This window comes from Acomys russatus, chromosome X (assembly GCF_903995435.1).
Source record: "Acomys russatus chromosome X, mAcoRus1.1, whole genome shotgun sequence".
Taxonomy (NCBI): Eukaryota; Metazoa; Chordata; class Mammalia; order Rodentia; family Muridae; genus Acomys; species Acomys russatus.
The window spans coordinates 16,733,068-16,877,246 of record NC_067169.1 but is presented as its reverse complement, the minus strand read 5'-3'; the positions used below and the strand labels follow the sequence as shown (position 1 = coordinate 16,877,246).

Here is a 144,179-nt window from a genome sequence, read left to right as displayed (position 1 = left end):
ATGACATGTGCATGTATAACTTTCTTAAGAAATAGAACATGAGTAATTTGTTAATAATCATACATTTAGTTTTCTAGCTTGTTGTAAGTGAAAGGGATTAATAAAGAATAAATACAGTATAAACAATAAGTGACAAGTTTACACCAGCAGGAGCTTTCAAGCTATTCTGCACTACTGTCATCAGGCTAAATCTAGGCTACATTTTTTTTGTAAAAAAAAAAATGTTTTCTTGGAGAACACACATTCTTTTTATAAGTATTCTCTACAGTCGAAGCAGAAACCAAATGGCCCACAAGACATAAAATATTTCCATGTGCCACAGTAATTATTTAAATATTATTAAATACAATGTTCGCTGAACCTTGCTCCACATGTGACATAAAAAGGCTTGGACGCCTTATTTTCAGCATATAATTTATGAACCCAGCTTTCACCACTGCACTATTGATACTTTGGCCTTGGTACTTTGGATAATGGAGGAACTGGGCCATTTATCAGCATCTGCGTTCTTTATTCACCAGATACCTGGTTTATCCTCTCACTTACAATGACCAAAAGCATCTGTAGATATTGCCAAACACCTCTCTACACAAAATTACCTCTAGATGAGGATCACATACCTAATTTATAATTCCCCACTATCTCATATACTGTGACTTTTTAAGTTTTTGTTTTATTTTTTTCATTATGTATGTGTGTGTAAACCTGAGTGTGAGTAGGGGTTGCCTGTGGAGGACAGAAGAGGCCATTAGATCCATTGAGCCTGTTATATGAGCCACTTGACATGGGTGCAGAGGACCTAACTTGGATCCTCTTCAAGAGTGGGAAACCTTCTTAATCACTGAGCCATCTCTCTCCAGGCCCAATCTTATGTATCTTGAGGCTGTGACTTAATGATATCTGAGTTCATTGATCATGAGGGATAAGAGTCTTTGAGGAAAAGTATAGAATTCCAATTTCTTGTGTTTATCTTGGGACAACACATTAAGAGTTTTAGGTTCTTTTTCTCTTTTATTTGAATGGCCAAGTATATTAGGTAGGGATGCTATTGCTGTGATGAAACACCATGACCAAAGAAACTTGGGGAGGAAATGATTTATTGGGCTTACATTTCCATATCACTGTTCATCAATGAAGGAAGTCAGGACAGGAACTCAAACAGGACAGGAACCTCAAGACAGGAACTGATTGCAGAGGCCATGGCTTACTGGCTTACTCCTCATGGCTTATTCAGCCTACTTGCTTATCCAACTTAGGATCACATGTCCAGGGATGGACCCACCCACAATGGCCTGGGTTCTCCCTCATTGATTACTAATTAAGAAAATGCCCTACAGGCTTGCCTACAGCCCAATCTTATTTTTCTTAATTGATGTGTCCTTCTCTCAGATGACTTTAACTTGTGAGTCAACTTGACATAAACTGTCACGCACACCAAGTTCAGCTAAAAGCAACAAAATTTATACTCCAAATTTTCAATTCCTGAAACGTTTCATAGTGTTATGGTTGGGATATGAAGTGTCTTTCCCAAAAGCTCCTATGTAAAGACTTGATTGTTTGCCAGTAAGCCTTAGGAAATAACTGAATCATAAGGGCTCTGACTGAATCAGTGGGCTAATTGAGTGATACTTTAATGATTTGAATGGCATTTCTGGGAAGTGGTGGACACTATTGGAGGTAGGGAACAGTTGGAGGAAGTAGGACACGGGAATGTGTCCTTGGAGGATATATTTTTCCAAGCTCTTTTCTGACTCTTTCTTCTTCCTAGCAGGCAGAAAGGAGAAGGTCTCTTCCACCGCAATCTTACCATGTATTCTGTCTCATACAGACTTGGAGTCAATGGGTCCAGCTGACCATGGATGATAACATCTGAAAACATGTGCCCAAACAGATAGTTCCTCCTCTATGCTATCATCTCCAGTATTTGTTCACAACGAGGAAAATCTAGCTAGTCTACCTATTATTCTATGAGAATTATCAGTAGATCTTTTTTGAGCCCTGCCCTCAAATAAACACACTATTTCTATGGAGAAAAGATAATAATTTAATTGCTGTTTCATTAATTGATGCTTGCCTCCACTGCCTCTTTATCACTTGGATTTTTAGTTACAAGAGATAAGCTGAGATTTTCCTTTATTCTCCTTGGGATCTGCAGTTCGCAAGCACTTCTACCACCAAAGTTCATAGCAGATTGATTGTTAAGGAGAAAAGTAATTCACAGATAGTTCCCATGATTACTCAGTGGGCTGGAGAATTTGGCTCGAAGCTAAACTTCCAGGGAGCATAACTCAAAATCCTTCCTTAAAACAGACTTGATGAATGATTGCCAGTAATTACTAGAGGAAGCTCACAGTGCCAATATCCTGAATGGCAGGAACTCGGCTTAGCAGTCACCAGGAAGCTGCTCTCATTGTCATGAGCCTTAGAGGGAGGGAGGGTGCCTCATTCACAGGACCTAAGCACTTTTGCACAGGAACTCTGAGCAGTGCTGCTAATGAAGTTTGGCTTTTAGTTTGGCATCTTGCACTCACAGGTGGGGGTTTTCTTATCCTGCTTATGGACCAGTGTTTAGAAATTCACCTTAAAATGGTTTGTTGTCTGAAAACAATGTTTATTTTGCTCATAAATATGACACTGGAGGACAAGATTCAGAGGGACTCTTACTCTGTCTTGTTATTAGCATCACTTCAGTAAACCTGCCCCCCCCACCACCACCTTTTAGGTCTCTGTAATCTAAGATAGCCTGAAACTCACTCTATACCTTAAGCTGGCTTTCAACTTGCAATGATCCTCCTGCCTCAGCCTTCCAAGTGCTGAGATTACAGTCATGAGTTACCATACGCAGCTGCCATGTCTCTTTCTCCTACTCTATAAATTTTCTCTCAGTCTGCAACATAAACTTTATGCTTTCAGTGGCATAATTACCACTAGTTCATTGGCTTTGTTCATGGAAAATAACAGCTTTGAGGCCGATTGGAATAAATGAGAAGATGAGGATTGGTAGTGATTTGTTTTGTTTTGTTGTTTGTTCGAGACTGGGTTTCTTTTATAGTCCTCACTGGCTGTCCTGGACTCTCTTTGTAGACCAGGCTGACCTCGAACTCACAGAAACCTGTCTGTCTCTGCCTCCTGAGTGCTGGGATTAAAGGCTTGAGCCACCATGCCAGGCAGTAGGGATGCTTTTAAATTTTGAAGTTAAAGGAGAGTTTTACTAATTTGGGCGCTGGAGATAAGCTGTGCTGTTAAGAGGGTTCACTGCTCTTCCAGAGGACTGGAGTTTGGCATCCAGAACCCATAGCAGGCAGCTTATTACTCTCTCTAGTGCATCCAAATCATTCTTCTAGCTGCTGGGAACACCCACATGCATGTGCAACTGCACGGGTGCACACTACATAAATAAAAATAAAACAATTATGTTAGTAAAGCGTTCAGCATTTAGTTTAGCGATCTTCTCAAATTACATCTTGACCACATGTTTAAGTCATGGGAAAAAATAAACAAGATCCAAGAAATTAAACAAGATCCTGAAAAAAAAAAAGATACATTTAATGTATGTCTGCCTCTGATTTTTATTTCAGTTGCAATGAAATTGTTTTGCCTTATCAAAGAATTGGAAATCAAAACTCAAGAATACATTTTATAAAATTATAAACCATCTTAGACAAGCATTTCTTATTTCAAAGGGAAAGTAATCGTTCTAGATTTTTCATTTTACAGCTAGAATGTGAGTCATTTTAACATTTTCTCGATAACTGGCTGGTTTCATCACTGTGAAATGGAGCAGGTGGTTCAATTCAGCAAGCATTTATAGTATGTCTATGAAACAAATGCCTGTGCTAGGTGTGGCAAAGATTAGAGAGAGAATGACTGCACATTTGTGCTTCACTGAATGAGAGAGCCAATAACCTAAGAGGTGAGCTGTGCAGGACTACTATGAGTTTTCAAGTCCATGTTTTGAAAGCAAAGGGAAAAATTGTGTCAGAGAACAGGAAAAAGAAATTTGCTTTGTCTCAGCTTCTAGCTGTGTCTCCATAGTGGTAGGAAAAAGAAATAGTAAATTCAAAACAAATACACACATCTCAATGAGACACTGGAATGCTCACAAAAAGAGAAGGAAAGGCATTGTTTTTCAATTCTGATGTATTTTGAAGGTAATTAGTTGGTGTCAAGTCGGTTGTCAGGTGCACATGGACCTCTGGGGTTTAAGTGTCTGGTGTCTACTACTTTTAGAGGGAAAGCTAAAAGGAAGCTGTCATGGCTAGGGCGATCCTTTGTGATAGCTAAGTGAAAGAGGACTGCATTAGAATTTAAATGTGCCTTCTTCTTTATGAGACAGCGGGCCCCAGGTATTTGAATTTTCCCAAGGGCTGATGGAAGGATGGAGTTGGTATTCTTCCCATGAGTATTTAGTTTTGTTTATCTTTTATTAGAGCCTTTTCACACTTCTGTCTGGAAGCTGAGCCTGCCACCCTTTCAATTCATACCGTTAAGTAGCCAGTAAGTACACACTTGCTTTCTCCAACTTTCAACAGTCCAATGAGTCACAACTGCTAGCCCATTTTGATAGTCATCAGTGGTATTAGTTACTTATCTTACTCCTGGGATGAAGTACCATCAGGAGGCAATTTAAGGGAGGATTGTTTACTTTGGCTTACAGTTTGAAGAAATACTGTCTACTATGGCGGGGAAAGCATGGTGTCAGGAGCTAGAGGCTGCTGATCATACCACATCCATAGTCAGGAAGTAGAGAGAGCATAGGAAATATGTCAAGGCTGTAAAACCTCAAGGTCTGCCCCCAGTTACCCACTATCTCCAGCAAGAGTCCTAAAGTTTCCTACAACCTACCCCCAAAGTATCACCTGCTAGATAGAAGAATTTGAAACACATGAGCCCATTGGGGGCGGGGGACAAAAATAATTCCTAAACTCACACATGTATAATTAAAGCCAAATGTGATCCAAATACCTGGCTCGCCTTTCTATCATCTTTATTGTTTATGTAGAGTATCCCTGGTTCTTAAGGTTTACTCATAATTTAATGGACATGATTACTACATATTGTCAGGGTGTTTGCCTACTTCAAGAAATTCACTAAGTATGATGCGTAGCTTATTCTGTCAAGATGTAGGGGAGATTTTGAAACTCTTTTTTTTTTTTTTTTAGGTATGAAAACCACCATCTCCTTCTGTTTTAACATTCCTGACTCTGGAATCGTTGGTCTGTTCAAACGGGCTCTACTGGAATGTTCCTGCCTGACCTCATTGTAAGTATTTCTCCACTTAGTGAGTTGATTCAATACCTTTTTCACATTTATGCCTGGTTCAGTTATTTTTCTAATTACCGTGACAAAACACCTGACAGTAGCGGCATAAAAGGAGACAAATTTAAGCTGATATTTTTAGAGGGCGACAGTCCCTTATGGCATAAAAAGGCATGGCTGCAGCAGCAGTTCTGTCTGTGGCATCCAGAGTGTGACAATGCTTCTTCATTTGATTGCAGGCAAAAAACTGAAAGAGCAGGCTGTAACCAGAAGCTGGTTAAAATCTTCAAAGGACCTATTCCCTACAAGCAAGCCCAACTTCCTAAAGACTCCACAAGGCCAAAGCAGTGCCAGCAGCTAGGGACCAAATATTCCAAACCAGAGCCCGTGTGGAACATTTCAGACACATGAACACAGCCGTGCCAAGGCCCAATGCCTCAGAACCATGGGAATGGCAAAGCCGTCCTTGGGCGAGACTCAGAGGGTTGACAGCGTCTTTTTCTAGCCCAGGTGCAGATGTTGACTGTGTGTGCAGAACGCATCCATCAGACCTCTCTTCCCCCGGATTTTTATGGTCTGAACATTGTTTTGCTCCCTGACAAAAACTGCCTCTATTGCCTGTATTGTCCTTGGCTGGTGCCTTAGTTTGAGCGGGCCCAAATCTGCCTATCATAATGTTCTACTTGTAGGTTTCTAGGACTCTCTGGATCCTTCTACTTTGCTATTTTCCCATACTTCTCTCGTCTAGAGTCCCAATAGGATGTCCTCCCCTCTGTCCCAGTTTCCTGGTAAGTGAAGGCTTTCGTGGGACATGCCCCTTGGGCTAGTATGCAGATATAAGTGAGTATATACCATTTGAGTCTTTCTGCTTCTGGGTTAACTCTACCCAGATCTAGCCAAGGAACAGGACATTCTCCACAGTTGAGTGGAGAGTGGGGTCTGACTTTCATACATACTCTGGTGCCTCATATTTGGCCATGTCCCCTGGATGGGGAGACCTGGCGCCACTCAGAGGAAGGATAGCAGGCTACCAAGAAGAGACTTGATACCCTATGAGCATATAAAGGGGGAAGAAGTCCCCCTCAGTCACAATCATAGGGGAGGGGAGTAAGGAGAAAATGGGAAGGAGGGAGGAATGGGAGGATACAAGGGATGGGATAACCATTGAGATGTAATATGAATAAATTAATAAATTAAAAAAAACTACACCTACTGAAATGAGCTAAGCCTGCCACCCAGTACAGCTGTACACAATAACTCTGCCTCCTTGCCTATTTTTCCATCTCCGTACTAGCTGTGTGCAACAAAAGTTCATCTCTCTTTCCACCCGTACACGATAAACATGGTGCGTTTCTGGAGTACTTCAAGCTCTCCATCAGAGAGATGAAACTGCCCTATCACAGCTTTTATGTGTCCCTGGGTCTGTTATCTATTTCTTTACCACTCCTGGTCAAGCCATGCAAGGACAAGGGACAGTCTCCAACATTCCTTGCCATGGCTTCGTTGAAGAATTTGAATTTTGTATTGCCATGACCATGCAACTCCATATCAGTACACGATGCTTCAAATTTGGTGCTATACTACATAGCAGATGTCTATATGATGGATACTTACATACTGACTTTGATGACATATAGCTTAAAGCTTCGTACTTGAGAGAATACACTAATCAGTACTGGGAAACAGTTTGTTCCTAGGAGTTTCTCGGTTATGTAAAGCTGCCCGAAAGATATACAGAGAGCTTCAGATTGTAGTTTTATGGGTCTATACCAATGATGGGGTGGGGGTTCCAATGACATAGTTACATTTTTGTCATTCATGTTCCTGTTCGTAGACAATAACCCCCCAATAATCTTATTGATTCACCATAAAAAAAAAAAAAAAAAAAAAAAAAGAACATTGCCCATAGAAAGGTAGGGCAGAATACCTAGAGGTGATTATTTAGTCAGTAGTTTTGGGAAGTGAACATGTTTATTTGTGTTTTAGATCTTGCCATGATTTGAAAGTAAATATTCATATTTTATCCCTTCTTACACAAAGCTAAACAGATACAGTATATAGCACCTAGAATTTTATTTAATAGCATAGATTAAAATTTATACAATCTCAGAATATAAAGAGCATCCTGAATCATTTTAAAGCTGCATACCATTTTTGGGGGGAGGCTGTTGAGACAGTTCTTTAGTGTATCCCTAGCTGTCTTGGAACAAGCGCTATAGATCATGCTGGCCTTGAACTCACAGAGATCCGCCTGCCTCTGCCTCCCTAGTGCTGGGATTAAAGGCATGCGCCACCATGCCTGATTTAACACTACATACCATTTTATGTATAATTGTATCACGATTTCTTAAAGTCATAGGCAGTTCATGGACACTGAGTAACTTCCAAACATTTACAAAAGAAGCTACAATCAACACATTTGCATAATTATTCTTACATGTGTATGTGTTTGTGCATGTATACATGTGTACCATTCTCTCCAGTTTCTGGATTCAAACTACATTGGTATTTTTGATGAATATTAGCTTTTAGTTTTCACTGAAAATGTATCTACATTTATTTCTTTACAGAGAAGGACATAGTTTTCAATGTACTCAGGGCTTTTAAAACTAACTAACTAAACAAACAAACAAATAAATAACTACCAGCCAATCAAACAGATAGCCAAAGCCCCTAGTTCTTATTCACTCACATGGAATCACGATTTCTCCCACTTCAAACACAGCCCTCTTCGTCCATCTGACTCCTTGGCCTGGACAATTTCATTCTTAGAGTTTGCGGAGAAGCTCAGCTATGTGCAAATAGCTTTTTGTTAAAAAAAAAATGGTTCTTAAATTAGCATGTTTTGAGACATGTTTTCCTTGGTTGCTAGTAAAAGTACTGCTTAAATAACACAGTTCTTTTCAACTATTACTCCTTAAAATTTGAAATATTTGATCGATTTTGTCAGGGTGGTGATAAGTTAAATAGGCTGATCTTAATATGTACTATAAAAATCAATTAAAAATTTCACCCAAAGAATAGGGATCTTTGAGAGTAGCCATCATTTTATTTGCTGTTACTCTCAGAAACATTACTAGTTTCTGAATTACAAAAAAATACTTGGAACACTCACACATTCATTTTCCTTTTTTATTCTGGCCTCTGCACTATAAAAATGCCAGTGAATGGTGAAGTGAAAATTGGCTTTTACTTTTCTGTCCAGCCCTTCTACTCAGCAGTTTTGTCCTAGATTGTCCGTGATGGTACTAAGATGCCGAGTGGCTGGACTGAATTAAGTCACAAAACCATCAAGAGGTAGAGGTGGAGTTAACCTAATGGCAGGTATTTTTTTAAGCAGAAGTTTAAGCATAGGATGTTAATGTGAAACCAAGGGTTTGTTCACTAATTTTAAGTATTGTACCTCACTTTACTCAATTGTAAAGTGAAAAGATAAGGATCAGACTTTTATTTATTCATTATTTTAATTTTTCATACAATATTTTGGTCATTTTTTCCTTCTTCCACTCCTCCCAACTGCCAACTCTCTCTCTCTCTCTCTCTCTCTCTCTCTCTCTCTCTCTCTCTCTCTCTCTCTCTCTCTCTCTCTCTCTCTCTCTCTCTCTCTCTCTCTCTCTCTCTCTCTCTCGGTTTTTAAGTCTTGCAGACTTGATCGTGCCTTATAGCAAAAGAAGTTTTATATTATCTAGTATACCCTCATAACTGCCACTGCCATTACTTCACAATAATCATAGCTGTTCACTACCTAAAGCTCTAAAACTCATATTTTATGAGACAACATTCAGTTTTACTATACGTAAGGTACTTCAATATATTGTATTCCATTTTATACCTGTTTTTTTTTAAATCAACTTTTTTTTTATTAATTTTTTGAGACTTAAATTCAGTGTATTTTGACCTTATTAATTCCTTTATTCCTGTTTTTTTAAATGCCAGAGACCCCTTAAACTAATTCCATAGTCTCCTAACAGGTTGATTCCGAAGGTTGAAAATGTTAAATTTAAGTAATTTCTCTTTTTTTTATCTAAATTTCAGGAATTATGGGATAGCATATTGTTGTTATAATGATAATTAACTTTATTAACAATCTAACATGTCAAAATTGTTCTAAACTCTTGGCATCGAATATTTAATGGGAAGATAATAAGGTAGTATTCCGACATTATGGATAGAAAAACTGGTAAGTACCAAGGCTGGGTGAGAACCTAGGTGATCTGATAGTCTAAAACTATTATCAAGACTGCATTGGTCTATCAAACTGTTTGGGTTAGAATTCTGATATCAAATAAATAAAACTAAAAAAAACCAAATTCTAATGTAAACAGCTGATAAATCAATGTTGTCTTCAATTACGATGATATATGCCAATGGTTAGAAGCTATTCTCTCTTGGATGGGGTTCACCCTAATAAAAATATTTTTAGGTCTAAGATTATACACATATGCACTGATCAAAATCAGACTTTAACACAGTGATATGGAACACAGTGTCCTGCTGTGCTCAGTCATGCTGGCTCAATGTTCACCTTCATTGTGGTCATTCACACATTTCAGTAATATGATGCTTGGCTTATGTTATGTGGCACACCCATATGTTTTTGCTTGTTTGTTTAATTACATTTTAGTTTAACTATCTAGAAGAAATTTTGATACATTAGCTTTTTATCAATTTTATTAATTTATTGAGGGTGGTACACACATATCAGGGCCCATGTGTAGAAACCAAAGGACAACCCATGGGAGTCGAGTCTGTCCTTCTACCCTGTGGGTCACATGGGCATCAGGGTCAGCAGAAAGGGCCTTAACCCACTGTGTTATCTCATGCATCTACCATATTTATTTTTATGTATTGGTTTGCTGGTTACAGGACAATCAAAGATAATAAAAACAAACGTCATTAAAATGTGGTTGTCAGTGATGTGTTGAAAATATTAGACGGAAGTTAGTGAACATTAGTTCATGTTTGATTTAAAAAGAAAGGCAGATAAACATGGTAAATATGACTAATAATGGCGCGGCCTCTGGGCAGAACTTGAGTTCCTGAACCTGTTATATTTTGGGTTGAATTTTCTGAGCCAGGCCTTCATCAATTATATAATTCATGTGAAAGAAATATAATATTATTATAAAGATTTTAATCTGTGTGTAAATGTAACACGGTTTTAATAAAAGATCCTCAGTAATCCAGGACATATATGCCTCCAGAGTGAATCTTTAGTTAGAATTGGATATCGATAAGATATGCAATCCAGAGTATGCTCATGTGGTAGTTGTGTAGTGAGAAAACATGGCGGATTGAAAGAGAGCTGACAGGAGAAAAGGTTGGAGGTTCCACTTCAGATGAATTATACTACTGTCAATTATAGAGTAAGAGGACTGACTGCAACCTCTCCTGGAATGCCGCTAGCATGCATAAAGGTATCTTCTCAAGCCATTTACTTTTTAAAACAGAAGCCATGATTTTGAAAATGTTGCTTAGAAAAGAGTTATAGAGGGTTTAATGGCTCCCCCAAATCAAATTTCATTGCAGAATGTTCTGAAGACAATCACTAAAAACACTAAAAATGGGTCTGTTCTGATTACAAAAGAATCACTTGCTCAAAAACCATTTAGTAAATGTAAAAATAAAAAGGTTGAGAATGGAAGAAAAAATCATGAAGTGGTGATGTGCGAATCACGAAGCCATGGTTATTAGTATTCATTTTTATCTCCAAATACACGAACGCACATTGGGATTATACTATAGATACTTTTGTCCTTTCAGCTTTCATTTATAAACATGATTTGGGGGATTTTCTGTTTAGAAAATGTAGTATGCCACGAATGTAATGGCTGTATAGAATTCCGTTCTGTGGACATAAGACGTGTGAGTGAGTTTCCAATGAGGCAAGCAGAAAGCGCTCTCCAGGTTTAATGGGGGAAAGGACTTAATGTTAGCAATGTGCCACAAAGGTATAAAGTCTCAGAAAACTAGGGAAGGGTTAGTTATTAGCCTGTAACAAGCCATCCTCAACTTAGTGAGGTGCAAGAAACTTACTTAGAATCGATACGTTTATCTAAGAGACAATTCTGGGGTCAGCAGTGTCAGCTAAGCTCTTCTGGACAGTTCTCTGGTCTCACTTGAGCTTTCTCCTGCAGCTGTGCATGGTGGTATGTTGGCTTTGCTGATCTTGGCGGGGCTCCCTTACATATCTAAAGCATCAGCTGGGATAAGTGGTCTAGCTAGACTGCGCAAGGTTAACTCATTCTCTACAAAGCGAGTCTGTGCTCATTCTCATAGGCTTCTAAGACAGTGAGCAGAAACACATGAATGTTTTGAAGCCTTAGCTTGGCATTCCCACAATGTCACTTTCATTGCATTCAACGATTCATAATAAAGGACAAAGTCAGCCCAGATTCAAGAGAGAAGAAATAAGTTTCACTTTTATGGAAAAGACTTTACCATCACCATGAAAATGCATCATGGAAGTAGATGGGGGTATAATTGGGAGACAGAAGGAAACCCATAACAAGAGGGTGAGGGGGGATTTAGGAGGGCAGTAGAGGAGGGGATTGAATGAGAAAAGAGTAAGATGGCATATACTTTTGAAAGTGAAGCAAGACAGCCATTATTTTGTGAAGTAATTTTCTAGTTTTGCGAACAATCGACCATAGTGTAGACTGCTGAGGGAGCAGAAAGCTATTGCACTGCTGTGCTGGGGCCCACTAGGCTGTGTCCAACACAGCTCTCTGCCAACAGCGCAGTAGCTACTTCTTTTAGAGGCACGGCTAGCACTGAGTGGGAGCCCAGGGATCTAAAGGCTTCACTGTTGTTAAAACGGCCACAGATGCTGTCGAGAATAAAGAGTTCCCTGTAGTCTTGCTGTTGCTTCTGCTGCAAGGACCCCAGAGACGGGAGAAAAGGCTTCTCTTTCTTCCCCATACTATAGTCTGTCTACCAGTGTTTCTCACTGGCAAATCTAACAGGAAGCCAGCTGGAGAGGGAGCCAGGAAAAAAAAATGTATTTTGTAGGTTTCTTTATCTCTGTAACATAAAAAAAAAAAGACTATCAAAAGTAATAGCTGAGAGCCAAGTGAGATTTGACTATGAAGCAGTATCATTTTTAAACTGATCCTCCATTGCTAGATGGTTTCTTTAGAGATACATACAAGTACAGACAGTAAACACATCAGTGGGAGTTTCCGAATGCAATGAACAATGACACCTTGGTTCCAAGAAATGAGTTTAAGCATAGTCATGTCCTCCTTGAGCTTAGCAAGAAATGGGTAATGGAAAAAATCTGCTCTGTCCCTCCACCAGAATTTGTCTTCATCTTAAAGGGCAAAGCTCAGAGTTTCCCTAGGAAACTCTATTCACACTTCCTTTGTCCCAGAAGCCATGCTTGAAGTAGAAGGAAGGTGCCTGTAATGATTTTCCAAGAAGGAAAACAATTTTATACAAAATGGAGTACAACTTGAAAAAAAAAATCAAATGAAGATTTTTCATAGGTGAAATTTCCTCCTAAGAACACTAATGAACACTAATAAATTTCACAATTGTAATCACTGAAGTATAATTTATATTTTCCCACTCTGATTTATATGCCAAATTTATTTATGGTGTATTTCATCTTAATGTGTTTTTTGCTTTGATGCAGTTAAATGTATCTAATAGTTAGGCTATGTTTTACATAGTCTATAGTATGTATATGTTAAAACTACTCCACCGTTTTTCTTCCCAAGTAGAAGGTAAACTCCCCAAGGATAGGGATCTTGTTTGTTTGGCTCACAGCTGTAATAGTACAGCTGTTCTCAACCTGTGGGTTGAGACTCCTTTGGGAGTCAAATGACCCTTTCATGGGGGTTGCATATCAGATACCCCGCATATCAGATATTTACATTACAAATAATTAAAGTTATGAAGTAACAACGAAAATAATTTAATTTTATGGTTGGGTTCACCACAACATGAACTACATTAAAGGGATACACTTTAAGAAGGTGGAGAACCACTGACATAGTAGTAAGTTTATTGCAGATAGTACATACTTTCGCAGAATGACTAAATATAACTAAAATCATTATTGATGGATATTGTGTTAAGACAGCATTTGCTTATGTAGCCCTAGCTGGTTCAAACTCACAATCCCCCTGTCTCAGCCTCCTAAGTACTGGGATTATGGGCATGAATCATAACACTTGGCTGGCTATATGGGTTGTTTAATTTCCAGTATTCCAATAATGAATTCTGCAATTTGTATTTGTTTTGCTTTGTTTTTTCATGAAAGGATTTTTCTATGTAGCCTTGACTGTCTTGAAACTTGCTCTGTAGGCCAGACTGGCCTCAAACTCAGAGATTCACCTGCTTCTGCCTCCCAAGGGCTGGACTTTGTAGTCCATTGTCTGGCGGGCCTGTGGTTGCCTGGGTTCTGCTTCAGGTGGATCAGTCCAGGTGTGGTCTGCTTCCGGACAAGAATAGAAAGACCTTGAGGTCAAAGGTCCTGTTTCTCAAGACTGGCTAGAGCACTTTAGGGTGAGGCCCATGCACTAGGCCAGGGTGTTTGAAAGAGTTTTCCACGGAATGTTAGCTTAGCTCTTTCAAAATGAGATTGTTCGTATCACCTGGCAGTGGAGACCTGTGAACGGCACAAACCCTGATGATACCAACAGTGTTATATCCCTTGGTCAAGCTGCTGTGCTAAGCATGGCAGAGGAAGCAGGTGGCCTACAGGCAGGTCTGGTGAGATGCAGGCCTGGCAGTGCTTCACTGGTGGTCAGCACCCAGCTGGCAGCAATGGAACGGGTTTCAGCGTCTGCCAAGGCACCTCTGCCATCACTGTCTTGACTTTCATGGTGGAGGAATGGCAAAAGCACCAGAGAGCAAGCCACCTAACCTTTATTTATAAAACTTGGGCAGTGGGAGGGGTTGTGGATAAATGTGTCTGATTCAGTGGGTCTAGAGGTGCCAGGATACTTAATCTACATGCAGTGGCACATTCATTACCTGCAATAACTCAGAGTCCCATTACATGAAAGAAAACACAGTACTTAGTTATCCTACGGGTAGGGGAAGAACTTCCAGGGATGATTAAAGGTCATTTGCTGAAGGCTAGGACCTCCTCAGCATAGGGTGGATTACTTCCAGGAATCCCCAGGTACTCCCAGGAATCCCCAGTTACTTGTTGAACAGGTCCTATCAGGAGAGGGCCAGGCCTCTAATATTCCCTGAGGGCTATGTGACACTCCTTCCAAGATCTGGGGTTCCCCAGATAAGGCAAAGAAAGGACTCTGCTGAGAAAAGGAGTCTGTTGTAATAGACCAAGTTCTGTTGGCTATCCAGATACAACAGACTTTGACCTTTCCAGCAGTGTTCCACAGGGATTAATGATGTGTGCCAACACCATCTGGCTAAGTATTCTTCTAAATATATTTTACATATGTTTACCTTTGTATCACAGGATCGTAGAAGAAGAGCTGATGGATCAAAAATCAAAAACAAGGGCTAGAGAGATGGCTGACCACTTAATGGCACTTGTTGCTCTTCCAGGGGACCCAGGTTTGATTCCTAGGATATAAACAATGACTCACAACCATCTGTAACTCCAGTTTCAGGTGATCTAACCCCATTTTCTCACCTCCAAGGTCACTCGTCACATACATGGTGCACACGTATATATTTGGGCAAAACACACATATACATAAATGAAACACATTTTTAAACCCCAAAAGATAAACAACAACAACAACAGATCCAAATAAATATCACAACCAAAACTAAAGAACTTCTCTCTCAAATTTCTCTCCAAGTGTTTTAGCAAGTTCTTGGGGTATATAGGGAGGTGAGACTTGTATTTACAACCCTGTCCCCTTAGCAAGCAGGGAGAGCGCCCATTATCAGTCTCAGAGTTAGAGTACTGTTAGTTCTGCTGGCCTTTTACTTATGTTGGGTTTCTTTGGTTTTGAGGAAGCTGAGTCCCACCCTATGTTCTGACCCTTCAACTGTCATTCTGATAAAATGAGAACAGTACCTTTTGTCCATGCTTTTGTTGTTATTTTTGTTGATAGCAGCCTATATTAGCAACAACCCTTTGTGTGCTTCCGGGATCTTTGCGACTTTCCAAAATGTAGTTTTAAAATATTTCCTTTCTCCTCAAAGCTCATGGGAAGCCTATGGAGGAAAGGTGAGGGCCAGCATTCCATGCTTTTCTACATCTATATGTCCTCTGAACAACTGTATCCTCTGATATGCTTAAAAAGTCTCCTTGAACCAAGTTTCAGTGTCTGCTGCTCTTTGGTGGAATGCTTCTCTGGGTGCATCGTGCCAGCATATTCAGTGTGTTCTGCAGGCATTTCTGAATCCCGGGATAAAAGTCACTTGGGAAAATCAGGCAGGGACCCTGGAGATACACAAATACATTAACATAGAAGTGTAGATAAATGAATATATTCTGGCAATTTGTGTGTGTGTGCATGTGCGTGTGTGCCTGCATGTGCCCACGCATACATAAACTAGACACAATCTAGAGTCATCTTGGAAGGGGAAGTCTCTTTTTAGAAAATCAGATTGGTTTGTACATAAGCCTGTGGGGGCATTTTCTTGATTAATGGCTGATATGGGAGGACCCAACCCACTGTGGGCTATGCTACATACCCCAGGGCAGGCGGTGTTGAGCAGGTATAAGAAAGATAGCTGAACATGAGTCTGAGGACAAGCCAGTAAGCAGCATTCCTCCATGGCCTCTGCTTGAGTTCCTGCCTCCATGTTCCTGCTTCAAGTTCCTGTCCTGGCTTCCCTCGATAATGGATTGTAACCTGTGAAATTAGTTAAACTCTCTCCTCCCTAGTTTTGCAATCGAAAGCAAACTAAGACAGAAAATGTCTTCAAAGTTCACATACACAACTTTTCGAAACAGTTTACAGATTTCTCCCTTTAAATCCTGAAGCTATAATATTGTGTAATCTTTTAGGCAGAGAGTTTCTTTATAAAATATTATTTTTGATTATAAATATAAAATTTGAGGAATTATAAAAACCTTTTTAAAAAAATTGCAATATAGTTTTATTAGGACAAGATTAGATTCTAGACAGTAAGATAAATAAGTCCTTGCTTTTAAAAATACTATTTTAAGACTAAAAGGTATGCAGGGATAAAGAGGGAGCAGAGATTTAGAAAAGGGCCAAAGACTGGTCCAACTTAAGCCCCACGCCATGGACAGAGCCAACCGCTGACATTGTTAATGACACTCTGCTATGCTTGCAGACAGGAGCCTAGCATAACTGTCCTCTGAGAGGCTCCACCCAGCAACTGATGGAAACAGATGCAGAGACCCACTGCCAAATGTTAGGCAGAGATCAGTGAGTCTTGTGGAAGGGTGGGGGGAAGGGTGAAGGACCTGGAGGGCACAAGAACTCTACAAGAAGACCAATGGAGTCAACTAACCTAGGCCCACAGGGCTGACAGAGCCTGAAGCACCAAAGAGCATGCACGGACTGGACCTAGGTCCCCTACACGTATGTAGCTGATGGACAGACAGCTTGGTCTTCGTGAGGGTCTGCTAGCAATTGGAGTGGGGCCTGTCTCTGACATGGACTCTGTTGCCTGCTTTTGGATCATGTCCCCCTAGCTGGGCTGCCTTGTTGGGCTTCAGTGGGAAAGGATAGGTTTAGTCCTGATGTGACTTGATGTGCATGTGCTGGGGTGGGTTGGTAGAGTGGGGGGGGCTTCCCTTTTCTGAGGAGAAGGGGAGGGGGGAAATGGAAAGAGGTGGATGAACAGGACTTGGAGAAGAGGAGGGAGGGGCTGTGGTTGGGATGTAAAGTGAACAAATTAAAGATCGGATTATTTTCTGGAACATGGTTGCTCTACCAGGAACTTTAAAGAAAACTCTCTCTCTCTCTCTCTCTCTCTCTCTCTCTCTCTCTCTCTCTCTCTCTCTCTCTCTCTCTCTCTCTCTCCCAGAAGCCATGAATGGTTAGGAGCTCTTTTCTCCTCTGTGCTGGAGCTTCTTCTTGTGCAGGCCAATGAAAGCCCCTGTGAGTTCATGAGTGCAGTGGCCCTGTCATCTAGAAGACACTGTTTTGTTCTGGTCCTCCCTAACTCTGACCCTTGAAATATGTTTTTCCATTAATTTATTTATTCACTTTACATCCAGATTGCAGACCTCCCTCCTTCCTCTCCTCCCAGTCCCATCCTTATACACCCCATCCTCTCCTCTCCTTCTCCTCAGAGTTGAGAGCCTCCCCTCACCACCATGGGTATCAACCTGCCCTGGCACATCAAGTCACAGCAGGAGTAAGCACATCCTTTCCCACTGAGGCCACACAAGACAGCCCAGCTAGGGGAAAGGGATCTAGGGGCAAGTAACAGAGTCAGAGATAGACCTTACTCCCATTGTTAGGGGAACCACATGATGACCAAGCTGCACATCTGTTACATATATGTAGGGGGCCTAGGTCCAGCCCATGCATGCTCCTTGGTTGTTGGTTCAGTCTCTGTGAGGCCTCATGGGCCCAGGTTAGTTGACTCTGTAAGTCTAGATGAATAAAGTATCTACAACTACAACTTTGTTTTAGAGATAAGGTTTTGCTATGTAGCCCAGGCTTGCCTCATACTGTATACTCCATTCTGGCCTCAAATTCGAAGCAATCTTCCTGCCTCCACATCCTGAGTGCTGAGAATATAGGATTACATCACAATGCTGAGTTCATACATATACTTCCTTCCAGTATCCTTCCTATAAGTCTTTATACAGATAGTTAAGATGATATAGCACATACTTTTCTGTTGTTTCTCAATAGTATATGATCAATTTACCATTAAGACTAAAAATGTTCTTTCTGTATTTCTGAATGACTGTATGCTAATTCATTTTTGGCATCTATGATATGCTATGGCTGCTGTGCTAAAATCTGATCTCCAAGTTTACTCAGACTAGAGGTCAATCATATTTTCTTCTCATCATCCAGATTTTCTCAGTTCTTGGGGACATCTATTTGACATCAGAACAATTTTTTTTTGCCAGTCCCAAGAGTTTTGATCCTACCTAAGTCAACTAGGGAACTTTCTAAAATAACGGCCAGTACCCATCCCTAAACCAAAACAATCAGAATCTCTGGGAGAGGAAGGCCACACATCATAAATCTCAGGGTTCCAAGTGAAATGTAACGTCAGCAGAATTGGAAAAATGCTCCAACATGTTCTTCCCAGTGCTGTTGCTACTTCCTCGGGTCTAGACCTTGCTTTTTAGTCAGGTTATTACAATTACTTCCCCCACTCTTTTCTCAATCTTTATACTGCTTCCCAAATTACTTCCCTAAACTATGTTGGATTAAACCTTGCCACTAACGGGGGGTGGGGAGGGGGTGGGGGGGATGCTCCACCACTCCTACTGCTGGCAGTAGATGCTAACAGGTCTTTAGTCAGAGTGAGGTCCGCTGCCAGAACAGCAAAGCCAAAATTTGGTTTTCTGTTTTGGCTTTTGTTTTTTGCCTCTCTTGGGTCCTTTAGCTGCCTTGCCACTTTCCTGAGTTTTTTTTGCTTTTGTTCAAGCTGCCTTTGTTCATGCTACTTCTAGCCTGCAATGAGCTGTTTCTGCAGTCCTCAAGGACCAGCAGTATCCCATTTATACTTCAAGGCCCATTTCAAATATCACACCCTTATTCAACTAGTCAACAATCCTCTATTGAGTCACTATTGCACACCATACATTTATTCAGCAATTTCCTTGGCGTTCCTCCTGTTTATATGTGCTGAAGATACAGCACTGAACAAAACAAGACAAAAATACCATCCTCTGTTAGAGTTTACAATTTACTGAGTGGAGTGGGGTGATAAAACCAACAACAGAAAAGGTCTAAGCACACACAAATCCAGAACCCAAACCAAAAATCAAGTATATAAACAAGAAAATGTTGGCGAAATGTTATGCCAAGGAAGAGAATAGACAATGACTGGGTGACTGGCTGTTGTCATCCAGAATGCCTTCCCCGCCCTCAAGGAGGTGACATCTGTATTGAGATTTAAATGACAAGAAGAAAAGGTGTTAGCACTCTGCTTCAGTCTGCCTACCTGTGTCACTGCCTACCTGCCATGGGGGCGTGGCCTTGCCCAGGACCAATTAAAAGACAGACCCTCCACGTGGCTCTCTCTCTACTTCTCACTCTACCCCTCCCCCCTCTCTCTCAGGTACCCCCTTTCTTTCTCCCCCATGCTCATTTAATAAACTCTGTATAACATAATATCTGAGCCTTGTATCTATCATTATCTTAATCTTTAATCATAACAAAAGGAATAACCATTCAGTGTGTGTGTGTGTGTGTGTGTGTGTGTGTAAGCAAGCTCAGTTAGTAGGAAAGGCCCTTGTTTTGTGGGGAGAAACCATACCACTTTGTTTTTGCCAAAGCAGATGAAACACAGGGCCAATGACAAGGCAGTAGCAGATAAAGTTGGAGCCAGCTCAGGTATGTTTTCAAAGCTGAGGTAACAAGGTGAAATTTGATTCAAGTGCAGTGATAGGGGGAAAAAGCCCTTTGAGGTTTTTAGAAGGCAAGGGAGTGACATGCTAAGGATTGTGTTTGAAGCTTATGATGAAATGTTACATAGTCAACAGACTGAAGGAATTGTAGAAGCAGGGAGCAGATAGGGGCTTTGGGGGTAGTGCTCTTCTCCAGTTTTGAGATAACAAAAAAAAAAAAAAAAAAAAAAAAAAAAAAAAAAAGAGCTCTCCTCACATTTAGATGAACAAAAGAAATTCTTCTTGTCACTTTAGCATGCCTGGAGAAACTGACCCCTCCCTAGATTCCTACTCCCTTCTTGGCCTCCGGTAGGTTTTCCAGTTCCCCAAACACACCCTTTCTTCAGGTGGCAGGACCTTTGGACTTGCCTTGGTTATATATTATTTCCGAATATGGGAAAGTAAACACAACATAAACTTTACCACTTTACCTATTTTAAAGTGCAGTTTAGGATACCTCACATGAATGGAATCGTTAAATCTTTGGCCTCTGTGTCTGGTTCCTTTCACTTAGCATAATGTTTTCAAGGTTCATCCACAGTCTCAAACATAATAGGTTATGTATTCCTCCTTCTGAGTGAATAACACTCCATTGCATACATACACTACATTTTGTTTTTCCATTCCTGATCTGATTAAACACTTGGGCTATTGTGAATAGTGCTACTGTGAACATCATATGTGTTATGATTAATAATTAAGGCAGTAAGGTAAGATAAGGTATAAAGTATAGGGTAATAAGGTACCAGATAACAGGTATTATGTTATACGGAGTTTATTAAGTGAGTATGGGGGCAGAAGGAAAGAGTGAAGGGGTACCCCAGAGAGAGAGACAAAGACAGAGACAGGGACAGGGACAGTAAGAAGAGAAAGAGAGAGGAAAAGTAAAACTGATGGGGGAGGGGGTTAGGGGGAGAGAGAGAGAGACTATGTGAGGGTTTGTCCTTTTATATGGCTCTGGGCAGTGTCTTGAGGGGAGCCCTACCCACTACCGGTGGCAGGTAAGCAATTGACATCACCGGTAGGCAAACTGAAGCAGAATGCTAACAATATGCAACTGTTTGTTTACATGCTTGTTTTCAATTCTTTTTGATATGTACACAAGGGTGGGTCACACTGTCTGTAGGTGGCACCAGAAATTGTGGCAAATTATATGTCTCTTGAAAAGATTATTTTAGTTTTAATTATGTGTATGTGCATGTGTGAGTATATGAATGTGAGAGTCTAGGTCTCCACAGGGGTCCAGAAGACCTTGGAGCGAGAGTTGTAAGCCATGTGGGGACTGGGAATTGAACTCCCTTCTTCTATCAGAACAGTAGACACTCTCAACCACTTAGCCATCTCTCTAGCTCCCAATCTGGGTGCCTTAAGGCCATAGAAATATTTTCTTTCACAGGTTTGAAGGCTGGGATCATGCGATGAAAGTGTCAGAAATGCCTGCTGCTGCTGATACCCTGTGTTGAATCCTTCCTGTTCTCCTTATTGCTTCTGTAGATGACCATTGATCCTTACTGCTCTTTGGCTAAAAGTTGTATTACACTGGTGATGGCTTCTGCTGAACTGAGCAGTGTCTGATGCAAAGGTTGAGGCAGCAAAGGTGGCCAGGTGACCGAATGATAAGAAGACAGAGTTGCCTAGCTTGTCATCCCACCCCCCCCCATGGGATATCTGTAGGCTCTTTTAAGGAATTCGTCTTTAGCAAAGGCAGTCTTTAAGTATTTGTGAATTAACCTAGCCAACTGTTATAATTCACATGTTAGATGTGCTACCTCCAACAAACCAGTGGAAGAAGCTTTCATATTAAAAAATATATTCAACTGCTGAAATCGGTGCTATTTAGATCAACTAAGAACAAATGAAGCCAGAGAAACCCTGTCTCCAAAAACAAAAACAAAACAAAACAAACAAACAAACAAAAGAACAAATGAAGCCAGAGTGCTTAGTTAGATTTGTCTTCAGTGACAGTTCCTTTTTATCTTTGTTTTTTATTTGTGTTGCTGTCTCAGAGCACACTACTTTTAGCTTGGTTCAGTCTTAAGGCACTTCTAGTCTGTAAACATTCTGGCCTTTAAGAAAACAGAGCTGTTTACAAAGTAGAAGAAAAAAAAAATGCAGAAACGACTAGGAGATAAGTTAAGGGCCCAGAGGCTGTTTGCCTTTTGTTCCTCTGCAGTGGTCTGTATCTGTTTCATCAAGGCCAAGCTGTCCTTCTTTGGGCAAGACTTTTCTGGATTTAGCAATGCAACTTGTGGATGCAAGCAAATTCCTTAGTCCCTGTAGAACTAGAACGATTTTTTTTTAAAAAAAACAAAGTCACAGATCATATTTTGTTATCAAGTCTGATTACAAAATATTTTAATTTACCTATTAGTTATGTTACTTAAGATATGCATATATTTATATCTACATTTAAATAGTTCATTTGAGGTAGAGAATCCAAGTTTTGAAGAGATTAGGCTTCATTAGACATTCCAAAATAAAGCTCCAAACTGAAATGATGAGTTAGTTGAAGCTGGTGGTTTTCATCCGTAAACATCCTTCAGTCTAAATAAACTCATCCAATTATCTTTGAGGAGATGTTAGGAATTTTGACGTGACAAAGTCAGTTATACATGGCCAAGGTATTTTTCAGCTATGAACTTGAAGGCCTTAGAAGCCTTTCTCTGTTCCTCTAGAACGTTGTCTGCAACTCTCACAGTCATAACAATGACCCTCCACTCTTGCTTAGTATTAGAACCACCTGAAGAGCTTGAAAGACTCTGAGCCTTCAATTCATACTAAATAATTCAGACTAGCTAGGTCTGGGCCCAAGCATTCGCTGTTTCTTTTAAGTTCTGGGGGTGGTACAAAGGAGCATCAAGCATTGAGAACTGCTGCCAGGTCTCCCTTTCTTTCACTCACACTGTTTCTTATGATTGGCCATTGTCTTCACCAGGTCCTCTTCTTTCTCAACATTGTTTCTTGTTTGTACAATGACCTTACTGACCTGCAACCATGTGTAGTTCGTTGCAGGGAATAATTATACCAGCCATGGCTGATCTTGAAAGGCTTTGCCAAGCTTTACTGACTCTATTATTTTCCTCTTTCACAGAATGTGTTCCTAACAATGTCCACAAGGAGTTAGCCTGTGGTGGTGTTGCTTCCAACTGTTCTTTCTTTAAGGAATAAGACTACACCTCTGGCAGAATCTATAGTATGTCTTTAAACTAGCCACAAGAAATCTAGGCATAGTGTACATGGCTTTCTATTCTGATATGATCCACACGCCATAAAAGTCATTCTTAAAAAACTATGCTATTCATTGGTTTTTATTTTTCTCACAAAACCATGCAACCATCATGACTATGTAATTTTACAACACTTCAAAAAAAAAAAAATCAAAGCAATATCCCAAACTATCAATAGTCACTCCTGAGTCCTGTCTTCTACCAACCTTTCACCTATATTTTTCTCTATGTATTTGTTTATTTTAGATGTGGATAACTCTGTATGTGATTTTTTTCTATATGCATACTTTGAAAGTTCATCCATTTTGAAGCCTGTACCAGCAGCACACCATTCCTTTTTGCAGATGAAGTTTCCATGGTATGACATCATCCGTTTGTCAGCTGAGTCCACTATGTTACTAGGATGAATTGCTGCTATACATGTTCATGCACAAATTTTCACATGAGAATTTGGGTCTCCATTTCTCTCTTGGGTTCTTATGGTGATTTTACATTCAACTTTTAGAGGAAACACCAAGTTATTCTCCTTTTTTTGTCCTTGCTGCCGCGAGGCTTTACAGGAGTGAGATTGTCAGTGCTCGCTTGGTGAGACGAATGATTCTCAGGGAGTTTAGAGGATTTTTGTTGTTATCTGAATATCTTACATGTAGGAAGAATGTAGCTACATCTTGTTATTTAGTTTTGTTCTTTCCAAATGTGAGGAAATCAAAAACTGTGGCATTCAAAGGGAGCCTACAAACAATTGTGATGTAGCAAGGATTTGGGGGTCTCTGAGCTCCCAGGTTCCTCCTTATCCTTCCAGTCTGTTCTCCGCACAGACAAGGTGGGGTTACTGCCAAGGACACGATTCCTGAGCATCCAAACGCAGGAGCACACTCCTTAGTCTCTATGTACCCAGGCACAGGCCCTGCTTCTTACATACCCGAAATCTTGATGCTGGGAGAGGGTTGGGAAAGGTTTCCCTGACCTCAATGTTCTAGGGTTCCCACTGTCCACATACACTAGAGCCTTTACCTCAGATGGGGTTCTGTGCCAGATTGCCGGTTTGGGCAGCATTCTCAGCTTGTAATCAGTGCCTAGCTGGCCTGGTCCTTCTGCCTAAGCCTCGCAGGCGCGCACTAACGCACGCGCGCCCTGAAGCATGCGCGCGCACGGGCAGCTCCGGTAGCTCGCGCGCTCCCCCCCACGCCCCGCCTCCCGCAGCCCCGCCTCCTCCCCCTCCCGCGCGCCCGCCCGCCGCCCGCCGCCACTGCCGCCACCGGAGCTCTGTAGTATGGCATCGAGGAGAATGGAGACCAAACCTGTGATAACCTGTCTCAAAACCCTCCTCATCATCTACTCCTTCGTCTTCTGGGTGAGTGCCCACGCCTGGCTGCTGGCCGGGCCGCGGTCTATCAGACCGTGTGGTGATGCTCTTAGAAAGAAAGGTAGAAGGAAAACCCAGACCCCAGAACCGATCTTAGCCGGTGGATAAGGAGACAGGCGCAGGCGGCTGGGTCGGGGCTGCGGGATGGTAGGGGTGCAGGTCTGGTCTGCTCCAACCCTCGATTTTGCCCAACTAAAGCTATAGTGGGCAGCGTGGTGGCGGTGATTGCAGATTTTCAGCCCCCGATTCCTTTTTTATTTTTTGAATGCATTGATTCTAAAGCTCGCAGGACAGGGTCAGCCTCTGGGGAAAGTTGCGGGTTTGCCTGTTTTCTGGACTTCTACCTTAGCAGCCAGTTTTGGGTGCCTGTTGGAGCTAACCTGTGGCGGGCTGGGAGCGGTCGCAGGACGGCTGGGTTTGATCCCAGATTCCGACTTAGTCCCGACCCTGCGGGGCTGTGGGAGAGAGTCGCCCAGAGCCCTCTGCCTGCCTGGACAAGGGCGATCAGTCTCTCAAGCGCACTAATGCGGGACAGGCGCCGCCACCGCGTGGAGGCGCACGGAGAGGGTCTTACATAAGCCAGGGGTATCTTTGAGCTTACTCAGAGTCTGGGTCTTACGACCCCTTTCTGGTTCCTTTCCACCCTTTACTGTTCCCATCCGGACATTGTGTTTTTCTGTGTGAACCCAATCTGCAATGCCCAAGGGGTGGACCCCTACCACCTGGTGGCTGGGTAGCGTCCCCTGTTCCCCACCTAACTGGTACTGCTACTAGTCCTTGAGCTCAATGCAGAAAGGTGACGTCAGCGCTTCAGCCTGGGCCCACGAAGGGCTGCGCGGTGCACCTCACCAAGGGATGCGCCCTTCTGTGCGCAGGAGGAGGGAAAAAAGGGGAGGAGGGGGCTCAGGGCTTATGCCTTACCTCATCCTGTTTGGCAATTCATGGAACCGGTGCAGGGTTGACACTGCAGTGATTCATTTGCAGAGGTGGGTGGTACCAAAAGACCATTCCCGGTGCTTCTTTCTCTCTTCATGTAGATGCCCACCCCACTCCCCTTTTCCCACCTCAAGCTATAGCCACCCTGCAAAGGAATGAATACCTGTCTCCCCTCCCCAACCCCTCAACATCATAATCTGGGTCATTTCAGCTTCCAACGCTGTCATTTTGAAAGCCGAGGCTCTGTAAAAAGAAAAAAAAGGAAAAGAAAAAAGAAAAAAACAGTTTTGCCTTTGGTTGTATTTTTTTTCCCCTTGACCTCCCCACCCCATTATTAATCCTGTATTTGCTTCAAAAGTGGAGCACAGTACTGAATGAGGTACATACCTATGTTCGGATTGATGTAAACTGATTGTTTGCAATAGCCAAGGCAGGAGCTGCGATTTATTAGGGACTTAAAAAAAAATCCCTAATGTTTCTAGGCTTTTTCTTGTCACTGACACTGGGGATTCTTTAGGTTTCGAAAATCATGGAGTGTGGCGACAGCGCATACCAAGGGCTTTGCAATGCGATATAGTACCTTGATGGAGACAGCGCATAACATAAGGCAAGCATAGAAGCTGACTTTTTCTGGACTGGAAATGACACAGGTTGAATCATCTCAGTAGTGGAACTGTGGGCTAGCTATACACTCACGGATCTTGTTATCTTCTGTTTGCCTGCAAAGAGCAGTAATGTTTGGTGGTGACTGTCCAACTTTAAAGTAGCCATTGCTGGAAACTGATTTAAATCAGTTTTTTTGTTTTGCTCTTTGTTGTACACTTCCTATCTGTTACTGGAGCAAATCTATAGGTGATCATTTTAGGCTTTTGAAAAAGAAGATTTATGCTGCATGGGAAGGAAGGAAGGTTGTTTTCTGAGCATCTCTGAAGACAGTAAAGAAGGGGTTATTCCAGGCTTCCGCTTTTCATCTGGCTTATTTAAGTCTTTTTTTGTATCACCCCCCCCACCAATCCAATGGCTCACTGCACTAAAAAACATCTTAAGTAATCACCGTGTTGTATGCACCTGAAAGCTCCCCATGCTGGCATTTTAATTAATATGTTTTGTAATTTCAAGATTTTCATATTCTTAAATATTTATCCTGAAAATTTTCAGTAGTTTAAAAAGGATTTAATGATCATTTCGTACTTTACAATAAAAAGAATGAGATCTCTCCAGATGATAGGGTATTCTAAAGATGTTTTTCTCAATGAGCCATAGTCCAAATGCTGGTTTTTGTTTGTTTGTTTTACTGTACCTTGAATGGTATTTTGAACAAAGCAGCTTTATTCAGACATAATCCATATGATGTATGTCATCTATTTAGAATATGCTTAACATATAGTTTGCATTTTAGTGTATTTGTTATCTTTTTAGTATATTCACAGATACAGACATTACTACGGTCCATTATTGATCATTTCATCATCTCTGAAAAGAAACCCCATCCTGTTCCTTTAGCTCCCATTTCCCCTCCCATTTGTTTGTCTCCTGGTGTCAGTCCTAGGCAACCACAAATGTACTTTCAATTGCTGTAGATTTTAGTATTCTGAACATTTCATATACATGAGGTCATGCATTTGCCCTTTGTGACTGGTTGGTTTTAGTTAGCATGAGATCTTCATGATTCATACATGTTGTTATTATGTGACAGTGCTTCATTCAGTTTTATGGTCAAATAGAATTCCATCTCGTGAACATACTATATTTTATTTCTCCATTTGTCTCCTGATGGACATTTGGGTTGATTGAGCCACTTGCCTATTATGGATGACGAGGTAATAATGATTTAGGTGCTATTTGTGTATGTGTCTCATATTTTCATTTTTCTTGGCTATATACCTGGGGATCTGTATGTAATTCCTAAGTCATATAACTCCATGGTTCATTGTTTGAAGAATGGTCTTACCGTCTTTCAGAGCAAGTGTTCCATTTTATATTCTGTCCAACAGTGAGGGTTCCAGTTTCTCCATATGGTTGCCAGCATTTATTATTATCTGACTGTTTAATTGTAGCTATCCTAGTACCTGTGCATTTATATAATCTTACTCTGGTTCTGTTGTGAATTTCCTTAATGAATGCTAATGTTGACTATTGTTAAATGCTTAATGGTTGCTGGTCATCTCTTGAAGATATACATATTCATTGAGGATTTTATTTGCTCTACTTCTCGTTTTATTATTACATTATTAATCATTTGTATAGTCCAGGTACAATCTCCCATCATTATGAAAGTTTAGCAAACATTTTTTCCATTTTGTTGGCTCCCTTCCCCTTAGCTGTGTTTGAACTATGAATATACACACATATGTATGTATGTGTGTATGAACATATAAATGAAGTGTAAATGGATTGGCTTTCTGTTCGTGGCATTATTCATGCTTTTGATCTTATATGGAAGAAACCTTTGCCACACATCACAAGAATAACCTGCTAAAAACTGTTTAGAAGAGGTTATTTCTCAATTGGGTAAATAAATGACTATTTCTTGAATACTTAGTACATGCCTTGCACATGGTAAGTACTCATTTTTTTTTTTACATTTCTGGAATTATGCCATGAAAAATATAAAAAAAAAAAAGATGACCTTGCACTCTTTTTAAGGGGAGTTTGGAGAGATGATTAGTCAGAATGATTTCAACTGTGCTTTTTTTTTTTTTTTTTTTTTTTTTTTTTTTGAGAGGGTTTCTATGTGTGGCCCTGGCTGTCCTGGACTTGCCCATAAACCAGGTTGGCCTCAAACTTACAGAGATCCTTCCTCCTCTGCCTCCTTTAGTGCTGGGATTAAAGGTGTGTGCTATCATGCCTGGCTCCATTGTACTCTTTGTGAGTTGTTTTAATTGGACTTCTTTTAACTCCATTTAGGTTTAGGATTAGAAGGTGTTTCATTTTAAAATGATCATAGGTTAGTAGCATCAGAAAATATTTTGGAGTCTGGCATGCTGGCACATGCCTATAATCCCAGCACTCGGGGAGGCAGAGGCAGACGAATTTCTGTGAGTTCAAGGGCAGTCTTTTCTACAGAGTGCGATCAGGTAGCCAAGGCTACCCTATCTTGAAAAAAAAAAACAAAATAAGAAAATAATAAAATTTTAGGCCTGTACTAAACCAGAATACTACTGTTATGAAAAAGAGTTAATGGTTTTAATCTGTATTATTTTTTTACAATCACTCTTCCTAGCTGCTGTATTTTGCTAAATCTCTGATTTTCCTCCATATTTGGCTATACCTAAAGGCTTTTTTTGCTTTCATCTGGGGTGGGTTCCACTGGCATTTAGTGTGTAGAGATCACAGGTGTTGCTAAGCAGCCACCTGCTGACTCCTTGCGGAGATTGAGCCCTGCCCAGTATCTGGTCAAAAGGTTAACAGCACCAGTAACTTTAACTCTGGTGGAACTGAGCAGTAGTAAATACTATGAAGAAAAGGCAAGCCTCATGTGAAATTCCCTGTAGGTACCATTATCACAGCATGGCCAACACAATCACCTGCAAGAAGAACATTCTCTGTGGTGTGCCATAATTGTTTATTTGAAGACTGAAGGTAAGTGACTCTTTACAGATTGTGCTCTAATGGGTAGGATGCTTTTCCTTCCAGTTCAGTGACATCACCAGAATGCTAAGTAAACACATTGTCACCTTCCTTGGTTTGTATGTTTTATGTTCAGGTTTGAGGTTAGAGGGAATAAAAACTAAGCGTAAGTTAGCCTGTGCTTTGCAGACAAGAAACAAGATTGCATGGTGCTTTACTTGGGAAATATTTATGTCCTTAATGAGTGACTGAAAACTGAAATGTATCAACTACTCTTGGCTTAGTTATTTAATATATCACAGCTGGGGAGAGCTTTCAGTGTGTCTGTGCTTGATTAAATGTGTTCTTCTTACTCATGCTTAAAAAGGACTTGCTTCCACAATAAAGACTGTTAAATTATTATACCTTTGTGGGCTCTTTGTCCGATATTTTAGTTAATTCTAATTCAACTTGTTTGTATAAAAATATCTATCTTGCCCTATATAAAACTAAGGTTCTTATTTTCATGAGAAATATAATTCAGACGTGAATGAGAAAACCTAAATATGTTGCTTACCAGGAAACCATTTTGATTTATAAGCTTTTATGGAGTTTGAATATTCATCTAAGTTCTAAGGTAAGATTTAAGCTTGACTAGACTACGTCCGAACATATTGTGACAAGTGATATCCTTTGCTTCATTCTCGGGAATATTGGGTTTGATTATTTTATTGTCTAAGGATGCAATTAGCTTACTAACAGCATTATTAAATCTTTCCATGGTGAAATACCAGTGATTTTTCTTTTCCTTGGTAAAATATCATTAATCACTTAGAGGTAATTTAAAAATAAATAAAGCTGTCTTTTTTTTATCTAGCAACTTTCAATGATTCCATTGAATAAAGAGGGAAGAATCTTAAAGAGAAGGCCCTAACATTTATAGTGTGTTTGAGATGGGTACATACTCTGGCCAAAATTTTTCACATGTCAGTTCAGCTCAACAAACATAACTGAATCACTGGTGTGTACCAGACAGCAAATATTCTTTATGATGTTATTTGTTCATTGCATGCTGCACTTGGCATTTTAGTTGCATTTATCAGCAATACACTCATGTCCAAATTGTTTGCTTTTAGGTATTATCTATTGTTGTCACACTATGGAAGATGGAAATTTAGTTCCTTTGTCCCCTTCCTTTTCTCCTAAGATGTTATTTGTCAGCTTATCACACATCATTTTGTGTAAGCAGTGAGCTGTGATGAGGTGACTAGTAGAGCCATGTAGTATGGACATTATGAATACTTACACAGCCTTTTGTTTTCCCCATAGTTAACAATCGCCTTGCTTTTTCCCTTATCCTATTCTTTTCAAGAACTACACATCTTTGCTCAGTATCCTCAAGCCCTGTATATGTGCTTTGTGTGGCCTAGTGTTGCAGACATTTGCCTGGGCCTCTGCTATGTTGAATCCTCAAGGTTCCTAGATGGTGTTTTTGGTCTCTTTTTCGTTTTTTACCCTTCATTTTGGCAGAGCAAACTTCCAGGTAGTTATCTTTATAGAAAAGGGAACATGGGAAGACATATATATATGTATTGAAGTCTTTGCAAATTCAAACCTCTTATTTGATGTTTACATTTAGCTTGATAGTTTGGCTAAATATATATAGTTGTTCAGAAAATATTTATCCTCAAAAATTTTACTATTTACTTTCTACTAAAATCTTATTAATGGTGAAAATTCGATATTATGATTCTTCCTCAATCTTGCTTTTTTAAAATTTTTGTGTATTCACAGTGCTCTGAAATTTTTCTCTGAAAATAGTAGGTTTTTTTCTTTTCTTTTTAAAATGTTTTTATTTCTTCATTGTTTCTTTCAACCCATTTTGCTTTAGGGCATGTTATAATCACAGATTCCTGGTGTTTTTCTGATAATTATTTTATACATGTATAAGACAGGGTCATCTTAAAAACATTTGGAAGGTATTAACATGAATCTAACCTCCAGAAGACTCAGACAGCTGAAGTTAGAGAAGGAAGGAAGTTGAATAAGAAGGAGCCATTAAAATACTTTTTAAAGAGCAATTAGGAGGGGGCAGGAGAGATGGCTCAGCAGTTAGGAGCACTGACTGCTCTTCCAGAGGTCCTGAGTTCAATTCCCAGCCACCACATGGTGGCTCACAACCATCTATAATGAGATCTGGTGCCCTCTTCTGGCCTGCAGGGGTACATGCAAGCAAAACATTGTATACATAATAAATAAATAAATAAATAAATAAATAAATGTTTTTAAAAAAGAAAAAAAAAGAGCAATTAGGAAAGCCCCAGCTTCCTGTCTCTGGTTGGTCTCTCAATCTACTATAGGTTCAGAGATTTTTTTTTACAGAGTTATGTATTTATTATGTATACAATGTTTTGTCTACAGGTAGATCTGCCCACCAGAGGAGGGCACCAGATCTCATTATAGATGGTTGTGAGCCACCATGTGGGTACCGAGAACTGAACTCAGGACCTCTGGAAGAGCAACCAATGCTCTTAACCTCTGAGCCATCTCTCCAGGCCCCAAGTTCAGAAATGTATTCTTTGGTGGGTGAAACAGAAAGTCTCTGAACCAGGAACAGAAGCACAATGGGTATTTGTATATTGCATGTGGTATCTCTCATCTCCCCAAGAGAAATGAAAAGATTCTTCTGCAGATTGTTTTTTCAACCTCCTTCGTTCCCAACTTCAGCTGTCTGGGCCTTCTGGAGGTGCTTAGGTATAAATGCTTTATTCTGGGATTTTTTTTTTTCAGAGCTACTCCGAGTTTTTACGTTAGCTCTCAAGATATCAATATGGTTATGTCTCCCACTCTATTATTGTGGGTTTTTAAAAAGATCCTTTTAGTGTCATGTCAGTGGAATTCTGGGAGTTAGCCAAGATAAATGAACGTGTTCAATCCATCATCTTTAACTGGAAGTACTTTCTATCTAGATTGCTACTTTGCATGCTATTGCTATTAATTAAATGAGTAATTGATTCTGACTGATTGAATAGAAAATCTAAAATGGTAATAATTGGGCTATCATAACAAGTATTGATATAAACACACACACACACACACACACACACACACACACACACGTATACACACCTAGTTAGACTGTCTTAGGTATGCCACCCAAGCACTTTATCCTATTCGTATATTTGTTAAAACACTTTTGGGCGACAAGGAAAATATTCTATCTTGGAATAGACTTAGTAAAGCATCTCCTCTAAAAGGACATCTGGTTATCAGGGACTGTAGCACTAGGAGCGAAGGCCCAAAGTGACTGCTGCTTTAGCCTCCTTTCTAACTTCTTCCCACGAGGAAAAAAACTCAATATGCTGTTTTCTGACTTAATCCAGACTCTACTAGACTAATTTAATGTGGTTGCATAAGAGTTTAGCATAGGATATGTGTGTGGTAGGAGACTTGAGGTTAAACTATTATTTTTATGCTATTAACTAGGTTATAGGGTATGCATGTGCTAATGTGGAATATTTTTCAGTCAACTTTCTTTCCCATATACAATGTGAAGTTAAGACTTGCATATGATCTCCTATACCATTGGGGGAACATGAAGCCCTTTCTACCTAGTAGTTTCATAGAACTTAGCTGACTTTTTATCATAATCAAATGAAATTCACTTCATTTTAAGCCCAGTGAGAGTTCTTGATTGAACCTTACTTGTATGCTCCATTATGATGACTCATTGGCTCTTGAACACTGTATCCTGTTTTACTTAAGTACCTCAGAAGGTACTGAGAACTGGAAGTCATTTGGGCCTGTTTCTTCGCTTAAACACATTAAACCCTTGAGATTGATGACTAATGTACTGCCAAACCTACTGGAAATACACTTTAACAATCTATCCTTACGGTTTTCTTTGGTCTAATTACAGCTGCTTCGGATGTGAGTTATCACTTCATGGTAGTGAGCAGGTCATTTCTTTTGTTGACCTTTATCCCTCTTGTGTGACAGAATGCTTTTCATTCTTGGCAGAGCATTTTATTCTCTATGCCTTAATATTCATCAAGAATGGATGAAAGGGAGGGGACATTTTGGTTTTTGATCAGTTGAATTTGAAATCACTTTAAACAATTGAATGATACAATCAAGGATCTTACTTCTTCCGTGAAATATTTTCTGTAGCGCTGTTTTGAAAGTGAGAATTTCCTATCACCATCCATTTTAGGAGAAGTTTGTAGATGTCTATATTAAAGGATGATTAGTTGGGCTTGGAACAGATACTAATTGAACAACCTAAATCACTGATTCCTAACCCATTTTTGTCAACCAGAATTGCCTCACGTTTCCATAAAATAAATGTCCAAGCTACATTCTAAGACAACATGACTCAGTTGGTCCAGATGGGGTTCCAGTACAATAGTTTTGAAATAAGTGATTTCAGAGATTCAGCTGTTCACTTAGCACAGGATTATAACCCTCAGTCCTGAGGACAGACAGTAGCTAGCAGCAGGACATTTCATCTTGAGTCTCTTGGATATGGTCATAGCTGGTAAATATCCAGAACAGGTTTTGTTGATTGATTCTTCTTTCTCTAGGGCAAGATCTACACTGCCTTCCCCCCAGCTCAAATAGCTTTGTCACCCTTAAGGGACTGAGTTTACTATTGCTAAATAAAACAATGCTTACCTTATGATCAAGGCTTCTCTTTTGACATTTCTTTATTTGCTCAGAGTGGAGGAGCATCACAGTATGTAAATGGAAGTAACAGGACAGTTTGCACAAGGGCCTTCTCGTCTTCCACCATGTAGGTTCCTTGGGATCAAAATCAGTTGTTTAGGCTTGACAGCAGGTGCCTTTCACTGTGGAGACATTTTTCTGGCCCACCAAAGATCTTATTAAAGCATAATTGTTGGAGATTGGAGTTCTTCCTGTTCATTAGGATGACTATTTTTGTTCAATGTAGCCTTGAGAAGTTAGGAAAAGTTTTCTTATGCTTCTGTCAAAAGATGAGGCCTAAATGAATCAGTGGGTGTATAAGGTGGTTGCTATGAAAGTATGAGAGGAAGACTGGAATCCAACTCCCAATATTCGTGGAAATACCCGAGTCATTTAGGTATGCATTTGTAATGCAACTGCTAAGGAAGTGGAGACAAGAGGATCCCGGGGGCACACTGGCCAGCGACCTTAGCTGAATCGACGGGCTTCAGGTTCAGTAAGAAACCATGTCTCAAAAGAATAAGGTTGAGAACCACTGAGAAAGACACCTGATACAACTCTTCGGCCTTCACATTCACGCATACACATTGACATTTATGTTTACGTATGCATGCATGGCCGGCCACTATCTAGTATATAAGCAAGAAAGGATGAATTCATTACTTACCAAAGGAAGAGTAAGCTGTGATGGTCAATCATGAATTATAACTAAAGCATATCTTTTGAGGGGATCATGGTATTTAAAAGGCTTGCTTATGGGCTATGAGTTGTTGACCTTAACCTTTCAAACATCAATATTTGGGTGTGATCATTCCTCATCATTACCATTGTCATTAGTGTGTTTATGTGCACCTGGTGTGTAGATAGGGGTACACATGCTATGGCACAGGGACTCAGAGGAGAAAAATCTGTGGAGTCAGTATTCTTCCACCTTCGTATGAGTTTTGGTGTTGGGGATTGGAGTGGAACTCAGGCTTACACCGCTAGGTGGCAAAGGCCCTTAACCATTGAGCCAGTCACAATCCAAAACGTGTCTGGATTGTATCAAGCATGTTTGTCTGCTGCTGATTGGTTGACATTGGATTGTATGAGGTTGTTTGTTACAATTCTGAGTGTTTACCCTGGGGCAAACTGGCTGTATTAATTGTTATCCATCAAAATAGGTTTAAAGTTGAGGCTGGCGGTTATTGCTGCTCACTCTATTTGCTGAATAATCAATTTTTGCCTCTCATTAGGGGCTGTAGAGATTTTTTTAGTTGCCTTAAGGTTCCAGCTTAAGGTATTATGAGATTGCTTCCCAATTTTGAAATATAATCTTCATGTGTAGAACTTTGGGTACCACTAAATATGCTAAATTATAGTGTTGCTTAAAGAAATAGATATCACATTGTGTTCCGTTTTGCTTTGTATGTGTATATGGGGGAGGCAGTCTCACTATGTAGCTCTGCATGTCCTGGAATTTACTCTATGGACTAGGCTGGCCTCAGACTTAAGGAGATACTCCTGCCTTTACCTCTCAAGTGCTGAGATTAAAAGCATGTGCCACCATACCTGGCTCTAGATAGTACAGTGTATTTACACGTTCATGACGTCATATAATCACTAGCACTTGACTATGGTGGGTAAGCACAGATACTCTAAACTCTGAAGAGAGAGCCGAGGCTCAAAGAGATGACACGATTCACTTAATCTTTGAAAGCACATGTCCAAATCAGGACTTCACATAAATCTAATTTGAAATCTCCTTCAACAGAAATCAATAGTCCAAAGAATGACAAGCGAGGGATATAGTAGACTGTGAAAGAGAAGTGAGGAGGAATGAGGAATGCTTCAAAGCTTCATCAGATCTCAGACTTGAACCCAAGCAGAGATGGGGAATACACACTTCGCACCTTGTCTCATTTTTACCAAGCTTTGGGTTCACTTTCAACCCAAAGGAAGTCATTTTCCATTTACTGGAAATAATAAACCATCAAATGGTACTTGTGGGATGATTGAAGACCCAAAGTTCTAGTTCTATGTTCTTCATAAGGGAATACCAACTATTATTTTTAACAGAAGAGATTTCTAGTCATGCAGATATACTGACAGTAAAAAAGATAAAATACTTTGAGTCACTCAAGAATTAGAAAAAAGTTTTGATTATATGTACATATTTACTTACTTTAGATTTGGGAGACATGATTTCACAGGCTGGAAACCCCACCAGGCTGGCTTCAAATTTGTGTTTCTAAAGTGCTGGGATTAGAGCAGCAAGTCACCATGCTAGGCTACCACTATTATTTGTGATTTGATTTATCTTTCAAATGTAGAAATACAAATCATGATGATAGAAAAAAGGTAACACATATTATCTTTTTTATGGTGATAGTTGTTATATACCAAAACTTCCAGAGAGTCTAGTAAAAAAAAAAAACTAAGAGAACTTGATAGGCTGGCTAGATATAAGGGAAGCATAACATATCAACTGCCTTTTGTTAGCTCACCAGGCAAGCCTTAGAAGAGGAAAATAGCTCACTTGTAGCACCAACAAAAATCATGACTATTTCAGAATGCAAGAATGACTCTGATATGCTGGAATGCAACAGAAACTTCGTTGAAAAATAAGGCCTGAATAGACTGAAAGAACCCTATGTATTCTTGAGTTAGGTGTTGTAATATCATAAAATTACCACTTTTCTAAAAAAAATGTTCAATATATATTTTCATATAGAGTACTGGTAGAATTTGGAGAGAGAGGGGTGGTACTTGATTAAATTATAATGTTACTGTAAAAAAAAAAGACAACTGAGAAATTGGTAGGAAATTGGGAGGTATGTACCTTGTGTGTTAACAGAATATACTCTTGGGGAGACAATGACCATCCTATCCAACTCAATTCCTGCCATTCATGCCTGTGTGCTACCTCTTCTGTTTCACTATCTGGGGGACCTATGACTTGCTTCTAATAAAATGCAATAAAGGTGACCAAATGTGCCAAACAATTACATTACATAGGGTTTTTACTTGCTGATAGGCTCTCTTTTGGGGTTTGAAAACATAAGCTGCTTTGTTGAAAGCTGCCTTATGGAGTGTGCCAGATATCGAGGAACTGTGGGTAATTCTCTGCCTTGACAACCAGTGAAAAAAAGGGAAGACTTCCGTTTGGCAATATGTAAGCAATTAAATGCTGCCAACAATTGAGAGGTCTTGGAAACAGGTTCTTTGCATGACTTGAGCATCCCATTGAGACTACAGCCCTACCTGACACTTTAATGGAAGTTTTGTGAAACCAAAGGCAGAATATATTGCTATTCTGTACCTAGACTAATGACCCCACAAATCGATGGAACAAGAAATGTATTTTGTTTTTAGTATATACATTTTGCATTATTACTATTATTATGAAATAATACTTGACACAACTAAAAAGTCACTAATCAGTTCTGTATAATGTTGGTTTAGAAAATGGAAAATAAATCAAGAGGACACTGAGGCATATAGAAATAAGGATATATATATATATATATATATATATATATATATATATATATATATAAAATGAATAAATGAAATAAATGAAACAGGATGTTACTGTCTAGTGGGAGAAAGCTAGTTTTAAATGCTGCTGGTACTACTAGATATAGAAAAGTAATTGGATCTTTTGCTTACATCACAAAAAAATTTTCAGTTCATTTAAGTGTTCAAATTAAAATAAAGCAAAATTATATTCATATAACAATTATATATAATATAAAAAAGTGTATTTTATATAGAAGTAATATGTAGAGTCAGGCCCACACCTTTAATCCCAGCACTCAGGAGGCAGAGGCAGACAGATCTCTGAGTTCAAGGCCAGCCTGGTCTACCAAGCAAGTTTCAGAACAGCCAGGGCTACACAGAGAAACCATATCTTGAAAAACCAGGCGGAAAAGTCATAGGTAAAACACAGACATGAGAGAGACAGCTTACTAAATTAGACATTCAGAAGCAAATAAAATATTGATATATTTGGTTATTAATTTTTAAGTATTTAAGAAAAGTTGTTATGTATTCAACTAAACTATGGTGTGGTAAAAAACCAAAACCAAAAACAAAACAAAAACAAACACACAAAAAACAACTTTTCCCAATTGTTAACATACTGCTTTCTTCATTTAGACATCTATACAAAAACTCTTATTTATCTTCTAATGGAAGTATTTTCTCAACACAGACCAATGATACAGTTTTATCACCAGCACTAAGAACATCTGAGGATTTGCTACTCTAGAGAAACAGTTGGCTCAGCTTTTCTGTCCAGGGCCAGATAGTAAGTATTTTTTGTTTCATGGGCCATGCATCTAATTAGCACCAGCGGTGTTAAAGGCAGCCTGTGCAGCATAGATGACAGTGTAGACAAATGAGTAAGACTCTATCACAACCAAATTGTATTTACCAAACCAGATGGCCAGGCAGATTTGACTCATAGGGTGAAACTGACCTACTCCTCTTCTTTAGGATACAGATATAAGGCAGGTCTAATCCTTACCTTCAGTAATTATAGTATAAAATTTACTATGGGCCCGTGGGAGTGGGAATAAAGCAGGCCTCGCATTTTCTACCTTAGAAAATGCTACTTATTCCCTGACCAAAAAAGTAACCAGTAGAGCATGTCAGATGTGAATATTCCAAAGTAAAATGTGCTAAAACTGTAAAATTTAGATTAGATTTACACGAAGATTTAATATAAAACACAAAGCATCTAATTTTGTATTAATTGGATATTGAATTGCTAATATTTTAGATATATTGGCTTAAAAACATTAGTAAAAGTATATGTATATATATATATATGTGTGTGTGTGTGTGTGTGTGTTCAAATATTTAACATTAACATTATAAATGTGAGCTAGGTATGGTGGTTTATATCTATAGTGCCTGCATTCATGAGATTGAAGCAGGATTGCTGAGTACAGGACCAGCCTAGGCTGTATAGGGTGCTTCAGGCCAACATGGGCTGCAATTTGAGAGCCTGTCTTAAACAAATATGGCTTGCTACTCTATCTCTTTTTTGGATAGCACTGAGCTAGAAGTGGTATAGGTGTATTTCCTATTTGGTGGGACCAGAAGGAGTTCAGTTGGAAAGGTGTGTGGTCCATCTAGGTAAGTTTGGCAAAGGCTTTATTATGGGTTGACTAGGACTGGCTGGCTGGCATAAGGGAGACTCCTTCATGGTTTTGAACATGTATATGATAGCTACACTTTACAAGTCTAGTTGTAATACAAAGACAAGAGGAAGTGAAACCAGACCACCCAGCTGGGAACTGAGGCCTAATATGGAAGACTTAAGAATGAGCAATGAAGGACGGAAGATGGCTTCTTTAGTATATGTCAAGGACAGTGCTTAAAGAACCTGGCTGATGTTGATCCCCCCTGTGGCAATGCAGACCCTACAGAGCTGGTTTGGGATCAATAGGATCTCTTACAGTTTGTACATGCTTAGTTCCAGATGCCACTAACTTTGAAAGATAGGTTGAATCTCAGAAGTTTGCTGTGTTTTCTGGTTGATAGTTCTGAAGTCCTTTGTTTTAGCCATCTCTGTATCGTTTGGCACTACCTGCCTCCTGCCCTCCATGGTCACAGTTCATTGATCTGAGGCAAAAGGTCCCACTTGGGAATATTTTTGCCTCGGCTGGTCAGTGAAATGTGTGATCCAGTGAGCAGAACAGAACGACTCTTTTATGTCTTTGAATAGGCAATAGAAAGAAGAGTAGAGAAAACATTGTGGATGTTAGGTTGGAGAGAGAAACCTCCTGGGTAACAGCAAATGAATGAGTGCTGGAGAACTGGGATGGACACTGTGAAATCCAAGTCAGTAACTCATGTAGGTTCTTGGACAGCAAGCTAGATAGCAGCTCACGCATTTCCCTTTGAGCCTGGAAGTGGCTTTTCACGTTTTGGGGGAGGCCTGTCCAACTCGAGAGCGACTCCTGGCCACTCTCAGCTCCTCTTCTCTTAAATTTCTTGTCTAACCAGGAAAGGTGATGAGGTAGATGATTGAAGTGGTTAGAAAGACAGCGGTAGAATTACAAGAGCATTGCAAGAACAGTGTGGGGTTGCCAGACAAGGTTGGGGAAAGCCCATAAGGTCATTTAAGAGACATGAGGTAGTAGGTATCCTTTTCAACTATGTGGTACGCCCAGAATTCTAAGCACAGTTAATGCTACATTGCTCGATGATAATAGGTGTAGCAAAGCATTGCGCCACCAGTACTAAAGGAAGCCTGCATTTCCAGTAAGTCCTGTCTAAGGGATAAAGGTCCTCCTTCATGGTAGTAGTAAATTATTTGAGCAAGTTACTTATTAAGCTCCTTAATGGCAGCTGCTCTTTTTGGGAAGTGAGCTTTGCAGTTCTTTGGGTTTGTATTCTTAGAAGATGTTTCAAGGACAAACAAGTAACTGCCTTGTGTGGTGTAGTTTTGAAAACATAAAGGCCTAGAATACAGAAGGAATACCCACCCTGGTGAGGGTTATAGATGAGTGATGTCTTAGTGCTTGTTTGCACTCAGTGCTGGTGGGTGGTAGAGGGGACCTCCTTAAAGTCTAAATGGCCAATGGAGAAGAAATGCACTTCTCTGTTTTGTCAGAATTGTAGGTCAAAGTATGAGATGTGGGAAGTGATCTTAGGTACAGAGCATCTCAACTATTGTTTACATACTTAGAGAAAAAGAGGGGCTCATAAGTGAATACTCTGCTTAAGAAGCTATTCAAATCGGTAGTCTAAGCAAACAGTCTGCAATATGATTTGTCAGTTTTGGAAAGAATACCAGGTGCATGGAACAATTACTGAAGAAGTCTCCACACAAAATGTTAGCAGTTATGGTTAGGAGGCAGAATAATTCATGGGTTTCTTGTTGGTATGTTTTCCAAGCCTTTAACTCTCATTGCATGTAGAAGACATTAAAAAAAAAAAAAAAAAAAAAAAAAAAGAAAGAAGTCTTTTATAACTAGGAAGGCAAGAGATTCTTTAAAAATCCTCTCTATATTGTGTAGTATATGATTTTATTTCTCAAATATGGAGTGCTTTCTTAAGTATTTATCACCTTACTTATCATGGAGCAGGTTATCAACCTGGCCCACTTTTTGATTGGGTTGAATTAATGCAGATCAAAACCAAATTTCACTTGATTTTTGAGTCTTACGTCTCTTCAAAATAAAGGAAAATGTCTGTTCCTATTGGGCATTAATGTTCTGTGGTATATTATAAATAAAATACGGAAGGAATAATATGATAATCGCTTGTTCGTTTACCAACCAGCTGTATCAGATCTTACCATTATGCTGTTTTTGCAATTAGTTCTTAAAGAAATAGGAAACTATTACAGTTGTGCCCTAGCTTGTCCTCTCGAACTTAAATATAATTCATCAGTTGAGTCAATTTTTACATATTTAATCATATATATGTCCATAATTATTATATGGTATTATTTATATATCTTTTAAATGTCACATGAATAAATCCTTCTAAGCATATTATCTTGAAACGGCATTTTTGTTTAACATTTTCTAGTGTGTTTCCATGTTGATAGATGAGGCTCAGCCTTAGGGATTTTCAAACCATGCCCCATGGACCAAATCTACAGACACCTCTTTTTGGAAACAAGTTTTATGTATAGTCTGTGAATGTGTTCATGCCATAACAGTTTCTACAGAAGACTGCTAGATGGAAGGCTGAAAAACATCGTAGCCCATCCTGCTTCAATAATATGATCTTTGGATGAGACCAAGAACTCAGCCAAGTTGGCAAAAGGCGGATTAATAGGAGAATATATACACATTGTGTTGACTTTACATTTATGTATGGACTGTCACAAGGCAGCAATGATCTGGAAGATATGACCAAAGCAGAAAGCTTTTAGAGTTTTAAAACAATTATCAATAAGTATGCCAGTAAGTGATGGGACAAAGAGATCTAGACAGGGGACAGTGAATTCTAGTGATGGCATTGGGAGACATATAGGGGGTATAAAGCCAGTGGAATATAAGGGTTATTTCACTAAGTTTATTTGTATGAGTCCATTGCGGTATCAATTGCCAGTCTCTAGTGATTGTGGTCTATTTCTCTTTCTGTTTTGGGAATATATCCTCTCCCAAAGGAATGTTCATGGTTTGCTACCTGTACAAAGAAGCCAGCTAACCAGTTCTTTTGAAGCTACAGTTTCTCAAAATGTTTTTTTTGAAATGATCAGTATATCCAGGGAGCCTCTTTGGAATGGTCTTAACTTCTTTCACTGTGTGCCTTGGAATGCCTAAAATACTTAGTATCTCTCCCTTTACAGAAGTCTGCCAACTCCTAGTTCATTCTTTGTGTAGATATGTCATTGTTTATTCATTCTTCCATGCATTGAGTTGTTTGTGTTTATTTATAAGAAGTCATGTTTTGGTGAAGTTTTAGACACACACACACACACACACACACACACACACACACACTCACGGATACTGTGTATCTCATTACTGTGTGAGTTTGAGGGTCTCCAATATAGCATATTGAACATTAACATGAATCAATTCAACTTTTATGCATTTTGATCCTATTTTTCACAGTTAGAAATAAAAAAAATTCAAGGTAGACATTGCCCTGTTAGCTTCTAGGTGTTTTATTTAGCAGTTTGGAAGAAAATGGTATCTAATTCTTGATTTGTCTCCAAGTAGACTGTTATGACTTGAAGGGAGAAAAGGGCTGTGTTGTCCATGTGAAGCAAACATGGAACCCTAACTGGTGCTGGCAGCAGCAAGGGACTATCTACTGTATGCAGTTCACTGAATTAGATCAAGGTGATATTATTAATATTATTAATACTACCACTGTATGATTATGGAACATTGAGTAAAGTCAAAGATAAGCTTGACCATTTGACATGCGTTATCTTGTTTGCCCCTCATACCAACCTGCTGAGGTAGTAATTACTGCTCCTCATTTTGAGAGGCGATCCCTTGAGGTCCATAGTGTGGCCCACAGTCATGTCTGAAGCAGGGTTTTGGTGTAGACCTCCTCACCCCTACTGGGCCCAGTACCCTGTGTCCAGGAGCACATTTCTTGAGGATAAGCCTTTGGAGATAATTAGGAGTTACTCTGAATCCTTGCTACTCATAGTCACCAATTTTCTGACCTGCAGCCTTGGCTTCTATAAGCTCACAAAAATTTTCTGCATAAGAAAGAATCCTCCGATTTAAAAAAATAGTCCAAGTTTACAGTTTTAGTGACTCTGGTTCTTTTGATTTGTAGTTTTGGGAATATTCACACTGTTTTGTCCTTATTGCTTTCAGCGTTGGTTTTTCTAGTGAGAATAATAATGCTTTACAGATTGGGGATATAGGCTAAGGGATCCTAATACCAGGCACACTCATCTTGTCAACAACCTAGCAACAACTACCGCGTCCCTTTCCAAAGTTTGATTCTATAATAAACCTTTCTTTTTTCCTTTTAGCTGTTGGCTGTTGTAGGTAGGTGAGGCATCAAAAATCCTGAGAATTTCCATGGGGATAGATGATATTTTTACTGTCACTTAAGATAAAATTATCTTATGCCTACACGAATCTAAGCTGTTGCCCCAAAGTACATGAATATTATCTATCCTGCAGCTGTGAAATATAGTACACATGTGAAGTTGATTCCTATTTCCTATGGCAACAAACCCCAGACCACTTTGAAAGGCCAGAAGCCACAGCAGTAAAAACTGCTGGAGATGCACCAGCCCCCCAACGCTCCCTCAAGCCCCCTCCTTTGCCCTGAAGAATGCTAAAAACAGTGGGAACCATCAGGCCTTTTCCTTGGGAGCTGACACTAGCTAAGTAGTTATCTAATCCACACATGGCCACACAGATAAGGCTCATTTGCACAGCTGCCAAACTCAGGCTTTGTCAGCTGACGTGATCTTGTTTCCTCTCCTTGTATCTGTGGTTAGGGGGGAAAACAATTTGGCCCTTCCTAACTTCTGATGGGAACTCTTGCCTGCATAAAGTTAATTAGCTGCGTTCTCTCTTGAGGAAAAGAGTTTAATGCACTAGGGAACACTGGAGAAAGTCTAGTTCAAAAATGGAAATGTCCCAGGGCTGCTAAATTCCAGTTTCAAATAAAACGACAATTGAAGATAGACCTTTCCATTTTCTGTGGGCAAGACCAACTCTACAACAGCAACAGTCACCATCATCCTCTATAAATACAAAGCTTACTAGTATGAATTATTTTTTAAATGTTAGGAATAAATGTAGTCTACTTGTTTCATCACAGAACACTGAGATACCACCCTCTTTCCCCAGTTCCCACTTTGAAGCTGGTAAAAAGGAAGTTCTGCAGACCTTAGGGCTTGTCACCTTGGGCCTAGCTTCAACAGAGCTAGCATGAATCAAATTTACTTGTGTAACTATGGAAAAAGATATAATATACATATATATTAAATACCCCTTTGTGCTTGGATCCTCTGATTTCCCTCTACATCAAGTCTTTATAATTGTAAAGGCTTGATTAATAAGGATTTTGGAATATTTGTATTTAAAAAAATCTATTTGTGGGGACAGGCTTATTTGATAAATGATCTGATTCCCAGGACCCATAAGATAAAAAAAGGGAGCTTATACTCAAAAGCTGTCCTTTGACTTCCACACTCACGCTTGGCATGTCTCCATCCCCATGCAAAATTAATAAGTATAAACAATTTTAAAAGTATTTAAAAAAACATTTGTAGGCTGAGGTCATGAGCCAGAGACAGGAAGCTTCCTGCAGATTAAGCCTGAACTGAGCAGACAATGTAGAGTTATATTGCGTTTTTTAATGTAAAGTAGTTCCGTTTCCTGTGCTTATTTCCAGCAATAAAAAAAAAAATGGAGTTTGTCTTTATTTTCCCCCATCTCATTTCTAGCTTTGCCAACTCTCTCTCTTGTCTGTTATATGCAGTTGTCTTAAAGCAGTGGTTTCCAACCTGTGGGTCATGACCCCTTTGGGGTTACATGTCAGATAATTACATTGCAATTCAGCAACAGTAGCAACAGTTATGAAGTAGCACGGAGGATAATTTTGTGGTCGAGGGTCACCACAACATGACGAACTGTATTAAAAAGGGTCGCACCATTAAGAAGGATGAGAACCCAAGATTTTTGTTTGGCTGTCCTCTCATTCATGTAGCACAAATCACCAAATTCTATTGAATCTTTGTTGTTGTTAAGATGTGAGAGATTACAATGAACAGGAATGGCTTTACCTAGTTTTTAAGTCTGTCCAAAGCAAATGAACTGAAAGCATTCCAGTCCTTCAGAATTTTATCTGGCAGTGACCCCAGAAAGTCTTTGCATTCCATCCCTTCTCTCTTTCGATTTTTTTTATTATTCATTTTCATGAGATATTGTACAACAATAAAGTCTGGGCTACCATCTTTTCTCTTGCTCTTGGATCATTACAGCAATTTGTATTCCTTACCCTGAGCCCCCTTATTTCATTCTGTGTGGTTTTCATTCTAAGCAAAACAGTCTGGTTTTCAAAAAAGCAAAAAAATAAAAAACCCAGCCCATTTTATATTACCTATAAAACTGAGTTCAATTTTTTTTTGAGTTGATAAAACATTAGTATCCACACACAACATCCCTCACCTATTTTTAGCTTCCATTCGGGTCACTGTGCCCAGTTCTCTGGTTACTAAATCTTACACTACTCTTCAAGACTTCATTCAGCTGCCTTGGTTCCTAGGAAGCCATTTGTAACCTTTCCCTGCCACCGTGGAAGCAGTCTTTTCCTTTGAACTTTGCCCAGCTATATTCCTCTTGTGGTATACTACTCATTTATTGGCTTATCCATCAGCCTTTTTCATTCATTCTCTGCTTAACATGGAAACAGCCTACATGTCCCTCAGTAGAAAAATGGATAAAGAAACTGTGGTACATTTACACTATGGAGTACTACTCAGCTATTAAAAACAAGGAATTCCCGAAATTTGTGGACAAATGGATTGAACTAGAAATGATCATAATGAGTGAGTTCACCCAGAAGCAAAAAGAGTTAAATGGTATATACTCACTTATATAGAGACACTAGTCCAAGGAGTACGTCCCCATGAAAAACTTTACCTACCAGGAAAGTGGGTCAGAGGGGAGGACATCCTATTGAGACTTTAGGTGTGAGAAGCCTGGGAGAATGAGGAAATAGAAGGATCCAGAGGGTCCTGGAAAACTACAGGCAGGTCTGGGCCCTGGGGTCCTCCTCAAACTATGGCACCAGCCAAGGAAAATATAGGCAGTAAACTTCGAACCCCTACCTAGACTAGCCGATGGACAGGACATTCTCCACCGTTAAGTGGAGAAGGAGATCTGACTTTCACACAAACTCTGGTGCCTCATATTTGACCATGTCCCTTGGATGGGGACGCCTGGCGGCACTCAGAGGAAGGATAATAGGTCACCAAGAAGAGACTTGATACCCTATGAGCATATACAGGGGGAGGAGGTCCCCCTCAGTCACAGACATAGGGGAGGGGAGTGGGGGGGGGAAGCGGGAGGAAGGGAGGAATGGGAGGATACAAGGGATGGGCTAACAACTGAGATGTAATATGAATAAATTAATAATAAAAAAAGGAAAAAAAAAGAAGATAACGCTCTGATTATATAGTGCCTGTTAAACGCTAACTGCTGGGATTCCGCTGAAGAAAATGAACAGGATGACCTGTTGAGAAGGGAAGAAGTAAACACTAAAAAAGAAAATAAATGAGATAACTTCAAGCAGTGATAAGTGCTCTGAGTGAATAGTTTAAGAAATAAGCACTCAGAGAGGCAGTGGCAGGCAGATCGCTGTGAGTTTGAGGCCAGCCTGGTTTACAAAACGGGTCCAGGACAGCCAAGGCTACACAGAGAAACCTTGTCTCAGAAAAACCAAAACCAAAAGCAAACTAAACAAAAGAAGTGATGGTGTAGGACCATACATAATAGAGATATCATAAAGGGTCTCTCTAAGCTGAAACCAGAGGGACAAGGAGATTTAGATGCTTCTGAATCCAGTGTGATTTTTGGCATTTGCTATCTATTGTAAAGCTCATTACTCCAGTTATCTGAGCTGAAGCAAGTAATTTAGAAGTCAGTTCGTGGCTTGAATTGCTTTTACTTGACTCCTATTGACAGCGGGGGCCAGATTTGCCCTCCTAAAGATTAATTTTTGTAACATGAAAAACAAAAGAGAACACATGAACCTAATTTTGGGTAATTGGTATCCTGCTTTGTAATGACAAGAAAAACATTTTGCCATGAAATAGAGTTGTCACTCAATGATTGTTTGTGGCTAATGTTTTTCAGTTGTAGATCTGGCCCACATGGAGGCTTATGTACACAATCTTAAGTCTCTCAAATCCTCCTTGCCTGTTTGCTATCTGAAATTGCCTATTAAGCATCAGTTCAGGCTTTAATTATTCTAAACCCGTTGTCAATTGAATGTCTTTCCTATATTGATTTTTTAATACTACTAGCTCTAGAGTTAATCTGTTATGTGACACCAATCAAATCGTTTTGAAATTATGAACTTGAGCACTCCTACGAGCAAAGCACCTTGTGATCACCAAAGCCCTTCCAATTCTCTTGTTGTCTTTGTTTTCGCACCTTCCTAGTAGTGTAGTTAAAATCATCCCGAGCACACACAATTTTGCTTTTCCTAGTTAGTGCTATTCACCTGTGGACTGGGTTGTGGCTAACTGGTTTGCTGTCTTCTTTTGTGTCTGAGATGACGTCTTAATTTTGTGAGAGAAAGGTACAATATTTATGCTTACTTTTAAAATAATTAAAAGTCGGCCACAGGCAATAGCACAATCAACTAGTGCAGTCATGTAGTTAAACTATTAGTGCTCCCAGAAGCCATCTAAGTCCCTGTGATATGTCCTTTCTTTCCTTTACCCTGCATCCTAGGAAATTCTATGGCAATGTTTTCCTTTCTTCCTGTCTTTCTCTAGAGTTGAATCACACACCTCCTGTGTGGCCAGAAGGCACGGAAGACTATCTAGTTTTCATAATGTTCAAAAGTGCACCAAAGAGGAAGGAAGAACAAAGTAGGGTTCAAAAAAAGAAAGGAAAGAAAAAAAAAACCAATTTGAAAGTAATATATATTGGTGGGAATTGTAGTTCTTCATGTTAAACTGCTCGGTATTCTTCCAGTCTAGCAGATGCGTGATAGTATTGTAGTGTTTCTGTTGTGTATCTTCCCGGTATATTTTCATATCTGTGCTTAGCCATTCTTATATCAATTTGAGTCCATATTTCATTTTTCCTCAAGAGACATCTTATTTTGTCCTAACCATTATGATTTGAAAGATTTTTCAATAAGGTTTTTCAATAAGAAGTTATATTTTTAGAAAGAATGTTTGAACTGGGCATGGAAGCACATAGCTGGGACAAAAAGATCACACGTTAAATGCCAGTCTGTGCATAGTGAGACCCTGTTCTCAAAACAAAACAACCAAATAACCTCTAAACTCAAAAGATCCAGTGATTTTATCATCCTAATTGTATTTGTATACACTGTTTAAGTGCATCTGTGGTTTGTGTTAGCTGCACTGTCTGTATGGATAGACAACTTTTCATTACGTCATCATCTCATCTCGCTATACTTATTTCCTTGCAACTGAGCTCCATGTACCTGGCCTATATATTACTTTTTAAAGTCCTAAAAGTTCCAAGTGTGTTGCCTTCTAGTACACTGAGATCTGCTCAGTGGTACAGATACCTATGTTTGGATTCCATGGGCTGCTCAGATTATTTTCAACCACCATTTTGTGTGTCATAAAGCATTCTGTTGCCTCATTCCATTTGCAGCACTAGGAGTTCTAGAATAATTGATAAGCAACAATGTTTGAGTATTTTTGGTCTTGTTTTGAGAGATGGTTAGTTCCTTGAATACATTTCCAAATGTGAAGTTACATAAGTTTATTTCTTTAAAGATGATATGGCATATATTGAAAAAAATAAAAAGATCAGATTAAGTATATACACATCACACACTGCCTTGTTTAGGAGGCATTTTTGTAGTGCAATTTGTTGCTTAGAGTATCATGGTTTTTTCTTAGTTGGATTGAATGTTGAAATTAAGGTCTAATATGTATTATCATTCCCTCATAGCATAAGGGATAGAATCAATTCCTTGAATTCCTCAGTGTTATGTTGGAGCAAATGGCCAATCTATGAAGCTCCTTGGGAGAGGCAGTCAATGACAGTGATTGATGGTTGTAGAATTTACCACATGAGCTTCGTGACAGCTCTTGGAAAATGTACTTGAGGAGTCTCCAGACTTGTCTATTCACATTAGCTAGGGAAGAGGTACTGGCGGCATCGATAACCTGTATTTGAAGGTATCCCAAATGACTCTTAAGCCCTCATAATTCTTCGTTTCTTTCCCTTTCTCTGAAATTGTTTCCTTTTAACTTGGTCTTTAGCAGAATTTATGCAACGCACCTTGCATTGGGTGTCTAATGCCTGGCTTATTGGAGGGGTGTTATGTCCTCATTTCCACTCCCATAGTCAGCTGGCAGCATCTGCAAAGAGCTTTAGTTGTCAGTGTATGGAAGAAAGTATAAATAGCCTGTAGTGAGTACAGACTAGGACTGCTATGAGTAGATGAATAGCATCACATAGTAGCCATAATGGCTATATAAAAAGAGTTAAGTAGCTCCAGATATTAAAAATGCTAACACTAAAACAGAGAAACTCCAGTTTTAATAAATTCCTTTTGTTTCTTCCCAGGTGTTATTTTCATGTTTTGTGAGTTAATTATCCATTCATATTATTGTTTTATGAGACTCTACTTAATGTTGCTCGTTCGGCTTTGTTTTGGAGATTTTATGTTTATACACATGCCCACAAGCATATAATTCAGTGAATGAATTTTGAGATAAACACTCATGCACATGTATATATCTTTATCTGTCTATGCATATAAATGTTTCGGGGAACACAAACAAAACCATTTAACTTTGAGTATAGGGCTGAAACATAAGTGCAGTGCTAGGCCCCTTGCTTAGCATACCTGAGGCCTTGGAATCAATTCCCAGTTCTGCATTAGCACAACAACATTAATATGTTTTAAATTTAGTTCTGTAGTTTCAAGTAGATGTTAGTTAAATGGTATTACATCCTAGATGAGAAGGATGCCTGTAGTCCAGGTTCTGATTGTTAGCTTGTGACTAATTGGTATCCTCTACGTGGTAATGAATGAAAACACCCACATGCGGGTGTGGCACTTTCACTCTTTCTTAATATTAACTTGATGCTGCTTTATTTTGCTTACAGGGTCACATTTCGACATCTGAGTGCTTAGCAGAGAAGACACGGTTCACATTATAAAATAGAAACTCTTCATTGCCCTATCTCAGAAGGTGTCAAGTTGTATGGTCACAAGTTGCTGGGTTCCCACTGTATTTACCAAAAGTATAAAATAGAACTAGCTATCTGATGCAAAATCAGAGCATATAGTTTCCTCCTAAAGGATCATTTCCGGAACGCTGACCTTTTGAGACACCAAAATTCACGTGGATAGGTAGTTACAGCAGCTAGTTGCCTGCAGTGAAGCAGGATGAAGCTCATGCTTCCATAGCTGAACTACTTTCCTAAGAGGGAGAGGTTTTTCCTTGACCACCAATTACCATAAATACAGTTTGGGGTGGGGTTTAGATGGATCTTGAAAGAATAAGTGAGTCTTCTTGCCTGGCAGGTGTTTTCTTATACTCCCTTTAAGTCCTTTTCTAGTCAATGTGGAATTTGCATTCAGAGTGCTGGAGTGAGCTGACTAATGTATCTCCAGAAGAAAATACAGAAAACTTAGAAGGAAGGTGGCTGGCAGTTCTTGATTCATGCTCTTCCATTTGTGTTAGAATGAGAATCCAGCAATTTTCCTATGAGGGCCAAAATGATGTGCGTAGCCAAGCACGGAAACACTTAGAGGTATTTAACTACATGCCAACACTGTTGGCTATGGCTTGCAGGAATCATGGTAATTTTCCTGGTTTTATTTGGGGGCTTATTGTAGACCAACTATCAACAGTATAAAAATGATACTCTGTGAAAAAGAAAAAGAATGTGCCCGTGAGTTGAAAAGATTGTGTTTGCTGTTTTTTTCCCCCGTCTTGAACTTACCCAGTAATCAAGAACTTCTGGAGAAAGAAACCATACTTCAATAATCCTGCCAAATCCACCATGTAATCTTGGGATTTTTTTGTGTGTGGCTCTACATGGTAACTTTAGTATTTCAGAACATTTCCTGATTAAGATGGCCTTCTAACTTGACAAAATCAGGGCTGTTGTGGCATGGTGTTTCTAAAAGGTAAGAAAAGAATTTTCAGGGAAGGGTCTGGAGAAATGACTCAGTGGTTATGAGCACTTTTTATTCTTTTAAAGGACCCAGCCAGGTTCATTTCTCAGCACTAACATGGAATTTCACAGGCTCTTTTATGTAACTCCACTTTCAGGGATTCCAATGTCATTTTCTGACCTCAATGGGTGCCAAGCATGCCCATGGCGTACATACGTATATGCAGAAAAACACTTAAGCATAAAAGCAAATGAACAAATTTAATTGTTTTTAAAGAGAAAAGACTTCAGGGAATGATGTTTGTCCTTTGTCCCCTTTTCCTGGGTCTGTGAGTCCCAGGTGTCATCTTTTCTTAGACAGTTGAGTTCAGAGAATGAATGTCTTGTTAAACCAAGAAACTATTTGTGATCGACAACTATTGAGAGAGGAAAACATCTGTTTTTTTCAATGGGTTGACACTGGGTCTATCAGCCACGCTCCAGGGCAGACTTCATGCTCAGGACTAGTTGTCCAAAACAAAATGGACGTCGCGATTTTGTTACAGCTTGGTGGAGTTTAGCCTTTTTGACATTTTTTGGCCTTGTTTTCTTATTGGATTTATTTGGTGGGCGTAGAGAGAAAGAGCATGAAATTGGGTTGAGTAGGGATTTGGTTGGAGTTAGAGGAGGAAAAATATGATCAAAATATATTGTATGAATTATTTTCAACTTAAGAAATATCTATCTAATTTATCTATTTTTCACTTACTTAGCAATTTCCCTGCATATATTCATATATAAGTGTGTGTGTGCAAAATATATATGCATAGATTATAGCATGTGCATGTGTGTGTTTGTGTACGTGTGTGCATGTGTGTATGCATGCTTCAGAATTATGCTAGTTAGATCTCTATAGACAGATTAAAGGGCATTATGTTCAAAGTCCTCTGTAGCATTAGATCCGTTTATGAATTTATGCCTTGCTTTCAAATTCACAGTTTACGTAACTCACTCATGTATGTGTGTGTGTGTGTGTGTGTGTGTGTGTGTGTGTTGTTTCTAAGTTTTGGGTAAGATTGTTAGTGGTAGTACTTAAATTGATTCCTTCAAATTTCATCATTTGCTTTAGACAGCTTTCTTGAGGTAAAAATAAATATGTTTTCAGATGTTGAAAGTTTCATTTGGATGAGCTTTTTTCTATTAAATACATAAGAATATCCAGTGTTTAAGACTCTCTCCCCATTGATCAATGTCTTTGAAACTGGTTCATAGATTTTTAAAGTGCTAAACTTTGTATGACTTCTTAGTTATAATGTGAAGTGAAACAATCTTTGCTGTTATAGGTTGTCTAGTATACTGTTCTCACTGTTGATGATGTTTGACTTTGTCAGACTGGGTATATAAATTAAAGCAAACTGTCCAATGTTTTGTTTCACATTAACAATTTTTCCATTTCTCTTATAGCTTACAGTGTAGGTGCTGTTTGAACTGAGTTGGATAGACAAGGGCATAAATGAATATATAGCTTCAATATTACTGATTACTTAGAAATTAATATTCATTAACTTTTATATAAAGCCTTAATTAAGGCATACTTAAAAAAATTATTTATTCACTTTACATCCTGGTCTTAGCCTCCTCTCTCCTCTCCTCCTAATCCTATTCTCCTTCTCTTACCCTCCCTCCCTAGTCCTCAGTAAAGGAGAGCCCCCCCACCCGCCCACCCCAGCTCATCAAGTCACACCAGGACTGAATTTGTCCTCTTCCCCTGTGGCCTTGCAAGGCAGCCCCACTAGGGGGATGTGATTGAAAAATAGGCAACAGAGTCCATGTCAGAAACAGCCCCCATTCCCCTTACTAGGGGACCCACATGAAGCCTGAGCTGCCCATCAAATCCATCTATGCAGAGGACCTAGGTCCAGTCCATGCATGGTCCTTGATTGGTGGTTCAGACTCCACAGGCCCATTTTGAGGTATCATGGCTGGAAATTCTGGTCTGCTTTGGATTCTACTTTATTCCAAAATTTTATGATTTTATTCAACTGCTTTCCTGGAAAAAATACTCAATAACAATGATTTTCTTTCTAGATGTTGTGTGATTCAACTTCCTAAACCATAATCAAAATGTGTACAACCAGGATATGGGCATACCACCTTGAACTCAACTGAGTGTGTGTAATCTTGGGAAGGATGCAAGGTCAAGCTTGCAGAGTAATGAGTGGAAGAATCTATACCTCCATGTCTCTGAAGGTTGTCACTGAATAAGTTTCCGATAGTCTGTCTTTGTGGTGACCTCATAAACTGAGTTTCTAAACATTTCCTTTTATACTATTTCTGGGTGTGATTTGGAACATTGGTATTCATTCTTCCTTAAATGATTAGTAGATTTCACCAGTAAAGCTATTCAGGCTTAGGGTTTTCTTTGTAAAAAAGTTATTAACTATAAATCCAACTTCTTTAATAGAGAAATTCATGTTATCTATACTTTTGTCAGTGTGGTATGGTCATTTTTGTCTTTCAAGGAATTAATTTATTTTATCTATAATAGGTTATTAGGTTTATGAGCATAAAGTGTTGATGAACAGTTTTTGTGAATGTGATTTCAGTAGCTATAGAATCTATAGTAAATTGCCTTTCTTAATCCTCATATTGGTAATTTTTATCCTCTCTCTCTTTTTTTTTAGATCACTCTAGTGAAGAGTCAATCAATTTTGTTGATCTTTCCAATACACAAGTTTTTAGTGAGATTGGTATTTTTTTCTTATTTGATCTCTTATTTCTTTATCTGGTTGCTTTCAGCTCTGATTTTATTTCTATTGCTTGCTTGTTTTGGAATCAGTTTTCTCTTGTTTTCTGTTAGCTGAAGGTAAAAGCTAGAGCTATTGCTTCGAGATTTTTTTTCTCATATTATTTGGTGCTATGAAAGTTTCGTAGCTACTGTTTTAACTACTGCCTCATTTTTTTTTAATAAATAAAGATTTTGTTTTTTTATTTCCATGCAGTTGTATTAGTTTAGTTTCTTGTGTTTTGAACATATGTTATGGAGTGTATAAATGTTTACAATTATTATAGCCTACCATCAAATGATACTTCATGACCTGACTTATAGTCTAATACCCCTGTAGTTGTATGAAATATGTCAACCTTTTTTCCTACTTGTACAGTTTTTATATATGGTTCCAACACTATACCATGATCTTTGACTCCATAGTCTCCGAAACTGTGAGAAATGAGCTTCTATTATTTATAACTTTCATAACCTCAGATGTTCTGTTATAGCAGCGCATAATATTTAAGGTTCCTTCCTTTATCCCTTTTCTTTCTTGCTATCTTCTCATCTACCATTCCTACACCTACCCACCACCCACCCACTACCCGTCCATCTCTTCATTTATTTATAAAAAGCTATGAGCTCCTGGTGATGTATTTGATTATAATCCAATATTATATAGTTGATTTCAGTCTTCTTTCTCTGGTGATAAGAAACCTTGGTCTCTGTAAGTTGTGTGTATGGGTGTGCGCTCATGTGTGTGTGTGTGTGTGTGTGTGTGTGTGTGCGCGCGCGCGCGCGCGTGCATGCATGCATGCATGCATGTGCATTTCTATCCTCAATCTTAGTTACACTAACTAGTTTCAGAACTTCTCACCCATACTTTTCTGCAAACACAAACACCTTTAATGGATTATACATTTTTCAAATTATTATTTTTATTGAAAAAAATTTCAGACAATATATTCTGATCATGCTCTGCCCCTCTTTCACCTCATCCCAGATCCTCCCAACCTCCCCACCCATTCAACACTAAAACCTTTCTCTCCCTCTCTTTAGACCTGGGGCACTCAGAGGAAGGACAGCAGGCTACCAAGAAGAGACTTGATACCCTATGAGCATATACAGGGGGAGGAGGCCCCCCTCAGTCACAGTCATAGGGGAGGGGAGTAAGGGGAAAGGGGAGGGGAGTAAGGGGAAAGGGGAGGGAGGAAAGAATGGGAGGATACAAGAGATGGGGTAACAATTGAGATGTAATATGAATAAATCAATAAAATTAAAAAAAAAACAAACAAAAACAGATCACACACCTAGAAAAAAAAATCTACAAAATGGAAGCCAAAATATAGAAGTAAAAGATGAATAAAACAAAACAAAACCAAAAAACCCAAACAAAGCAAAGTGTGCAAAATGAAACCCAAAATCTACAAAAATACCACTGAGTTGGTTTGTGTTGGCCATCTACTCCTAGACATGGGGCCTACCCTTAAGTGTGGTTAATATACCCCATGAGGCTCCATTTGAGATAACTAATTTTTCCATTATGATTGAATGTCAAACGGAGATAGCTTCTTGCTTTGGCATGAGAAATTATCCACTAAGCCATGCTAGCCCTAGGACCCTTTCTGGCTCAAGCCTATTCAGGCCCTGTGCATGCTGCCATAGTCTCTGTGCATTCATATGCACATCATTCCAGTTGTGTCTAGAAGGCACTGTTTCCTTGGTGTCACCCTTCAGTGCTAGGTCTTATAAGAAACTTTTTTTTTACTCCTTTTACACATAGATCCCGAGTCCCAAGGGAGTCAAAACACTGTTTACACAGTTATTAATACAATTAGTTCTATTCTTCTTTCCCTCCCTCAACATGGTTACATTATTTACCTGTGCTGCTCTTAGGTTTTGTTTGTTTGTTTGTTTGTTTGTTTGTTTTTGTTAGTGTTTGTATTACATTATGATCCCTCCAACAAGAGCACCCTTACTGATTTTTATTACTTATTTGTATGTTCGTTGCTATGTTTTCCAGAATCAGGCCTCTTAAAATACATGTATACTGAGAAGTACCATTCTCCTATCCCCAGTATTCCTTCTCACACCTCCTTTTCCCCATCCCTTTCTGTCTACTGCCTTAAAAACCACATTTCTTTGCTTTCTGGGTTATCCTTACTGTATTTCTTATAGACTCTTCTTACACAAAGCGTGTTGCAGAAATAAACGTCATATAATGGGGAAAGAGAGAGATGGAGAGGTCTTTAGTAGAGTAGAAAATCAAACTGGCTTAAATGGTGGATAAGCCTATGTTTGCTCTCAAACTGACCTTTGAGTCTTTGAATTATTAAACACAAATTATCAAGGTGGAGCCAGTGATGTGAAAGGATGAGTGTTAAGTGCCCAGAGGCCTTGCTGAATTTCAGCCTTCCTCAGATGTCTACCCATTTGAAGTATCCATGAACACACTCCTCTTTTCATCTGCTTTGTGCTTGGTTTTTTTTTTTTTTTTTTTTTTTTTTTTTTTTTTTTTTGTAGCTCTGCAAATCTTTGTGTTCTTCTGAATTATATCTTAGAGAGCAACTTTCCACTGGGGTAGTTACTTCACAGTGCCCTTCTCCCAGGCTCTTTGGTGCCAGACTTCCTTGCAAAATGACAATTTGCCTGATCCACACTTTCCTGTCCTTATTTCACAGAGTTGTCTTTGATTTATTATATCTCGGGGTAAGAGCATGGAAGCAGTGAGAAGCCAATGTCTTCATCTAAAGATAACAGCTTCCTAATAACCTCAAGCCTTATCTGCATGTTAAAACACACCAGGGGTGTTTTTGCCTGTTAGTGTCAGTTGTCTGCAAACTAAGCATTCTGAGCTTGCAGAAGTTTGCACCTTGGCTTCCTAATGCTGCCAATGGTCTGTTGGAAGAGGAAATTAAAAAAAAAAACCCTAGCTGGGAGGTTATGTTTGGAAAGCAGCAATGAGATCCTACTATATATTGTTTTATTTTTCTTATAACATTGATAGATTCAGACAGATAGATGGGTATCATCGTCTATTGTAGAATATTTTCCTCAAGTATCAGTTGATACTCTAAAAGCTTATTTTAAAAGTATATACTCAGTAGCTGTAAGCAGAAGAGAGTTTTTGTTTTCAGCAAGCAGTTATCATCATCAGTGGGACATAGGTCCGTGCTGGCATGGGTAAAGTTCTTGAGGGAACTTATGATCTATGCCCATATGACTCCAAGCATGTGCATCATCAGCATTTTCTGAGAGCTGGGTAGAGCAGGGTTGCCTAAGATATCACTTCAGACCTCCTAAGGCAGATATGAAATTAGTTACAACATCCCCGAGGGGAATGAACGTAGCACAGTTTGAGAAAAACTCCTGCAGAAAGTGGAAATCCTGCTCAGGGATCAAGGAATCTACATATTCTCTCTCTCTCTCTCTCTCTCTCTCTCTCTCTCTCTCTCTCTCTCTGTCACACTACAACAGCATGTTTCACATTTTCCCAAAGCTTTGATTTTTCTCATTTATTGTAAGGTAGTTTTCTTTCAGGCTCATGGGAAAAGAGCAAAGGTGTATGAGGTCTTGAGATCCATTGTGAGCTCACCCAAGGAGAGCATATACTTAAAGAGCTGACATGGTCGTTCTTTTGTTCTGCACAGCCATTGAAGCACATTTTGATGCCTTAAGGCAGGCCATGGTTTCTTGTAATGGAACAATCCTCCCTGTTCATAGATTGTAAATTTGAGAATTTGCCTACTTGCTAGAATTTATTCATGTCCCCAAGTCAGTGTTTACAACACATTTTTTTGTCACTCACAAACGTGCATAGAGGTGAAAAACGTTTGAATTGCCTAAGAAGCACTTATTTGGGTTAGGCAGTGCTCTGCCTTATTGTTTTACCTCTCGTTATGGTGTAACACATACCCATGTCACAGGCTGTGTAGTGCCATGGTCCTCATGTTTTTGTTTCTGGCTTTTGCTATTTATAGTGGCCTTTAAGCATAGTGTTAAGAAAATGTTTATTGTTTCTAAGACTAAAAAGGTGGTAACATACCTTACAGGGAAAATATGTGTTGTGCTGTATATGCTTCCTTTAGGCATAAGTGATAATAATAGTGTCTGTGAGGTCATGCCAAGGAACTAACAATATAAACAACATATATTTATTACAGGACGCACAAATAAAAGCATGCATGCAGGGAGGGTCATGTATTGAACATTTAGTGAGGGGTCCATGATGGGAATATGTGAAAGACCCATATATGATTCCTGATAGTGGTGATCTTAGGATGAAGGTAGGGTGGTGAGATGGAAAGGTTATATAGAGGAAGATGAGGTATAGTCAATGTTCTAGTCTCTGTTGTACACTGGGTTCATTTATACCCATATGTTAGCATAAGAAATACACGTAAACAAAGTCATTGTGGATTGATTATCCATTGGAGATTTAGGTTAATATGATCTATTTAGTTCTCATCACTAGAGCACCACATTTCAAAAGCTCTCTCTCAGGGCCTAGAAGGGAGCCTTCACCATTGAATTAATCCCATCTATAAACATTTTATATGTTTTTTTGTGTGTGGAATGAGGAAGAAAAAAGTGACCAAATAAAAACATAATTTTAGTGGTAAATTCAAAGTCCATAGGCATTATGAAAATAATAGAGACATTACGCAAAGAACCAGCTTTTTTTGAGTCAATCAGGGACTCAGGGTATGGAGAGGAATTGCAATCAACTGTAATGGAGTCCCATTTTGTGCTGCTTGTATTAGCTTGCCCTACATTTTCTTGGCAGCAGGGAGGAAGCAAAGGGCACTATTCAAAGAAAATCAACTGTGCAAGGCTTGTGAGAAGAATGCCCATCCTATTTCTTCTACATCCCATATCACTGAACGATGCCCTTGCCTTCTAATTTTATGAGAAATATACTTTCCTGGGAAGTCATTTTCCTTTCCATTTCTTCCAGCAGTACTAGTTCTCCCCCCTCCAATTTCTTGCCAATAATACGTTCTCTTTTCTATTTGAATCCTTGAAATTGCTTTTTAGTATCTGTCAGTAGGAGGCAATGTGCATTCCTTTTGGTGACAGCTTTTACTAGTTGCCATGCTGTCACAATGAGTTGGTTTTAAGGCACTGCAGATTTCTGCTGTTCAGTGGTAAGCAGACAACATTTTGTCTGAGAATAAACTTTCTCATGCATTAAGCACATTAGTTAACCTCTTGACAGAACCAGAGAGAGGAACTGGACATTGTTCAGAGTCCCGGGTCATGAAAAGACTATCATGGGGGTCTTCCTGTCTCCACGGAGATGGTGATGTGCAGCCATTTTCTTCCTAGAACAGCTATCATATGTATTTTTAGTAGCAGCAGGAGAGGATGGCTATTTGGGTGAGCTGTCTACCCAGCTGGAAAACCTAAACATACAAAGGGTCTTAAGTTTCCCTTGATCTTGTTTTCCCTCAACCCCTAAATCCCTACCTTTTTTTTTTTTTTTTTTTTAAGCACAGAACCGGAAAGTGCACTTGGAAGCATGGCCCCCCAGGTGTGCTGCCTGCAGCTCTCTGCTCCTTTGTTCTGTTTCTTCTATCAGTGAAAGAAGTACATAAGCTCTGCCAGCTGTTTGTCACTCTCAGAAAGATTATGCTGTTTCTTGTCATGTCTGTCAGGCCCAGCTAAGAGGAAAATCCTACAATTGAACCATCTATAAATAGTCCTAGCGAGGCATAATTTCACTTGCATTTTATGTTTTCCAAACTTCTATCCACTTGCTTAGTTGGAGAGCTAGTACTGTAGACTCGTAATAGTTGACTTGTAATAGTTGTAAGTAAAGGTGGTCCTTTGTTTTTCTTCTGAGAAGTAGGAAAGTCACTTTGTGCTCTTTGTAATTGCAACTGGACTGATGTCAGCACCTCTCCAGATCATATGCCCAATGCAAGACTTGGAGTAAGGAGTAAACTTGTTTTTTTGTTTGTTTGTTTTGGGTTTTTTTTTTTTTTTGTAGTCTCAGTCTCTCTCTCTCTCTCTCTCTCTCTCTCTCTCTCTCTCTCTCTCTCTCTCTCTCTCTCTCTCTCTCTCTCTCTCTCTCTCTCCCCCCTCTCCTCCCTCTCCCCTCTCTCTCTCTCTCTCTCTCTCTCTCTCTCTCTCTCTGTGTGCTTAATTTTAAGATGCTGGTGATGGTGTTTTTTGTTCTTGACATCTTCCTGATGTAGGTTAAACTTGTCCATTTGTGGCCAACTTGAACACCATCATCAACAGATTGAGCATCAAGTTGTACTATCTTCCTTTCCATTTACTGTTGATAGGGAGAAATGTCCTGAATGGATCTTTGGTTTGCCCTTCCTACATCTCTTTTGCAAAAGATGATTTCCAATGAACATCCTACTACAGGCTCAGGAATAATGAGAGAATCCAGAGCATACTATTCTGGAGCAGACTTACAAACAGGAAGTGACTATACTTGTTAAGTACTAAATTAGAGAGATTTCTCCCTCTGGAAGTGTATGCTCTACAGGATATGTCATGTAAATAAATTCACATCTATTTGGGCTTTTTTAAAGAATAAAAACCTGCTTAAATAAGAATACCAGTATTCATTCCTGAAGATACACTGGTAGAGCCCATTGGTGAGCTGCCCTGAGTTCCATCCTCTGCATCACAGCTCTGCCTGCCTTCCCAAGGAGGCCTGCCAGCCTCAGGACCATCCAGGTTACTGTTGAGTTTTAACTTGACAAGATCTATAGTCTCCCGCAAGACAAGCCTCTGGGTTTACCCTTGTGAAGGCTTATGAGAGAGTTCTTAAATAGGTTAGTAGGACTATGAAAACATATCCTGAATGTAGACAGCATCGTGTCCTGGGCTTGGGTTCTGGACCACTAGAAAGCAAACTGAGCTTCAGCATTCGTTGCCCTCTGCTTTTTCAGTGCACATTCAGTTCGAGACTAGAAAGGTCTTGCCTCTGTCATTGTGCTTTCCCTATTATGATGGAGCTCCCCTAGAACTATAGCCAGAATAAACCTTCCGCCCTTAAGTTGCTTTGGCCAGTGTAATTTAAGGCAGCAAATGGAAGCATAACTAAGACACATACCATATAACATTTTTGTATTTATGCTCGTTTTTATATTTATATATGTATAATATATGTATGTATATATTTATATTTTTATACAAATACACACACACACACACACACACACACACACACACACACACATATATATATCATGAGGGGTGTGTGCATGTGTATGTTGAAAGGGATACTTGGCTGTATTCATTGTATAATCCTTTTTGAATTGCACTATGTGTGTACTACTAATAAGAGAACAATTAGTTATTGTTCTGTCTGAATTGGTCACTAAAATTAGCAGCTGAAACTAACCATGACTTATTTGTTCAAAATATTGTAAGTTAATGGTATAGAATAGGTAGACACAGTTGGAATAGACCATCTCTGCTTCACATGGTGTCAATCTGGGCTTATCTTGTGGTTCCTCTTCAGCACATATAGCAGTTCTCTCAGTAGTAATATATAAGCATTCGTTTTTAATGATTTCTTTTCATTTTATGTGCATTGGTGGTTTGCCTGCATGCGTGTCTGTGTGAGGATGTTTGATCCCCTGGAACTGGAGTTACAGACACTTGTGAGCTGCCATGTTGGTGCTAGGAATTGAATCCAGGTCCTCTGGAAGAGCAGCTAGTGCTGTTAACCACTGAGCCATCTCTCCAGCGCCCTATAAGCATTCTTCATACCTCTATTTAAATAACATTTCCCATCTTCTGCTGGCCAATGCAAGTGAGTATCTTTAAGCCTAGTATTGTTGTAGGAGAGGAGACTAGACAAGGGGTTGGCTATGAGGAGATGTTACTTATTGGAATGTTAATGTAATCATCTCCCAGGGTGGAGCATCAGGTTGCAAAATGATTTCAATAGAGAAAGGCACACCCTGGTTGCGGGGATAAGATATGAGCACTGAGGGCTAGGGAATGCCAAGGTTCTTCTTAATATAATAAATGTACTTTCTGAGGAAAAAAACGTAGAACAGTTTATCAGGGGTATTTTATAAAAATAGTTGTAAGTATGTAACCTAGTCATTTCTGTGTTTCTTTGGAATAAAATGCACCAAAGGTAATGAATATATTTAAAGGGAGACACACATACTAATGAGGAAATGTTATAAAGCAAGCACCAGGACATGAACAAACAAGGAAAACACACACTGGACAGATTATTGACAGCAGACAAATGACCAATCTTATTAAAAATTAATGCCAGTGAGAAGGAAAGACATATTAACAGACAATTTGCATGTGTGCAAAAAGCCAATGAGCACATGAACAATATTTAATATTATTATAGTATTAGTCATTCGGAAAATAAGAATCAAAGCTACAAGATACTGCTCACATTGACTAGAATGTCTATGATAAATCAAATGTTTCTAGCAAGGCTATGAAGAAATTGGAACCCTTATGCATTGCTGATGGGAACTTATCAATGGTACAGATGCTTTGGAACACAGCCTGGCACTTCCTTAAATGACTGACACAGAGTTACCCCTGCAAGCCATTAGCTAGCTCTACTGTTAGACACAGCTCCAAGAGAATTCAAAACACTTGTTTGGGCCTAGAGAGATAGCTTGGTAGGTAAGTGCCTGTGCTGCTCCTCCAGAGGACTGGAGTTCAGTCTCTGTACTCATGTTTGATGGCATACAACGACCTATAGCTCTGATGGATCCAAAGCCCTCTTAAAGCCTCCATAGGCACCCACACATACATGAACATGCATGCGGACAAACACACACATACACACACACACACACACATATAAATAAATCTTTTTTGTTTGTTTTTGTTTGTATTTTTAAATTTAATTTAATTTTTTATAAATATAAATTTTATAAGTATAAATATATATTTATATTATTACACATATACACAATAGATTACCTATAGCAAGAAGAAGCATGATAAATCAGGAATTATATAAATGTTACATTCTTAGTGTTTTGGCTATTTGTATTTGACAGCCTTGAAGAAGACATTTCACACACATTATGTGTTTGTGTGTATGTATATATATATTTACTTCCAATGCTTTGAAAGGGCTATCAAGCTGTTTAGGAGAAATAAGTTATACAAATTAAATGTTAGTAGATTAAATCATGATCATGTTAATTGCTAGTCTACTTTTATCACAAGAATATACATCTCAGGTGCAGCAGATAGATATGACTCTATAGAAAGATAAGGTCTTCAAAAAATCCCAGAGACATGAAGAATATGGCATTTAAAATACTTTTATTAAAGGAACACTCCTTCATTGCTGGTGGGAATGCAAACTAGTACAGCCACTTTGGAAATCTATCTGGTGCTATCTCAGAAAAATGGGAATAGGGCTTCCTCAAGACCCAGCTATCCCACTCCTTGGAATATACCCAGAAGATGCTCCAGCACACAACAAGAAAATTTGCTCAACCATGTTCATAGCAGCCTTATTCATAATAGCCAGAACATGGAAACAGCCTAAGTGTCCCTCAGTAGAAGAGTGGATAAAGAAACTGTGGTACATATACACTATGGAATACTACTCAGCTATTAAAAACAAAGAATTCCCGAAATTTGTGGATAAATGGATTGAGCTAGAAATGATCATAATGAGTGAGTTAACCCAGAAGCAGAAAGAATCAAATGGTATATACTCACTTATATCTGCATACTAGCCCAAGGGGCATGTCCCACGAAAGCCTTCACTTACCAGGAAACTGGGACAGAGGGGAAGGCATCCTATTGGGACTCTAAATGAGAGACGCATGGGAGAATAGCAAAATAAAAGGATCCAGAGGGTCCTAGAAATCTACAAGTAGAACAATATGATAGGCAGATTTGGGCCCAGGGGTCCCGCTCAAACTAAGGCACCAGCCAAGGACAATACAGGAGGTAAACTTTAAACCCCTACCCAGATCTAGCCAATGGTCAGAATATTCTCCACAGTTGAGTGGAGAGTGTGATACGACTTTCTCACGTACTCTGGTGCCTCACATTTGACCATGTCCCCTGGAGGGGGAGACCTGGTGGCACTCAGAGGAAGGACAGCAAGTAGCCAAGAAGAGACTTGATACCCTATGAGAATATACAGGGGGACGTAATCCCCCTCAGGAACAGTCATAGGGGAGGGGAATAATGGGAAAATGGGGGTGGGGGGGAGGAATGGGAGGATACAAGGGATGGGATAAACATTGAGATGTAACAAGAATAAATTAATAAAAAAAAAAAAAAGATTCACTGACAATGAGACAGGTTAACTCCTGGCAACACCCAGCCTACCTCAAAGAAGATGATGAGCATCAAAGAACCTTCTTATGGAGATGGCTTCAAATGTGGCAAACTAGCCACTGGGCAAAAGGTCCACATTTCTACCAGAGACAGAATTCTGCCTAAAAATGGGCAAGCTTGGATGCAGGCAGAGTCAACGGCCAAACTTTGCCAAGACAGGGTAAATAAAAATCTTTTAAAAGACTTGGTGAGGGGGGGGGGCGCAGGGGCTTATTTGGCTTACATAGTCTGATCATAGTCCATGATAGAGGGAAGAATGGATCATTAGAAGCCTGTTCTTTTCTAATGAGAAACGGAAAGGAAGTGGATCCGGAGGGATAAGAGGTGGGAAGGAGCCTTTAAAACACTTTTATACAGTCACTTGTAAAGAAATGCTCACGAATCATTATTCACAATAACTCTAGAGTGGAAACGATCTGTACTGGCTAGTTTGTCAATGTGACACAAGCTAGAATCATCAGAGAGGAAGAAGCCTCAGTTGAGGAAATGGCTTCATGAGATCCAGCTGTAAGGCATTTTCTCAATTAGTGATCAATTCGCGAGTACCCAGGACAGGATGAGTGGTGTCATCCCTGGGTTGGTGGTCCTGGGTCCTATAAGAAAGCAAGCTAGGCAAGCTAGGGGAAGCAAGCCAGTAAGTAGCACTCCTTCATGGCCTCTGCATCAGTTCCTGACACCAGGTTCCTGTTTTGAGTTCCTGTCCTGACCATACGTCCAATGATGGACTACAAGTGAAAGTGTAAGCCAAATATACCCTTTCCTCCCCAATTTGCTTTTTGGTCATGGTGTTTCATCGCAGCAAAAGAAACACTAAGATGCAATCCAAGCATTCATGAATTGATTATAAATAATAGTTACTTGTTATTTGATGCTTTAAAAGAATAAAATCTTGACTTATTCCACATCATGGATGGACCTTGAAAATATTCTGAGTAAAAACACCAGTTGTGAAATTCCATGAAGTTTATGACTCTGCTAATATAAAAATTTTTAATAAGCTCTATAGAACCACCAGTAAATAATGTGTATTTACCTTAGGTTAGGGTTAATGGAGATTTGGGGGAACAACAAAGAACCCGAAGTTCCTTTAACAATATATAAAATCATATGAGTATTCTTTGCATAATTAATATTTAAAGGAGTTAGTAATAGGATCATTTTCAGGAAAACCAGAGAGATGGAAATTAAAATTTCAAACATGCAAAGCCTAGCCCAAGTGCAGATGCCAAGGGGAGAGAGTTGGAAAATATGCAAGATAAGGCGGTTGATTTGGATGGTAGGAAGTAGAGAAGCCATAAGCCTCAGAGTTTTCTTGAATGCATTAGGGCATGGTTTCTAGGCTAGTCGCTGGTAGGATGACTATAATCTCTTGATCTTGAATCCTGAATTCATAGTGTATAGTGTTAGTGCTCTACATCCTGAAGGTTAGGTATGTAACAGGGTGCCTCCCCCGACATCTCTGTCTTATCAGAGCTAGTGCTATGCCCCTGTACCTAACATAGCCTTGTGTATTAGCTGTGCCTTATCTCGAGCTTGAACATTTCCCCTAATAAACCACAGTTCTTAGTGATTCCCTTTCATTGGCATGACAGTTTATTGCCAATCTAACATCATTCCAGACCATCTATTACATGGTGTAAAGAATGCATCCAGGCCTCAAATAAATGTCTCACATAGAAGAGATGCAGCTGCCTGTGTTCAAGGGAGACAAGCTATGGAAATAAGACAAAGGTCTCTAGATTTAGGTAAAAATATAATGTAGTCATTGTCAAGTTCCCATTCCAGCACTTGGTGCCCTAACTTTGTGAGAGCTAATGTAGGAATGTGCACTGTCGCTTGTTTGATGTGATTTGCATGCAGCTGACATCCAAGAGCATCCCTGTGTGATGAATTTCATTAGTCCAGTGATTTACAAAAGGCGCTTGAATTAAGCACTTCTTCGTGCTCCAGGGACTGCATTGGGCTGTCTGGTGTTGGGCACCAGAGTTTCTCCCAACACCATGAAGTAAAAACAAAAAGACAACTAGGAATGCAAGATGATTTCGAGATGTCTGGGCATGGCATTGCAGTTTGTGATGTAGGGAACGGAACTGTAACGTTATTTAGCTGTCCCACTTAGAATAACTGCTTAACTGTGAGGTAAAAAGTTATACCCTCACTCAACTCTAGTTTCTTGTCCTACAGTAATAATTTCCACAAATGCAGAACACAGGCTCCTGGAGAGCTTGCGTGCATGCACATGCCTAGACCTAGCATTTGGTCCCATGGAGAGACCAGAAAATGAACATTCTAAATGAATGCCCAGACCATGGCGTGGCTGATCCGCTGATCCTCCTGATTTCCCCAAACCATCTACTCAACTATAAAACTTAGACAATTATTTTCAATTCTACACCCTTTAATTGGTGAGTTCACCTTTGGGGGTCTGACACCCATGCATAAGACCAAAGATCTTTCAACTCGCTCAGAAGATTCATAGCCTTTTTGACCCTGCAGAGACCAAGGTATGACCATGATTACCATGTGCAGAAAGGATGCTATCTGAGCTGATCTTAGCCTTGAGGGCGACAAATATGTGGAAACTAAGAGAAGGTAGCTTTGAACTGGAATTAAGATTCCAAGGCTCTTTTTTTTTTTTTTTTTAGGCATTACCTGCAATCTCCTCAAACTCCCCTGACTTACTTAGCTGGATCTCTGATAGGGAGGTCCTGAAGCCGTTAGGAAATGTAGCGCAAGGAGGAGAGAAATAGAGCGAATGCTAGGGTTATCGGGAGGGCTGAGAATTGTCATCAAGGACATTGGGGCATGCTTTTGAACTTGGGTTTCCATTAGACAGTCTGGATGTGCAGTGGCTTTCTGGAGACGATGCTGTGTCAAAGGAATAAAGGGAGGTAAGGGAATTGAAAGCTTTGACCTCAGCCAGGAGCTAGGCAAACCAACATACCAAATGGTATGTCAGCCCACCATCACTGCAGCGGACCTGTCCATCGTGGGCACCTGTCCTTTCAGGAAGACAGGGTTTGGTTTGTAATGCTCAGCACTGCTACTTTGGTTTTCTGGCCCTTTCTTAGTTAGTGAGTACCTATGTGGTAACTTTATGAGGTACTATTGCATGAGCTCCTTGCAGATAATTCTTGAGAAATGTGGGGAAAGGGTTGGAGTGGGGAAGGTGCGCCCCTCCCTTCCCTTTGTTACATACTATATTATCCATGTATGTGGTATGCTTCATTTTAACATCTTGTTATATTTAAAAATTTGCTGTATGCCCATTTTCTTCAGTTCTTACAAAATGGAGACCTGCTGCCCAAATCCTGAATCATGTGACAATTCTTTCCTGAAAATCACAGTATGTGTTTGCACTTCTTTCAATATGTTGACATGCCTGGAGACTATTGCATTCTCCTGTAGGTAATCAGTGTTCTATGACAGTCTTAGTCCGATTCTTTTCTTGCCATTCATTATCCCATGCTGGAATGACCGAAATGTTTCCCAATTCCTCAAGGAGAGCTCTCTAGAAGCTGATTCGGGTTGCATGCTTTGAATTGCTTCTGATGCTCAGTGCCTCACTGCCCTGTGTAAATGTGGGGTGTCTCATAAGTTCCTAGCAGTGTGTGATTAGCAGCCTGTGTGGTACACAATGAGCTGTTGTTATTTTAAAGATGTGATGTCACAGCAGCAGAGAGCATTGGGATTAGTTTTTTTTTTTTTTTTTTTTTTTTTTTTGAATGAAAGTGTTAAGACGCAGAATGTATCTGAAGTGTGTCTGGGGGATATTAGTGGAGCTTTCTGTCATCCTACAAATCCCTTGTAGCATCTGTGCACTGCTGGGGTCAAGAACAGCTTCTATTTTTAGTGGAAGACACTGAGAGGCACCAACTGTTTACCATCGGGCTTCCTCTGTGTTCTCAGCTTCATTATTTAAATAGTTTTTCTTAAATACTATTTTATATTTATCTGTGGTTGCAAAGCTTATGCAGCCAACTGTCTGCTCACCCATGCATCTCAAGACTGCCTTCAGTTCTTATCTTTATCATTTAGAATTAATGTGTTGCTGTGCTATTTTTTGACAATTAAAGTAAGAAAATTCAGGGACCTCCTTTTTTTTTTTTTTTTTTTTTTTTTTAACAAGGATGCAGAGAAAATATTCTTTTCTTTTCTGAGAGAGGCTGTAGCATACACCTTTGAAAATAAAGGTCAGAATTCAGACGCGTATGTTCTTGCCAATCCTTGCAAATGCGGTGCTCAAATCTCACACCAAATTATTAACAAAGACATGGGTACCTGAAATGAGGAAGAGAAGGGCGGATACAGCAAGAATGTTTCCGTGTGATGTTAAATTCCCATCTTGGATCTCAGAAATGCCCCCTTTTGCCTGAGCTAAAACACATTTGCTGTTGTTCAAAAAGTTTGAGAGGACAGCTGCTGGGGTTTTTAAGGTTATTCTTAGTTTTTATGTATATTAGTGTCTATCTCCCTGCGTGTATATACCATATGCATGCCTGATGGCCATGGAGGCTGGAAGAGGGCATGAGATGCCTAAACTGGAGTTACAGATGGTCATGAGCCACATGTAGATCCTTGGAATGGAACCTAGGTCCTTTGCAAGAGCAGCAAGTGCTCTTAGCTACTGGACCATATCTAGCCCCTAGTTACTGGGTTTTTAAAAAATTGTTTCTTTTAAGCAAAAAGTAGTAACTAATTGATAGTCATTAATTTAACACACACTTCTGTGGCATATTACAGAAATTAGTCATTTTTGAGAGTTTTATAGGTGTCAACAAAGTTAATGCGTATTCCTATTACCTATTACACTTATGAGGATGCAGAGGCGCATGTTCCTTGGCAAAGTGTTCCAAATCACCCAGCCAATGCATGACAAAGCTGGTAGCCAAATAATCCAGCAGTGGAGACTGCCTGGGATTCATAAGGTTTGCAACCATGGCAGCCAAGATGAAGAAACTCCAATCTCAGAGACGAGAAATATCACTGGGCCTTCATCTGGCTTCACTCTCCTGTGTCTTCTGAAACATGAACCTGCTCACAAAGGGCCAGTCTTCTTGAAGCACAAGTAAGTACAGGTCGGGGAGAACCATTCCCTCTGAAGATCCTGTTTCTGACAACAGTATAGAAAAGTCACCATGCGATTCATCTGTGTTAACATACATGAACCAGATATTTCCATTTGTTATCTTGGTGACTGAAGTATGTTGCTTTTATTGAAATCAGTAGGTAGGTGGTTTGAATTTTCCACATGTGAACTTGGAGAAGAATCTGAAATGAAGAGAATACCAATGGTGACAGGCCAGGCAGGCCCTGCTTTGCCAGATAGATGGACAACACAAGCCTTGGGCATCTTCAGTCCTCCATGAGTGCTGTCCTGTTGTCCGTTCCCTTGTTTGGGTGACCAATCATTCAGCACATAAAAATTCAGGAAGATTTTTTTTTTCTGTTAGAGCAGCTTCAGAAAACGAAACAGCAAAATGCCTCTGAAGAAACGTGGCTCTTAGTCATGGTGTAGGCACAGGGTACATAGCATTTGAAGAAATCAATCAAGCATGGTTCAGTAGTTATTGCAGAACATTTTTTTTCCTCTGCTTCATCTGAATCATGCTGGGAAAGTCAATTTGTTGTTCAGAAAATTTATTTTGGAATTGCCATTTCTTTTTTTGAAACCAAGACTAAGTCGTGTTGAGGAAAATGGTAAGAGCAGTCCCCTTTGAATAGACACTAGTTTGTTTGAGAAGACTGTCAGCTTGCAGGGACTCTTCCTGGTTAAGGAGCTCGAAGGAATTTTTCTCATTATGGCTGCACATGAAAGCTAATTACAGAGAAGCCTGATTCTGTTTGTTCCTGCCTAAAGTGTCTTCTAGACTTCCATTTTGGTGATGGCAGCCTCTGATCTTTGTGGTGATAAAAATATAGTATCGCTGCCGTTTGTCGGGAGAGCAGAGACAAATAGACCAGATTGTGATACCATTTGTGACATAATCTAAGACTCAAGTTGGTTGTAAACTATAAAATGTTTTGGAAATGTTAAAAAAAAAAAAGTTAACAAAGATGCAGTTACAACGAATAATGAAGCACATCCCCACGCAGCCAGCATCCAGTTGAGGAAACTGGAGGGAGTCATTGTTTAAAGTCATCTCTTGTGTACTGGTCCCACTTGCCCTATCCTTCCGCCTGACCAGAGAGAATCCAAACCTTGACTTGCATTACTTGTTTTCTTGCTTTTTAAACATTTGTATCCTCTGCTCAACAGTATGCTATTTGATGTTGAAAGTAGCATCTAATGTAAATGTAGCTTTGTAAGGAAGGGGAGGCATTGCATTCGATAAAAGCCCCAAAGGGAGAAATGGCTGTGTGCAAGTGTGTGCTGAATGAATCTGGGGAGAATGGGGTGCTTCACAATGAGGGTATCTGAGTACCACGTAGAGTGGGCTGTGTATTGAGTGTGTCAGCAAGAATGTGGTCACAGGCATGGATCATTTCTCATTTTTTGCTCTGGAGCTCACAGACACTCTCTCCAGCTCTCAGGATAGGCAGAAGCAGGGTACTGCAGGGAGGTGAAAAGAGGGTCCTCACCTCAGTCTCTAGCCTGAGAAGCCGGACAGAAAAGCCTGCATGCAGTGCACCTGCTCTTCGTCCTACACTTCCCAGACAGCAGGCGTCTAACTTCTGACAGCAGTCCTCAGGCTGCTTATCTTTTGAGTGACCCTCCTTCAATTGGGACTTCCCAACTTTTGGAGCAGGCATCCACTTGGGACAATTCTGTACTTTTATGCATAGTTTCCCTTAGCTTCTACTCGATGCTAGTGCTTAGTTTACTGTGTGTTAGTCATCTTAAAATTTTCCTGAAATACATCCTCTAGTAGCTTCCTGAGAAACTATACGTGGGAAGTATATTTTTGACCCTTGCTTCAAAATAGCTGTTCTGCTCTCAACTCCTGAAAGGTTGTGAGAGTTCTAAAGTAGACATCCAGGGCCCGGGGTTCAGTGATCAAACCTATCCCTATCCCCTGTGAGACCTGTGTTCATCCCTAGCATCAAGAAGGAAGTAAAAATAAGATTTCTAATGAAAATTTGCAGATTGCTCGGTTATTTATTTTTATTGTTAATTATAGGGAATTAAAGGCATTTAGATCCCTGATCTATGACCTCATTTCTTTTTTTTTCTGCAAGCATGTGAAGTCTTTTGACAGCAAGGGGCTCGGCTACCTATCACACTAAAAGGCTATGATATGGGTCTATTTCCATCCTCTCTTTGGCGTTTTCTATTATCCACTGTATACATTTTCCTTCTACCACGCCCCTTCCTGGAGGATTAGACAATTTTCTGACTTGCTTTGTTTTTCCACTTTTCTCTCTTCATTCTGAAACTAATATGCAGAATCTGAGGTCTTCATAGCGAGTACACTATGTAATCCAGGCTGGCCTTAAACCACTGACCCACTTGGTTCTACTTCTCATATGCCAGCGTCACAAGCATGCATCACCATCCTCAGCTTTTTCTCATATTTCTAATATCTTTGTCTTTCCTATCATTCTTATGAAGGTAGCCGTTGGTATTTCTGTTGGTTTTGATTTCTCAATATTTTTCAATTCCAAAAATATTTAGTTTTTTTTTTTAACTTTTTGAACGATTTCCTGGACACCCTATATTTTCTCTTTGAGATATGTTTGGTTTTGTTCCAGCTGTGTCGTCTCTAGTCTATCTAAGTTGTTCTTTTGGGTGTTTGTTTTGATCTGTCCTTGGTAGAAACTTTCCTCAGCTATCTGATAATCCGTGGTTGCTTGGAAACCAGATAGCTGCTGAAGCTCTAAATAGGTGGGTGGAGCTTATAAAATTTGATCTGAGCACTTCCTGGGAAACTCCAGGGTTAGTATCTTTAGGTCATTCTTTTACCTTAGGTCACTTACATGCCCTAGAGAAGCTGATGGCAGTTAGCTCCGCTGTCCAGTCTGGGAACCTCTTGGGGTAAGAGGACTTGGACAATGTCTCTACATTCAGAGTTTGGCATGCATCTGATCACTTGAGGCCTATTGTTCTAGTAGCGTGCTCCTTTTGAGCCTGGGTGCTTTCCTTGGTGGCACTGGGCAATCCCTCCGCGGAATAAAATGGGCAAGTAGGTGTCATTGGCTTTCTTTCTAGCCCATGTTCTTTTTCCACCCTCTTCATGCCAGTTTCAGAGGCCCATTGTCAGTTTTCCTCCCTGCTGGGTTGATGTTATTTTTCCACATTGCCTACTGAGCTGCTTACTGTTTACCTTTCAGCTTCTCAAGCATTGCTGCTGTTATTACCTGCTTCCACCTCCTGAGTTTATCTTGTAAAGAAAAAAATGACAAATAATTCCTTTTGGTGATCTTAGTGTGGGTTCAAGGGAATGAAACTCTAAGTATGTGTTCTGTCCATCTTGATCGCTGGGATTTTGTTTTCCTTTTTGTATTAGGTGAATCTCTCAGCTTTGATGATTCAAAGGGAAAGGCTCCTTTGGGCCTTTATGGAATGCCTTTGGGCCAAGTATTGTTCAGCCCTTTGTGTACGTAGAGTGGTCTGTTGGAATGAATGGCATCCTTACTTTACAAAAGACAAAATAATTCAAGATGGAATTTTCGATAAGTGCTTCCCCCAAGATGGATCTAAATGGGCTGAAGGAGATAGCTTAGCTGTTAAGAGTACTGACTGTTCCTCCAGAGGACCCAGGTTCGATTCCCAACACCCTCATGGGATCTCTCAATCATCTGTTTCTTCAGTCTTAGGGACTATGATGCCTTATTCTGGCTTTGTGCACAGGCATACATGCAGGCAAAACATTTGCACATAGAACAAAATAATAATGAAAGTTTTAAAAAATAAATATAGAACCAGGAATGACAGCACACAGAGTCAGGCAGATCTCTTGAGTTCCAAGTCTACAAAACAAGTTCCAGGACAGTCAGAGCTACACAGAGAAACCCTTTATCAAAAGCCAAAAGGAAAAAAAAAAGAAAAGAAAGAAAGAAGAGCATGAATGTAATCCAAGGTGTGGCTCAAAACTCTGGGAAGGCTTTGGATAAGTCCAATTCTTTCCTTTGCTAGGGTCTGATTTGTAGCCATACCTGTGAATCTCATCAGGCTGAGCATGACTTAACTAAGTTTTGAAGGAGAAAGCTATCCCAATATGCTTTGAGTTGACTAACCTTGCTTCCCCTTTCTGGAAGCAACTAGAGTCCCCAGAAAGCATGAGACGTGTCCGCATTCCCTAGGTGTAGGAGCTCTCTCCCTGCTAGCTTGGTGTGTGGCTGGGTCATTCATGGGCACCGTTGTGAAGTCTTTGCAGGGAAGAAAACACACGCGGTATTCTGGCCCACCCAGTGGAATATCGGTCCTATTAAGTGAGACTGCACCATCATGAAGGAACTTATTTTCTATAGGAGGAAAAGGCTAGGCAAGTTATTATCTGTTCAATGTCAGGGCATCAGCACCTCAATTTGCTATTGAGGCTTTTGCTTTCTTTCTACAGCAGTAGGAAGCCATTGATCCACAAAATGAATACGGCTATTAATGTGATCTTGAGAGTCTTTGCAGATTGAATTACTTGCTGTTAGTATTTTGGGCAGACCTTTGTCAAACCAACCAAATTATGTATGAAAAAGATTTCGGCACTGGCAAGCTTTAAGTAGGGGATAGATAAATTTGTATGTTGGAGTATTAGAACTATTGACAATTAGTTTTCAGCTACAGTGAGCCTTCTATGCATGGCTGCTTAGTTATTCACAGTGAGGTTCTGTCTGTATTCTTTCCCATACCTATAGATAGCCTTTTGCATAGAATAATATAGTATAAAACACCTACAAATGTGGAAAATATAAAGCACTATCACCCTGCTGCTGCCTCTGAACCTTGGAAATGAGCTGCTGGCCTTCCTTTTCAAAACCATGTCTTAAGCCAAATTAGTTTTAGTACCAATAGAGAGAACCTTTTTCAGTTAAAAGGATCAAACAAGTTCTGGACCAGTTCGAGCTGTTCTAAGATACACATTTGGGTCAAGTTCTAACAAAGCCATTATAAGGGCACGTGGTAAACTGCCTTACTCTATTTAACTAGACCTTTGACCTTGGAGAGAAAATAATGGAGAAATATGTTTTGAGTATTTCATTATTGCTCAACATTGGATTTTAGACCCCATTTAAAGCTCTTTACTGCTGAGATATTTTTAATACATAATTTGGTTGGTTTGACAAAGGTCTGCACAAAATATTAATAGCATATAACTAAATCTGCAAAGATTCTAAAGATCACATTCATTTTGTGGACTGATGGCTTCCTACTTTTGTTATTTAGTTACTGTGGGGATCATCTCTTACCATTCTTGGACCCCCCAAAAAAATAGTTGTGCAAACCAGAAAAATTTGCTATCTCAAAAGCAAATTTTAAATTCCAGAGAAACCTGGGATTTTTGAAGACATGATTTTTCAAATCTCTCATGAGAAAGTGTGCACATTGGACTTTGGACTTAGACCTAGGTTTTGAATCTGCCTCCATTTTACATTCCAAGAAAAGTTCTTTGAGCTCTCTAGGCTATTCTACATCATAAAATGAGGGTAACTGGTAGTTTGAATTATTAATGTGAAGTTTAGAAAAAAAATATCCCTTTTGGATATAATCGAAAAACTATTGTGTAATTGGGAGCTCTAACTATAGTCATGGCACTGATCACCATTATTTTGTGCCTGTTAACCTGTGTGGTAAGAATGTTTACACAGACACAAACACACACACACACACACACACACACACACACACACACACTTACCACACTATCTCTGTGTATAGGTACACACTTACCTTGCCATCTCTGTAGTAGTCACTATGTTAATATTCCCAATTCATAGAGGAAAAAGCTGAAGCACCGAAAGTGTAGGTTACACTGCCTGTAAGTGGAAGAGCTGGTCTTTCCACTCAAGACTCCAGAGTTTCTGCTTTTACTACTACCCAGGAAATGGTTAATTATCAGATGCTGACTTGTGTTCATCAGTAGGACAGTGTTCCTGTCCTGTCCAGTTGCCTACTACAGGCAATGATGGGTCCTCCATAAGTGTATAACGCAGAAGGGGGTGAAGACATTTCTACAAACTACTGAGGCCACTCTGAGTTCCCAAAAGCTGAGCTGCTATTTTCGACTTCCTCACAAGTTGACAAATATCCCCCCCCCCTTCTGAGTGCTGTGTCAAGCCATGCGTTGCTATTCCTACTGAGCATTCCAACCTGTCCATAACCACCTTGTGGTGGCTCAGAAAGATTTGCAAGATGGAGACCTTTGAAGGCTATTTCCTAAGAGCAGGAGTGAGCCAAGTTCTTCTGGAAAGTACCAGATCATATACTTTTTAGGCTTTGCAAGACATATAAGATCTGGCAGTATTCCACTATAGCTGCAAAACAGCTACAGACAGTGTTTGTGGCTTTGTGCCAAGAAAACTTTATTTACAAAGAGCCTGGCTGGCTGCCATCTGCCCGAGAGCTGTCTTTTGCTGACCCTGCTTACAGTGCTGGCTTCCCTACTTTGTATTGCTGAAGAATCACCTTTTAAAAATAGTTTTCTGGACTTGTCCCTGTTCAATGATAATATTCATAAAAAAAGCACAGTCATGCAGATAAAATTGAACTTGAGTTAAAGATTTCATTTTATTCATGTGAGGAAACCTGGCTGATGCTACAAACAGTTCAAAGAAGGAAAAGCAGAATGCCCAAAGTTACATTGAGTAAAAGAACTGAATTGCAAATGAAGGCAAAACTAATTTTTCCACTTGCAGAAGGAAAAGGGCAGTTTTATATCTGTCAGTGGTCAATAACTTATAAAGATTCAAAGGAGCTCATAAAAAAGGAAGGCCTAGAACTCTGAAACATGGAAGGATGTGTTCCATGTAGGTGGTGTTCAATGTTCCTTTGAAGCGAGTGGTTTAGACAGCCCAAACACTACTTTTTTTTTTTTTTGCAAATTTTTAAAACACATGGAGAAAGCAAGCTTTTAGTGAAGCAGGATGGCTCCATGCCACACTTGGAACAGCAGTGTGTACATCTCCCTTGCTTATTTATAGGCTCTTCTCCATCCTCTGTGCCCGGCAATCCTCTCCTCTGACCTAGGGAGATCAACTCATTCTTTCATTTGACCAAATAGATCACATTGTTTTCTCCTCCTCCTCCTCCTCCTCCTCCTCCTCCTCCTCCTCCTCCTCCTCCTCCTCGTCCTTCTTTCTTCTTATGTTCATGTAGGGGGTAATAGATATAAAGATTGACTGGGAAAATCTCATTCTTTTACCTGTTTGCTCATATTAAAGATAAGGACCAAAGAGATGGAAGATGTAACTTGTATTGATCCTAACTACTTTAGATAAAGTAAGGAAAAGATGTTTGCACTGTAGAGAAACTGAACCTTGAAAGTTGTTGGTGTGCAGTTCTAAGAAGGAGAAGGAACAGAAATGGAGAGAGACAGGCTACTTCTGAGCAGCACTGTCATGTTGCACAGGCCGGGATAGGAGCAAACAGGAAATTGTAAACAGTCTAGAAGACAGATACTCCAGTAAAGAAATACATCAGAAAAGCAAGCATTCGTTAACTTGGCAATCCAGTATACACTTTTGTTCTTGCAGATCGCTGATTCTGATAGGTTGAATCCTATTCCTCCTTGCACAGAACAGCAAATCTGGCTGTGCTTTTCCAGAAGCTCCTCCCTACTGACACCTTCCTTTATACACATTTGCTTAGTGTGAAAATGCAATGGAATAGACAGGTGGATGAGTGGCAAAGCAGTAGGATTTTACCAGAAGTTGCAGTGGGCAAGGGGGCTTTTCTTTCTGGAAGAGAAACTGACGTGAGCACGTTGTGCTACGCAGAATCCATATCTTGCCAAGAATCCCAGCCCAAGTGTGTCTTTTTCCTGACACGTGATCCTAGGACCTGCCAAATTTTCTGGGACTGTCATGTCACGATTCATTTTGAGATCTTAGGCAGGTGGCTAGTGTCACGATCCTAAAGGATAAGGCTGTCCCTTAGCCACTGATGGCCACTGCCATATCTCAAGCCTCTTGCTCAGTGAGAGGCAGAGAAAGCAGCAGACATAGTAATTGCTTGCACTCCTGAGGCACCAGGAATGGACACTGGAATCTGGCCTGTTGGGATTTAGTATGCAGCCCTCCTGCTGGCTTCAGCCTGCTCTGAGAACTTGGTGTTTCCTAAAAGAGCACAGCAATTGTGCTGTGTTTCCCCCCTTACAGGCAGTGTGCTCTATCTTGTTTAGATGCCAAAGTCTGTCCTCAGCATACCAGTGCTCATCAGTATTACTTAGCTAAGGCACAGGCTTGCCCTTTAGTCCCTCACTGAGCACTGCACCAGAGGCCTTGTTCTTATATCTGAAACAATCGATTCCTGCAGTTTTTTAGAGTTGGGGCCACAGAACCTGTAATGGGGCTGAGAGCCGCATGCAAGATAAGAACCTATTTTCAGGCGACTCCTGGTGCCATTTCCTATTCATAACCCTTAGTTTCCAATTGAGACTAAGGATCTTAATGACTTTGTGACTTCTGTAGCATTGGCATTCTTAGTTTCATGTCTATGAGTTGCCTGCACAGAGCAAGGTGAAACCAAATCTCTCTTTCTCTCTCTCTCTCTGTCTCTGTCTCTCTCATGTTCATGTTTTGTTTTAAAAATTACTGGTGTGTGTGTGTGTGTGTGTGTGTGTGTGTGTGTGTGTGTGTGTGTGTGTGTGTGTGTGTGTGTGTGTGTGCATGCGCGCGCTCACTCCCAGACAGGTATCCTATCACCAGGCAGAGCCTAGACATAGGGAAGCTGGGATGGACTGCACTTTGGTACCTCATCTGATAAGGAATAATGACTGTAGGAACTTCTGTGGCTAGTGTCTGTCCCTCACCATTCAGAAATTGCTGACTCACGGGGCGGGTACATGTGGTTTTTACTGTTCTATTTCCAACATGTAGCACAATCCTTGCCATACACAGAAGCTCCATAAATATGTACTCGGAGCCTGCCAGAATTAGATAAGAATAGATTGATCATATGGAGCCTCTTGACAGGTGTGATATAAGCAACAACAGCAACAGCAACAGCAGCAACAACAACAACAACGAAACATATACTACTTCACTTTCTTTTTTTTTAAATGTTGAAAGTCAATTTTTTAAATATACTTTATTAATTTATTCATATTACATCTCAATGGTTATCTCATCCCTTGTATCCTCCCATTCCTCCCTCCCTCCCACTTTCCCCCTTACTCCCTTCCCCTATGACTGTGACTGAGAGGGACCTCCTCCCCCTGTATATGCTCATAGGGTATCAAGTCTCTTCTTGGTAACCTGCTGTCCTTCCTCTTCACTTTCTTTTTTAAAACAAGACCTACTTGTGATAGAGAATTTTGTTTTTTACTGTTAAGGACAGTGCTCTTTTTGTGTGCGCTTTCTTTTAAATACTTGATTAATACAGTAGTTTAATAAATCCCATATAGGTGCTGGAGTCATGGCCCAGTGGTTTAGAGCCCTTGTGACTCTTGCAGAGGACTCACGTTCAAATCCCAACACCCACATGGTAGCTCACAACTGTCCATAACTCTGGTTCCCGGGGATCCAGCATCCTCTTCCAACCTCAGCAAGCATCAGGCACACACACACACACACACACACACACACACACACACACACACGCACACAGTGGATATACATACAAGCAGGCAAAGCAACTATATACATAAAGGAAAAAAATAGAAGTTTTAGTACAATTTTTAAATCAAGAAGTCCTAGATGAAGACTGGAGAGTGGATTTAGCAGTTAAGAGCACTTGTTGCTCTTACAAAGGGCCATGTTTTGGTTCCCAGCACCCACATGGTAATTCACAACCAAATGTAGCTCTAGCTGCTGGAGATATGGTGCCCTCTTTCGATCTCTGCAGATATTCCTACATATGGGCCGCATACATACATGAAGCAAATACACAAAGCCATTAAATGGAAATAAATTCACCTTTAAAAACTTTCTAGGTAGTTATACTGGTTATTTTTCCTACTTCATGCCCCACCCCCCTTTTTAACCTTTCAGAGTGTATTGCTAGTAAGGCATTCCTTGGCCTTTGAATGAGCTATTGTCTGTCTTTGTAGGTGTATAAGCCAAGTGATAGACCATAGATATTCATGTTTTTATGAAACATTTTAAATGATCAGTGTTACAAAAATGCTGCTGGAGAAAAGATGAAGACCACTGGGAGAAGTCCATAGCACAAGGAAAAGGGGGGAAGACCAGAGGAAGTCTCATCTGAACATAGACGGTGTTGGAGTTTACCCTCCAGGAATGGTGAGACTGAGGGGCGCTGAGTAGAGGGTAGAGCCTCTTCATGATCTGTCTTCTTGTGTCTTTTAAATGTTACATCACACCTATGTATGGGCTTTCAGAAATAAATGAATTAAAAGAAAAATGGCTATGGCTTCTTGATCAAAGACAGCGCAGTTTCTGTGTCTTTTTTTTTCTTTTTCTTTTTTCTTTTTTTGGTCCTTCAGAAGCATGACAGGCAGGCTGATGGTGGCTGTGGTGTGCCACCTCACCAGCCTTTACTGATCTGACTAATACCAGTGAGGCTGGCTTTAGAGACACATATAGATACAGATTTTTATTCTAGTCTATATTGAAGAGATAAGTAACTTCTTCGTTTACAACCCATTTGTCATCTGATAGTCTGCCAGCTAAACTAGCTTATTAAGCCAAGTAGAACTGATTATGTGTAGTATATACCTTAATTCTGGAGGGCTGAAGTGACTCAGAAAATCTTCATGCTTCCAGAACTTGGCCATGCAGATTATTGGCATGGAACGTCATTCTTTATGACAACTTGAAACTGTCGATGCTTAGTTATAGAATATAACACTCCATGCTTTGTCTAGGCTTGAAAAGCTCCGAAGAGCTAAATTTCTTGGCTCCCAGTAAGTTTCTATGCCTTTGGTAAGGAGCCTGACTGACTGGCAAATGTGATCTTGATAATTACTGGGTCCTGCTTAGAGCGGATTGATGATCAGGTTAGCCATTCTTCAACTGAGAATTAGGTAGGGCCATGAAAGGCACAGGAAACAGCGCTAGATATCATGTGCATCACTCATTTTGGTTCTCCTAACTTGATCAATTCAGACTTAGTTACTTTCCTTCTTTCCCTGATGTTGGCCAGGCCACTAATATGATCTGAAAGGCAGTATGCAAATATTACTTGTGGCCTGCCATGACGGCACATATTTGTAATTACAGCACCCAGGAGACTGAGGCAGGAAGGCTGCAAGCTTGAGGCCAGTCTGGGAATCATACTGAACTCTATTTCTCAGGCAAAACCGAACAAGAATAGATTTTAGTCGTGTGCTTATTTGTGTGGTTTGAGATTTTTCTTGCCTATAAAGTCTAAAAAGCTGGTTTTTCATCATTTGTGCGAAACTCATATGGTGTGGAAGACAGTACAAAAGGTTTAAGGTCAGAAGATCTAAATGCTAGTCCATCTTTTCAACAGTCTGTGGTTGGTCTTAACTCTCTTGAGTTGTAGGTGATAAAGGGATTTTTTTTTTTTGTCTTCATAGTTGAAGCCAACCTTTCTCCCATCATAGGGAAGTTGTGGAGACCCAAGGGAAGCTCTGTGAGGCAGCCTTTTGTCTACACTGAAATATGGGCATTGTCCCTTTTATTTGCTCTTACTTGTGAGCTCTGCGAGCGGCAGGCCCATTGGCTTTGGGCATGGATTGGTTTTATTGCAAAAATAAGACAGGCTGCTGAGAGTAATGTTACTGCATAGTAAGATCAAAGGTTCCATTCCTCCAAATAGGCTAGATGAAGACACAGCTTTAATCCCTGAAGACTCTGTAGCCTACATTCTGGAGCTTTCTCTCTTTGATCTTCCAGATTACGCTGCTCACTTAGTTTTCTCCGTACATCATTTGTAGTTCTTTCTCAGCCTCCTTTGCTAAGTCTTCCCCTTTGCCCTAATTTCTCACAGTAGGACAGGCCCCAGGCCTCAGCTCCTTGATGACCTCATGCAGCCTTGTGATTTTTAAATAGCAATCTGAAAAACTGTCTCTCTCTTGATATTGGGCCTTATAGCTCTCTCTTTCTCAGCTTTGATATTTGAAGCCCACTGTGTTCCCAAACTCAAATGATCTTTTCTCCTCAAAACAAAATAAAGCCCAGTTCGGCTCCCAGCTGTGCCTCTTACTTAAACCCCCACCCCTTCTCTCTGAAATTGTGTTCTGTATTCTTCTTCTTGTCCCACTGTCATCCTCAGTGCCAAGGACTAGGAAAACATTAGAACCAAAACACAGTACACGTTATCTATTCCTTGGATGGTAAAGACAAGGCATCAGACCTGAGGCCATACAGCCGAATTATGCATATTGTTCTCCCAGAGAAGCACTCTGTGATGCTTTGGATGGTTTTGTGTTTCCAGAGCCATCCAGGATGCCCTTTTATAAAGATGGGATATCCCAGGCTGATTTTGAGCAAAAGAGAGAACCAGAGATATATAGGTATAATTTTCTTTTCAGCATCTGTCTTTCTACCTGGTAAACCCACAAAATTCTATTATTAAAACACTGAATCATAGAGTTTAATCAAGCCAACCCATTGGAAAAAGTGCTGCCAGATTGGCTCTGAGGCCTTTGAGTCATGAGGCAAGGTGCTGTGGAACAGCAAATTACCGCACTTACTTTTAGATCATCAAGTTATTCACATTTGAGAGGTGTCTCTGCTTTGGGGGAAATAAATTTTGACTTCTCTTTGTAGGGTCTTGTTAGTGCTTAGTAATCTTATAAGCCACATAGACTAGGATTCAGTTATTGATGTTTACAAAGCCCAGAAGTATTATCCACAAATCGTTCCTAAAGGATTAAAAAGAAGCCAGTGGTTAAGGTAAGATCACGTAGTCCGGCCATAAGTAACATATTAGACTCTCCTGCATGCTGCTCCCTTAAATTAAAAGGGAAAAGCATATCAGACTGCGGATGCTCTCCTGTAAGATTGGGATTATCTACACTGGCTGTGCTGTTGTATCACTGGAGGGGCTTCAGGAGTGCTGATGCCTAGGGATCACAACTAGACTCTGATTTCATTGTCTTCGGATGTCGCCCATGCACCAGGATTTTCAAAGCTCCTCAGGTGATGCTAATATGGAATCAGTAGTAGACAATCTCTGCAGTAGTGTCTTCATAAGTATGGGACTGAAAAAGAGACACAACAGAGATGGTAGTTAGTGGTCAGTGTCAGTGGTCTAGGCTATTGAAGATGGGATTCGTGTGAATTTGGCGCTGCAGAGATGTGCTGGCTCGATGCTATTTCTCTAGTCTTTTTTATGATGCCAGTAGATGGCAGCTTATGAATAAATGATTGGCTGACCGATTAGTAGTAGGCATAGTGGCACAGAAGAAGTGAGAAAAGTAAGGAATGAAGAAGGCAATGGGCAAAAAGTGTGATTTGTAATGGACTTACTTCTAGAAGTAAATTATTTCCAGGTGCTAACCACTTGTTTGGTGTGGACATAGGAGGAGCTGCCAGGTATGGAGTGGAGGGAAAGACCATTGCCATTGCAGGTACTTTGAAGTGAGGTGCCGAAAAAGAAGTTACCTGGATGGTAGGGCATGGAGTGGGGAACTCAACAACGATGACGTTGAGCTCTCAGGACTTGCAAAGCCCTCAAGGGATTCATAGTTGAAGCTAATAGAAAAAGATGGATTTTGATAGGTAGTGTAGCCAGATGGCCTGAGCATCAGGGGAGAAGGCTAGCTGTTAGGGAATCGAAGAGCAGTGGTCTGGAAGTTGCACTGGTACATGGAAGAGAAGTTAACTCCAGCTGATGGTGATGCATGTGCTGAAGGTAAGAGAAATGGTACAGAAGATGCAGCACTTGCTGAGGAGAACTGTGTTTTATAAAGGACCATGAAGTGCATGGCACTCTTAGAAGACAGGAGGTATTCCTCAACAAAGGAACTGACTTATACTAGAAATGGCTTTGGAGACGGGTTTCAGGATGTACCAGTACTCCTTGCTAGAGGAATTCTGCATACCAAGAAACCATAAAACCTCAACGGCATACAACAGTGTTTATTGCATATTTATTGCCTCAGTTTTGGGAGTTAAATGGGAGTCACTTAAGTAGTTGTGGTGAGTTTTCTTTTTTGGCTTGGCCTAATCACATGCCTGGGAGTTAACCAGCTGTCAGCTGGTCTCTGCTGGCTTGGGCTGGACGCACTCGAATGTACTCTGTATGTATGTCATCCACCACTGCCGCTGCCACCACACCCACCCCAAGACCTGTGGACTTGTCGGGACATGGCTTTATCAGAGTGAAGATGAGGGCAAGGTTAAGAACAAGTTCAGTTGCTCAATTTCTTTCAAGTCTCTGCTTGGGTTACGTTTGCTAGCATCCTGTTGTCCAAGATTGTAACTAAGCCTTGAGTAAATGATACAGGCGCATGGCAAAGGGTAGGAATGTTAGGCAAGGCAAAGAATGGAGTCCTTTTTTTTTGCCATCTGCCGCATGTTGGGAAAGAGGATAAGGAGAGAAAGTGAAGACTATAACTGGAACAGTTCCCACCTATGGGTGAGCAACAGCTTGCAAATGAAGCAGACATGCTATTTGCCTGGTGGAAGCATCAGTTTCCATAGGCATCTTGATTGATAGTGATGGACTACCAGAGCCCTCTTAGCAGAGCACTGGATCTACTTAGCCTCTTTGACTTTGTTTTTACATAGTAAATAGAGTTTTTTTGTCATTTTCCCAAATTGTTGGGTCACAGCAAGGTAATACTTTTGCAAATTCTGAACTCAATGCCATGAGTGGAACACACTTCCCCATCTTTCCTCACATAGATCAATTGACACTTGACTAATATCCAGGTATGCAAGTCCATCCAAGATGAGCAGAGCCACTTTAAAGAATGCTGTAGCCAAATTACTACCTAATTTCTCTCTGGTGGTATTGAATCCCTACTAATGCTGCAATGACTCATACCACAAGTCTCTTGGAAAAAAAGTATTTTTAGGCCATCAAATTGAGTAGATTTTGTCCTTGGGGTGGAGCATATTAATGACTCTGTGTTAGTCTATTCAGTTTTACTGTAATGAAAAATCTTGAGGCTGAGAGTTTTTTTTGTTTTTGTTTTTCAGAATAGAGGTTTATTTGGATCATAGTTTTGGGGGGTGAAATGCCAGAGATGCTTGCCTTCTGATGAGGCACTTATGGCTCTGACACAGCATGGCGGATGGCACCACAGCAGGAACATGTATAGGGAAGAGTGGGGCACATGGGGAAGAGTTTATATAATGAGAGAAGAAGAAACAAGACTCTGGGGAGGGACTAGTTAAGTCTCTCATAACCACCTACTCTCACGGGATTACCTTGGCCCTGCAAGAAGTACATTAATAGCTTATGAAAATGATAGTCCTAGAACTTAATCACTTTCCTGTAGGACGCCAGCTCTCAAAGATCTTTCCCTTTTAAAAATCATCACATTGGTTTATAATTACATGAATTTTTGAGGGAGGCATTCATACCCTATCCATAACATAGACTTTACAGAATAAGGTTGGTTTTACACCTGTAGTAACACCTGTCTCCTCCAGAGGACAGTGCTCTCTACACAGCCTCTGCTGGCCTATAGGACTCTACATCAGTTTTCTCCAGAGAACCTGCTCTGCACTTGAATGCGGGTAACAAATATACGTAACTCCCAGAATGCTTTGCTAGGCTGGCTATCTAACCTCCTATAGCTCAAGGACAACTTCCTTGCTGTCTAGACAGGCCTTTCAGATGCAGGGCTCTTAATACATCATCTTTTCCTAAGAGTTGCCAAGCAACAAGTTTCTGTTGGCATTAATATTAAGTGTTCTTCTGATGCCTCATCCCATTGACCACCATCAGGCATGAGGGCTGTGTTAGGAACTGGATACTGAGCTTTATGTTCATGGGACTCTTGGAGTCATCACAGTTCTCTGAACAAGGACATGCTTGTGACTATGAAACATTGTGCCAAATATGGATTTTTCACCTTGGATACACTTATGATGGCCATTCTAGTGGTTTAGTGTTATCTTCTATCCTCTGTTGCTCATAGGGACCTTCCCTATGTCCTGTGCAGCTTGGTGCAGTATATCCACCTGTGAAGGCTTGCCAATGAGTGTCACGCATTTTGCTTAACTGGCATAATAGAAATTGCAAATGCACACTTGTGCTGTTGCCTTAGTCTTCTGAGTCATCTCAGGTCAGTATTAGAGTTGTATGTTAAAGCTACTTGTCTTATATTCAGCTGGCAGCCAGCTGTTCTTATAGTTCTTAATGCCTCTCATTTCTTAGCCATTCATTGGTGTGTTTTGAAAACTGAATTGCTTTAAACATCTATATTTATCAAGTTATTGACTTGATTTGCCTTCATAATAACTAGACATTTGTTTTCTGAGGTTTGATGACATCGTCTTAAGAGGAACTCCATAAACTAGCTGGGTCTATTTGGATTTGCTTTATAAAACTGACATATGGGGTGTGTATAAAAACTTGTATCTATAAAGCGAAATTTCTGCCATTTATTTAAGAAATAAATATGCCACTTAGTATTGGCCTCGAGTTGATAATATAGATTCCTACTGTGAAGCTTTATATTTTGACTACAAGCCAACCCATTTACAGATACACTTGAACACAAACATATCATTGAATCTGGCAAACAATTTCAGAAACTCAAAGGATAGCCAGCCTATTTGCTACTTGTGTGTTTAAGGAAATGCATCTGTCATTGAGCATTGGGGTCTGTAACAGGATTTATGAGAATGAGGGCAGGGGGTAGGGTACTGTCACTGGAGTGTCTCAAGAGATGGCACAGTGGTCTCAGCTCTCCTGAAACACTGGAGTGTCATTGGTAGCTTTTATGGTTGGGGGTTAAGAGTTCCTGTGAGGATTTAGTCCTTGGCTTCTCTGTCCCTCAGCCAACATGTCCTCCTAAGAGTGATGACTCTGTTGTAGCTTGATTGGGGCCCAGGGCTTTCTCCTCACAAATCATGTAATGCAGCCTATTCCTGCCAGTCCTTTATTGTTACTTCATCTAGCTAGTTGTTTTCATGCAATAATGAGGAGTCCTATTGTGAGATACCAAGCGTGCTTTCTTTACTTATGAGAAACCCTGGCATCAGGATAGTGCCATGCAGGTGGCTCTGCATGTTACGCCTTAAATGGCATTGGAGCTTTACTACGTAGTAGATGTATGCGTAGCCAAGAAGCAAAGCATAGATTTCAGATGTACCTCTTCTGATATTTCCATCTTCTTTTAAAAGAAAGTCTGCAGAATGTAATATATGCCTTATATGTTGAATGTTCTAGTGCCATACTCAAAATCAAAAAATAGGTAAGGAGGTTTGGGTGTGCTGTCTCTTTAATTTTCTTACATTTACTTAACTAGTTTACACTTACAGTACATCTCAGCTTTCACTAGGCACATTTGACATGCTCAGTAGCCACTGTTGCGAATGGTAGTGTCATGAGTAGTACCGTGCTAATAAATTGAGAAGGTATACATGTCATGTCGGAGCATTGGCATATATCTGTCATCCTATCTCTCAGGAGGCTGTGACAGAAGGATACTGGCTTCCAGACCAGCCTGGGCCACAGAGTGAGATTCTGTCTCAAAAGAGAAAAAAAAAGAGTATCTGCAATTCGCTATGGAGAACCTCTGGCCACAGTTCTTGGGGAGTGTTATGCTATTGTTTTCTCCTATTTCTTGTTAGCAGTAGCATCTTGATTGCATTTGGGACAGCTCACCTGAAGCACTTAAACTCCATCCACAAGTACCTCGCCATGTTGCTCTTTGAGTAGCACTGCAGAAAAATTGAGAACTAGTGATGTCTCTTAAAAGGTTTCTTTTTAATTAATATTTGATTCATATACAAAATAGTGGGTTTGGATATGGTGCAGTCCTACAACTATATTATTAGCTTTTGCCCTTGTCACTCCCCCACTGCCCTCTCTTGCTCTTCATGATCCTGCTGGTCTCCTTCATCTTCCCTCTGCTTTCATGTCATTTTTTTAAAATCTAAATTCCACATTAAAAAAAAAATACACAAGATAATGATCTGAGGATGTTTCTTGATGTAAAATATAGGCTGAAATTTAAGCCTAGCTGTAACGAGAGACAGCACACATGTAGGTACATACACATGATTAACTTTTCACTACATCCGTCACTCTGAAGGAGGAGGGCAGGAGATGATAGGAGGACCAAAATGTCTAAGTACATGAGAATTTGTTCCATTTGATGCCACTTTGCCTTGAGGCCTTCCAGCAACTTGGGGGGTGGTTACCACTACACATGTAAATAGGAGAATATAGGACTTCCAGATATTTGTGACTTGTTGTGACAGCTATTCTACTCCAGACCTCTTTGATTGGAGATCAGTTTAGTATTCGCTGTTCTCCAATGACAGAGTAGCCCTTCAGAGCCTCACATGTCAACTCTGAGACCAGTTACTTGTTACTTCAGCACCACTGGTTCCTCTGCATCAGCTCTGGGATGGGCAGTTGGATACTTCTGACTACAATATTTGGCTTCCCACTTACAATCTGATACAATGAACGATTTAGGACTCTTGTAGTGACGCTGGAAAAGGAGCATTTTCAGTACCTAAAGTGTTGCTAAGGGGAAAGGGGACAAAAAAATGATAATGCGAATTTAGAATTTTAGTTTATTTTTCTCTTAGGATATATTCTGAAACATTCCAGATCATTTTAGGAAGTGATTGCATCCTCCCTGTAAGCTAAAAGGTGCTGTCGTACACTGCTAACTTTATGACTCATGGTTTTAATTTATTGCCAAAAGTGTAACTGTTGAAAGCAGATGATTTTGTGGCTATCTTTATATTAATGCTTTTTTTAAAATCAACCAACCTTAGACTTACAGTATAGGGACCACAGAGGCTTCTCCTAACAACGAATAATCAGAAGGCTTTACATTTTTAATTTAAATTTAAATCTCCCGTAGTATGACTGAATTTATTTCTATCTAGATTCAAAGTTGGGCCTATTTGGTCTGGAGGTGACTACTTTTGGGAATAGCATCCTTGCTATAATGTCATTTTTTAAAACATGCAAATGGAGACCAAATATGCGTACTGTGGTACTTTAGTACAGTCTGTTATTGCTATGTTTTTCTTTACTGTATACCTTTAGGTGATTTGGGAGCTAGCGCACCCTTTTTCATCTTCCTCCTATTTTCCTTCCACCTCTAGCAATTTCTTTTTCTTGTTTGTCTGTGTTTATGTTTTGTTTTGGAGACTAGGTCTCTAATGTAGTCCAGGTTTCTTCAAACTCCCTACCTTAGTGTTGAGTGGGATTACAGCTTTGCACCATCATCCTCACCCAGGGCTTCCCAATCATCTCCTTTTATGTCTGAAATGCCTAGAGAAGACTACTGTGGCAGAGCAACAAAATGGCAGAGCAATGTCCCATCTGTGCTGACAAGTGTGTACAGTTACCTATGCCCAGTGGGAGAGCAGAAACAGAGCACCGAGAACAAGAATGATATCAAATCCTAGCCATCTTGCTTGTGCTGCCCACTTACACCTTTCTTTGGGGGAAAATATGAGGATTAGATGGTTTTCCTCTTATATCAGATAATAAGTGATCAATTAGCTACAAGTTTTCACTAACTATAGATTTAATAAATTTTCAGAACCTAAACTGGTTTTAAATGAGTTGTTCTAAATCATTTATTCTATCAAACTCGAAGTACACATTTTGCCACTTGAATCTTTTGTTTGCTTGTCAGACATCTAGATTTCTATTTTGTCTCCATTTCTTCTTTATTAGCACAAATTCACTGTAGGAAGACTGGGCTTCACCATAGCATACATGAAATGTCACTATCATGTTCTTTGACCAGATATACCTCCCCATTAGCCTCCCTTGACCCCCAATGTCCCTTCTCCTTCCTAAATATTTCCCCCTTTGCTTTCAACACACACACACACACACACACACACACACACACACACACCCCACATACTTTCAAATCTAGAAAACACATAAAAATGAAATAATGATACTTGGCTTTTAGAGTCTGGCTAAAAGCCCTTAACATGGTGATCAATAGTCTACTCAAATCAAAATGACACAATTTCAATTTCCTTTGTGACTGAGTAAAATTTCATGTGTACAAAACTTGATATTTTTATCTATTGTTTTACTCCATTTGAATATTTATACATTGCTTCTGAATCAGATTTTAATACTGGTATCTTAATGTGGATATTTTCAGTGCATCATAGGATATTAAGTTCATAGAACTCCTTCAGGAATTTTGCTTTATCCTCGATTTACATAGATACTATTTCAATAAGCATACTTTCACTTTTCTATTTTTTCTATATTTTTTCCACCCGCCAGAATTTAAGGTTTAAAATAAAGCATTTTTTTTTATAGTTTCATGACATCTTATCTGTTGCTTTCCTAATTCCAGGGATGTGGATTCATAAAAAGAGTAATTGCTTCTTGACTGTCTGATCAATATCTTACTTAATGTAAGGTCATGTATGTTTCTCTAACCCTCTTTGCTTTTTCAGTGTGTGTAAATTTTCCAAAGTTGTTTTTTGTGTGTGTGTGTGCTATTTTTACAAATTATATATTTGTAATTTTTTATTAATAGCTCTTATGGCCAGCCCAATAGGTAGAGTATGAAGCAGACATATTATATAGAGGCCATTCTCTAGAAGATTGGGTCTAAATCTAGAACTTTATTAATTGGTGTAAACTGATCACCTTCTAACTGTGCTAATGCTATTGAAGCTTCAAGACCACTGCATGCTAAAGCTGTCCTAGACAGTTAAGCAGCATTTTGTATATGGAGCAATGATGGGATTAGTTAGTAAAACACCCTTGAACTGAGCTATAGAATTCTTGGCCAGTACATTTTTGGTTCAGTTTTGCCTTCTCTGTTTAACTGCTCCAACAATCCATGTTTAGATGACTTTTTTTGATTTTTAAGAAATTTTATTTCCAAGTGATGGCTGTGCTGAGGTTTGAAGCAGGGGGAAAGAGAATTGTGTTATCAAGAAGAAGCAATTAATTGCAACTACTAAGTCTGTTGAACTATTCTACCTTAAAAAGTTCATTTTTTTCCCTCCTTCTGGCAGCCAGATAGGCAGATTTGAAAAGGTAAGCCTTGTGACATTTCATTTGTTTGGGGAAAAATTAAAGAAGTTCATTTCAGTTCAAGATGTAATGCCACCATCTATCATTTGCTCTCATTACAACACCAGGGAAGTAGCTCTCCAAGTGTAACACACGTGACAATCTACAAAATGGCAGTTGGCAGTGAGGGGACTATATAAGACTTAAATATTCAGTGTTTCCATCTATTAGAAAACACATGTTGGATATGTTATTCTAGTACTCAAGGATAGGACTTAAAAAGATTTCTAAGAGTGTAGACTTAAGGATGACATGTAGAAGATCCCTAAGAGTGTAAGCTTAAGGACAACATGTAGCCCATCTCTAAGAGTGTAAGCAAAGGATGACATGTAGATGATCCCTGAGAGTGTAAGCTAAGGATGTCATGTAGATGATCCCTGAGAGTGTAAGCTAAGGATGACATGTAGATGATCCCTCAGAGTGTAAGCTAAGGATGACATGTAGATGATCCCTGAGAGTGTAAGCTAAGGATGACATGTAGATGATCCCTGAGAGTGTAAGCTAAGGATGTCATGTAGATGATCCCTGAGAGTGTAAGCTAAGGATGACATGTAGATGATCCCTGAGAGTGTAAGCTAAGGATGTCATGTAGATGATCCCTCAGAGTGTAAGCTAACGATAACATGTAGAAGATCTCTAAAGGTGTAAGCTTAATTATAGCATGTAACCATAAACTGATAGCCAACGTTCCCGGTCTGCTCATTAAGTGTGGAAGTCTATTTTGCTGTTTGTTGGCATCCAACCTCCCGAGATGGGGAGCAGACCATCTGTTTAGTAGTTTTGAGGCAGAGTGTCACAGATTTATTTCCTGGAGCCTTTTCTTCAATATGTCTTGAAGTAGCAATCTTTTCAGTCCTGCTCTTGCATAGAAGAGCAAGGTACAATGTGTCTACTCGCACATGCAGCATCAACCTTTAAAGTATTTTAAAAAGTTGACGATAAATCACAATAAAGTAATTGTGTGAGAAAATATTTGCATGTGTTTTTAGAGTCCTACTATTCAATCTCCATGTAGTAGTAATTGTGGCCAAAGTTGACAAGGTCTTAGAAAGTTAAGCAATGCCTGTATTTGGCCTTTAAAAACTTATCTAATAGAAACTGTAAGCACAAATAACAATGAGAAAAGATCACAAAACCAACACTCTTACCCAGGTTGTATTATATATAAGTTTTGATGATATATCTAATTCTCTCAGCAAAGTACTTATTTCTTCAAAACCTCATGTTAACTATTATATTTACAGTGTTGCGTGACATAGTGATAGCTACATCTTCATGCAAGTAACATGCTGACTAAATCATGTACACTCTCTTTAGTGCAAACAGTCACAAAGCAGTATTTTCCTTGACCTTTAATTGTTACAGAATTGAAATTCTCGATACTTTGTTTATCTCAAAAAGAACTTTTTATTGCATTATGGAAGTTATTATTTCTTAAATTGTATTTGCCTGTTAAATTTGCAAGGGTTTTCTCAATTTGGATAAAGTAAACCATAATGGAAATATTTTTTTTTTTTTTTTTTTTTTTTTTTTTTTCTTTTTTTATTTTTTTTTTTATTTTTTATTAATTTATTCTTGTTACATCTCAATGTTTATCCCATCCCTTGTATCCTCCCATTCCTCCCCCCCCATTTTCCCATTATTCCCCTCCCCTATGACTGTTCTTGAGGGGCATTACGTCCCCCTATATATTCTCATAGGGTATCAAGTCTCTTCTTGGCTACTTGCTGTCCTTCCTCTGAGTGCCACCAGGTCTCCCCCTCCAGGGGACATGGTCAAATGTGAGGCACCAGAGTACGTGAGAAAGTCATATCACACTCTCCACTCAACTGTGGAGAATATTCTGACCATTGGCTAGATCTGGGTAGGGGTTTAAAGTTTACCTCCTGTATTGTCCTTGGCTGGTGCCTTAGTTTGAGCGGGACCCCTGGGCCCAAATCTGCCTATCATATTGTTCTACTTGTAGATTTCTAGGACCCTCTGGATCCTTTTATTTTGCTGTTCTCCCATGCGTCTCTCATTTAGAGTCCCAATAGGATGCCTTCCCCTCTGTCCCAGTTTCCTGGTAAGTGAAGGCTTTCGTGGGACATGCCCCTTGGGCTAGTATGCAGATATAAGTGAGTATATACCATTTGATTCTTTCTGCTTCTGGGTTAACTCACTCATTATGATCATTTCTAGCTCAATCCATTTATCCACAAATTTCGGGAATTCCTTGTTTTTAATAGCTGAGTAGTATTCCATAGTGTATATGTACCACAGTTTCTTTATCCACTCTTCTACTGAGGGACACTTAGGCTGTTTCCATGTTCTGGCTATTATGAATAAGGCTGCTATGAACATGGTTGAGCAAATTTTCTTGTTGTGTGGAAATGTTTTAATAGTTATAGATTAGGTTTGGTGGTGTTTAATTTCTTGAGTTCTTTATATATTTTGGATATTAGACCTTTGTCAGATGTAGGGTTGGTGAAGATTTTTTCCCAGTCTGTAGGCTGTCGCTTTGTTCTCTTGACAGTGTCTCCTGCCTTACAGAAGCTTCTCAGCCTCATGAGGTCCCATTTATTAATGGTTAACATTAAGGCCTGGGCCGTTGGTGTTCTGTTCAGGAAGTTGTCTCCTGTGCCAATATGTTCCAGGCTCTTTCCCACTTTTTCCTCTAAGTGGCTTAGTGTCTCTGGTTTTATGTTGAGGTCTTTAATCCACTTGGATTTGAGTTTTGTGCAAGGTGACAAATATGGGTCCAGTTTCATCTTTTTACACATAGACCTCCAGTTAGACCAGCACCATTTGTTGAAGATGCTATCCTTTTTCCATTGAATGGATTTGGCTTCTTTGTCAAAAATCAAGTGACCATATGTGTGTGGATTCATATCTGGGTCTTCGATTCGATTCCACTGATCAACCAGCCTGTTGCTATGCCAGTACCATGCTGTTTTAATTACTATTGCTTTATAGTACAGTTTGAGATCAGGTATGGAGATTCCTCCGGAGCACCTTTTATTGTACAAGATTGTTTTAGCTATTCTGGGTTTTTTGTTTTTCCATATGAAGTTCAGAATTGAACTTTCAATGTCTTTAAAAAATTGTGTAGGTATTTTGATAGGGATTGCATTGAGTCTGTAGATTGCTTTTGGTAGGATGGCCATTTTTACTATGTTAATTCTCCCGATCCATGAGCAAGGAAGATCATGCCATCTTCTCAGGTCATCTTCAATCTCTTTCTTCAGAGTTTTGAAATTTTTTTCATACAAGTCCTTCACTTGCTTAGCTAGGGTTACTCCTAGATATTTTATATTGCTTGTGGCTAATGTGAAGGGTGTGGTTTTCCTAATTTCTTCCTCTGCAAGCTTGTCATTTTGGAAGTTATTATTTCTTAAATTGTATTTGCCTGTTAATACATTTTAAAGATTTATTTATTTTTATTTTGTGTATGTGGGTATTTTTTCCTGCATATATGCTTGTTTACCATATTCAGGCAGTACATTTTGTGATTTGGTCATGCCCAGTTTTTTCCATTCTTGTGAGGAACTTCACTTTGACACAGCTCACTACAGTGTCCAGTGGTTTCTGTAAAGATTTCTTCCCCAGCCTCTCGTGAACATGAGTGTACAGATTCAGAGGTACAAGACCCAGTACTTGAACCTCAACCAACTGATGCTTCTAACTTGCTGCCTGGCTGAGAGACTGATAAACTATGCTCCAACAGGCACCAGGAAATGAGCAGCTCTCTTCTAAGCAGAAAGTGAGGACATTTATCCAGAGCAAAAGCAATGGCGAAGCAGGATGAGACACTCCCGGGAGAGGCCAAAGGTCCAGAGTTCTGAATTCCTGCTGGACTTCCAGGCTACTGCTACTGCTTCAGACTGTCCTTCCTGTCCTTGTCCTTTCAGAGCTGTGTATTGGAGGGGGGCACTTCTGTGACTTATGACCTCCCTTAAGAGAAAGAGATTACATCTGCAACTGGAATTCTGAAGGTTATAGACGAGAAGGGCCAATCAATCCATTCTGAAATTGGTTTTAAATATATTCTTAAAAGACATACACACAAACACCGTGATAGAGTTTGCGTTTTCCACCTTAGCCTGGGCTCAAGGAGTTCTAGAGACGCAATGCAGGCCTTCTTATGAAGACCACGCTGTAAAGCTTGTTGCACCGTCTCATTTCTAGCAAAGAACTTGGTTATTCGTGATTAGACAGTACTTTTGAAATTCCCTACTGGCAGCACCAATACATTTATTTATGCTCACTAATTAGGACTGGCTGACATTTCCTTTCTTTTTGTCTTTCTTGCTCCCTTTCTTTCTGGAAACTTAAGTGGGTCACAGACTCAGAGTCAATGAGTGGGCAGGGCTTTGTCCCCCATAACTTCTTCAATAAAGCTATACTCTTGTTTTTAAAAAAAATGCAGGGCAGGTAGCCAAGCTACTACAAATCCTGTGGCTTTAAGAAATCACACCTTAATAATCCAGGCACATAGTTTCGTCCTGACTTTCTGGAAGGTGTTTCCTTACCCTGCCACACTGGAAGTTCCTGTGCCTGGCTAGGATTTCAGCTTACTGCTGCAGTTTGGTATCTCAAACACTAGCCTTTGGATATCCTGATGGGCCAATCTTCTTCCTGTAAAATTCCAAAAATGTTGTCTCAATTTCATGTGATCTGTGTATGCTTATGAATTCTTACTCAACAGCCACTTTATTAATCTTGTGACCCTTGGCAATGTTCGCTTCCTTTAAGACTCCTTCTGGAGTTTGTGTCTGGTATATGTGCTTAAGACTGGTCTATTCTACATGTTTTATAATCCGATGTCCTTGGCCCAAGACTTAAAAATGGCCTGCCAGTTGTTGCTACAGTTCAATACCAGAGTTCAGGGAATGTGGAGGCGGGGGGGGGGGGGGGGGGGGGGGGGGGATGGGTCCACAGGGTTTCTCTTTCTTTGTATGTTACTTAGTTATTGGTAAGGATGCTTAAGCCGGTTTTTCTTTCCTGCTGCCTCTTGAAACACAGCCATCATTCCTCACAGGACAGAAAGCCCCTGCTGATAGGAAATCTTTCTGTGTGCATATGCACACAGCAGTTTGTCAGCATGCGTGACTGCCAACAGTTTTTTCCTAGTTGCGAAGACTTTATTTTCCCTGGACAGCAGTGCTATGCAACCCAGGTGGCCAGCAACACAGTAGGCTCCTATTGAGAGGAGCTTTTTGGTTTGCTGAAGTGCCTAAAATATACTTGGGGTTCCCACAGACATGTGTGACATGAGTGATGAAAAAAAATTTTCCCACTGTGGTGCTACTTTTGCTTATTTTGTGGCAAAGGACGTGTCAATGTTACAATATGCTTTCGGTCTCTCCAGAGGTAATGGATTGCCCCAGATGCAAGAAGGTTGTCTAGCTCTTAAGACAGACTTGGAACCACTAGAGAGACCCCAATACATATTACACATCTACTGAATGATGCTGGGAAGAATTTGCCATTCCTCCTGTGGAGAGCATCACCTGGTCCAGTCTGTGAAGGGGAAAGAAGAAAAAGCAATCGCTAAACTCTATCTTCTTCCTCACTAGTTTTCCAATTTGTGAAAATGTCACAGCCTTTAAGCTTCCATTGTTTTCTTTTCTTTTCTTTTCTTTTTCATCTGAAATAGCCTCTTCTTAAATAGCCTGGGATAGCCTGGAATGTTTTATGTAGCTCTGACTAGCTTGGATTTGGGGAATCTACCTTCTTCGGCCTCCCTAGTGCTTCAGGGTTAGGTACATGCCGACACCTGACTCGCCATGTTTCTCTTAATTGAACTTACATGGCCTTACCTTCTTTGTCTCTGGGATTTGCAGGGAGGGTCCCTAGGGTACAGTCCCAAGTGCTGAGTATAAGAAGGTTCATCAGACTGGGGGATACTAAGATAGACTTGGTGGTCCATAACCAGCCTTTAAAAACTGAAATACGTGAAGTAGGAAATGTATGCACGTATGTAGTAAAGCTCCGTGTGGGTTTCCAAAGCCATTAGGTACATGTGTCTTTATTAAGCGATTCAGTATTAAGTCTTTTTTTTTTTTTCAGTATTAAGTCTTATTTTTTTTTTAATTTTTTCCCCTCCAAGACAACATCTCACACTCTAGCTCAGGCTGGTCTGGACTTGGCTAGTATCCCAGCCTGATCCGAAAAACACAGTGCTCTTTCTGGTCATAACTCAGGTGTTCATGAATTACAGGTTATTTTTAATGGGCCCATTAAGTGAGGAAGGCTTTGCCTAAGGGCACATGTGAAGGATTCATGGGAGATGGGTTTTGTATCTCCTAGGACTTAGGCTTTCTCTGAGGGAATTTGTTTGTAAATTGTTCACCTTGGAGAACAGGGCATAAGCTCCCAGTGGGAGACCTCAGATATGCCTGTAGTGTGACCCATGCTCTGAGTACAGTACCCACCCCCCCCGCAGTATTTCTTTGCCGTTCTGAAGAAAAGCTTTAGATTTCTGCATGTGAAAGTTTTTCCTTTCTGATGTTTGTTTGTAGTTGAGGAACAAAGAAAATTGTGTGACATGAGTAATGCTGCTTCCCTTGCCAGCTAACTTGCTGAACTCAAATTTCCACTCATCTTTACCTTCAAAGTGATGTTATCAAGGTAACTGCAGAAATGAGTCCAAAAGTCCCCCATGTCCAAATAAGTTGCTGTCTTCTGAACAGCTCTATGTAGAAGCAGGTCTCTAATCATGATGCGGAAAAAGAAGAAGCCATCCTGCTTTTTCCTCCTACTTCACCTTCTGGTCCTTTCTTCAGATTTCTGTCACAGACTTCTTGAAGCTCCTGTAAACAACATGTTTTGAATTTTGGTAAAATTCAGATGCCATCCCCTTGTTGTCTCCCATAGTGCAAGCAGCCTCTTCATTTTACAGATTCAAGGTTGAATCAGCAGTGTTAGCCAGGATCATGGCAAGGAAGTGGCCAAGGTCAGATGAAAGGGGAGACGGCAGATAGCAGCCAAGAAAGAAGAAATGCCTTTCTCCGTGACCTATTCCTCTACACTAGGAAGCTCACATCATCTCATCTCTACATTGTGAACTGTCTCCACTGTTCAGTCTCATGCTACCATTGCTTGCTTAGTATCCATTACAAATTATGAGATAGTCACCTCTTACAGGTAGGAAAAACTCTCCTTTTTCTTTTTCATTAAAAGAATTATACAGTATATTCTGATCACTGTTTCCCCTCTCCAAACTCCTCCCCATCTTCCCCAAATCTCTACTCACTGAACTTCAGGCCCTTTTCTTGTGCTCTCTCTGTCTCTGTCTCTGTCTGTCTCTCTGTCTCTGTCTCTCTCTCTGTGTGTCTGTGTCTCTGTGTCTGTCTCTGTCTCTGTGTGTTTCTGTATGTCTCTGTCTGTCTGTCTGTCTGTCTGTCTCACACACACACACACACACACTATAAAAACACAAAATCAGAAAACATCGTATTCAAACAAAATACCATTTTACACTAGATAATTTTCACATTCTGCTTATGGGGTGTATTGGGAGTGTATGTGTGTTGCAAGAGCAGATCTGCAGTTTATCCATGCCTCTCAGAAGTGATTCCCCAGGTTAAAACATATATGTGTTGAGTTTGCAAGTGCCATTATATAAGACAGCTATAGCCAAGACATCACAAGACTAAGCTTAGCATTCATGGTGACTGTGAATAATTGGGAACCTCAGAAAATATCTGTTAAATAGGGGAAAGTGAATAATACTATAATGGCAGGGTAAACACCGTCCCTTCTTCCAATGGGCAGTCATAAAATAATTGGTTTCTCATTGTGCTTAATACTGTGATAGGGACTGATGGGAGGTTATTTCTACCTTCCACTGTTTAACATCTAGACCAACAAAGAGAAGAGGCACAGAATGACATGGGCTAAGGAGGAGTCTTCAGGTGTTCAGATATCATTGTGATATCAGATTTAAATGTAGGGCGTCTAAATCCTGGGAGAAAATATGACCCTGGTTAGACTTTAAAGCATTAGTAGAATAGTTACTATTTCAGTTTAGGGAAACTATATCAGCAAATACATATTCAAATAATTTTAACTATAAAAGAGTTTATCAGTACAATAAAAATGCCACAGAGTATGTGGTTTTGTAGTTTTTGATTACTAAGACTTAGAAAATATATTTATACTACAACATAAAATTGAAATTTGACCTGTATTAACAAAAACTTCCTCTCTTCTACTAAGGAAAGCCAAATTGCTGCATAGGAAGCTAGATATGAAAGAAGGAGAATTATTTACAAGGAGACACAGCCATAGTTACGATGTTAAAAAGCAAATTTGGAATTTATACCCATTTTCTTATGATGGTAAAGAATGAGGAATGAGAGATGACGGAAATGAAGGTTAAGGAGGATGTTCTCTGACTTTCTCTGTCTCTCTTCTCTCCTCCTCCTCTTTTTCTTTTTCTTCTTCTTCTTCTTCTTTTCTCTCTCTCTCTCTCTCTCTCTCTCTCTCTCTCTCTCTCTCTCTCTCTCTTCATGTAACACAGTGCCTTGTATATGTTGTGGAACTGTTCCAACACTGAGTGACATACTCACCCTAGAGATGGTATCTTTGCTGTGAAAGACCAACAAATAACTCTGAAGTCCATACAAGCCTGCCAGCAGGAGTCTTTGCTTCTCTGGCTCTGATGTGGTTAACTGTTGCTCTTGGGATGGGATAGATTAGTTCCAATGGATGTGAAAATTTAGCAGAGACCAACTCCCACCCCCAAAGCTACACACTTTCTAGACTCTGCTGTCTTCTGTCAAAGATGCTTCAGAGAAAGGGTTTAATTCAATAGTGTAATTTATAGGCTAAAATTATTTCTACCTGTCTTTTGGAGAGATAGTTTGCTGGCAATAACAGATGCTTTTGACCTTGTGTTTAAGAAATGCCAGCACTGTTATTCTGATGGCATTTTCGGATATTAAATCTTTATCTCAACCTTGTATGACCACCAGATAGTGTTTGGGAGTAACAGAAGGCACACTAGTAAGAAAATAAATCTTCAAACAACATACTCTAGTTTGTTTTTCCACTGTTTCATGTATCCCTTTTAATTTCTACCTTCTGCATTTCCTTAATAAACTTTGAATTTCAGATTATTTTTTGCATAATATTATAAACATTATCACTGCAAACAGTCCTGATAAATCTGTCCAGGCACCAGAGACTTTATAAAACAAGGCACCTAGAAAGTTAGAGGCAACATTTTGATGGAGTCTATATGGACTCATGAAAGGCTTGGGTTCCAGTTTTGACAACATCTCTAATTCACTGTGTGGTTTTGGGCAAGTACATTGCTTCTCTAGACCCCAATCTTCTCATATGCAAAACTGTAAGGATTCGACTAGATGTTGATGTTGAGAAAAAGGGTGACTGTCATCAGTCAGAAGCTTTTGATGAATGAAATGTTGTTTTGAGTGTTGGGGTGCAGTGATTCCCCTTAATCCTCCCATCAACACTGTCAGGTACATGCTTGCTCCTAAGGTAGCTTGCAGATGAAGATGCTGACAAACTCCATTCCCTTTCTAAGAGCCCATTAAAAAAAAAAACAGTTAACTATCACTGATTAAAAATAAAAGGCAGCAAGCTTTTTGTGGAACAACGAGCTAGAAATGGCTATGCAGAAAATGGGGCCCTCGGTATCTCTAGCTGCAAAACAGGATGGTTTATGTTCCCTGAAATCTAGAGCAGACCTCCGGATCCCTAGCTGAATAAAGCCCTTTCTCCAGAAGCTGTAGAATTTAAAGGAATTCTAGGTAGTACAGATTCTCAGTAGTAGGCATAGCTCTGGAGATATTCAGATATGCTCAACTAATGTCAATAGGATGACAGTAAAATGGCAATAGGAAAGTCACAGCTTCCATTTAAAATTTCCTGCTCACCATGCCTGGGTACTTGCTGAGTTGATTAGCAAGTTCTATATAGCTAAACCATTCAGTAATCATAGGAAAGAGTAAAGTTGAGCTATTCTGCACATGTGAAATTTGAGCTAACAGGGCTATGGGGGTTTTACTAAGTTGGTTTTGGTGTCTGCCTAACGTATATTTAAGTTGGTATGCTTCTTGCCAATTCCTGGTAATGAGCTACTGGCCTGGAAAACTCCTGACCTCCGTTGGCCTAACAGACTTTCAGAATCTGCAGCCGTACCATCCTGAACCGGCGGGATCTCATCTGTTTTTCATTAGTAACCGTTGGCGTACTTTCTAACAAAGCCTGTAAAAACAGTGTAACATTGGGAAAGGCACCTCACAGCAAAAGCAGAGGCAATGGCACAGAGCCTCTGCTGGAATACCTTTTGTCTTATGTATCCACCCAAGGAAGAAAAAAACTGCATAATTGAGTGGCACGTGGGTGAGATGTGGCGATGGCTTTGTTTAGGAGTCTCTGGGGTCTTACAATGATGGTGCTTAGTTTTGTGCTTTCCTGAGTGTCCATGTAATCAAATAGAAAATTCTGGAGGGGAGAAGAGCTGTGAAAACAATGTCATAAAGCACAGCAGAGAGGTGGGTATCATTGCAAAAAGTATATTCCTTGTATTAGTTCTTGGAAAAGCTTCTGAAGCTCTCAACGATCTTCAAGGTGGACTGGAACCCTGATGTGTTTACCAAAAGGAGAAGTTTGGAAGTTAGGAGCTCTGGGTTCTAGGTTCGAGGACACACTCTACGATGGAGATGCTCCAAATATATGCAATATCGTGGAAGGGACTGATTCTGAATTTGCAAATTTACATTATGGTAATGGGATCTCGAGGTGCCCTTCAACGCTCAGCTCTTATGAGCAAGGGCAGGAACTGGTGTCGCCTTACCATCTTTCCATTAACTTCTGGGGTATTTGTGTCTTCGTGTTGCCAGATATCGGTGGCCACAGGAGAACAGGTTGTTTTCTCTCAGCTTTCTCCCAGTCCCTGGCTGAGGTCAGTGCTCACATTCCCCAGTGTTCTACTTAGGAAGGATGGTGCTCACAAGCCTCTTTAAGGTGATTCAACCTGAAAGCCATCTGTGCTGCAGAGAGAACAGAGCCCTGCAGGAGGAGGCCTGCATCATCCTTGAGAGAGCTCCGCCCTGCCTACTGATATACTTGTTCTGACACTCAGGAAATGTATCCATTTGAAGAAAGCTTCTTTCTACTGTGCTCCAATACCTTTCTGAAAGTTGGTTTTGCTAATTGCACTGCCTTAGTTAAGCTCTGTCAATGATTCTACTTGGATTTAAGGGGAAGCACTTACACCTTTAGCATATAAACCACTGTAATAACATTGTCCCGACTTTTACTCAAATTCTTTTTGGTCTATGATATCAAGTTTCATGCCAGAGAATTGTCTTCTTGACACTCTTACTGAAAGATACCGATATGTACTACAAACCAAGCATCCATTGAGTGTTTCTGATATGGACGGCGCTATGCTATGTGTTCCTGGAACTAGACAAATGATTCAGTCTTTAACTTCAGCTGATCACATGCTATTAACAGGACCAAGTTGACATTCAAGGACTTATAACAAGTTGAAACTACGGTCCACAAAGTGACATAGTTATGATAATGTCAAAGAATTTATTTAACCCTTTGATTACCAGCTTGGTTACTGGATAGCCTGTGGTACTGCTCAATGTTAGAGCCAATGGGATGCAGGAGTTTTGGACTTGATCCATATGCCTTTAGATAATGATGGTGTTAATAAGCTCCTTGCTCCAGGGAGCTAACCACTTAGAGAGAAGCAAATCAGTGGAAATCGCATACACAAAATGCAGTGAGTTAAAGGAAGCAAGCAAAAAAGGAATTGATACACATCTCCAGCACCATATAGTGCAGAGGACTTGGTCTAAGAGCTGTCCCTTTTTATTTTTGCTTCCTTAGAGACTGTGGGACTTGGTGTAACATTTAGTTTTCCCTGGGCTCGCTTCTTTGTCTTACAGTCAGGCATACTAATTATGTGAGCTTCATGGAGGGCTGTTGTGAGAAGTACAATTTTTGAGAGTGAAAATACTATACAAATCTCAGAGTGCCTTACACATGCTGCCTGATATTTTAAATGGTTGTAAAGAATCCAAGAGCCAGGTTTTTTTTTTCTCCTGCTGTCAGTGATCATGGCTTAATATTTCTGCACTTACTTTTTGGGCTTATATAGTGAGGTCTTTCATCACAAACCTGTTTGAACACACACGGACTTTTGGCTTCATCATCGCTTCATGAACAAGAACAGTATAACAGCTGTTGATGCAGCATTTGCTCTATAGGAACGTCTATAAGTAATCTACGGATGTTTCAGGGTATCCATGACAACGTGCGGGGCTTCTGAGAGCAAACCACACCTTTTGTATAAGAAATTTGAACATAGGAAAGTTGGTTTCCATGAGGTTGTTGGGACCAGGTCCCCTGAGTAATGTCTGTATCTGACTTCCCAAATGAATACACTAGCAAATCGTGCATAATGTGGCATCTTTCTATGTACTAAGTTTTAAAAAGAATATTTATCTGTTTGTTTGTTTGTTTATATGTGTATGATTATTTTGCTGGCATATTGGTTTATGAACCATGTCGAGTGCCTGGTGCCAATGGAGGCCAAAGAAGGGTGTCAGATACCTTGGAACCAGACTTACAGGTTGTTGCCAGTCACCTGACATGGGGGCTAAGAACAGAACCCAGATCCTCTTCAAGAATAGCATGTGCTCTTTAGTCTTGAGCCATCTCTTCAGAGCCTATGCTATAACTGTACCTCTCCTATTAGCCAGAGCCCTGTTCTCATGTGCTCCAGGCATGGCAGCAACTGTGGGCTGAACTTGAAATCAGAAATGGGGAGTATGGAACCAGAAGGGAGAAGGTTCCTATGAGTTAGAGGGTGTGCTCAGAATCCCACCAATGATGTCAGATCGCTTAAGAGAGATGTTCTTTAAGTGCTCCACAGAGTGTGGTCAGTTTGGCACTAGTTTATTTTAATGTGTCTTGATCTAGTTATCATCATTCAGCATGAAACCTCATAGAGAGAGTCAAGGCCCAAGCCTTGCTTTGGAAGGGGCTGAGTGAAGAAGGGTCTGGTCTTTTAGGAGTTCTCTGTGCTGCGTCTTCCCTCCCTTGCCCTGATTAACAAGCCAGGGCACCCACTCCTGCAGGCTTGTCCTAGCTACCTGATTGAGGAGTTCCCTAGAGGCTCTTCTGCGCAAAGGCTTCTGTGGATAATTAGTCTGATACTGGAATTCTCCAGTGCTACATAGACTACAGACTGTTTCAAGTCAAGCTGAACACCTATACTGCTTCATAGTCCCCTGTCCTCTGGTTCAGGAGGAAATTTTCATGGTAGCCAGCATTCATGAGTTGCTTTGGTCATAGCATTTTTCTGGGTCACTATTTTCCTAGCACTTAAAGATATGATGGTGTCTTGGGACAAGGCTCTGCCCCCATCATAGCCTGTGGCACCAAGGAAGTCACCCGACTTGAGATGGGTCCCTCAGAGACTCTCTCCCTTGAATTTGAAATTACTGTCCAAGGTCACTCGTTGCTTTCTACTGGATGTTTGGATGGGAGGTGGATCTAATCAGAAGTTTTTGATGCTATATATAGAAAGATGATCTGTCAGAAATAGAAAAACAGGGAGCCTGCCAAATTTGCTTACTGTGAAGGCCTTAAGACCTGAGTTCAAATCCCCAGAGCCCATATAAAGGTAAAAGGAGAACTCTACAAAGTTGTCTTCTGACACACATCCATATACATTACACACACACACACACACACACACACACACACACTCACACATAAACGAATAAATAATGAAATGTATGCAGTCTTGACCTTTGCACTAGGAGATGGCTCCTTTCGTTTGTCTCTGAAGTTGCCAATTGCTTTTACTTCACCACTAGATAAGTGCTTGTGGCCCACAGGAATCCCTCCCTTTGCTCAAGGTAGCTTATATGACTTCCATTTCCTATAGTTCAATGCGTGAACAATGAAAGATAAGCTATATTGGGAAAATGATGCAGTGAGAATAATAGCCATTGATCTCGGGGGCCTGCTGGCCCACTGTACCAGTGAGCCATTCCAGTCCAGTACCATAGTTACCAATGTGTACCCCAACTCTGGAGGGCTCTTGGTTTTGAATATGAAAGTATGGTAAGATCCAGTGGCTTCTTTGCATTCAGGGAAGTATATACTTGGCTGCTACGTTGTGTGCAATGCAATTATATGCTTCTTTATACAGAGTGATCAGTGAGGCAGTCTCTTCAGCTAACATCACCAGAAGAGAAAGAGTCCTGCTTTTGCAGATCATTCTAAAATAAATTCCTCATAGCATCTTAATGAGGAGGGGATAGTTACATCAGTAGCTTTTAGGTTGGGGACCTGATGACTAAGTTGTGTATTTCTGAACTACTAATTTCCCTAAGACCACAGTAGGCATTGTATTTTTTAAAAAAAACCAAAATACGAAACTAGTAGCAATAGCTTTTTAATACACACAGGACTGTCATGTATCTCTAGAAACCCAGCCCCACTACCTCTCAGGCCGTATAACCCACCTATATTTCATCCCTTGTCCTTTTAGCAACCAAAGAGGCAAAGAGGACATTTATTTTCCTGGGAAAAGCTACTTGCAATAAAATCCCACTTGCTGATGGTGTTTCCATATGAAAAGCAGACACTGGATGTCCCAAGATAGATATTGGTCTCTATATTTAAGAATATGGCTCCAGAGAACTCCCCGTGGTCTTGAGAAGGCAATTAAGAATGCAAAGAATAGATTTATAAAGTTTTAGAATACAAGGTGAAATACCATCTGTGAGAGATGTATAGAAAGTCCTAGGCATGTTCAAAGGGGGATTATTATATCTGAGTGACAGAAAAAAATTTGTGGTGGAACAGTTTACTTGTGTTTGAAGGGAGAAACAGCATGCATTTTGTCGTGGCAAGCCTGGAGGCTGTGTTACTGATCACTAAAAGCTACAGCTGGGTTTGCTTCTTAGCCATCTATGGAATTATATAATTGTTTTAAAGGAATAGATCTCTAGTAAATTAGAGCAATATTCATAGAAGCCTTCTAATTAGTTCCAGTGCATGTGTTGGGTTTTAAAAAATAGGATCCTTGTATATATGTTCAAATTATGCATGTTAACTCTATGGCTTTTGAAACCATACCTTTAACCAGTTTGCCTGATTCGTAAAGTCCCACATCATTTCTGACTCTAGCTGAGAAATGGGAAGAGTGTGTTTGCCTAGGGAAAACAGAGGTTTTAAGATAACAGGGCAAATGGTCCTTCAAGTGCAGAGCACAGCTCATTTTTGTTGCAACCTCATTACACCGCGCAGGTATTTCTATTGCTCTTCATGTGACAGAATTATGTGGCCTATCATTTCCTTCGGGATTTCAAAGGCAATGAAGCTCAGGGCCTGAGAAAATAATCTCGGTGGTTCTTACACTGCTACAGTTCCTGCCCATTCATGTATGAAAATTGAGGTGTGGGGGGGGGAGAGAGATAACTGGAGAGAAATCATAAGGCTTCCTGGATGATGGGGAGAATGACAAGAACTTTGAATCCACGCATTTCAGCCTAGATATCTTGCCTCTGTAGGCTCTGTGGAGATACCAAAAAGCCATTTATAATACCCATCAATGCAACCTACACCATCTGGGCATTGTCTATCATTGAAAAACTTTATATTGAGCCAGAAAATCTGTTTCACTATCGCTTTCTCTAATACTGTCTTACGTATTGACTTTTAAGAGCAGAGACTGCCTCTGACATGAACTCTGATGCCCCCAATTTAACCACTTCCCCTTGGTTAGGAAGCCTGGGGGCACTCAGAGGAAGGGGAAACAGGCAACCCTGATGAGACCTGATAGGCTGTGATCATATGATGGGGGAAAAGGTACCCTTCTGTCAGAGGTCTAGGGGACAGGAATATGGTGGAAGAGGGAGGGAGGGTAGGAATGGGAAGATACAAGAAAGAGGATAACAATTGGGATGTAATCTGAATAAATTATAATAATTTAAAATAAAAAATTTCTTCCCAGAATAACCTTGATGAAAAAACAGTACTAATGACATTATGTTTTTTGTTTATATGTCAAACTGGTCCGAATCGTCAGATTGACTATTCCATAGGTTTGTGCCTGCTCCTTGTAATGTTTAGCATCTCTAGTTTATCCCTATATATACAAGAGGATATTTATTCCTTGACTAGTGCTAGTTATTAAAGATTTGAACTATATATAGCTTGAAGTGGAATGTATTTCCGTTTCTGGAGACACATGTGCCTGAAAGTAATGGATAGTGTTTTAAAATAAATGGGTCAGAGGCCATGCCTACAGATTTTAATTTTTAGTGGAGGCCATCAAATTTTCAAGGTTGTTTCATGATATATCAGTGCCAAGATGGATCACACTGGCCTGTGAGTTCTTCTTATGGAGCTCTAATGGAGGGGTGGGGAGAAAGAAAGTCTTAGAGACAGACTAAAGGTGCAATAAGAATTGCGGGTCAGGAGTTTTTGTGTTTCTGTTTCCCACTTAGTTTTAAATAACCTAGGGTACAATTTTTTTTGGCTTATCCAGCAAATTAGGCCAGAAAAGACACTGAAGCCCTTAACACAGTGCCCAGCACTGAGTCCTGGCACAGAGCTGGGTGTGGTGGCACATGCCTTTAATCCCAAGACTCTGGGTGGTATAGGCAGGTGAATCAGTGTGAGTTCAAGGCCAGCTTGGGCTACACAGAGAGTTCCAGGATAGCCAAAGAAACCCTGTGTTGAATAATCAAAACCAATAAACAAACAAACAAACAAACAAACCAAACAGAGCACTTTCACTAGTACAAGCACTGTCTATTCGCTAGGCTCCTGCCCATTAATTGCAGCTGCCATGGAGCATAAAAGATATCAGAGCGTCCAATGACGTTTCTATAATGGGAAAGACTCATTCCCACGCTGTCTTATTTCGTTCCCCTTGTGATCCAGAACAGATATTTACAAAGCAATCTGCTGGGCTGCAAGCAAATGAACAGCTTTAATATTTTTTATATTTGTTGTTTTCTTTTTATGTTAATACAACATGGGTCATATAGGAGTCAGGTCTCATATTTGGACTCCTCAGTATTGTGCTAATGTAATTAGAACTCATGGCTTCAGAACCTGCCTATCATCTCGTAGTCCAGCATTTAACAAGTACATACTAAACGTCTAACTATCAACAGGCTTCCTTTTGGGCACAGTGGGGGTGGGAAAATAAACAAACAAATAAGATCAAATTCTACCCTTGTAGAACTTTGATTCATTTTTGGAGATAGACAAATAAAATAAAATAAAATAAAATAGTGTTCCAGATAAATCCAGTGGTTTAAAAAAAGACATAAAATCGGAGCCCTACTGGAGGGGAGGCTTTAATTTTAAATATGGCTGTTGGGGAAAGCTCATTGAGCAAAAACTTGAAGAAATCAGAGATCTCAGAAGTCCTCCAGAAGGAACAGCAAATCTGGAGTGAATGAAACAGGGAACTGGAAAGGCAGCTAAGATTAGATCCATGAGAGGATGGGTCAGGAAAGGCAAGGGGAGTGCCACACAAGGCCACACAGAATAACCAGTGAAAGCAGCAGGTCAGGCAGCCTCTTTTAGTCAGATGAGAATATTGGTTTTTTTTTTCCCCCTAGGAGATGAGACACTTTGGAAGGGTCTTGAACAGAGAAGTGCGTGTGACTGTTGGATGTAGGGTTCATTGGAATGACCCTTGCTGCTTTCCTTAGAATGGAGTATGGGGACAAGGGTAGACTCAGTAGGTGATAGGGGCTACCACCAGGGACTAGTGGTAGGGATAGAGTGCTCCATCACTTTTTTATATTTGCTGTTTTATTTTTTGTTGGTTTTTGTTTGTTGTTTGTTTCACCAAGAACACACTACCTTAGAGTACATCGTTTTCATAATACTTTATCAGTATTAAATATATGGACTTTTGCCGTACAATCCACTGTTGGAAGGACCCAGCTGTTTGAGGCTGCACTCTTCCCAGTCCGGATGGATAGCTGCTCTGAGCTCAGCATTAGGTGCAGACTCCCTCTCCCCAGCAGGGCCTCCAGCTCTTTGCCTGACTCCATCTGGAGAGTGTCTTTAGACATAGATGCCCTTAACCACATTTGATAGATGGCCCTTGACACAGCTCCCTGCTAGCTCCCCTCCCTGTGCCTATAGGATAATTAGGTGCTGTGTTCCCGTTCATATGATAGGAGCGTGCTGCCGTACATAAAAGAAGCATCCTTAAAGTGCTTTGTTTCAACCAATTATGAACGCCTATCCTGGAAACCCCTCCCCCTCTCCCAAAGGGTATATAGCCTTAGTTCTCCCTGATTAGCATTGAACGATCTCCTGAAGTGGTTGCCAGGGTGTTTGATCTCCATTGTGCTTACGGCCTTCCAGGCCCTGTGTCTCATCTTGCCTCTGTGGGCTGGTGGCCAACAGACCCCCAGGGAAGAGGAGAACCACATCCACACATCACTTAGCTGGGATATAGCCTGAGAAATGCGTTGCTAGGCAGTTTTGCACTGTGCGACTGTCAGAGCATGTGTATGTAAACTTTGGAAGTGTACATGTCACAGCAATATAATCTTGTGGGATCACCATGACATAAGTGATTCTTTGTTATTGAAATGTCATCCAGTGCAGAACTATACATTTTCCTTGGTGGTATTATCACACATATATGCAGTGTGGACATGTGAGTGCTGAGGGAAAGCTATGTGTCACTGGTTTTGTTTGGTTGGTTCGTTTTGTTTTTATCAGAATATTGATTGAAATTCTGCACATGATTTTCATTGTCTGATATTAACCTCTTTTTAATGTTTTTTATTTAAGTGATTTATTCAGATTACATCTCAATTGTTATTCCCTCGCTTGTATCTTCCCGTTCCCCCTCCCTCCCTCTTTCACCCTATTCCCCTCCCCTAGGTCTGTGACAGAAGGGGACCTCCTCCCCTACCATATGGTCACAGCCTATCTGGTCTCATCCTGGTAGCCTGCTTCCCCTTCCTCTGAGTGCCATCAGGTCTCCCCACCAAGGGGAAGTGGTCAAATAGGGGGCACCAGAGTTCATGTCAGAGTCAGTGCCTGCTCTCCACACAACTGTGGAGAATGTGCTGTCCATTGGCTGATCCGCTCCCAAAAGTATGCCTCCCCAGGCCTCGTTTCACTTGAAAGGAGACAAAATCCCCATCCTACGTCCTCCCCCATCACACTCCCGGTCTGCAGTCACAGAGTGTCTGGGAACTGAACGACTACTGGCCGACTTCCTCTTTCTCCTCCCATATGTATGTGTGCTATATATATAAATTTGGATACGGTTTTATTTTTGTGACTTAGAGATGGTAAGCCTGTCAAAAGACTAGGCAAAACATAACCTCCCTTTTGGAAATAATGAAACCCCAGCACAACAATGTGTTTACTGGCATAATCATGACATGCAAGCTACTCTGTCACCGATTATTGATTAGATCCATGGGTATGGAATAATTGTTGAGATGACTTTAGTCAGGTTTATTCCCATCCGATAGGTCCTAAGGATGCAGCCCATGAAAGGAGCACTGCCAAGATGCATGCTGTTTTTGTCAAACCCTCATTATAGGCCCCAGAGGGACCTTGTACTGTAGGCACAATGACTGATTTTCAAATTGAAAATTTGGACTCAGAATCAAACGAGCAAGCAGTGGTTTTGCTGAATGGATGTTAGGACAGAATGAATGGCACATTGTCTTGGAAAATCAGACACAGGAAGTGGCTGAGACGTTGGGTGCTACAAAGAAGCAAAAGGCTTTATTTTCCTTCACATGACTCTTAAATCCTTGATGTGTACACAGTAATAGAGACTGGGCTAAACATGTGGTTATAGCCGTTTTCAACACACATTGACATCATTGTAGCTCTTGGTCATGCACTTATTTCATGTGATATTTTTAAAAAGTCTCTTTTTTTTTCTTGCTAGTGTGGGATCTGAGCCTTCATCTTCTCACAGGGCCAGTCCCATGAGGAATCGAAGCCAGGGAAGTGGTTTCTCCCACAACTCTTCCTTCAGTGGTACTTGGCGCCCTTCCAGTGGCACTAAGCCTTTTAGTACTGCTGGCACTCATGTGGCCTCTTCGTGAGTTAAACGGAAACAACAGTTTCAAAAATAAGTGTGATCAACTTAGGAGTTTGGGGGGAGGGTACAGAATGGAGGGAATTCCCCGGACGCTAAGCTTCTCCCACTCTTAACTACTACAGCTGGTCCTGGCTTCTTAAGTATGTAAATCTCCTCATAAGTGGCTTTGCTAGCTCCAATTCCTAGTTCACCTGTATTATTTATATTGATGTATCTGGGTCATCGTGAAGCCAGAGGTGTGAGCTCATTCTGAATAGCCTTAAGTTCTGGTATGCTCATTTCATACTTTCAAGTGTTTCTGGACAGTTGCAGAAGAGCAATACACTCTGTTAGTGCAGGTCAAAAGCCTAAATCCTCTTTTCAACTTTTACAAGTACTCAAGAGTGCTTATTATTGTGAAAAACAAGAACAAAAGCCATGCCACACAGCTCATAAGGAGCTACCGTTGGCATTCCTCCCTGGCCTTTCCAGGTCACTCCTCCAGGTTAAACACAAAGATGGATCAGTCCAGGTCCTTGGCAAATGCAATTAGCAACTTAGAAAATAGTTGGCTTGATTTTTGGTCTTTTTCTGAAAATAGATTTTTTTTTCTCACATAATATATCCTGATCACAGTTTTCTCTCCCTTCACTCCTTCCAGTTCTTCCCCACATTGCTTCCCATCCACATCTACCCTCTTTCTGTCTCTTATTAGAAAACAATGGGACTTTTCAGGGGTTGTAATAATAAAAAAAATTAAAGTAAAAATTAACACATTGGAATAGGAGAAAAGAAATGAATAGAAGGAAAAAGGCCCGAGAAAGACCCACTCATTGACACACTCAAGAATCCCATAAAAATAATACTAACTGGAAGTCATAATAGATACACAAAGAATCTATAAGTAAAAGAGGTTTGTGTGTGTGTGTGTGTGTGTGTGTGAGAGAGAGAGAGAGAGAGAGAGAGAGAGAGAGAGAGAGAGAGAGACAGACAGACAGACAGACAGACAGACAGACAGAGACAGAGAATTTTTTTAAAGCCCTGACATGATATTAGGAGGCAATATACCTCTAAAGATGCCACTGAGTTCATTTTCTGTTGGCATCCATTGCTGGGCATGCAGCCTACCCTTAAGAGTAGTTTTTCTCCCTAGTGAGACTCCCTTGAAGAAAACTAAAAGTTCATTTGCAAATGGTCATCAGTTGAAGAGAGCTTCTGAATTAAGGATGGGGCATGTGTCCACTTCTTTCACTTCTAAGGCCTTAACTGGTGCAGACCCATCCAGGCCCTGTGCATGCTGCCTTAGCCTCTGTGAGTTCATATGTGCTTTAAGGGCTGGAGGACAAAGTTTTGAGGTGAGGAGCCATGGAAGTGGGGGCTGGAGGGGGAGCTGCAGCAGGTTGTCTGCTATAGAACTGGAGGTGAGACTCAGAGATTGGATTTGGAGGAGCTGAGGGAGAGGTGAAGATCGTCAGTCCACCTAGCTGCTTCCTCAACCAGAATGCAACTGGTCCTTTTGAAGACCTTTTGGCAGTTCAAAGAAGTGAAAAATACCCTAGCATTATAAGGATCCATGTAGATGTCACTGGGTCAAGTTCTGTGTCTTTATAAATGACAAACTAAGGCACACACATGCAACCTGACTGATGCAGGCTGATGGCTACAACTTAAAAGATAATTGGAAAAGAAGCACAGTTTGCTAGCTGAACAACATGCCCAGAGCCATTTCCTGCAAAGTGATCACCTGCTTCACTGAGCACATGAAAAGACTATGCTGGACACACAGCCAAAGCTCAATTTTTGGCTCTTTGTAGTGTCTTTCAAAGATTATTTTCACAGATCTTCTAAAGGATCTGTAACCTGTTAGGAAATTTGCTCTACAGAACTTGTTAATACTGTCACACTGATAAAATCAAACTAGTAGTTAGAATTTGTGACACATTATTTTAGGCTCATGACATAGCTCTGGAAATTTGAGGTCTAACGAATTGGTATAGGATGAAGTGATGTTTTCGTGATAAATGTAGTCTCAGTGGGCTGTGGTAGCTGGAATCAAAATGGCCCCCATAGGATGACGTGTGGCCTCATTGGCAGAGGTGTGTCACTGGGGTGAGCTTTGAGGTTTCCAAAGTCCATTCCATATTCCCAGTTAGTTCTCTCTGTGTCTCTGTGTGTATCTCTGTCTCTCAGGGGGTCTCTGTCTCTGTCTTTGTCTCTGTCTGTCTCTGTCTGTGTCTGTGTCTTTGTGTCTCTGTCTCTCTGTCTCTCTCTCTCTCTGTCTCTCTCTGTCTCTCTCTCTCTTTCTCCCTCCCTCCTTCTCTCTCTGCTCCAGCACCACACCTGCCTGCCTGTTGCCATGCTCCCCACCATGATGGCCATGGACTCTAACCTTCTGGAACAGCAAGCTCCCTATAAACTCTTTCTTCTATAAGTTGCCTTGGTCCTGGTATTTCTTCATATCAGCTTTTTAAAAAGTAACTAAGAGAGAAGCCTTTCCAAATGTAACTAAAATGTATGGCATCTGCTACTGAACATCCCAGGAGACAGGGAAGTATGCTGGTGTTTGGTTTCCCAAAAGCCTTTAAAATGGGAGGGATCCCTCTCTCCCTTATCTTTCCGTATTAACAGCCCCCTTCATAGGCATAGCTACTTGGTTCTGTGTCTTCTCACCATTTTCCATCTGAAAGCATTGTCCTCTAATGTTCTACTGATGGTGTTCCTCCAGTCTTACCCATTGGCCTTCTTACCATTCTCTGTTCTGTTTCCAGACAACATGATTCCCTCAGCTAACCACAGTCTGGCAGCCATTACTGACTCTCAAGCTCAAGCCCCATACTCAACCATTATCTTCTGAACATGTTTCCTATATGATCTTTGGTCCCTTCAAACACACCCTGGGCCCCATGGGCTCTGGAGCTCTCATGTGTCCTCTAACTCAGTTTGAACAAAGCAGTAATTGAGATGGTTTCATTTCTCTACCAGGTCTCAGCTTCTCTGTCCCTTTGTAATGATAATATGTCAGCTGCGCAGCATGTGCTGCATTCCACATTTGTGCATGCAAACACACATGGATGAGTGCAAGTGTGTGCACGTGTGTGTGTGTGTGTGTGTGTGTGTGTGTGTGTGTGCACAAGGTAAAGCTGAAGAATCGAACTGGCCAAAATAATTTACTTAGAAAGGAGTTTGTAGTGATGTACTATTGTTGTTGAGTTCAGAGCTCTCTTCATAAAAAGCAAAGATGTGGTTATGCCAAGAGGCTTGTGAATTTTGGGATATCAGTATAAAATTGTATAATTTTCTGGGTCTTCTCCTCCTTTGTCTGACCTAAGAGCTTGATGAATCATTGAAAGGGGACAAAACAGAAAGGTTGAAATCTAGAAATTAACTGACCGGCTCATCCTGTGGCAGAAGCTTTGTGAAGCACACGAAGAATCTTGTAAATGTTCTTTTGTTTATTTCACCAAAACCACATATATAAGTTTATTGCAGAGTTATTAAGCATCTCAGGCTTGAGACACAGGTTTCTTGTATTAGAATGTTAGAGGTAGGACCCCAGAAAACCATATTTTTCTACCTCCTGATCTTAGTAGAGAAGAGACTGAGGCCAGGAAGCCAAAACCCACACAATTACTAACAAGTGCAAGCCCCTGTCTCCTGAACCCCCAAGTCTGGAACTCTAGCATACACTCCCCCTTTAAATACATTGAGTCTTTTTTTGTTGCTACCCTGGAGGGAGTTTTCAAGCCCACTAGAAACCTCTATGTATTCAAATTCTTGTTCATTTTAGTGTTCTAGGTACACAGACAAATAACTAGTAACAAAAACCAAAATTGTAAGTAGAGTGGGCATACACCGTTACTTCTCAAAGTTTAAAGAGAAAACTATAAAATAATGGAGGCTTCTGGTTTCTCTGCCAGTCTGGCTCCTTTCAAAGCTCTCTAGAACCGTGTCCCCAATGCTGCAGAAAGCATGCCCCTCTGGTTTCCATTTTGCAAACACATTCACCTAAGAACTAAGTACAGGAATGCTTTCTTGCCTGCTTTTTTTCTCTAACACCGGAGAGATCTGTATTTGAACTATTGAGAATTGACATAGACTTTCTCTATCAGACACACACACACACACACACACACACGCACATTACATAGCCATGGGAGTGGAAAGCTTATCTGCAGTACCTCTGTGTGTATTCACCAAGAACCTATTAATCTGTGAAGCTTTGGAATAGTTGAACCATGAGATTTCCACCTACGGTCTCTTTGGTGTTTCTGTTTATTAATGCTTGGCTACAGTGCTTTCTATCCCATACAGCTTCTTAGGACAGGTCTCTTAGCTATAGCGTATACCTCTGTGACTCAATTCCCTGTTTTCCTTTAAAATGGTCTCTAAATGTTGATATGCTCAATATGAACTCATGTCATCACTGGAATGATTGAGCATGTTCATTTAGAAAGTGGAGCTCCCAAGCTAGGTGCTAGGGAGTTAAGCGTAAAGATATGGGGACTTTGCCCTTTCACACCCAAACTTGGCATGCCATGTGTCCAGCTAAAGCAAGTTGGCCAGATCTAGAGTCTGTGCACTGACAGAGTAGGAAGGGATCATGGGGGTCTGGACCCTTGAGAAAAATCAGGATGGTGCAGGGTTGACAAGGAGCCTACCCAGTGTTACCAGGAATGACCCTACAGGAACAGAATCACTTATGCCTGCTGCCTGCTGCCTGCTCCCCAATTATCCAGTTTATGATTAAAATGAAGCCTAGTGAGTCTCTTCTAGGAGCCTTTGGGAACACTGTGGCATATGGCCAAGCCTCTCCATGACTTTTTTTCATTGTAATTTTAAGGTAACATATGCTACTTTTTAAAAGATTTTCTTAGTCTGACCTAACATTTTGGGTTTTTTTTTCCTCCTGTACTAAATCTTGAACTTAGAATTTCATTCATGCTAGACTGTATGACTGAGCTAACATCCCCAGCACCGATAGTCCTTTTCTAATGCTACTATTATAGCTCTATTCAGCCTTCTTTCAGAGTCTATATTAGTAGCATCTAGTCGTATTCGATCCCTCATAAATTTGAGCGGCGCCAAGACTGTATTGGGCATTGGAAATAAGAGTATAAGAGTGAGCTCTGACACCCTCTTCTCACCCTCTATCACACTCATATATTCTCTCTCTCTCTCTCTCTCTCTCTTTCTCTCTCTCTCTCTTTTTCTCTCCCCTTCTCTCCCTCTCTCCCCGCCTCTCTCTCTCTCCCTCTCCCCCCACCCCCGTGGCTACCACTGCAGCAATCCAGCATTCATGTCATCTGTCATAAGTATCATACATAGCTGCCCTGGCTGTTGAACATCTTCGACGTCATCTACTATGGACTTCTTCGTAGTTAATCTGAGAGTGGAATGTTGATGATGGACATCTTATTTAACCAACACAGTCTGGTTTTACCCGGGTAACATGAGACTTGATTCTAGTCCATAAAGATCGTTTTAGGTTTCTATTTGGCAAAGTATGGCTAGAGAAACTGTTCAGGGAAGATGCTTTTTTTTTTTTTTTTTAAATGGCCACCAGGTGTCAGCAGAGGATGTGAAACTTTTGATACCATCTGCATTATTGGTTTTAATTCACGGAAGCCATTCCCGTTGGCAGTCAGCCTCCACTGGGCCCGTTCTCCTCAAAATTAGCATCGAATCCTTTCTCCTGAAATCTGCATCAGAGTTTCACTCTTTTCTCATATAACACTTAATTCTGTCAGGCACAGGAATGGTTCTGCAAAGTAAGCTGTTGGGCAACATAGGCAAATGACTGTAACAAATCTCATATGCATTTTACCAAAGTTCAAGCAAAGCCTAATTGTACAGCATACAGTATTAAGACTACCTGATGCTTATGCCTTTTCTTCTTAAAAAAGGGATTTATCGTGTGTGTGTATGTGTGTGTGTGTGTGTGTGTGTGTGTGTGTGTGTGTTTTGTTGTTGCTGTTTTTCACTAGTTTCTCATCTTGCCTCTTCATTTGGGTAGACTGAACAGAAGTCTGAGGTCTTTAATGTGGAACATTGAGCAGGGGACTAAAGTAGCAAAACACTTTAAGCCATTGTCCTCAATGCGGTAGTAATTTGAAAACTGTCACTTTTGACTATATTGCCAGGCTATGAGAGAATCAAAGGATCCAGCAAGTGTGGGATGGTAGGGAAACAAAGCAACCCATGGCTTCACCAGCCACAACTGCTGAGGCCTGAGATCTGCTGGGAATGAGGAGTATGGCCTAACACACAGTTCTGGGCCTATTCCCTTATAAGTGGCCTGCTTAATGCACAGGGCTAGACTTTAGATGGCTTATAAAGATTTCAATTGGAGTTTGACAAGTAGCATTATAAACAACGCCAAGAGACATTCACACTTTTCTGTTGCTTTCTAATGAATAACGTATTGTGAGGCAGCACATTAATGGGGATTAAAAACTGTCTCAAATATCTTCTTTATAGAGAGTTGGAAGAAGAATATTCTTGTTCTTAAACTGTTGTATAGGATGGCAATAAGACCTACTTTACCTTTGCATACGATTGGAGAATGGGCCAGCATTCTTTCTTGGGTCATGCCTAGCCCAGTGTTAGACAGACACACAATGGAGAAATGCCTCTCAGATGTATTGTATGATGTTCCTTAAGCAGCTTTTTAAAAATGATCCTTTATTGACTTGATTTCCAATTAATATGAAAAGTATACATAGGATATATAAGGAACAGATCTAATTGCATACAATCACAGTGCCTTTACTCTGTAACAGTTTTGGCTAATGGTCTCTGACATTTCTTGCTGTTCAGGGCTCATGGAAGCTTGATTCTTAAAGTATGGCCACGGTGCTATACGTCTGTGGTGGTTTAAATGAGAATGGCGCCCACAGGCTCATATATTTGAATGCTCTGTTTGTACTCTTTCTGTTGATGAAACTGTTTGGGAAGGAATAGGAGGTGTGGCCTTGTTGGAGGAGGTGCGTGATGGCGGCAGGCTTTGAGGTTTCAAAATCCCATGCCGTTCTCTGTTAGTTCTCTGTCTTCATGTGTACCTGTGGATGAGGATGTAAGCTCTCAGATATGCTACAACACCATGCCTCCCTGCCTGCTTCTGTGCTCCCCACTATGACGGTCATGAACTCCCTCTGGAACTGTGAGTCCCCAGTAAACTCTTTCTTCTATAAATGCCCTTGGTCATGGTCTCTCTTCACAGCAGTAGAGGAGTAACTAGGAAAATGTCCGTTCTCACCTCTTTCGGCAACACTTTCATGTTCTCTTCTCTTCCTTTTGCAGATCACTGGGGTGATCCTGTTGGCTGTTGGAGTCTGGGGAAAGCTTACTTTGGGCACCTATATCTCCCTTATTGCCGAGAACTCCACAAATGCTCCCTATGTGCTCATTGGAACCGGCACCACTATCGTGGTTTTTGGCCTCTTTGGATGCTTTGCTACATGCCGTGGTAGTCCATGGATGCTGAAACTGGTAAGTATAGCTCAGCGGAATGTGCTGTCTCAATGATTTCTGTAAAGCAGTCCATTCACGTGATAGTTAAGGAGCCCTTTTTGAAGCCACAAAGAGGACTTTAATATCCATTGATTTTCATTTCACACTGGACTCTTCACTAATCCTTCAATTCTCCCAGTGGGAAAAACTACCCCAAACACAGCCTGGCACAGTACACTTAGTCCCAGCTTCCTGAGGTAGATTGGCAAAGCACTGGCCATTGATTCCAATGAGCGATTAATGTCTTCTTGGCAAGGTGCCCTGTGCCAGTCTCAAGCTGGCTTAGAAATCCCTTGTGTTGTGTGATGGGCGGCTTTGGTGAGCAAGAGATCATCCTGAGCATGACCACCCTTCCGTGTCCTCGAGCCCTTGGGAAAAGTCCTTGAGTCTTGTCACCCATGGTGTGTGTGTGTGTGTGTGTGTGTGTGTGTATGCTTTGCTCTCCACTCATACTCTCTGGCCTCGTGCTGTGAGAATTGTATTAAGCCAGAGCCTCTCACTCAGAGGCCTGATGCAACGGCAGTTGATTTCCAGGAGCACTGCAGAAGCCTCCACTCTGATAGTGGAGACAGAGCAAATGGTTCCTCCCTAAAGGTAAGGGCAGGTGGCTGAAAGGCTCTCAGTGTGTGTTTTTCACTAGCATTGGAATCTTGTGTGCCTTCTTTAGCTTTAACCTTGGCAAGGGAAAAAATCATTGCCAGTAACAATAGATCCTATATGGAGGCCAAATAGGATGTCTGACCACAGAGATAAATGGCCTGTTCCCACTTGCCTTCTGACAGCTATTTTCCCACAGAACTTTCTGGTAGATTGAAGGCTTGGTATGACACTCTGCACAAAGTAGTGCATGCTTCTGATCATATTTTCTATGAAGTATACAGAGAAATTATGTGCATGTATGCTTAGTAATTTAGCAGTTATGCATTTATATAGAATTTCATTAATGTTTAGAAAAATGGTTATTTTACACCAGTGCTTCCTTATTTTAGGAAACTAAAAGGAATTAGTGTGTCACTAAGAGGAGTTACTTATGAGTCTATGCAAATGTGTATACTTCTGTCATATGTACACATTATAGTTAAGTTATATGGCATTGTATAGTCCATCCACATCATCATTTAGGGTCATTGCAAACTTTAAAACTGTTATATTTCATTTTTGAGACGAGAAGAAACAGGTTATAAGACATATGACTTGCTGATAAGGAATGAATTTGTATTTTCTTTGTCTGATTTTCCAAGTCAGAAAAATGGGAATGCCTTCATAACTCATAAGTGCCATGTAACATCCTTGAACTCAGATGTTTGTATGTATGTGTACAAAAAGAGACACTCTGTGTGTGTGTGTGTGTGTGTGTGTGTGTGTGTGTGTGTGTGTGTGTGTGTGTTTTAAATTGGGAAATGCAGGTAGAATGAGATGAGAAACACTTGGGGTTATTGTTGGCATTGTCGTGTCCTTGTGTTGTTTAAAAGTTATAAATTCCATTCAGTGCCCCGCCCAGAGGCAAGCATCCCCAGAAGAACCTGCTGAGGGTACCATGTTCTGAGATAACTATCATAGCAAAGAAACACATCCTGCTGTACACATCCTGGCCTTTGACAACAGCTGAGAGGGCATACTTCCAAATAAAGTGGGTTTGTATTAATTTACTGTGAGATGTGGTTAAGAAAATGGAGACATTTACCAAAATGCAAAGCAGCAAGACAGCTCTGCCTCCTGGCCATGTTCATACATACAAAGGGCTAATGTACACGTGGCTTGGCCCTTACACTTTCTGAAAGCAGAACCAATACTGGCTAGTGGAAATTGGAAATAGATAGACCTGTGATGAGCGACAAAGACAGCTTCCCAATACTTGGAACAGTTCCAAAAATAGAACAGGCAGGCTTGGGGTAGCAACTCAGTGGTATAGCACTGAAGACCTTAGGTTCCATGCCCAGCACTAAGAAGAGGATGAAAAAGAAATGAAAGCAATCTGCATAGATTGAGTTTTCAGATGCTAGCTCACCATTAAGAAGAAGTTGGTGGAAAAACACTTCCCAGCAGGGCAGCACCATGGCCTGTGAGACCTTGGGAGGAGATTGAAAGTAGACAACACTTTGGAGTAGATGCCCTTTCAGGTTTCTCTGGATTGATCTGAACTGGTGAGCACGGTGTCACTTGAGGTCTCCTCAGAATCCGTATCCCCAAAATGTTGGTGCATATTAAAATGACTGTTTTCTATGTTGATACTCATGTGTGAAATTCTAGCCAGGGTATTTACATTTCTGAACTTTCTCCAGAGGTAATAAGGACTGGTCGAATTGCCCTTAGTAGAAAGAGGCTCACTCTAAGGGAACCCTCTTCTCCCTTTTAAAAAAAGATTTATTTCAACTATGTGTCTGTCCGTTTGTCTGTCTATCTCTCTTCCCCTGCCCTCTCCATTTCTCTCTCTGTCCATGTGTCTGTGTCTGTGTCTATGTGTGGGTGCATACACATGAGTGCAGGTGCCCACAGAGGCCAGAAACATTGGATAATGCCCTTGGAGCAGGCATTTGTGAGTCGCCTGACCTTGGTGCTGGGAACTGAGCTTGGATCCTCTCCAAGAGCGGTATGTGCTCTTAGGTGCTGAGCCATCTTGCCAGCCCTGCAAAGCCCTCTTCTTGATCCTGCCTTGTGACCTTGTCTTCGTTCGCTTCCTTTTTAGTATGCCATGTTCCTGTCCCTGGTGTTCCTGGCTGAGCTTGTGGCTGGCATTTCCGGATTCGTGTTTCGTCATGAGGTGAGTATGTTCAGGGTGGAGAGCTCAGTGTCTTTGTGAAGAGGAGAGTTGAAGGTGAATGGAATGTGGAAAGGCGGCATGCAGGCTGGCCAGACACCTCCCCAAACTGGTACACCCTTCAGTGTTGATCCTCACTGGAGCTTTCTCTGTAGCTCTTTCATAAAACGATTCTCCTCTCCCGTGTAAAGCATTGACTCACAATACGGATGAAATACTCCATTGAAAGTAGCTATATCCACAAAGCACGTGTGTGTCTTTGTATGACTTCTGATGCTAGCGGCAAGCTGAGCCAATTGTCTTGCTTTAGAAATCTACTATTATGCCACATAAAGAGCGGGAAAGCTGTAATAGGTATGTGGTGACGGGAAACAGCACCATATACACTGAATGCACCAAGAAGTCACGTGGCTGTGGTTCCTCAATGTCTGGCAGCATGTCTTCCTAGGCTCTGCTTTAGTCGCCGGGAGCTAGCCTGCTGTATGGTCTGTTCCTTTCCCTGTTGCCCTGATTTTGCCTTCGACTGGAGGTAGCATCCCAAAATGCCAAAACTAAGTTCACAAATCTGTTTTCCCGTGGGTGCTGCATCTAGTTAGTGTTAGCTGAAGAGAAAGGGGAGGAAGTTGTGGCCTCAGTAGCCCCGGTAGATGGCCTAGGTGCGTGCGTAAAAACCGGAAGTCCTCTTCTCCCTTTCATCATAGTGATTGGGGATTGCAGTCGCACCCTGCTTACAAATCAAGGTTGGCTTTGGCTGGGTCGTGAAACTCACGCGGTAACAGTAGGTCAAGTTGGGACCATTTACTTGGAAGGGTGTAAAGAAGACTGGGTTGCCTACAGGACAGCCGCAGTCTCGTTTCTTGGGCATATGTCCTCAGCTGACACAAGGCAGATTCCGTACACAACTCCTCACCCTGAGAGACAACTCAGGAGTGAGATGAGGTGACAGAGTTGGGTATGGTAGCCACTTTGGCTTGTAGCTAAATGTCTCACAACTCGTGCATGTCTCCTTATCTCTTACAGCTATCCCAGGGGCATTGCTTCCAGAATTTAGTACAGAATACTCCTACTTGGGAGACTTACCATCTTTTTTATTAATTTATTCATATTGCATGTAAATGGTTAGTCCATCCCTTGTATCCTCCCATTCCTCCCTCCCTCCCGCTTCCCCCCTACTCCCCTCCCCTATGTCTGTGACTGAGGGGGACCTCCTCCCCCTGTATATGCTCAGAGACTTACCGTCTTTACCATTGAGCTTGCCACCACGTAATGACTGCAACTTGCTGCTCTTCTAGTGCCTCAGTTTCCTCAGATTTTCAGAGGGATGCCCCCAAGGGCAAATGTGTTCACCGACGAGGAGAAAGGGTTTCATTAACTTTTGGGGAGGGTGGCTTGAGAGAGGGTTTCTCTGTGTAACCCTGGCTGTCCTGGAGTTGCTTTGTAGACCAGCCTCAAACTCAGTAATCCGCCTGCCTTTGCCTCTGCCTCCCTAGTGCTGGGATTACAAGAGTGTGCCACCACACTGGGATCGGTCTCCTTAATTTTTTACTCAGGAGAGAAACTCTTGTCCTTTAGCCTCTTTGATTTTGGCCTCAGTAACTACAGTTTAATGAAAGGTGGGTTTTCTCCTGCTCCTGTATTATAGAATAGAGGTCAGTTTGGGGCTAAAACATTAATCTTGTGGTCCCACTGGTCCAGGCTTTTCTGTTACCACTCGGTCTGCATAAAGTCAAAGAGGGTTATAGAAAGGAAGTTGGGTATGAATCAATACAAAGAAAAATAACTAGAAAATTCATGCCTGAGGTTTGGCCCCAGTGACCTTTATAGCCCCTTCAGATGCTGCCTAGCCACTTCAGTGAGCCATCTGACAGCCTGATTCCCTCTCAATTGGTGGTTGAAACCAAGTTTTTTTTTCTTCACATTCTTCAGCTAGCTAAACCTTTGGTGAGTTTTCTGCGATCCCTTGTCTCAGAAAACAATGCTTTCCCTCCCTAGTCATCCTTTACGGAGGAAATTTGAGAAGGGACGATGCTGGGGTAGAAACTAGTAGGAATCTGAGACAGTTTAGGCTACAGTGAACTGAAACTGCCTTCTCCTTTATCTCCCATAGATCAAGGACACCTTCCTGAGGACTTACACGGATGCCATGCAGAACTACAATGGCAATGATGAGAGGAGCCGGGCAGTGGATCACGTGCAGCGCAGCGTAAGTTTCAGGGAATGATGATGAGAATGGAGTCTGCATAGACAGTTCTGGGCCTGGTAGGGTGGTAGCTTAGAGCAGTTGCGTATACTGTTGATTCTCATTCGCCAACTCCTGGTCCAGTTCTGTTTTCAAGAGTTGATTCCGAGCATTTGTCCAGAGCTTGGTTTTCTAGGAAGTTAGCATCAAGAAGACAGCACTCTCCCCAACAGATCTTGTATTGTTATGAATGCCGAACGTGCCAAAGATGTCCTGTTTGTCATTAAAAGCTGAAGCATTGGGAAGGAGCAAAGCGGTGGGTGGGTGTCAGTCTAGCTAACACCTGATTTCTGAAATCTGGCTCTCTGCAATTGGTGTTCCCAAGCTAGACAGAGAAGTCAGGCAAGCAGCACCTACTTGGGGCCATGTAGTAAGGGTAGCGAATGGACCAAAAGGCAACTGAGGCTCTGTTAGGTGTGGGTTGCAAAGGAGAAAATTGTGTAGTTACATGGATGCTTCAAAAAAATTAAAACAGTAGGATTTTTTTCTTTTATTTTTTAATAACATTTCAGACTTTTAGAAAGTCAAACTATAAGAAACTATATACTCAGATTTACCAATCAATAACATTTTTGTCTCATTTGCTTTCGTATTCTCTACATGAGATGTCAGAAAGCCTTTTAAAAATATTTATTTATTTATTTATTTATTTATTATGTGTACAGTATTCTACCTGCATGTACACCTGCAGGCCAGAAGAGGGCATCAAGTTACTTTATAGATGGTTGTGAGCCACCATGTGGATGCTGAGAATTGAACTCAGGACCTTTGGAGGAGCAGTCAGCGCCCTTAACCTCTGAGCCATCTCTCCAGGCCCAGAAAACCTTTTATAAAAGGAAAAAATGGAAAATAATTTCGGCCACAGAGAAAGCCTGATACTCTGTGTCACAACCAACTGTGCCACCACAGTAGCAAAAAGGATCCAGGAACAATAGGCGACACATAAACAAGTGGTTCTCAAAACACCTCTACAAAACCAGACAGGTCGTAGGCTGTAGCTTCCCAGTACCAGCTTTCTATCCCATCTATCAATCACCTTCTCTAAGCTATTTCTCTGTTTATGATTGGAGATGCAGTGAGACCTTTTAGAAACTATCACTGGCCTCTATATCTGTATTCTGCGTATAATTAATGCATGCATCTGCATGTTTCCCAGCACTCTTACATGACTGTGATGCTTAGCTAGGTCAGAGACATACTACTCCACTTGCACATGTACGAAGTAAGACAGCACAATGTGGACTCGATTACTTCTCTGAGTTCAAAGGGGTAGCAAGGATGATTGGTAGTAGACCTTGAAATCATTTTTCCACACCAAAGATATATAGCTATATTGAGAGCCTGGCTGTGTTGTTGTTGTTGTTTTTCCCAAGGCAGGGTCTCTGTGTAGTTCTGGCTGGCTGTCCTGAAAGTAGCTCTGTAGACCAGCCTGGCCTTGAACTCACAGAGATCCACCTGCCTCTGCCTTCTGAGTGCTGGGATTACAGGTGTGCGCCACCCCCCCCCCCACCCCCCCAGCTTAATGCTTTTCTTATAGAAGTTTCAGGGCAGGAAGTGAGGAGGGCCGCTGCATTTGCTTAACCTCTCTTGTTTTTTTTTTTTTCTTCTTCTTCTCCTCCTCCTCCTCCTCCTCCTCCCCCTCCTCCTCCTCCTCCTCCTCCTCCTCCTCCTCCTCCTCCTCCTCCTCCTTCTTCTTCTTCTTCTTCTTCTTCTTCTTCTTCTTCTTCTTCTTCTCAACAGCTGAGCTGCTGTGGCGTGCAGAACTACACCAACTGGAGCAGCAGCCCTTACTTCCTGGACCATGGCATTCCGCCCAGTTGCTGCATGAACGAAACCGATTGTAATCCCCTGGATCTGCACAATCTGACTGTGGCCGCCACTAAAGTTAACCAAAAGGTATCGCTTCTTCCGAGCCCTAATAAGACAGACAGACAGACAGACAGACAGCTGGTGCTTGTTGCAGAGGACTTGGTTACTTTTGGGAAACTAAGCCAAATGGGCTACAAAGGGTAGGTTCAGAGTGATTGCTTGCTTAGGAGATGTGCTTGAGGCTGCTCACTTCTGAAAGAGGAAGCCGAGCCTCCAATTGGTCTCGCGTGGCTTTCCCACAGCAAAGGCTCTACCAGGCTCAGCGATGTAGGTTTAGCAAATGGTTCCTGTTAACCTTGATGCCTGTGTCAGACAGAGAGTGTTTTCTTTCTTCTTTCTGGGCACTTTGCTTCTACTTAATATACCATCGCAACATGAAATTATTCACAGCTGGGTGCCAGTCTTTGGCAGGAAGGAGGGAGTAGAGTAGATAGACAGCATCTGCTTCTGCTAGGAGGGCGGCCTTTATTTTCGGGAGTTCACTGTTGTAGGAAAAGAAATGAACAACTCCAATTCAACTCACTGTCAACATCCTGATTCCCAAAGAAGCTGAGCGAAACCCGTATGGTAGAAATAGATGTAGACAGCCATTCATAGTGCAAGAGGGACAATGAACTTCTAGTAATCAAAGAGAAGGGAAATCAATTTTGTATTATACTTTACAGAGAATACAATGCAGGCATGTTACAACTGTGTGAATGCTATCAACATTTTTTTTAACGTTCAAAGAAATACCCTCTATAAACTATGATTTGAGAAACAAAGGAGCAGAATTACTATTGAGTTTGTCTATAATTCTTCAACCATGGGGCAGATTTTTCTTCTCTTACCAGAAAACCTTCTATTCTTCTGATATCTTCACAGGTCTGTGTTATCCGGGCCACCTACTGAATAATTCATAGAGAGATGATAGCCATTCTCTCAAGATTAGAATATGATGAGGTCATTTCTGTATTTTACCCATTTTACATTGGGATCTGTGACAGGAATGCTGCCAGGCATCATTGCTGTCCTGGAATCATCATTTTGTCATTCTGAAATGTTTACTTTGTGTTGGGATGATTTAGGAAGATTGAGTACCATCTCAGCTTCCAGAACATCGATTCCTATTGTAATTTTCTTATGAACTCAAACTCTGAGGCTTCCCTTGCCTCTCATAGGACTTCACCTGGCTTTTGCATGGGTAATCTCTGTTGAGTAACTAGCCATTTTTTGCTGCAATTTTATGAAGTATGCATGCATACCTAGCACACGAGAGACTTGCCAATTTATAGATGACAAGAAGTGATCTACAGGACTGAGTGCTTTGGTTCATCTGGCTTGCAAAGGCAGTGCCCGTCAAATTTTGGTAACAGTTTTTTTTTCACATAAACATTCTCTTTTGTAAAAATTAAGGACCCAGAAATCTGAATTCAGAGGCTAGAGTCAGTTTCAATTCATAATCATGAATTTGCTGATTGTGAGATTTTGGTAAAGTTGCTTGACCTTTCTCGGTTTTTTTTTTCTCTCATCTATAAAATATAGATAATAATAGTTCTTGCTCCTTAGAGTTACTATGGTGAATGAATGAAACCAATGAGATAAAGCATAGTTTCAGGTAGTATTAACTGTGATGCAAATATGACCTCAGCTACATTGAAATTATTTTTACTTTATCACTATTTTCTTAGCAATGATATAGCAGATCTTTATAGGGAATCACTTCTATTAGCATTTGAAAGTAAGCTTGGGGGCTGGAGAGATGGCTCAGAGGTTAAGAGAGCTTGTTGCTTTTGCATGGAACAGGAATTCAGTTCTCAGCGCTAGGGTTGGCTTGCTTTTAACTGCCTATAACTCCAGCTCTAGGGAATCTGACACCCTCTTCTGGATTCCACAGGCACACCATACCACACCACACACACACACACACACACACACACACACACACACACACACACACACACACAAACACGCACACACTCATACACAGGCACACATACAGGCACATACACATTAACATATTGTGGTCATTTGGTGTTTTGAACCCTACCCTCTAAGAATACCAAAAGATGAAGTTTGATGTTTACTTGTTAACCTGGGCAACCTATGTTGTACAAATTCTGGGTGGAGAGCAGGTAGGAGGAGGGGAGTGCTTTACAGGGACTATTGATTGTTTGCTTTGGGGCAGAGGGTTTATTTTTCTTTTGCTGGCGAGATGATGAAATGCCTGCAGGTTCAGTTACCTAGTCGTACTGGCTGAGCCCCTGCCATAGGAATTTCTTGCCAGTTTGTAAGAACAAGAGGAAGAAAGACTAGGGCTGGCTTTGTTTGGCAGCTCCAGAGATACCTGTAGAATCTTTCTGGAACTTACCTTCTCCTCCAAATACTACAGACTGCCACTGGTGGATGTTTTTCCATTGGTGACTGTTGATTTAGACACACCGCAAGGGGGAGGAAATTAACCACTGTGGAAAACCACAGTGTTTCCTAGGAGACTTAGCAGGTCTCTAGATTTATCGCATGCTCGGCATCCAGGCTTTCGTATTAGGAAATTGAGAGAGATGGTTGTGGGTCGATAAGATCATGCTTTAGTGCAGGACTTCAAGGTGGATGCAGACAGGACCAGTAGTTGTAGTATCAAAGCGATTCTTCTATCTGCAGGGCTGTGCTGAAAGTTTGAGAGAGGGCTTTAGGGCTGAATGATTAATAACAAGGAACGTAAATTCAGGGATGGAAAATATTTTTAAATCATTCTCATCTTCTCATTTTTGTTTACTCTTTTACTGAGAAGATGTGTCAGTTTGGTTTCTTATTTAAAAAAAAACTAGGTAACTATTTTTTTTTTTTTTACAGAAGACTACTTACTTCTCAAGCATTAATGTGTATACGAAACATCTGGAGAGCTTGCTAAAATGCATTCAGAGCCACTAGAAATGTATTTTAAAAGGAATATCCCAAGCACAATACATATGGTGGTGGCACAGGTCTAGGGTAGGACTTCCACTTTGACATTTCTCACAAGTTCCATGCTGCCCATTCAAGAACTACCAACTGTGTGACAGGAACGACCATTGTTGTCACAAGTTAACTCATGCCAGGTAGTTGCTTGTGTTTGTGATTTCTCCTATTGGATGATGGGAGCATAGCCAAAATAAAATTACCTTTACCATGTCCAGAAATAGAGCTGGAATGCGACTCAGTGATAGAGTGCTTACCTGGTATGTGTGAGACCCTGTGTTCCAGGCCTCCCACTGGAGAAACAAAACGTTTGCTCCCCCTAAAAGAATCACATATTTGTTTACCTGCAGAATTAAAGCCAAGATGGGAGGAGCAGAAAAAAATCTCTGCCAACCAGTTTACTGAATAAGAAAATGGTCCCTGTGTGGGATTATCAGGCTTGTGTTTTCATATTTTTGGTCAATCTAATGCTGATGATATGGAGTTTACTCCCCAACTTGGCCATCATTATATGGGAAAAGGATGTGATGATGGCCAGCTTGGAGACACACCATTTGGGAAAGTATTAGAATAGCTGCTTGTCTTCCCACCTACTGATGCCTCCTCAACCCATGAGTTTCTCTCCTGCTACCTTCCGGAAAGTACTGAGATGTATTGCATCCCTAGTAAAATTGAAACCAGCAAGCTTCTACTGGAAAGAAGCAAATTGTACAACTCCCATGAGCCAGTGTGTACTTCCCTTCATATTTGCACCAGATAGTAAGGAGTCTGTCTTGTAAACTGCATTGAAGTCATGTTATAGCACAGCTCCAGGTTAATGCACCCTGTCTCTGTAAAGAGACTGTGAATGCAAAGATAATTTAGAGTTGAAGATATTGGTAGAGTTTATCACACACTATAAACTTTGTTAAACAAAACTGCAATTTAAAAAGGAAAACCAGTGGGGGTAGGTATTGTAGTTCAAATGTTGTTGTGACTTAGTGTGACTGTTCAGGTAAACAAGAACTACATTGGGTTTGTTCATTAAATGTATTTATTTTTCTCACAATCTGTATGTTCAGGTCAGAGTCCTCTATTGGAAAAGACCGTGTATCCTTTGCTGAATATGTCAGCTTGGAAATAGGCTCATTTGGATAGTTCCATATAAATGTACATTTAAACACACACACACACACGCATGCACATGTACACATACACACATTTCTAGTCCTACTGTTTGATCTAAAAATAAGGGATTTAGTAGTAATAGCTATTTTTTGCCTTTCTTTGTGTAGTGGGGGATACAAGAGAAGTTTTTTTTTTCTTTCTAGACTAGGTTGATAAAATATAATCTACCTCAACAACATCCTAATTTTCACATTAAAATTCTGTTAATTGCTCTATTTAATCATGGTATTTGAAGATTGTAGATGAAGAAAAAATTTATTTGGTCTTATGAATAAGGCGTTACGATATTATGAAAGGTGCAGTGACTTGCTCAATATTACATAGTAAATTTTGACAAAGATGATTCTAGAATGTAGATTTTTGCTACTAAGAAAAACTTAAGAGATGCCCTAGGAGGAACTCAGACTCTAAAATTTGCAGTTATTTAAGTACTTCTCTGACCAACTGATTTCTCTTTATCCAAGAGTTCATCATTTGTTGACAAAATGCTAGTGGCTATGTTTGTTTTGTTCTTGAGACAAGATCGCATTGTCTAGCCCTGGCTGGCCTAGAGTTTGTGACATAAACCAAGCTGGTGTCAAATTCACCAAAATCTACCTGCCTCTGCCTCCCAAATGCTGGGATTAAAGGCATACACCACATTGACCAGTGTAATGACTATGTTCATGCAACTTTCAGTTCCAAGTTTTAGAATAACTTTTGATCTTTGCATGTGTCCTTTTACGTCTCAACAGAGTTTACTTCATAGAGCTTTTAAATTTCTTGGTGAATTTAATCCTACTAATGACATGTTTGTAGATTAAATTATGTCTGGAACTTGCCAGGGAATGTGTATTTGGGAGGTGTCAGGGAAACAAGATTGACTCTCTGTGTGTGTGTGTGTGTGTGTGTATACAGAGAAAGAGAGACAGACAGAGAGAGAGAGAGAGAGAGAGAGAGAGAGAGAGAGAGAGAGAGAGAGAGAGAGAGAGAGAAGAGAAGAGAGGAGAGAGGGGGTAGTTAGGGAAAGTTTCCTGTGTGGGTTTATTGTACTATCCTCTATACCGTTTGTGTGTTTTAATTCTTTCGTTGGTTGCTTGGTTGGTTGGTTAGTTGATTTGACTACCTGTATTCTTTTTAGGGCTGTTATGATCTGGTGACCAGTTTCATGGAGACTAACATGGGGATCATCGCTGGAGTGGCATTTGGAATTGCGTTCTCCCAGGTACTCAAATACTGTGCCTAGTCTAGCCTTTTCCAGCCTCCTACTCTGGCTTGCCTCCCTGACCTCCAGGTTCTTGGCCTGTCTTTCTGTGCTCTGGGGAGGGCTGATAGATAGGGTCAGAGATCCTTGCTCATTAGGCCTTAGGTCACCTGTTTATTGATTTTTCTTTTCCAACTTAAATGAAGTTTTGCTGTCCAGGGAATATCACTTACAGTTCAACTAATGACTACCTCTAGTAAACCAGCTTGCTTCTGCACAGGTCAAATGGAGGGTGACAGAACAAGGTGCTGACTTTATTGGAACTTAAACAACTCCAAACATCAACAGGCTGGTTTACATTAGAGGGAGGCTCTTTTCCTGGTTGACCTGTCCTTTTTGTTCTTTCTTAGTTTCTTTGGATTGTGTGTGACATTGGCAGTCTTCATCTTGTTAATGTTATTTTAATTTTTGCATTTCACTCTTCTTTTTCTGAAAAGGAAACTTAATTCTTTATGTATTAAGCTGTCCATCTCTTTCTCTCCATGCACCTCTTACAAACTATTGGGAGAAGTAATTATGCCAGCCATGTAAGCTAAACATACTAAAGGGTAAAACACATTTACATTAAATCTCAAATTGAGCCTTCGTCTAGCTGGCAAGGGCCTGTTTTACAGGCTTCTGATCTTTGGAGCAAATGTTCTGTCCTATTTATAATATTCTGTGGGTACAAGGGCTGACATGCATACTTAGCAACTTGATACAAATTTTAGGTATAACTCAGATTTTTTGTCAGACTAATAGATTATTTTTCATAGAAAGCTCAATTGATATCTCAGTAATGGCTCCAAAGTTCCGTTTCTATAGTGGCTATCTCAAAGTCGAACTTTCTCTTTTCCCAGCTCCTGTTATGCTTAGCAATGCAAATGCAGTTTTGTTCTATTCCAACTTGTTCCTGAGATGTTTTTAATTGAAACATGAAGTTCCAAGAAAAGTACCTAAGTAATGATTTTATATTTTAGTAAGTTATCACTTCTGTGGCCCTTGCTTAGATCAGGGAATCATTCCTTAACTTGCTATATATCTCTGCCAAGCAGGGCTCCTCAGTATTAGAGAAGGTGAAATGCTTTTCTTCCTAAGTAGTTATCCAAACCTGTGTGACATGTCACCTCCCAAGAGCATGCAAAGTCAGTCACTGTGAGAGTCTCTTCTATGGCAATTCAAAATCCTCTTTAAATATGCTTCATTGTTTTCACCCTCATGGAGTGAATGAAAACCCCTAACATGCCAACACAGACAAACCAGAGTGGGAGTACAAACAGTGCAATTAACTCAGTCTCCAGAGACATTTTAAAGGCAGTTACTACCCTGAACTTTCTCCCAATTGTTGTAACATTTCAGTAACAACACTTAGTAACATCTCTGTAATGGCATAGGAACAATTTCAAGGATCCCAAACCTTGTGATTTATGCAAGTGTGTAAGATACACTTGACAGCCTTGAGCATATAGTTTCCTCAACACAGGTTGTTAAGAACAAAAAATATAGGTTGACACTTGAGCGTGCATGCATGTGGGTAGACACGGACACACACACATACACATACACACACACACACACACACACACACATCTCTAAAGTCTTTCTTTATGCCTTCCCTAGAGAAATAAAATGGCATGGTGCCAATACAGTAGATGAGAACAATGCGTCAGTGAGCCTGAGATCTTGTAGATGAAGTCTATAATATGCCTATGTAACCATGGGTATGTATATGAAAGGGTAGGAAGATCTTGTTTGTATCAATGAGATGCATCAAGTGTTCTCCATGCTTCTCTCAACGATCCCTTCAAAGGAATTTATGCTTAGACAAATATCTAGACTCTAACTGTGCTATCTTAAAGAAGTTGGTGCCTTGGGATTCTTTGAAGATGCAAACTGGAACAATGAAAGAGAAGCTTTGACTCCAAGGAACATGAAAAAAAAAAACACTATAGCGAGTTTAGGTCTTACCAGAGAGCCCCAGAGATGGTGAGATAAAGAGAAATCACAAAGCCTACTAGCATTGTACATTCCTTACCGTTCACTCACATGGCCAAACAGAACAGAGACGTGACACATAGGGTGTACAGCTTGTGGCTGGGAGAGGAATGCTCATGGCTGGTTCTTTACAAGTGAGAGGGAGAGGATGGTCATGGTAATGGTAGCTAACCACTTACAAGATGGCTGATCAGGAAGAGTCCCCCCCCCACCCCCAATGGAGCCTAGTCAATATCCAGAAGCCAAGCTTTACAAAATTCATTCAGATATTGTAGAGCCAAATCTCACAAATGCTGGTTGATATGAATAGAAGTGTTATGTCTTGGCTCTCCTATGACAGAGCAGGCTCTATTGAATGGAGGCCAGGGTCGGGGGGTGCGGGGAGAAAGATCTTTACTTACTACCTGCTTTTCTCTCTTCTTTTCCTCTCTCTTTGTGTCCCTTTTTCTCTTTCACTTTTCTTCATCTTTTTTTACATCTTTTTGCCCTCTTCCCACATGCTGTCATGAGAAACTGGCATAATGCCCACCTATTATGTCAGATAGTAAAGGTGGTGTAAGGGTGAAAGGTACACTGTGTTAAGGCCAGTATTTTTTTGTAATTGAGTTTTAAGCACCATGTCCCTTGTTAGCTAACTTGGCTCCGAGCTCTTGTTTGGATGGCAGAGTTTGATCTGGCACTCCCCTGTTGACTTTGTCCTCTCAGGGAAAAGCATGTGTGGCTGCTCTTAATGAACACATCTGTCCTTCTTTATAAATTTACAGTAAGGAGTCAAGGATACTTTGATGAGATGTTCCTTTCCTTTTCTTTGGGAAGAGACAGAATCTCATTGTTTACCCCAGACTCTCCTGGAACTCACTGTATGACCCAGGCTAAACTCAATTCAAGGCATTCCTCCTATCTGGGCCTGGTCTTTCTACTGCTGAGGTTAGGGGCATGAGGCACCCGTACTTGTCTTTCTCTATGATTTTGATAGTTCTCATCTTCAACAAGAGAGCATGGGCAGGAAGAGAGAAGGAGATAAGGTGAAGGAATAGGTGGAATACAGCAAGAGAAATGTACTGTATGAGCATTCTTTCTCTTCTCTCTTTCTAGCTCTCCTCTCTCTCCATCTCCCCCTTTCCCTTTTTTATTAGGAAAGAGATTAAGTATTTTAATTCAAAGGCAAAAAATACCAAACCCATTCCTACGGATTCACCTCCCCACCTCTACCCTCCCTCCTTGGCCTTCCTTAGGGCCCACAATCTTATGGGATGATTTACTCTGTGCCAGTAATTCTTTAGTAGAGCCTTAAAGGGGCCTGTTTTTCTTTTCTGTATACAGGGCACAAAAAGTTAGGGTTGTCCTCAGATACAAAAGTGGGTGCAACATAAGTCAGTGTGAAGATTATCTGTATAGTTTGAGGAAGATAGTTGAACCTATCAAACCCATTTTCTTATTTTAAAAGTTAAAATTAAAATATTACAAAGAGTTGTTGTTTTTAAAAACCCAATATTTTCGTATATCTGAATGTGTTACATACATTCATTACTTATTTATTTTTGACTGGAATATAATTTTTCACACTATGAAATGTAGTCTAGAATTTGCTGATCTTGGAAAATATCAGTCTGTTAGAAAGGGACACACTGTAAGTTTCAAAGTTCTTACACTCCTGGAAATGTAGCTTCACATTTGGCAACATAATCTGAAAGTTACAACCATGATACCTTTGGCCACTCCACAGTAAGTACATGATGCTATGTATTTTATGGCATGGAATGATGCCAGCCACAACTTTAATAGATTCTCATAAAGCAATGAATGCTCTGTCCATAACAGGTGTTATTATTTGTGCATTTCAAAGCATAGTTAATGTTTTTAGAAAAATAAGAACTGGGAACTGGAACCTGCAAGGTGTGTTTCCGAGCCAGGTAATGAAGTGCGTGTGCCACTGAATAACAGAACAGACAGCAATGGCCACAAGGGGTCTTTCACCTGTCAGATAAGGTGATGAGGTGGACTGGCAAGCTGATTCTCCCTTCTTGGTGGCTTACGGAAGTACCACTGGCTGAGCTGTACCTCACTGGTCTGAGTCATAGATGGGTGCTGGGACCTGAAACATGCATTTCTGATTAAAATTGCGGGTGATGTTTGTACTGTTGTCCCACATCAGACTATCTTTAGAGGTCCCTGCTACTTATGAGACAACAAAATATAACCAGTTTCTTAAAGTTGAAAGTACTATTAGCCAAAGGAATATGGCATCTGGGCTCAAGTTTACCACAGAGCACTCAAAAGAAAGCTGATCCTCTGGGTTTATAAGACTGTTGGTTACTAGCGAACAGAGACAGGTGTGACTAAGAGTGTCTTAAAACTGCCAGAATCATTTCTCATAAGATTCTCCTGTGCCATAGGCTAATCAAGGCACAAAGAAAAGTAGGAACCCGGGGGCTCTATGGAAGTGGAGCAGCACCTGTGAATGGTTTTGGTGTGGCCCGAAATGAGCCTGTTTAGGCCAGTGATAGCTATGTGATTGAGAGACAGCATTTAAAATTTTGCTTCCCCATTTTGCCTCTTCCCTACCCACCTTTCTTAGAAGTGATGCCTTTATTATCTCACTGGCAGACAGAGGCAGTCATGAGTAATATCTCAATTCTTGTCTCAAGGAAAGATGCTCTATTCCATCAGCCAACTATAATCAGAGTATCCTACTGGGTTGTGGCTTTGGCCAAATATAGTTAGCCTTTCAAATAATACAAAGATTATGGCTTTGAATTAAAATGTATCCTTTTAGTTACAATCACACCAATTCCATGTAATTTAATTATTTTTTTGCATTAATCTCGCAGCATGATCAAACTTTAATATGACTTGGTATCAGAAGTTGCTGCGAAGTGGCCAGGGTGAGCTACTTCTGAACTTTTGTAGCCAATTTCAGAGCTTCCCACTGGCCCTACACCAACCCTTAGACCACATCAAGGCTTGATCCCATAATTCAAATCTGATTTATTCTTTACTCGTGACCTTTGCCCTTTCCACATGGGGAAAGTTCTGTTTACTAAAAGTCATATCTAGGTATAAACATGTATTGTGACAATTCTTTGTTGTCATAGATAGATGATAGATGCACTTGCTATGTATGAAAACTTAATTTAAAATGCATCTAGAATGGAAAGAAGGGTATTGTTTTGTGACCTGAAATTCTCCTTTTTCACTTGTTCTCTTTGGTAACAGTTGATTGGCATGCTGCTGGCCTGTTGTCTGTCCCGGTTCATCACTGCCAATCAGTATGAGATGGTGTAAAGAGAAGGTGAGTGGCAGTGGGAAGTATTGGATCTGAGGTTGTTCTTTTTGGTGCTCAGGAAGAGTGTCCAGCCACTGAACACTGAACACTGGTGCTGTCCATGTGTAAAAACCTCGTGTCCACATGCTGGGGAAGAGGTAAAGTGGATGCCATTGTGGAAACATGGGAACACTTGCTTTTTTTCCTTTGCATCTCTTTGTGCAGGCTGTTAGCAATGGCGAATCACTCACATATATTCTCTTTCTCTCAGTCTTTCGAGAACTATGGAATAAGAGGCCTGTTTTGAAAAGGAACTGCCGCAATCTCGGAAAGACTTCCAAAGAACGTTAGAGCACAGTACATACTATCCCTGCCCTGCTCCCACCCGCCCACTCCCCACAGCCCTGCCCCCTATGTGCAACTGACACTCCTATCCAGTCTATGCTCTACCTTTCAGCCCACATCATGTGTAGTGTCCATCTTGTGAAGCCCTGTTGTGCCACACAGTGTAGCCAGGCCCCCTGCAGCTAGTCATAGTGAACCCCATCCTAAGGCTCTGTGAGTGCCAGCTCTCTCACATGTATTTGGTCCAACTGTAGGTGACTGGTTATCACATCATCACCGGCCCCTTGTGGCCCTGCATGTAGTAGGGGAGGCTTCAGTCAGCCCCTCACTGTGGTCCATGAATACCACACACCTTTCTGTAGATAAGCAGATGGTAGTTTTCTTTTATTTTGGCTTAATCTGATTTGGTTTGGTTTTCCCTTTACTGGGATTTGTTCCTGCCTTCTTTAGGCTGCCTAGGGAATGTGATAAGACACAGAGGAAGTCATTCATGAGGAGAAAACAGCATGTGGCATGCATGCTGGAAGTATTGTTAAGCATTAGGTGGCCTCCTTGCTTGTTGCTCCACATGTGGGTGTGTAGAGACAGCTTAGTGTAGGATTTCTTCTCAGATGAAACCTGTATAATCCTGTTAAAAGGCTGTGTTGTTACTCTCCTTGAAGGCAAATTTACTACTTTTTATTTGCCCCAACTAATTACTATTATTTTACTTTTTCTTTCTGATGTTTTTTTTTTTTCTTGCATTGACATTATAGACTTTGAGGACCTCATCAGATCAATATAAAAGTGAGTGTGGAAGGGAAACAAAAGTCAAAATATTTTTAAAAGATCTTAAAAATAATGCCTCTGTCTAGCATGCCAACAAGAATGCATTGATATTGTGATCATTTGTGATATATGTATTAATAAATAGAGCAATTACAAATGGCTGTGCTGTGGTTCTCTTCTTTGGGTGTGATGACAATCTTTCAACACATGTTCTGATTCTATCTTGGTCCTCAGGGGTTGGGAGAGAACCTCATGTATTTCCACATAACCCAAACACTAGACTTTTGGGTTTTTAAAATCATGAATATTTCAGAAACTTGAATCGCTTATCGCTAACAAGATAGACTGTTGGCTGCAGAGTTAGAGTCTTGGTAGTACTTCGTGTCTCTGAAGTTCGTGAGAGAAATACAGAGATTTTCTCAGAGTTTTTTAAGTCTAGATTTTGTCTTAAAATGAAATGAGTATCAGTTATTTTTCCCTCTTCTCTTTTTTTTCTGCATTAGATTGAGTATACATGATCTAAAGACCAATCCAGTGTCCCAGTGTCCTTGTCTGCATGAAAGTATGAAATGCTTACATTTGATTTAAGCATCACTTTAACAATAGATACATTATCTCTAATCATTGTTTTTTCAGCAATTCTTACTGGTGCGGGCCACCACAACCAGCACCAATCATTGTTTTTTGCTTTTGATGAGTCGTCAAAGAGAGAAATACCAGTAAAAACATAAATTGATTAGTTACCAAAGTTGTGGATCTGAAAGATCTCTTTCTTCTTTGTCAAAGAGCCTGGGATTAGGGCAATAGTGGCTTTCCAGTTATGAGTCTGAATGCTGCACACAGTAAGCACTACAAGATAAACAAAGGGCATTCCCACACATTCAGATGGCCCCTCTCTGGAAGGTCAGCATCTTAGAAAAACAGAGAGTTATTTTTAAGTTTAAGTTTATTTTTACCTCTGCGTAACATACTTTTAATAGGAAATATTTGGACTGAGATTGAGTTTACTTCAAAACTTGAAAGTATTCACATTTCAACTCTGAATAACTTGTATACAGTGCACAGTCCTCCTTTAAGGAAAATTTAAATGGCACAAATTTAAATCCCTTTCTTGAGTCTTCAGAGATAAAACAGTGCACAAATTGCTCCAACTTGTACAGAGTCAATTTGTACAGCTCCAACTTGTACAGAGTCAGTATACAAACTGTTCTCAGCACTTCTGATGTTTCTTCTTCTCCGTTAGCAACCACACTTCCATGGCCTTACCTGGGAGCAACCACTGCTCTGTACTCTATTGCCAAAGGGTTGTTTTGTTTATTCCTAACCTTCATTACAAATAGAATTGGGTACATGGACCGTTTCGTGACTGTTCACTCCTCCTCATTGTCATATACGTGTCTACTCCATGACTCTGCGACAATTTGTCTGTTTTATTATTAATGCGCATTGACATTGCTTTCAGGTATGGTATAATATTAATAGAGCTGGAATGAACACTGAGAGTACTTTTCATGGCCATAAACACATGTGTACAATTATTTGAAAATAATGTATGTTCTGAGTTAGAAGGTAATGCTTAACATTTTTTTCCTAAAATAGACGTGGTAATGTATAATCCCACCAGCAGTAGAAAGAGCTTTCTAGTTCCCTATCCACACTAGCACTTACTATTCTCAAAGCTTTATTTCACCCATCCAGTGGCTGTATAGTGGAAACTTATTTTAACTTATCTTCTCCTGTAACTAATGATACTGAGTCCTTATTTTCCTCCCGTTGACCATCTTAATATCCTCTTGCCAAGTGTTCAAGTCGTTTTGCATTGTCTCCAACTCAGCAAAATTTATTTATTTATAGTAAGTCTTTATATATTCTAGATACATGTCCTCTCTTGGATGCATATGTGGCAAATCTCTTCTAGCTTGGGACTTCCTATCCAAGAACAGTCAGTTCTGGATTATAATTCTCAAGAGAGGTTAAGCAGCGATGCAGAGTCCAAAATAGCAAAAGGGCTTGCTTCTTAGCAAAAGCAATACATTATGCCACAATGCTGTTGATTTTAGATGAAGTTTTGCCTTTTCTTTGTTGTGTGTTTATTCTGATGAAATTAGGTTTTCCCCTCAACACACAAAGACTTGGATCTGGCAGGGAGAAGTAATTCCTAATTGTTGAGGTCTGTTGTGTACTCTAATTGGTACAATGTTTGTTTCACATGTACCTAACAATACATATGCTCTCTGATTGTTGGGTGTAAGGTTAGAAAAAGCCTGCAACTGCGTTCAAATAGTAAATTTTGTGAGTCTTTTTTTTAATGAGTCTTAAAATAGTCTATGTTCTTATGAAGGGTTCATTTTTTTAATACGTTTCTGTGAATGTATATTAAAATTCCCCACTAAGATTGTAGCTTTTGTCACATTTGACTTTATTTTTAAGCTATACTATTAGGGACATACAAGTTTATTATATCCTTGGTCAAATTGCTTCCTTTCTCCACTGATGATAGTTCCTCTCTAATGTTCATTTTATTTGAAATTACAGTTGTCCTAATCACTTTCTTTGGGCTAGTATTTACCAAAAGAATTGTTCCTTGTCCCTCTATTTTTACTTTGTTGTTTTCGGTGTAGCTCAGATGTGCCTCTCAAGTGGCATAGAACTACATTTTTAGGTCAGTCTGAGGCAGCCTCAATTGCCAGCTAAGTATAGTTATGTGTTATTGTTAGTGAAGTGTTTGGCTTTATTTCTACCATGTTACTTTTCTAACGTTGTTTAACTTTTTCTTTGTCTCCTCTTGAATTGCGGTGTCATCCTGTTTCTTTTTTGAAAACTATGCATTATACATTTGTAGTATATATTTATCTACACTTCAGTGATTAGCATTAATTTCTTAGCATGCATATTTGAAATTTAAAGTTAATCAGAATCCTCATCTTCTTCCACATGACATCAAGACTGTGGAGAGTTTTGATTCCAAACACCTGTCATGGGTTTGTTGCCCGATATTTCATTTTCTACAATCGCCCAAAATGAATCCTATTAATGGCTTTATAGTTTCCATTTCCCTAAATGAGTATCAGTCTCACCTTCCTCGTTGCTTCTTGTGTCTCAGTCCTTTGGATCTCAGGGGTATGTGTGTGATAAATTACTTTAATAGTCCTTGGTACTCCTGCAGAGCACAGGAGTTTGGTTCCCAACACCCAGGTTAAGCTGCTAACAAGCAGCCTTCGTTCCAGTTCCAGGGAATCAAATGCCTTCTCCTGGCCTCTGCAGGCACCTTACACACACTAAATATAAATAAATAAATAAATATTTCTGCAGACACCTTACACTCACTAAATAAACAAACAAATAAAACTTGTAGATGAAAGTCTGAAGCATTGTCTTAGTGGTTAAGTGCACATGCTGCTCTTAAAGAGGACAAGAGTTTGATTCCTAGGACCCTAACTTACAACCACCGATAACTCCAGCTCTTTACTTTTCTCCATAAGTACACACACACACACACACACACACACACACACACACACTGCTCACATGATTGGAAAATTGTCTTTATTTGAAAATTTAGTTTAATATAAGTGGCCCCATTCTGTTTTAGTTTCACCTTTTGATACCTAAAACAAAAAAGGGCTGAGTCCAAAACAATGACATGCTTTAAGTTTTGTTTATCAATGCACACTGAATAATTCAACATATTTTTAATCCAGTTTGTAAAGTTCTGCCTGTATAGGTAGTGCCATCATTCTTCAAATTGTCTCGTCACCAGGACTATTATTTACATTATTTTCAGTGTACTGCAGTCTGGTTTCCCTAACTGTTTCTCATGTAATTTCACTGACATCTTTTAATAGTGTTCTTGAGGACAAAGACAGTCTAACAGTGCCTTTATATCCCTACATTGACACACAGAACTGAACACATTTGGTGTTCTCAGATTCCCTTATGGATAATGAACTAAGGTACTCCTAAGCTTTAGCTGTGTGCCAGAAGCTTAAGTTACCTTGCATGCATGCATTTCCTTTTTTTCATTTCTTCTTTGAGTCTTATTTATGGCTTTAACTCTGGAATTCTGAATTGTGTAGTATTCATTTTTGTGCCAGGTCCTCTTTACTAGTTAATGAAACATATTTTTATCTCGTGAGTATGTCATAGTTTTTCACATTGCCTTCACAATAAAGAGCCACATGTCTTGAGTAATAATGGTATGATACACTCTGGACTTTAATGTAGATTTACAGTATACCTTAGATTTTACTTTTTACATTTTGTTTCTTGATTGAAGAAATGTGGTAGGTTTTGCCCTCTAACAGAACCTGTTATGTGTAAAATTGACTAGTGGACAAAAAGAAAAGGATCAAATAGTTGACAAATGAACTCCCAGTGCTTGCAGATTTCTACAGAAAAATAGTATTAGATAACATAAGTACAGAAATTTGTCTGTATAGTTCCCAAGAAGTCATGCAATCTAATTTTAAAAATGATTATTTGTAAATGTCCTGAATTTAGACTGTGGGACATGTAAGAAAGAATAACACATGTACCTTGAAACAATGTTTATAAATTTCTGTATTTATATAGTGCAGTTTGTGAAAGCTAGCAGACTTTCTGCTAGAATAATTCAGAACTGTACTGTTAACTGAAAAATATAATACAATGCCATCTATGAGCAAAACTCTATTTGTTATCTATTGCTTTATAACAGAACACCCCGTCACTTATCAGTTTAAAATAGCAACTACTTATTATTATAGGTTTAGGGAAATCACTATCCCAGTATGGCTTAGTTAGAGGTTTCTGGGTCTAGAGTTCTTTGATGAGGTAATAGTGAAAGCACTGGTTCAGACTATAACCTATTGAGAAAGCGCAACTTGAGATGTGCACATCAGCTTCTAAGCTCGGTCACTTGTTGACAGTCCGTGGTCCCTTGCCATTCATGAATTTTCCACAAGGTGACCTTTTGAGTAAACACATTGCCCCAGGGTGAACAATCAAAGCAAGAGTATTTGAGACAGAAACCTAAATTTTCCATCCTAGCATTAGTTCTGTAATACCCATTTGTTAGAAGTCTTAGAATAAATGTAGCTTGTAGAAAAAGAAGAGTTTGATACATAGCTGTACTTAGTAGGAGGTGCCTATCACTGGGCCCCATCCTGAAAGCCAACCTACCACAATTGGGCTTGGTTTTGCTTCCTCTTAGGACTTACTGGAAAACTCAACACAACTTCTAGGTAATGGCAGTTAAAGTAAGCAAGGAGCATATTTTGTACTAACTTTATACTCCATTTCATGAATCTTAATGTTTTCTATTTATTTTATGATGAGCCAATGCTTCTTCTTCTTCTTTTTTTTAATCACCTCAAATAGTCTCTTCAGAAAGGATAAGTCCTGGGAAACCAATAAAAAAACTATGAGTTTCCAAAATTATCAACAGTATTTTTCTATGAACTTGGAGCGTTTTCTAATTTCTGGATATATCTATGTTCTCCTTTTAAAAAGTAGCAATGATCTTAGTTATGTACTCCCATACATGTCATGATAAAATAGGCCCCAAAAGAAATCCCTAGAAGTAAGTTCCTGGGTATTTGATTTTACCCTTTCCTCTATGAGATTTATTTCCTAGGACTAGTGCTCTGACATGATGGTTGATACACTCAAATAAATGTTGGAGTCATTTTATCTGTAATGTCTTTGTTGAGAGAGGCCATCGCCAAGCTGACAAATGATGTTGCAAGTACTCTCCAGAATCGTAAGGGCCATCTTTGACTGGAAGAAATTTGTGACAGTCTCATTGTACAGGTGTGTGTATATGGCAATGGAGGCACATTAAGGAGGAAAATTATTTTCTTCTTTAAACACTGAGTTCAAGGGGGACCAAGCCTTGGTCATCATCTCACTCCTCTGGCTCCTGGGCAATTTTACCCATCTTGGTTGTCTCAATTACCATATAGATGGCAGTGCCTCATTTTCAGTTATCCAACTAGCACTCCTCTTGGGAACTACAGTTGTGTATAGTTTAGCTGCCTAAAACCACAATGCAGAAAAGAACCTAGAAATCCAGAGTGCTGATACTGAGGTGACTAAAGGTTCTAATCTGGGAAAGGTCCATATCAGTGCGATCTGAACTAAGAGAAATGAGAATTGCGGTAGATTTCCTTTCTGTAATAATCCTACAGGCAAATGCTATGTGCTAACCACCATTTTCAGTGTGGGACTACAGTGGAGACAAGCCAGGCCAGGCCATTATCTACATGGAATTTAAGTTTTAAAAGAAGATGGCAAGGTATTGGAGAGATGCCTCCACAGGTAAGAGCACTGTCTGCTCTTCCAGAGGACCCGGCTTCAATTCCCAGCAGCTACCCAGCAGTTTACAACTGTCTGTGACTCCAGTTTCAGGGGAGGCAATATCCTTACACAGACAGACATGCAGGCAAAACACCAATGCCCATTAAAAATCTATTCTTTTAAAGAGAAGGTGGCAAATAATATATGCCTCAGTAAGGCTAGTGATAGGTGTTAAAAGTAAGTGTAAGTGAGTGGCATCAGTGACCCTATTTCAGCAATTGAACTTTCACTTTTCGTTCATCAACCTACACAAACAAGCTCTGTTATCTCATCTGAGTTCACTGAAAAGTGGGTGGGAATCAGATGGCATGTGCCTAAGGTTAGGGTTGAGACACTTTGGCTACAAGAGCATATGAGTATTAAAAAAAAATAGCTATTTACAACAATTACAAGAAGGCTAACAACACCCCCAAATTTGGACCCTGCAGAGGCTTCCAGAAAGACAGTAAATCAAGGGTTAGCCATCATGTTACATAGAGGGATTGAGTCCAGACAGAAATGATGAGTGTTCATGTGAGAATGTTAACGAAGGAGGTGCATGCTGTGATCCTGCTTGATTAGCTTTGTGGACTGGCCCTGGCCCTTCACCTTTGGAACCGCTCCAGCTATGCTCTTTGTACATACATACAAGGCTTTGTTGTAAGAGAAGATTTAAAGAAGGGATGCCAATAGCCTTAAGAAAAAGTCCCCGCCCCCTCCAAAACATTGGGCTAGATTATGATGCTAATGAGAGGAGTCGGAGCGCCACAAATGTGATCTTTAATGTGCATCACCTGAGAGCCTGGAACAGCAGCATCTCAAGCCACACTCGAAATCAGCGTCTATTCTTTCTTTCTTTCTTTCTTTTTTTTTTTTTTTTTGAGAGCCTTTAAGGGATTCATATTCATGTAAAGTTGAGAAGTGCTTATTTGGGATTTAGGCCACTGTTTTCCAAACTTAGCTGTACTTCAGAATGACCTGAGAGTTGAGGAATAGGCTACACATTTTTTTAAGCTCTCCAGAGAATGCTGTTGTGCAGCCAGGTTTGTGAACACTTATTTAGACCACAGATTGAACCCTAATGTGATTGGTGTCTAAAAACGTGGCTAACCAAAGAGCCAGATTTATAGTGCAAGTCTATGAGCTACAACCCTCTACCAATGAAGGAAAAGAACAGCCCCTCACCCAACCTCATCCTTTCACATGAAAGCTGGTAAGTAATGGAGAATGGCTATTCTGGTAACTGGGTAGGACAAGTGTCAAGGGCATTGAGAATTCCTTTCCAGCAGATGGAATCATTTATCAGCTGGATTAGACAGCAGCAATATCTCATTTATATGCAGTGATTTTTTTTTTCTTTCCCTCTTCGCTAGGGATTAACTCCACAGAACCACTCAGAAAGACTAGCCTGCGTGCTACTCACCCTATTCAGTTTAAATTTATTTTATGTAATTGTATGCAATAATTTGTCTGTGAAATTCCTCCAGGGAAAGAAGCCACATGGATAGTTCAAGCTGCTGAAGACAGTAAATAGAAAGGTCTTCTGCATTCATTAAGTCATAAAGCAAACAGCAGAGGATTGGTGGAC

The 144,179-nt window shown here is 40.3% G+C and overlaps 1 protein-coding gene across 1 annotated transcript; it reads left to right on the top strand.

Annotated features, from left to right (window-relative positions):
• The first annotated feature begins 24,215 nt into the window (after positions 1–24,215).
• Positions 24,216–136,436, top strand: Tspan7 (tetraspanin 7). Its single transcript, XM_051140998.1, has 8 exons — positions 24,216–24,331; positions 117,502–117,690; positions 120,398–120,472; positions 122,577–122,672; positions 124,449–124,604; positions 129,802–129,885; positions 135,115–135,190; positions 135,435–136,436. Exons 1-7 carry the CDS (start codon positions 24,251–24,253, stop codon positions 135,181–135,183), a joined length of 750 nt encoding a protein of 249 aa, XP_050996955.1. The 5' UTR covers positions 24,216–24,250; the 3' UTR covers positions 135,184–135,190; positions 135,435–136,436.
• The last annotated feature ends 7,743 nt before the right edge of the window (positions 136,437–144,179 follow it).

What these genes read in the sequence shown, in the direction of transcription:
- Tspan7 (XM_051140998.1), top strand. Translation starts at nt 24,251, where the DNA reads ATGGCATCGAGGAGAATGGAGACCAAACCTGTGATAACCTGTCTCAAA. An exon ending in CCACTAAAGTTAACCAAAAG is followed by an intron (nt 124,605 to 129,801) that starts GTATCGCTTCTT and finishes TATTCTTTTTAG; the next exon opens with GGCTGTTATGATCTGGTGAC. An exon ending in TTGGAATTGCGTTCTCCCAG is followed by an intron (nt 129,886 to 135,114) that starts GTACTCAAATAC and finishes CTTTGGTAACAG; the next exon opens with TTGATTGGCATGCTGCTGGC.